The sequence below is a fragment of the Panulirus ornatus genome, chromosome 52 (assembly GCF_036320965.1).
Source record: "Panulirus ornatus isolate Po-2019 chromosome 52, ASM3632096v1, whole genome shotgun sequence".
Lineage (NCBI taxonomy): Eukaryota > Metazoa > Arthropoda > Malacostraca > Decapoda > Palinuridae > Panulirus > Panulirus ornatus.
The window spans coordinates 17509994-17654172 of NC_092275.1; the positions used below are offsets into that span (position 1 = coordinate 17509994).

General features: G+C 42.0%; 1 protein-coding gene across 1 annotated transcript; it reads right to left on the reverse strand.

Moving 5' to 3' along the window:
- Positions 1 to 7924: 7924 nt before the first annotated feature.
- On the reverse strand, positions 7925 to 115235 carry LOC139765123 (carboxylesterase 4A-like). The gene is given in 15 exon segments (XM_071692313.1): positions 7925 to 11576; positions 18192 to 18304; positions 22173 to 22271; positions 34809 to 34948; positions 35200 to 35380; positions 43544 to 43850; positions 45322 to 45416; positions 52184 to 52265; positions 52268 to 52340; positions 53083 to 53720; positions 53948 to 54145; positions 57064 to 57213; positions 58268 to 59213; positions 114690 to 114837; positions 115109 to 115235. Coding segments are annotated over 13 exon segments (2733 nt in total). The 5' UTR covers positions 58674 to 59213; positions 114690 to 114837; positions 115109 to 115235; the 3' UTR covers positions 7925 to 11325.
- Positions 115236 to 144179: the final 28944 nt, after the last annotated feature.

Sequence of the window (144179 nt, forward strand, 5' to 3'; positions counted from 1 at the left end):
TATAGAAATGACAGCGAGGCGTGACAACTTCCCTGATATGGAGGAAATATAACTGGGATTTTTGAGTCTAGGGAAAAACAGTGGCCGAGACAGCAAACGAGAGATAGGCATCGCTCTCGTTCCTATGTTTACCAGTGGGGAAACACATGGCAGGCAGACGGGGGTCAGTGGACGCCTCACTCACGCAGTGGGCGAATAAGACTCACCATTGAGGAAGCAGCCATAAGTGAGGCAGTTCGTGAAAGGCCACTGATGTCAGCAATGCAGATGACTGAAGACCTTCAACTGCTCGTTCGCTCTTATTGTCCAGCGGCAAAGGGAAGAAATTGACCGATTCAAATGCTCGTTTTACGCTTTGCTCTCACAAGTTTCAACACTTGAACTCGAGTGCTGTAATCTAGTAATAATCATCGAGGAAATGAGCTTTACATACGTAGGAGCGGGGGCAAAACAACGTTAGAGGACAAGGAACACTAGACACCTCCCTGTACACATGACCATACAGAGATCGAGTCGCCTTGGGCGAGTGACCAAGACATTCTGGGGTTAGATACAGGCCATAATGGACCGAGTGAACTGGTACGAACAGACGTTCGAGCGGACAGTCGAGATATGATATCCTGATTATGGAAGATGTCTCGTTGTCTCTCCACACGAGCCATGCCTCTCCCTCCCTCCTGACGCAGCCAAGCTCGTGCTAGCAGGACAGGAGCCCAGCACCACACGAGGCAGGGTAATGAAAGGGTGGTTCTGAGGAGGCATCAGGCAAGACCCATAGAGCGATGGTCATTCACTCACCAGCCCAGGAAAGGACGTGATCTGAATCCAGTCGAGGAACTTATGGGTGATCATGTGTCGGGTGTGGGGAGGAGGAATAAGGAGTTACCAAGGCAACGAAAGGTGAGGCGAGACAGCTAGCTAGCTAGTCAGTCGTCGTCTACCGGATATAAGCAATCATCTTGTTCAGACTTGAGACGGATTGTGCGAACGAGGTAATCGCTGATCGTTAGCCACTGAAGATGCCGTATGATTAAACGACTCCTTCTTACCTTGTGCATTACTTGAACATATTCTTATCCTCAGGTTTAATTTACCTACTTTAATAACACAGATTTATCTTATACTAATATGTGCATTCACTGGGGCTGATCACATGATTATTATCTGTATGTTTCTTTATAATGCTTTGTGTTGAAAGTGAGCTGATGGTTTGTTCAGTAAAAGCAGACGAACAATACAATTAACAAACACAAATCCCCATTTTTCCGACCTCACTAACTTTTTTCTTTCTCTTCTTTCCATTCTTTCTTCCTCCTCTCTTCCTTCAAGTCCTTCCATCTCTCTCTCTCTCTCTCTCTCTCTCTCTCTCTCTCTCTCTCTCTCTCTCTCTCGCACCTCTTCTAACATTTTTTTTCTACACACCCATCATTCTCTCCATAGACCCTCATTGACCTTCCCTCCTTCTCTGACTGCTATTCCCCTAGCTCTCTTTCTCTCTCCCTACCTCACTGCTCTCCATGACATTCGCACTTGACTACTCAGCGCCCCAGTCCTTATCCTTCCTCACCATTCCTCTACAGCCTCCCCACCTCAACACCCAGCCACATATGATCTAGTGTTCTGGATTCTTCTCCTACTGGTTCGATAAAGGTCCACGGTTCGAAGCGTCGTCATTTGAATAAAGTCTCTCGCTCATAAATGTCTTTTCTCACTTGTGTGTACATATATACATCAGGTGACGTGGGTTTCATATAAGATCCACTGTCCCATCGTAGTCTACATCAATCCCGCAGCCTTTGAGGACTCTGTGGAGATTTTAAGCTCTCGTGGCTCGGGGTCAGACTCCCGGGGTTCGAAGTCTCGCCTAAGCAGTTCGAATATTCAGACGTGCTGTGTTCCTTCTGTCACTGACCATCTCGGTTTCTCTTTGTTTAACACTTAGTCTGCCTCCATACGCATAATACCTAATTCTACTACTTTTTCTGAAGATAATACAATGTAACATTATTCCCTTGTTTTACTCTACAAGGATAAGAAGACTCCTTACAGTAACGCGATTGCTAACTGGTGATATTGACGAAGGTAAACTACCAATACTCAAATCGAAGTTACGAAAGGATTGTACCTTAAACGTAGACAATCATTTTACACGCCATTGGTTCGTGTTGTTTGTTTCTGTATCCCTCTGTGTGTAGTTACATCTACACATATGGATGTATAAGATAACCTTTGAGATTTATGATGGGCAAAACAACCAATCCGGTAATATCTTTTTGATGCCACCCTCGAGAGAAGAAGATCCATTTTCCCAGGATTTCTCAAGATCCTCAATATTCGCGGCAAAGTTCCAAACCAGACATTACCGGTTGCAAGGGACAGCTTGAGATGTTTGATCTCGGTTATGCCTTTCATGATTTCCGTGTGAACCTGTGAGACGACTCGTCCTTCACCCATGATGGAAGAATATCTTTGAGGTACAGGACACTATATATATATATATATATATATATATTCCTATGAGTCCACTGGGAAAATTAAACACGAAAAGCTCCCAAGTGCACTTTCGTGTAATAATCACATCGTCAGGGGAGACACAAGAGAGAAATATAAGGCAGTTAATATACATCGAAGAGACGAAGCTAGGACGCCATTTGATAAACATATTGTCCATGGACTCATAGGAATATCTTGATCGCGCGCGAAATTGTGATCCTTTCCTATATATATATATATATATATATATATATATATATATATATATATATATATATATATATATATATATTTACAGAACCTTCTCTTCACCATTAAGAGTTATATGCACAAGACGAAGAAAAACAGACACCATCTTTTCCTTCAATTTCCTGCTCATTGAAATCCATTTCACTCCCATGTCTCAAGCCCTCAGTATCCACCCAGGAGCTGTTCCCTCGAAGACCCTCCCTCCCTTGTTTTCTCAAGCGCTCGATCCTTGGTGAACCTTTGGCCAGAAAACCTGCTTTAGCCTCCACGTCAAGGTATTTTGAGGTATTGCAGGACGCAATAAAGGATCTGAACGTCTCTTCCCAATGTCGGTTTCCCGGCGGGGAAGAACTACACGGGGTCCACCCAACAGCCAGGAAATGAATTTCGTTCAAGGATCAAATCTTAGCCACGTTTGATGTTCATATCCCGTGGTTAAGATGATGAAAGATACCATGTCTTTATTTTTCATATGGTTATACTGAAGACTTTCAAGAGTTTCTAATACTGATTTACAAAGGCGCAGTTTGTATATATATATATATAGAATTTAAGTATCTAAAGTGGTTCCCAAAACTTTCTTATTGCTCGTGTGCAGGGTTCAAGCTGATTCCCTCAGGGTTCTTTGCCCACAAGTTTGATCCACTGATATAATCGTGTTGTCGATCAGAGAAAAAAAGTTAATATCACCTATTTTCTTCTATGTTAGTTTCGGCGAGTCTTTCACCTCCCAAGCTAATTAATCGCTTCCTTAATCCGTTTAATCCTAGCGTTTCTTTCATACAGATCCAAATAAACCCTACTGACACCTGCCACTATACACAACATCCCTTTCCTCCTTACAGTCACTTGAGGTTAGCTATTGCCTTTACCTACACTCCTCTCGTTAACCTCTTCTTTCCCTACATTAAGCCCATGTCCACGTTAGCCTTCGTGACACCCATATACCGCCCAACACTCACCTCACTCACTCATTTACCCTCACGTTTCTCCTAGCGACATGCACTCCATGTCCAGCATCAGTCACAGTCCTTTCCTTCTGCCTCCTTTGTTATTAAGAACATACTACTTTCTTCTTAGTTACTGAATTGTGATAGACATATGGCTCGAAAGATGGTCATCAGTGGAATCAAAGATTGAATGAACATGTTTAACCATAATCATACTTAAACAGCAACTGAAAAAAAAAAAAACCCTAAAGATAATAGAATTTGCCTCTGAAAGGTTCACTCGGAGGTTCTCCTTCAAATGATGAATAGTACATGAGCTTATGACTGGCAGCTCTCCTCCACACAGACCGTAATTTCCCAACAGCTGTGGTTACTTCGTTCTCTCCCACAGGGCCAGATTTGTCTGTTGGTTTCACAAGACCTCTCACTGTAGGTCTCCTTCGCCTGACAAGACTAACCGATGTGTTTGGGAAGTTCGCTTTTGTATGGATGACTGACCCAGTAACATGGTAGACGAATTGGGTGGCTTCTCTGACGAAATGGTTGGCTTGTAAAGTCATCAAGACAAACTGGTAGTTGGCACTAATCACAGTAGTACATGAGGATCAGGTAATGTCATTCCAGATGTAATTCTAATGTGGATATTCAATACAAGTCATGATAATTACATAATACATTTAAATTACATGCAACAGACACTCATGTCTGTAATAAGCGTCAAAGACATATATATTAGTTGGTAACTGTAATTTCTGGTACAAAATAATACATACTGTACCCGACTCTCGTAAAACTGCAGTGTTATTAGCTTAATGCTGCCACCACCAAGCTATTTAACGTAAAACTTCGTCACCTGAAAATGATTCAAAACATTTCATATCAAGAAAGTCTTTCGCTTAGAACAATGGAAATAACACATCTAAACCTCATTTCTCATATCAGATACAAACTGTGTATGAAAGACAGATTATCTAAAGTACTTGGCCCAAAATACTAAAAGTAAAACTACGACTATGGATGGTGCAGTACCATCTAGTGATCTAATAAACACTACAGCTTCAACAGACGCTGCATTGGGTATTTCTTTCAGTTGGAAGTCCGGTATATAATGCATTAAGCTCTTCCCCTGCATACTCCCTCCACAGTCATCATCATATTATTATTTGCACTCCCCCAGTTATGATTATACGTATAATACCCTCACCCCTTCAATTATTTACACTCCCCTAGTCAATATTGTACGTAGAATGTTGCACTACCCCTTACTTGCATCTGTTTGAAAGAGTGGAACCCATGAGAACACACAAAAACAGCTGACTAAACCTGTGCTAAGGGTCGTTTCTTTACCCCCCATTTCTTCTACGGGTTAATCATACAGTCCTAAGCACTTATAAACGGAGTATCTTCACATCCGTGTACACGTTTGTTCATTAACAATCAAGTTTATCGATCCATTCATTTGTAACAGGTTGTCTGTGATTGAATTTAATCTCTCTCTCTATACTTCCAAGTTGCCTCAATTGCATTCGGGTTGTTAGCCTCCATAGCCTTAATTCCACGCACTCTTTATACACAACACTTGATACCACATAACTCACTCACATCTTCATCTTTTCATTTCTCAAAATACCTGAGATGGTCTTGACGAATATATACACCCTTACCATATCGGTCACTGTGTACAAAATAAAGAGGAGACCAGTTGGACCCATTTTCACAACCATAAAATATAATATATCACCAACGGTCATCAAAACACGGTCTACCACCACTTCACAGAAAACGCAATTCGTCGTGTTACTGAAGGAGGTTAAATACAGCCATGGCATATCCTCCTTTCACTATACCCAGTCACACACCATAGGTCGCGGGCACCACTCCACTCCCAGTTGCCACTCACTATTTTCCTCTATTGAATAGTACCAATTCATGTCAAAATATTAAGGACCGAATGAGTGCAAAAGCTGCCGTAGTCGAAATAACACGTAATTTGGAGGTTGTTTATTACCGACGTGTGGTTCACTTTGTCATACAAACATAAATAAAGTCCTATAAACATAATTACGGATATGTGGTCGTCATGCGAACATAAAGTCATGCGAACATAAACAGTCATGCGAATATAAACAGAGAGACACCCATAAACATGATTATGAATGTGTGGACACGACCAGGGCCATACGTTCCTTTGAATAAACAAGCAAACTGGGTGACTCGAGTGATAAATATACCTTGTTAACAACCGAACCTGTTGTTAACTCTGCGGAACAGCATTGCTGTGTAATATCAAGGATATTTCACAGCAATACCTTCACAGTTACTTACCATACGTACGCAAGACAAAATTTCCACGAATACTACTACTATGGGTGTGGCTTCCAACACCCACTGTGAGTATACAACATTCAGAACGATGTATAGCAAGTATATAATATAGACTGTCTGAGTAGATATGTGTGTCACATACATTGGAGGGTGTTCATGATACATGCAATTTTAAATGGAGACTAGGACACTCACAGTAATGCAAATTATACACGACACCTGGGTTATCTGTTGCTCCTGCCTTACCTTTGCTGTTCACCTCTTGCTTTGATCATATTACCAAATCAGTCGCCTCTTCAGAGTAGATTCATTTGTACGTGACACCAGTCTTACTCCCTTACACCAGTCTTATGTCCATGGTTCTCAGTACAAGGTTCATATCCCTCGCTCTTTAATCCACCGCCAGTGTAAACAGAGCCCCCTTTCCCTTTGGTGGACAGTGCCGAGGCAACTGGTGAGGAACAGCAGGTCGCAAAATTGGAAGTTGTCTTCGTCTTTTTTCCTAACGTTGCTAGTCATTGTGTATCTGTACAGAGAGTTTTTACTTCCTAGTCGCATAGAATCCTGGGGAACGAACGTACTATCCATGGTTATATGTAATGATCCGGGAATCGCTTTATATAAAATGAAAGTACATAAAGTTGCCTCCACCGTCTCAGCAAATATAAGACGAAAAGAGTTTCCTCAATTTCGTTTAGATAACAATGATGTTAAGTATGCTGGGCACTACACTGTGGCTTTCAAGCTACAGGAGTTCATATACGAAACTTTCATTTTTCTTTTTCTTGAAAAATATCAGTTTTAGGAATCTTTTTTTTAGGTTTACGATATCAACGCGCGTGTCTTTCAAGCTTACTTCTGTTCCCATGTCGACTGTGTGAGAGCAGTACAGCTTAAGCTTTTCGGGGAGACTTGCCAACCCCCTCCCCTCAAAAAAAAAGGCCATCAACTGGACCCGCTTTTAAACGCCCTCCAACCCGTTACGAGCTGGAGTGGGGTTGGGTTGGGGGTGGTGTAGTGGGATAATGCAGGAGGAATTATAACCAACTCTGGCACCTACTTGTAAAACCACTTAGCTGGGAAATCTTCTGAATGCAAATTACTTTTCATCTCAAAATGAGAGCACATTACGCAGGATTTCGGGGGCCGAATAGAAAAATTCACGTGAGTGGGAGTTTAATGATATTTCATTTGAACAGGACGTTAATGCTTGGCAGTTACCTGCATATTCGTTCTACCGCAGATTAATAACTTTAACTGAAATGTTTGAATATATACAACTTTTTTTTCTATATTTCTTCTTTCGCCGTTTCCCGCGTTAGCAGGGCAGGGTCAGGAAAAGACAATGAAACGACACTCCTTTCCAGTGTTTAACTGTTATGTATAAGGCATCGAAACCAGTGTCGCCTTTTCCACAGACGTTTTCGTGGTTTCGCTAGGCACTACATATGCCATGGTTCAGCCAACTGCTAGCGCGTGGCCCTCCGTGTAACACATCACTCCAATTGACTCTAACCCTTTCCGGCCTTGCACCCTCTGCAAGTTCAGACCCTGATAACTCAAAGTATATATCACTCCTTACCTTCGATCTTATCTCTTCCTTTCCCCCTCCACTTCTGACACATGCATCCTCTTTAATAGTCTCTCTTTACTCATCCTCTCCATACGTCCAAACGATTTCAACACACGCTTTATATATATATATATATATATATATATATATATATATATTTATATATATATATATATATATATATATATTTGGTTGTGGTTGTAGCTGGCGGTGCGGAAGCTAGAGAAGAACAGACAATAATACTGTACCTGTAATGAGAAAAAGAACTTTTCTATGTTTGAACTGTACTTACCCTTTGAGGGTGGAAGGAAAGGTGGTAGTGAAAGAGCCCAAGTACATAACCCTTAATTTACTCAACGAACATTTTAACAGAATTTGGTTACAAAACGATGGCTTGGAGACGGACATAACCGAACCAGCTTGATTCATCGAACAGAACAACCCTGACAAGTTGAGGTGTTCTGCTCTTCGCCGTCAAGGTAGAACGCGCATGACACATACACTGGAGCTTGAGAGTTCACACCGAGTTCAGGAGACGAAACACTTCGCTCAAAGTTCCTTCGTTTCGGGACCAAAATGCCACTGGGTTAGCTGCCTTGGTTTGTATAGGTATAGGTTGATAAAAATCTATCCTCAGTTTAGAACATCTAAATTAATCTTGTTTTTTTTTATTATCAATAGATTGATTCTGATACTAACTTCTCGAACAACAATCTTCTAAGATATTTTCACTTCGTTCTTTTCAGTTGGTCAAGCTTACTAAGGGGTGAAAACGTTGCAACGGAAGATCGAACCGTTTGGTGTACTGTTGGCCCGTTGATTGTGGCTGGTGGCGGCCGCCCTTCCCACTCAACGGAGATTTTCACCATCACTCGACACCATCACTCGACGGAGTCGGTCACCATCACTCGACGGAGTCGGTCACCATCACTCGACGGAGTCGATCACCATCACTCGACGGAGTCGATCACCATCACTCGACGGAGTCGGTCACCATCACTCGACGGAGTCGATCACCATCACTCGACGGAGTCGGTCACCATCACTCGACAGAGCTAGTCACCATCACTCGACGGAGCCATTCACCATCACTCGACGGAGCCATTCACCATCACTCGACGGAGCCAGTCACCATCACTCGACACCCGGCTTCATCTGCTTTTGATTCTGTTTTCTCTTCTTCTTCTTCTTCCTTTCCCATGTTCTTTAATCTCACCATTTTCCCCATTTTCAGTACATCGGCGTCTCTTCTCTTCGTAACGGAGCGACCCCTGGAACTTGTACAAACGTTCCAGAATGAACAAAGTTATGAAGGTTTGGGGGAGGTGGTTCTGGAGGTGAAGGGGGGTCGGTGGTGATGGTGTGAACCATTTCGGGAAGGGGTGGATTTGAAGGTGGGGGAGGGGAGGGGAGGGGGAGTACGGAAACACACATTTTTTTTGCACATAGAAATACAGGCTCAAAAAATACGTTAATCCAGAAATGTTTCTCAAAATGCCAGAGTGTTTTTAATGTTTATCATCTTTTTTTTTTTTTTTTCTCTTCTTCCAACTGTCATGACTGGTGCGCTAAACTTAAAAGGTCGCTTTCATGAAAAGTTCACTTCACTATCACTTTCAATACACACCTCACTTTCCTCTTTCTTTTTTTTTGATTGGTTTCCTTAACTCTGCTGCCGTCATGTGCAGTTCCATAACTCCTGCGTTGGGCACTTTGCTTCGGTATTGTTATGTGCTGTTCCATAATTGGCAGTGTAAAAAATCATACATAACTGACATTTGAGAATCACTTAACTCTGGCACTGTCATAGGCAATTGGATAACTCTAGCACTGTTGTAGGTGGTTCGTTTAAAACACGGAGGACACTATCGTAAGTGATTTACATTTTTTTTTTCTTCCCTGGAATTATCAAGAATAGCTCATTCATCTCTTTTTTTTTACACTGCCGTGGGTAAATCACTGAACTCTGGTCACCGTGGCACTGCCAGGACTCCTCACACTCCAGTGCCTCATATAACATATACAGGATCGGAGACACTGTTTAATGGTTTCATCTTTTTCATTCATTCTAACATAATACAGCGAGTTTGGGCTCATTGTGGTCACCAGGAATGGGAGAAAGGGAGCGCCTCTCTGACTACAATCCTTCTTTGGTCCGGAGGAAGGTAATGAATTGTCTGCAGGCGGAAGGTGTCATCTGAGGATGGGGTTATGTCGTCAGGGTGGTAAGGTGTTGGTCTAGGAACAGAAGAGGCACAACAGACTGAAGGCCCCAAGGTGTAGCTTGAGGATGGGAGATGCGATACGAGTGTGTGGGTGGTGGGGATCAAGAGGAAAAGGGATGCGAGACGTGAAAGATTGTGATTTTGAAGGTGGGAGGTTTAGTCTAAAGGGTGTGAGGTGTGGTGGGAGGGCAGAGAGTGAGGTGTGGTGGGAGGGCAGAGCATCATGAGGTGTGGAGGGAGGGTAGATGTGCAGGATGTGAGAAAAGGGGCAGGAAGTATATAGTCTGAGACAGATAGGGGCTGACAAGACGCTTGGTCTAAAGGTGTTGGTCGTGGTGAAGAATTTGTGGTCGAAGGCCTACCTGGATGTGTAGTGTGAGGACGTGGTGTTTAGTGTCTGGTCTGAAGGCGTGGTTTGGAGGAAGGTGCCGTGGTATTAACGCAATGGGTGATGGTCCGAGCGTGGGACGTGTAATATGTCATTCCTAATATCTTAAATAAGGTAAAAGAAAATGGTCCTAATGAGCTGCAGAGTTCAAGTTTTCCATACGAGGACAACTTCTCTGAGGAGAGCAAAACTAATCCTATAGATGTGGTTCATACTCAAGTCTAAGCCAAGTTTCCAGAAGAATTCTCATTGGGTTTGTAGGAGAGAAAAGCAGAGAAGATACTGGACAAAAAGAAAAATGATGGGCATTACATACACACACTAAATCAATGTAATATCAACCAACATCTTAGTGATACTTGTGGAGCAGACTGTTATACTAATGTTAAGAGAAGACAAGGTGGAGATAAAGCATTATTCTTTACAGGTTTGGTAATTATACACAATATTGTACTAACAGCTGTGGTTTATAGTTTCCGCATCTTAATTTTGGGTTCAAGGAGAGGTGAGTTTACCTCCGAGGTCGTTTAGGTGTTGGGCGTCTGGTAGAAGAGCAGTAAACATACCGTGAGTTGGAGGTCAATATTTGGTAGACCTGGTGGTGTGTGTGGTGGGGTTAAGGATGTCTAAGCAAGGTAGGTTTGACGGTCTGGGCATTTGAGATGGTCCAGAGGGTTGGGACGAGGGAGCACGGGGTGAGGGAGGTAGGGAGGGAGGGAGGAACAGTCGAGGGATGAGAGGATGGGAGGGCAGATGAGTGTAGGTAGAGAGGAGGAGGAGGAGGAGGAGGAGGTTCGAAGGGAACTCTCAGTGAAAGAGATAGGGGTAGTCTAGGTGCGAGGGGTATAGGACAGTCGAGGCAAAGAGTATGATATGGTCTAAGGAAATGGATAGTGGAGTCGTCTAGATCATGAAGGACCGGTGGGTGCACGCACGGATAGGGAGGTCGTCCAAATTGGCAGAGTGAGGTAGTCTAGGAAAGAAGGGTGAAGTGATTCAGGTAAGGATGGCGAGGTTGTCGAGGGTAAGGAAGGGACAGTGAGGCGATGTTCTAGAGAGGGAGAGTTGAGTGGTCTGGGCAAGGAGGACGCGGCTGGTGTCGGCAGTGAGTGTGGGGGTTCATCATAACTTGTGGACGGCCTGGTCTAGGATGGTGACTTTCTTCTCCCTGCGGATTGTTGCGGTCCTGGGTGGCGGGGGTGGCTCGGGCACGTCGCCCACAAAAGTCGCCCACCCGTTAGGCCGCCCGTTGTCGTTGCCACCCGCGAGCACACACCCGGTGACGCCCATGTTGCTAACGGCAGCTTGTCCCGGTGAGACCTCACGGGGCACTGACCACGCCCTTAGTGCATCTCCTTGGCCTGCCTGGTGACCTGTGGGACGATAACAACGAAGGTGAAGCAGGCCTAACGACAGTCTGGGAAGCATGTGAAGCAGACCACATACACAGGTGAAGATGGTCATGCTACACCTCGAGCAGTGGAAAAAAAAGAAGTGAAGAATAGGATGCAACTCCACCTTACACAGGAACCAGGCATGATGATACACACTAATTACATTTCATAATTACTGAAAATACTACTAACTCATAAACACAAGATCATTATCAATTTACACAATACAGTAACATAAACTCATAAACACAAGATCAGTATCATTTTACAATTAATCCAGTAATATAAAGCTTGTAGACAAAAAAAGCCAGACTTTTCCGATCTATTCTATATGAATAAAAATCAATTAATAAGAAAATTAAAATGACCATCAGGAAAAATGAGTGACATTACTTTGAGAAAATGGTCATGATAGTTTCTTATATCACAGTTATGTAAAACACATCCAAATAATGTAATAAATGCATGCATTAAGTAGACAGAGATTAGACAGAGAGAAGTGTCGTAATGTAATTTTGACTTTCATATTTACGTCCCCTCCCCCACATACCACCTCATCATAATTTATTTCATCACCTTTACGTTCTTTTTCGGGCACCTTAGCATGATTGTTCGCATATCATGCCATCATCCATATGGGATATCCTAGTATGATAGGATATTAATAATGTCATAACCCTTATGGGAGATCCCAACATGATAAATTAGATATGATATGAGATCCCAGTATGATAATTTATCATGCTATCACCTGTACAGGACATTCTAGCATGATAGTTCACATATGCTACCAACCATATGGGACATCTCAGTATGATAGGTTGCTAATCATGCCTTCACCCTTATGGAATACCCCAGCATGATAGCTCGCTCATCATGCCATTGAGAGATAAGTGATATCTGCCTTTGTTAGCCAGACTAAAAGGAAAATACTGTCTTTATCTTAGATTATCTTTTACATTCGCTTGTTTCGACATTTCGCGAAAACGTGATATTTCATAGCTGTTCGAACGTTGCCATTTCACTCACTTTACCGATGGGGGTTTGGCTATAGGTTCTAAGATGTTCTTGCCACATCCCATTCCAAAAAAATTAATCTACCATATCAAACACCTCTTTTCTTGTGTATTATCCTGCTATCAACATCAGCCACTGATTGCTTTTTCTCCTCTCTCTCTCTAAATCGAGATGATACCGGAGCTATGTCTACTGCTTAAGCTTTCTCAGTACCTCCGTCTTGGCCAACCTACGTTCCACACCCAGGCATCAAGGCAGGAGGACACATACATCCCGCGGGATACCATCACCTCTTTGAAACTCAACATCATCACTCACCATACCTTCTTCTCCCAGGCCAGGTGCAAACCCATCAAGACTCCCCGATACCCCTGAGGATACATTCCTCTTCCTTCTCGGTAAAAAAAGGGGCCGACGGATATTTAGGATTCCGAGCCCTTCTCCAGCCTCTTGCCAACAGTGAATTCCTGTCATCGAATTCTTTTATCCTATTTTTTACAATCGGGTTCACTTCTACCATCTTTCCTCTCAGCTCTCACGCGCCAAGACCGTTAAATCACTACATTGCAACACTTTCTTCACACTATGAGACAGTCTGCAAAGTCTATCAACTTCAAGAGTCTACAGTGTCACACGGCGATTTAGCCCCTAACTAATCTCACACGAAAATCGGGCAGCTGAGTAAATAGAACAGATAAAGACACATATTGCATATAAATACATACATGCACACATAAATACACATATGCACGCATTTATAGACAGAAAGGAAGTAAAATATGCGCTCTCATATATATATATATATATATATATATATATATATATATATATATATATATATATATATATATATATATATTCATTTATCTATTTTTGTATCTACTAGCCCCTCCTGGTTTAGCGAGGTCGTGTCAGGAACATATGAGCAATGGCTTCATTTACATACATCCAATCTCTAGCTGTCATGTATAATGTACCGAAACTAGAGACTTTCATCCACAACCAAGCCTCCAAGACAGACTGCTCCACACCGGAGCTACATATTCCATGGTAGAGCCTTACATGAGTATACCCCCACCCACACACACACACACACACACTTTCCCGCCTTTCCATATACTAGATCGCTTTAACTCATTTTATTCATAGCATTACTTTCGTCACCTTGAATTTTTAGACTACGAAAACTCAAAGCTTCCTTCATTTCTTCCCTTCATCTTCTCTTCGTTCTCCTCATCCCACTTGCTTCCACCACATCTGACACACAGATCCTCTGCGTCAATCTCTCTTCACTCATCTTCATATGTCCAAACCATTCTAGCAATGGTCTCAACCAGGTTCCGTTCAGCATTACACCTGTTTCTAAAAACATCATTTCGTACGCAGTTACCTACTTCATGCCACACAATGTCCTCAAGCATTTCATCTTAAGTTACTTTTTGCCCTTCCTCAGCATTCAAGGCCCAAGACGCGTCCCTACAAAACTTGAAGAAATTATACCTTACTGAGTAATCAACACTGACCTCTCCTTCCACCAACACCATAATGTAACCTGGATCTTCGTCTGTCTTGCATCCTATGATTCCCTTCATTTCCCCATGGTTCCATCTGCTACCACATCCCCTTTTGTGTAACTAAAACATTCTACTTTCTCAATGTCCCTCTTACTCAAACTCGCATTCAAACTATCTTGTCTCATCCCTTCATTCCTCCCCATTACCTTGCTTTTGTTTACATTTACTTTCAACTTTCTTCTCTCACACTCTCTCCCAGACCCTCAGCAGGTGTTGGAGTTTCTCTCTCTTCAGAGTCTGCGACAAAACTTGCATCATCTGCAAACGACATCGAACCCACCTCCTATACTCCCTCAACCCCAATATACTGTGAGACTACGCCTTGCTCCATGACCCGCGCATGAACCTCCCTTATCACTCACACATCCTTGACTCAAACGCATCTCCACTGGGAACTCAGTCATTCTCCTCCCTTCCTAAAGGCAAATATGCCTTACTCTATTTTCACTACCATTTGTGTTAGGTTGTTCAATGATTGTGCTGGTGTATGTTGGGTGGTTGGCTGGGGGTGGAAATTTTCGAGTAATTTTGTTTGGATTCTGCTCTCTGTCCAGAGGTATGAGTAGTCCTTTAAGAATATATATATATATATATATATATATATATATATATATATATATATATATATATATATATGTATATGATACCTGGCGCTCCATGGGAAAACATGGCTGTTGTGACTTTGAATCTAAAAAGGTGACCTTTGTTGGCCTTTGAAGAAGGGTTTCTTACCCTTGGATCCGACCATTATAACAATTTGTAAGCCTTCTGTCAAGCGGCCTTTGCTGGCCTCAAAATAGCCAACACCAAAACCTCTGGGCCTTTAAATGCTACGGGTCCTCACTACAAATGGCCTTCAATGCTAACGTGCGGTAGCTTAAAAATCCTGACCACATTCTGAAGTACGTACATCCAAAAGCCCTTGTGGGTGTTACAGTCTGGCCGTGAGGGAGTGGCAGCCAAAGGACACAAGCCACTTGGGAAAACCTTAGGTGGATGGTGGCCCAAAACCTTTCCTAGATTGTGAAGTACGATTATCTAATATTTAGCCTTCTAAGTCCTAAGGTTCATCCATGAGAGAGTAACAAAAAAAGTACATGCGCACAAAGATATAAATATATATATATATATATATGAATTCAAAGGCGCTCCCGGCCTATCCTGCATGTGTTTGCGCCGCGAGTGAAAAGTCACCTTCGGCTCGTATCATCATCGTCTGTTGACGGAAGGGAGTACAGTCTCGTCGAAAAACTTCACATTCTGAAGATTTCCATACTATCCCTGCTACTGGAAGTAGCGCAGCCTTAGTGAAAAAAAAAAAAGAGGGGTTCCAGGAATAACACCACGACTTTTTCAAGGGAAGAGATCCTTGGACACTTAGAGAGATGAAATATCAATTCATAATTACCATACGTACAGGAAAGGCATGTAGGAAGTCAGAAACAAAAAAAAAAGAAAAAAAAATAATAGGTCGTGTAGAATGAGGTGCTGTGCCGATATATACAATGAATACACAGATGACAACAGCCTTGTACCGCGCGCATGTGTGACCAGCCGTTTGGTGACCTGGTGTCCTATAAATGGTTGTTAAAATTGCGTACTAACTGGGCGATTACACGCCAGTTTTTCTCTGTACATATGTGGTGCAAATTTTAATATTTGCTTCGACTATGAACAGACCTGAGTCTTATTTACCATTACGTTAATGGCGTAACCCAAAAGATGAAAAAAAAAGTGCATCGGATATGTAATTCAATATCTACAAAATGTGAATGGAAGGGGAGGTGTGGAGTAATGGTATGGTATAAGGACTTAAGCATGCTATGGATATGTAAAGTGGAAAGAAAATTAGAAGAGGATGATTAAGAAGAAAGATTGTGAGAGCGAGAAGAAAAGGGTAGATGAATTTCAACAACAGAAACAATAGCAGCTAAAAATCATTGCTAAGCAATAACAGGGAAAAAATATGAGGGAAAAGCTGTGGGGGTGTTATAAAGCTGCCCTAATTTTATTTTGAGCATTAATGCAATGTCTACAGGGATCTTTTTCGCCCCTGTGTGGAGTGATGCTTATATATCTGGTGAGGCCCCTCCACCATTCACTTATCCAGAATAAAAATCAAGGACCAGCGGAACGCAAATGGCAGGTGCTTCCCATAGTTTTTTTTCGGAGAACACTCGCTTGAGGATGGGTCATTATGTTTCCTCCTACTTAACTCGTAGAGTAAATGTGTGAATTCTCCTTTTTCTTCCCTCATTTCTACAACCTTATCACATTACATAATCAGGCCTACAAATCCTAATAACCTCTAGTTATACTACTTGACTTTCCCATCGTCTCAAATGGCCATAACTGGTGTATAATATACAAACCTCCAACAGCCAGGATCGAACCCGGGACCCCTGCATGGCAGGCGGGAGCGCTACTGCTAGGCTATGAGGCTATGATCATAGCTAAGCAGTAGTGCCCTCGCCTCCCAGGTTCGATCCCGGTAACTGTTGGGGGTTTGTATGTTATACGGAAGTGCACTTTCATATCCCTCAAAGGCTCAGTCCTCTGTTCTTAACGCTACCTCGCTAACGTGGGAAACGGCAAATAGTATGAAAAAAAAATATATATATACAGTATGTATGATGATCGGGAGGGGTTGAGAGTAAACCATCAAGAACTTAAGTTAAAAGCACTGCGAAGCCAAGAGGATTTAGAGAACGTATAAAAACAAACCCAGAAGAGAGAAACTGTAGAAGTGATGTATGATACAAGTCGGTCGTTGTCTGATTGATGGAAGGTCACCACCACCTCCGGCAGTACACGGCTCTGGTCATACTACACCCTACACCCTACAATGCCGACACCCACTCCATTAATTGGTTTGACCTCCAACCCCCTTCTCCCTGGGTCGCATGCCGACACCCACTCCATTATCTGGTGTGACCTCAAACCCCCCTCTCCCTGGGTCGTAGGTGTGTGTGTGTGTGTGTGTGTGTGTGTAGCTTCAGGGGTGACCCATGGGCTTCATTTGTGACCCTTTGGGTTTCAGGTGTGTCCCCTGGGCTTCATCTGTGACCCTTGGGATTTAGGTGTGGCTACTGGGTCACATGTACGCCCCTTTTTTGGGGTTTTCATGCAAGACTTCTGGGGATGCCTGGTGTGCTTCCTGGGCATGAAGTGTGACCTCTGAGGTGATCATATGACCCAATAGGTCACAGATACGACCCTCAGGCTGCATTATATCGGCGTGGCCTCTGGACTGCAGGTGTGTTCGCGATTCAATAGATGTGACCCCTTGCAGTATGTCTGTGTGTTTTCCCTGGGCTTCAAATGTGACCCTCAAAGCAACAGGTGTTTTCCAGCGGCTTCTGGTGTGACCTCTAGTGTGCAGGTGTGAAACCTATGCCTCAGTAATGACCCTTGAGGAGAGCTGTGAGGCTACAAGTGTTTCCTTAGTATGTAGATGCGACCATTGGGGCATAGGTGTGACCTCTGGCTCACGCGTGACCCATGGGCTACAAGTGTAATCCTGTACCACGGATGTGACCTCTATTCAACAGGTGTGATCTCCGAACCACAGGTGTAAACCACGTGTGACCTCTTGCCCCAAGTATGACACCCTAACGCTCAACAGGCGTGACCCTGGAACTAGATGCGTAACCCTGGGCCTCAGTTTTGACCTCTAGACTGCAAATGTGACCACCCGTAGACATTAGGTGTGACCCAGGAATCACAGGTGGGGAGGGAAACCAGGATCTGCTGTGACCCCCCATCGCATGGAACACCCACTCGGTAAACAGCACCTCACTGTACCCACACAGCGAGTGGCGGAAAGTAGTAGTGGTAGCAGTAGTAGTGGTAGTAGTTGCAGTAGTAGTAGTAGTAGTAGTAGTAGTAGTAGTAGTAGTAGTAGTAGTAGTGATGGCAGTAGTTGCAGTAGTAGTAGTAGTAATGAGGATAGCAATAATAGTATAAATAAAACCTAACTATTAAAGAGTGCAGTGCGCCTCACCAAACGTCGCAACAGACTGGGCGCGCGGGCGCGAATCTCCATCTCGGAGCAACGTGGGCGGTTCCACCGTGAACGACGTCTCTCTGTGGCCGCCCCCGCCACCCCTCGGGGATCTGTTGGGGAGACACACCAGTGGAGGGAGGTTAGAGGCGCGGGGGGGTGGAGGGAGGGAGGGAGGGAGGGAGGGAGTTCGTGCAGCGATCATGTGTTGGGTGGAGGGACACATCAGTGGGAGAGGGTTTAAGAGTCGAGGATGATGATGATGGAGGGAGTTCGTGCAGCGATCATGTGTTGGGGAGACACACACACCCCCAGTGGGGAGGTTAGAGGCGCGCGGAGGGTTGGGATGGAGGGAGGTAATGCAATTATAATATGTTTGGGGAGACAAAACCAGTGGGGAGGATAGAGGCGGGGATGATGATGGAGGGAGTTAAGGCAGCGATAAAGTGTTGGGGAGACACACACACCCCCAGCGGGTAGGTTAGAGGGAGGAGGTATGAGGGTATGAGTGCAGCAACAATGTGTGTACAGGGAGATACCCCAGCAAGGGAGTTATAATAGTGCCAGTTGAAGACCTTTTTGGGGGAGATGTGGTGAGATAATGATGGGGTACCTGTTGGAGAGAGAGAGAGAGAGAGATCCTAGACGAGGAGATCATGAGAGATAATGATGGGGACGTGTTGAGAGGGTCACCTCCGTCGGGTAGTTGAGGTGGAGTGGAGTTAGGAACGCGTCGGTTGAGTACCGGAGGTGATGAGGTAAGTAAGGCTTGGTGAGGGGCTCGTGAAAGGCAAACGCGATTTATGGACGAGTCTTTTCAAAGGCAAGACACAATATTCCGGCGAGGGATATTCATTGGCTGTAGAGAATCACTTCACAGGGTGGGAACTCGTCCAGATATAGTATGGGGGCTGGGTACTGATGCCGAACATGATAATCAAAAGTAAAATGACTCTAAAAGTAAAAATCTACCTTAGCTCAGTGCAAAGGAAGCTTTATACAGCAGGTTGAGGTGTCTGAGAGCGAGTGGTCTTTCGATAAGGTAAATCAGGATTTTGATGATAACAATTAATGGCATAAAAGCAAGCAAGTGTCTATCACAGAAGCTCAAGAAAATTCTTAAGGTTCTGGTAATTATGATTTTTTTGTGTTTTTTCTCCCTCAAAAGAGAGGAGAATATATATATATATATATATATATATATATATATATATATATATATATATATATATATATATATATATATATATATATAAACTAACATGTGATATACAGAAATATAAAATGCAGTTGCATGTTATTTTTGTATGAAGGTGGGAGTCATATATCCGTTCAGGAACGAAACAGAATGAGACAGACGAGCGGAGTCGTGTCAGAAAAACAGTTAAAGACCTTCGAAAGGCATTATCCCAGCACAGGAGGAGAGTACAACACTGTCGTATATGGAATAACTGAAATAACATAACAGATAGAGGATTGTGTGAATTAAGTCTGTGTTCAGGACGACTTATATACTAGCTTGCATACCTTCGATAGTCTAACTTGCTTCCAGTTAGACTATTAGCCTATCATACCATACAGAACGAAAGATAGCACAAAAAAACACACTCAAGAACCCATACGACTATGATAGGCGGATTGTACACCAACACTACTAAGAATTAACTTCATAGAGCCATTGGAGGATGGCATTATGAAATATGCCTAAACACATGAAAATATCATCTATCCTAATTTACGTATTTATCATAAAAAACGGTGATATAAGTTTATGTAATAGTACTTGCACAACTGTGTATGCAAATACGAGCTATTTCGTCCTTTCCCCAGAATATGTCCTTTAAGAGTGAATATGATTTAAGAGTAGATATACACGTCCTAGTTGCCATTCATCCTACAATGAACAAGGGGCAATCCATTCTACATCTTTATTCCATAATATTCTATAGAACCATGGGAATGAAACATAGTCTCATTACTGATACATTTCATCAGTCCAGTGATGAAATAATTCAAGATGTGGAAAGAGGAAAGAAATGTGAGAAAGAAAGATTACATCTCTGATTTCACTGACGCATGGAAAAATACGTCCACCCTCAATGTTTTCTCAGCTTGAAATATCTTTTTTCTTTGGGCAATAACCACAATGGCTTTACTAACCTAAACTCTCTGACGCCCTCTCCTCCCTACTGAAAAATGTCATATGTTGGCTACAGATAACTGAGCAGGAGGAGAAATGTTTTGTGGCCGCACTCGTGAGGGTATAACACGTATGGTTTATGTGGTCAAGCTCCGTATTCCCCTGAAAGGTACAACAACAATTTACTCTAGCTTTGTATTCCATTGTGACTTAGGCTTGTAAACTTCAAGGATACAGGTTGTATATTTTATCTGCTAGACTCAATGATTACGAGAGATATAAATTTTGCTCAGAGTAACAGTAAATGTTTGTAAAATTGACATTTTTTTGATAGTTTTTAAAATTCAGATTTTTTTCATGGCGAGTTTCTGACTCAAATTATCCAACTACAGGGTAAAAATCTGAAATGATTGTTGGGTTTGATCATTAAACCGGTAAAATGTTTCTGTATCATATGATCTCTTGTGTAGAAGTATCTGCTGGGGGGCAAATCCCAATTAATGGGGAGTTAGAGTATGAGGGAGCTATGGGGGAGATTCAACGACAGGGAGTTAGAAGTATGAGGGAGTTATGAGGGAGATTCAACGATAGGGAGTTACTGTACGAGTTGCTGGCCTGAGACACTCCAATATGATGAACTTTATGGCGTATGGATCTAATGGGATCTAATGGATCTGATGGGATGTGTCACTGTGTCTGTAGATGAGTTAGGAGAAAGTGGGAAGTAGCTTGATACACCACTGGTGAGAAAATAACTTATTGAAAGGCCTGTCGAGTTAGGAGAAAGTGGGTAGCAGCTTGAGACACCACTGGTGAGAAAATAACTTATTGAAAGGCCTGTCGAGTTAGGAGAAAGTGGGTAGCAGCTTGAGACACCACTGGTGAGAAAATAACTTATTGAAAGGCCTGTCGAGTTAGGAGAAAGTGGGGCAGCTTGAGACACCATTAGTGAGAAAATAACTCATTTAAAGGCCTGTCGATTTAGGAGAAAGTGGGCAGCTTGAGACACCACTGGTGAAAAAATAACTTATTGAAAGGCCTGTCAGAGACACAACTGTAGGGGGAGAGTTATTACAGAGAGGCTTGTAAGTAACGTCAGTGTGTTGATAGATATTACAGGAAGATTCTACCGTATCCTTGGTACCTGTGTGAGAGATCCCAGGATGAAGAGAGTTATTACTGAAACCTTTTAAGACTTTATAGTCCGAAAGTTGCTGGGGATTGAGCCTATACGAGGAGCCGCTTCGTGTTGGGTGGAGATGAATTATATAAGGACCCTTGAGAAGAGACTCTCCACACTCAGAAGTCATTACGGTGGCCCGCCTAGATTTCATGGTTAAGAGAGCTGTTACGAGGAGTGACCTAAAAGACTAATTTATTGAGAGGGGGAGAGTTATCATAGGGACATTTCAAAGAATTTACAATGGAGTTCAATTCTACTGTCACATATGAATTCTCAAAGTAATATAAAAAAAAAACGTAGAATTCAAGTAAGAACCACTGATATGATGATGAACCTTGGTTCTCACATCATGCAAATGGAAGGACAGAGACTAGGACTGATGGAAGGATTGCTAGATGGAAGACCAGAGACTAGGACTGAAGGAAGGATTGCTAGATGGAAGGCCAGAGACTAGGACTGAAGGAAGGATTGCTAGATGGAAGGCCAGAGACTAGGACTGAGGGAAGGACTGCTAGATGGAAGGCCAGAGACTAGGAACTGAGGGAAGGATTGCTAGATGGAAGGCCAGAGACTAGGAACTGAGGGAAGATTGCTAGATGGAAGGCCAGAGACTAGGACTGAGGGAAGGATTGCTTGTGTTACAAGGGGACTGGCTGACCTGCTAATGGTGGCGACGCCATGGGGTGATCGGAAAGAGCCTTGCGACGTCAGCGGCCCGGGGGATTTGGGTCTCTTCAGTGTGCTGGAAGGAGACCTGCTGGAAGATAGAAGATCGAAAGTGTTAGGAACATTCAACTGTTCGTTCGGGCAGAAGACACTGGAATTAGGGAGGATTTTTTTATTCTTCTTTAAATATGGGTGTGAATTAGAGAAGGAGAGATAATATGATCAAAGGCTCTTTCCTCGTATACGTAGAGCCTTATCAATGGTTCGTTAATGCATTCGTACTGGAGATGTTATGCTCAAGGAGTAAGAGTTTCCTTGCGTTCTCTATAATATTCTGACCATCTGCGGAGCTCTTGCCTTACTAGCGTCCCTTTCAGTAAATCGTTAAATTCCGCGGTTCTTGAACGCACTTTTTCATAAGATAATCCGCTCAAACGAAACCATTACTGAACGGTGACCATCTCTCAAAAATCCGAGACTTCATTACCCTACGATCGCTATGATTGACTAGAATAATCTCGTCCAACAGTCTCTCCCTCCAAAGGAGTCTTGACATTTTTGCTGCTACTGATTGTAGCGTAGGTGCCTTGAAGCTGTAGGAGCCACATCAAAGTTGCCTTAGGGTCTATATAATTAAAGAAGAATTATACCATTCAAACCCATCTGTTTACCACTGATACTCAACGGTGTACTCAAAAAGGCCTTTGCAGTGCTGATCCTACCATCATAATGTTATTAATCTTGTTCCTAATTACCGACGAAGGTGCTGGCGATATATACCTCCAGAAGCTATACTGATCTTTCCTCAAGCATGTACTAATCACACAACAAATGAAAAGCGCATTACTCTCAGCACAACCACCGCTACACACCAGATCTCCCTCCCCTCACCATCTCTACCATCTCAGGCACTTCGTCTATCTTGGAACACGGAGAGTAAAATCGTGTAAGGTTGAGGAGGCGTTCCTGGCGTAAAACCCAACCCTCTCAATGTGAACCCCGGATGATGGAGTCACCAACTAACCTAACCTCGTGTTCCTCGTCTTCAAGAGACATCCGGAGACTGAGAACGAATTTCATTGTAGTTTCCAACAAAGGCATACGTACGACTGCGTTCCCCTTAGGTTTGGATGAGGTGTGGTGGTGGTGGAGGAATTGGGTCTGTATCCGCGGTTGACTGGTTTGCTTCATCCTTTTCTTTTTTCAAGGTTATTGTTGTAGGAGAAAGTTGGAGGATTTATGGAGATTCAAGATCGGTATTATGTCTACAAGTTTCCAGATGTTTGGGTTATAATATCGACTGATTATGCCTCACGAACTAGGGCTCAGACATTGTGCTTGGAGATAGCCATTCGAATCATACCATCAATCAGCCAGGTCACAGTTCTCTTATCATTCTGAATCAACAGATATTTGCTCTTTTATTCCTCCTGTCATCCTGTCTTCCTTTGACGGATAAATCAGCGTGGTGTCCCCCGTCTCAATGGTTACTGTCACTCCTCCGTCTGTCATTAATCATAGCAGTGGACGGAAGCAGTCCTGTGTGCGTGTCTTGTGTCAAGGGCAAGTAAGATGAGAGCGAATCCATGGGTTCTGGGCCAAGATGCGAGTGCGTGGCTTCCTCATCTACCGATCTCTGTATTCGGAGAACAAGTAGAGTAAAGATCCTCACCAGCAGTTCCTCTCTGCTATGAAACAATGTTTCACTCTGATGTCACTTTTTTTTTCGTAACAAATATCCCATTCCAGTAGCGATAATGGGTTTAGTTTGATAAGACTTTTATCATTATCAATCTTATCACTTGTCATTGAGTGGAGTTGTGGAAGTCATCATGACCCATGGTGTTGTCTAGGAAGATACTGGAGGAATGATTGGAAATCGATTGCAATGGCATATTATTATCATTATTTTTATTATTATCATATCACGTACTGTTGTCATTTTTGTGCTTACAATGGGATGATTTTTTGAGTTCTTGAGACTTTTTAATTTTCCTCTCTCTCTCTCTCTCTCTCTCTCTCTCTCTCTCTCTCTCTCTCTCTCTCTCTCTCTCTCTCTCTCTCTCTCTCCCCATAAGATGCAAGGAGATTAAGGACAGTGAAACATGACCTGTCTTGAAGTTTTTCGCTTTTGATTTTTTTTCTTTTGTTTTCTTGTTTGTGTGATGCCTCGGCAAAGGAGGTTCATGTTGCTTCATTTAAGATGTTTTAGCCCCATCCAGATATGTTACCTTCCTCTGGTCAATAAGCGCCAGTCATATTCTCTACCAGGTCAATAAGCGCCACTCATATTATCTATCAGATCCATAAGAACCGACCATATTTTCTTCCAGGTTTAAAAAACTGTCAGTCACATCATCTACCAAGTCAATAAGCTTCGATCACATCGCCTTCAAGGTTAGAAAAAAAAAAAATGCCAGTTGCATTATCTTCCAGGTTGACAAACGCTTGTCAAATCATCTTCCAGGGTCAAGTGAAGGAAGATTTTTTTTCTTCCTTCACCTGGAATATGTTCCAAAAGATTTCCAGCTTTTCTTCCTGGATTCCATAAAAATGCGAAAGAACGCTCTGGATTCTTACATCTGGAAATACAGGTATCGTTCGTGAGATAAATGGAGACTTTTGTCTTTAGGAAAAAATACATTTTCTACATTTTCTCACGTAACTTTCATTCGAAATTCTTTTATTTCCGTATAAGTAATGAGAAATTCTTGTTTATACTTAAGAACAAGAATTTATTTCCGTATAAGTAATGAGAAATTCTTGTTTATACTTAAGAACAAGAATTTATTTCCGTATAAGTAATCAGAAATTGTTGTTTATACATAAGAACAAGAATTTATTTCCGTTTAAGTAATCAGAAATTGTTGTTTTTACTTAAGAACAAGAATTTATTTCCGTATAAGTAATGAGGAACTGTTGTTTATACTTAAGAAGAGGGACGGGAAGCTTCAAGATGGGCGATCACTGATCAAAATCTGGATATGTCGAATTCTTGACAGATTCTTTCACAAACAACTTGATGCGAGTTGTGACTGGGCCATTATCTGTCTTCATAAAGAGGCTAATCTCCTCACTGAAGAAGACACTAAACCTATTTCAACCCAAGAGTTACACACGGCAATATAGCTACGCTTCCATCCATATCACCTCCTCGTCTGCTGGTTATCAATATGGAAATACTTCTCTCACTGGTTTCCATCAGAGAACCGTCTCCCCCAAAAATCTGTCATCGTTAGAAATGCGAATTTCTGAAGTTCTTTTCCCTCTTCATCCCCAGAGCAGTCAGCGACTTAGAGGTGGAAATAAAGGTTTCTAAGATACGGTCTTCGCTTTCAATGTCGAGACCTATGCTGAAAAGAAGATATTTCTTCTTCTGTTCTGATTTCACTCAACCTCTTCTCTGATCTTCCAAGCAAGAAATTGCATTAGATATGTGCGAATCGTCTAATGCAATTCTGTTGGTTTTGGTCTAATGGAATGCAATTCTGTTGGTTTTGGTCTAATGGAACGCAATTCTGTTGGTTTTGGTCTAATAGCAGACCCACAGTGACCAATCATTAATCCTCAATCCACACACAGTGCATTGATCTGAAAGTCTTGTGTCTATATTCGAGACTTTATCACCTGTAATAAGCAGTGATCGAGACTTTACTGCGATACAATTGAGATTCGATCCCACAAGTGTGATATCCTCAAGACCGATGGAAGTATGTTATCAGACTCGCCCGTGCAGCCATTCCCAATGGCGTGACTTGAGCAGGAATATTTTTTCGTGGCAGACTCACTCACTCTGTGTAAGTGTGACTATCTACAATCTAGATATCGACATTAGGTAAACATCCATCTACACAACTAGACCGGATTCGTGTGAGAAACTGCAGAAGCTGGTGACTGAGTTTGGTAAAGTGTGTGAAAGAAGAAAGCTGAGAGTAAATGTGAATAAGAGCAAGGTTATTAGGTATACATTACTATCAAAGTCCATATACCGCACTTATTACTGTCATTAGTGAATATACTTCGTACCTGTTACTTAATCTAAAATCTCATGAATGAGATATATGCTGCAGCAAATCCTCATTACTGTTCTTACGACATAACAACACCTTGGTTGAGGCCCAGGATATATAACCCTCCTTCTTTCCCTGTCTTCTTCTAAGCTTTCTCCTCCACACCGTACTCCCGGGAGTCCTACACCCAAGGCCATCCCAAATTCTTCAAATCCCGAAACTTTTCCCTTCCAAGCAACAAACGAGATATTTTTGTGGCCTAATCTCCAGCCACCAGCTGTATGCATCGCTCCTGTGTCTCGGCCTGAGTTCGTAACGACAGAAGGTTTCTTCGTCAGCCTAGAAGAGTGGATGATGAATGTGGTGGATGATGATAACTAACTCAGACAACCTGGTCGCAAGTGTTAAATAATGATAAATGTTAATATTTCTGGCTCGAATTTACTGCCTGTGGACATACTGAAGTATGAAGACCAGTCTCCTAGAAGGGAAAAGAACATGGTCGTATAATGGAACTTTAATTGTGCTACTAAAACACACAGTTGACGGTAGACTTACATTCGACAATGTTCACAGTTAAATCTATATAAGAATTACGGTTGTATCAATATAGATCGAAGCCTGACTAACCAAGTTTACAGTGAGATCATAAAACATCACAGTCACAAAAGCTAAGGACAAATCCTGAGTCTTCCTAGTCAAATACTCAGCATGACTCAAACAATACCTCATGGCGTTGGACAAATGGAGTTTTCCAAGCTCAAAAACCGAAGAGATTGAAATCTGAAGAACATCACCTCCGTAGCAATAACAACAATGATACTAATGATATCATTATCATTATCAAAACATTGTTTTTATCATTACCATTATCATCGATTACTATCATTATCATTATTACTAGTATTATCTAACCTGGGATTTCTTCTCTAAAGTCTCTTGCAGTTTCGGGGTTACGTTACAGTCATTAGGATGGGCAGACTGGATGGATACATTGGGCTTATTTGAATCGAGAATTTCTCTGACGAGTCTGTACTGCAGTTCATCAACTGCTGATGATACACCTGGGGGTGACTTTCCACTGGCAGTACAACCACAAGCAGCCCGGAATCCAACGACACCTTTCGCCACAGATTACGTACGTGAATGCTCATGGAATGTCAGGAAATGGAACGAAACTTGAGTTCAAACGAAGCTTGAGTTTGAACGAGACTAAAGTTTTAAACGAAACGAATTTAAACGTTACTTGAGTTTAAACTATCTTGAGTTCAAAGGAAACGAGTTTAAACGAGACTAAAGTTTTAAACGAAACGAATTCAAACGAAACTTGAGTTTAAACTATCTTGAGTTTAAACGAAACTAAAGTTTTAAACGAAACGAATTCAAACGTAATATGAATTTAGACTATCTTGAGTTTAAACGAAACGAGTTTAATCGTGAGTTTAAACGAAACTTGAGCTTAAGGATAAAGTAGATGGGATGGGTAGACTACAGAGTATTTCTGTTACACAATATCCTAACAAAAGACTTACATAATACTAATGTAATGGTTTCATATACCAATTCGTCTTCTTAATACCACAACCATTACGTACTCTCAAGTTTTCTCAGATCTAAATTTGTTTTCCCTATTGTTTTTCATTTTTTTTTCGTTTTCAATCAAACATACCCTATCAACCTCTCACTATTTTGACACAGTTCCCAGAAAATGAACCTTACTAAGCTACTACATAAAGGAGGTGGGAAAAAAATATATTTGAGCCCCTTTCTCCAGTGATCTCTTTCATATTCTGTTGGAATAAGAAATGAGACGCGAATACATAATAATTTACATATATTTCCATTTCTAATAAAACTTCCTCTTGGATGAGGAAACAATTTTGACTCTCTTCGTATTCGACACAATGGATTTGGATTCTTTTGTTGGCTTCCAAGTCTTCTCATTGTTTTTTCCCTGCGAGTTTCATTATAAGGTGTTTTGAAAAGTCAACATTACTAGATTTCGTTTGTAATAATTAGCTTCCCTTCTTCAGAAATCAAAAATAGCAGTAATTTAACACAATTTTTTTTTCTTCTTCTAATTTACCTTTGAATTAATCTTACTTTGAGGTACTAATAGATTTTGCTAAGGGGGAAAAAAGATACTCGGTGGAAATCATGAGAAATCTTGTGTTGAAAATTTAGGAAGTACTGTATCTATGTTGCTGTTTTCATATTCTATGGTTCTTGAAACCCAAGTCGTCCTATGTAGAGAGAGAGAGAGAGAGAGAGAGAGAGAGAGAGAGAGAGAGAGAGAGAGAGAGAGAGACCTAAAGGCAACTGTAGAACTAACTACTATTGTAAGCACTATTGTAGCTCTCTCTCTCTCTCTCTCTCTCTCTCTCTCTCTCTCTCTCTCTCTCTCTCTCTCTCTGTGGACCCTATAGGAAGCAATGTTGCTCCTCTCTTTCTTAAGACTACAACAGAACGCCTTACCACTTTCCTCACTAGAATTCCCCTCATCCAGATCCATGTGTCTCTCTCCCTTTATAATGATATAGCGGGACAGTGCGTGTGAACCATGGCAGTGACGGGGGAGGATCTCTCTCTCTCTCTCTCTCTCTCTCTCTCTCTCTCTCTCTCTCTCTCTCCTCTCTCTCGCGAGGTCTGATTACGATCTCGTAAAAGAGATTCGGTCGCAAATTTGGACTCAAGGACGGAACTCCCTAATGAAGGAGGCTGGAACAACCCTTCATCAAAGAAGCGACATGACAGAGTCGACTCATGGACCAAGGGGGAGGAGTGACCCCACTTTCGCTTGTGGGAATTTCTTAAAAGAGTATCGACAGAAGGAGCTTTGGGCAAGGGGTCATCTTCAAACGTACCCTCCTTAATGTAGCTCTCTTGCCAAGCTGACTTTGACGTGTCAGTCATCAACAGTATTCCCTATCTCTTTAGCATACAGGTGGCGCACTATGTAGAAAATATATATATATATATATATATATATATATATATATATATATATATATATATATATATATATTATCCCCTGGGATAGGGAAGAAAGAATACTTCCCACGTATTCCCTGCGCGTCGTAGATTGCGACTAAAAGGGAAGGGAGCGGGGGCTGGAAATCCTCCCCTCTCGTTTTTTTCTTTTTCTAATTTTCTAAAAGAAGGAACAGAGAAGGGGGCCATGTGAGGATATCCCCTCAAAGGCTCAGTCCTCTGTTCTTAACGCTACCTCGCTAACGCGGAAAATGGCAAATATTATGAAAAAAAAAAAAAAAAAATATATATATATATATATATATATATATATATATATATATATATATATATATATATATATATATATATATACACTAGCACCTTGAGCAAAATATCTAAAAGATCATTTGCACGAGAGAATTAAAAAGAAAGTGACCTACAAATCCATAATGGGGAGTCTAAATTAAGGTTTCTGTCAGACTCAATTAATTTGTCCAACCAAATGACACAAACTGATTTTCTCCAATCCTAACCCGGGGGACTTGTCTGATATTAATGGGATGACTGAGCCGGATCTAAAAGCAGTAAGGGAACGTTCTGAGATCCGTGAATTCCTCTTAGATTAGCAGATCACAGAGACGCTCTGGTACTTCCGAAGGATTTACCAATGATCGCTAAATCATTAGGTATATACGGGGGGCTGAGGTATTCCCACAAGGTGTGTGTGCGGGCGGCGCGGGCGGCCCTGAGCAAAACCAAACTGATGGCGTAATATTGCTCTAGAGCGTCGTCATCTTCCATAATATTTAAGCGACACACACTATCCCTGGTTCTATAAAATGGGAGATTTAATATCCTGTCCACACCACAGGAAGCTAATCGCCTTTAGAAATATTATAACCAATATAACCATGGGAGCGATAAGCGTTCCGAGACTATAAGGCATTCATGGGTCGCCCTGGGTCAAGCAGGGTATAGGTTCGAATCTAAGTTGCGGCAGTTGGTCCACAGTCAACTCAGGTGTTCATCCACCCTTAAGGGTTGGTCGATAAATTGGGTACCTGGTTCAGCCTCGGATATACATATATAGCTTTAATGACTATGGCCTTCATTAGGGCCTCAGCTGCCCGTGCCGTCTGAGCTAACATATATATATACAAATAACTGCAACTGATGCACTGCTAAAGATATGATATTTCTGACGACTGGTATGAAAACCCAGCGTGTTGATCCTGACGAAGGATTTGATGACATTAAAGCTGACACATTGCCTGACGCCGCCCACCTCTGGGTTACTGTCAGTCCCGATCAACTGCTGACGGTGAGCTGTCGTCTGGGTTTGGGTTCGCTAACGCAAAGGGCGCGTCACTAGGCTAACAGGCTTGTATCCTCGGATTTTGGTTCCAGTATCATTCGCTCCTTATTCGTCAATGATTTATTTCTTTTGACTAAATTGCGTCAGAAATTTAATATACATCAATATAACTGATATTATTATTATTATTATTATTATTATTATTATTATTATTATTATTATTACTATTATTACTATTATTACTATTATTATTATCATTATCATTATTATTATAATTGTTATTATTACTCTAATTATAAAGTTAATGAAAACGAGTACCAGTGAACATTCCAACACAAATTCGACGTTCCGAAGGTGTTCCGAAGCGACCATGAACCAGTAGATATTCTAAGCAAGTTTATCACAACTGAACATCCACAACGCCAAGGCCCTGGACACCGAAAGTCAAATACTCAGTCAGGGTTTTCTGTCATTATAACGTCAGTAGTACGGGGATTTCAAGGAAGGTCCATTCAAAGGACATATTCCAGGCCATTTCTACGTTCCTCTCTTTCTCGACTAAAGGAACCACGTCAGTGGTAGAAAGAGAAAGGACTTGTCACTGAAGAATATCGACTTCCTGTGTATGTGTGGGAGGCAGTCAACTTCAGCTGCAGCGAAAACAGCTAGCTGATGCAGTGAAAAAAAGAGCTGCTGCACTGAACAATTAGCAGCTATTGCCGAGAACAGCAGCTGTTGCGATCAACAACACAAACTGCTTCAGTGAGCAATGTCTGCTGCTATTGCTGTGGTGAACAACAGCTAAACAACGGCAGCTGCATCAGACCACAGCTTCGGCAGTGCACAACATCTGTTGCAGTGAAAAGGAAAAAAACACCTTTCGTTGTGAACAACACATGCCTAAGATGTGACATCCCAGTCGAGAGGAGGATTTTCATGTCTTAAATGAATAGACGAAGCACTAGATACCCGCCCAGAACAAATATATATATATATATATATATATATATATATATATATATATATATATATATATATATATATATATATATATATCCTAGTATCAATACCTTGCCTATCTAACTAATACGTTACCTATCATTTCTACATTGTACCTGAGACACACTACCACATACGATCACTGTAAACCTCCCAGTGAATAGATCTGTCTCTATTTTGATGACTGATGGCTACACTACAAGCAAAGGTCTTCAAATGGAGCGTCATTTTAATGACAACTTAACAAGGAAATGCTACAGGATTCTTTAAGGGGGTCTTAATTACATAGGGTCACTTTGGTTCTGTCTTGTATAATGTCCTTTGTAGCCAATTTCGACGATTTGTATGGAAAAGCCCCTTCGCTTACTTCAGGTTAGATCCAATTTCAGAAATCGTACTGATTTCATCACTCTCCCAATGATTTCAGGGCTTCAGATACGAATGACTTGATGGAATACTCATGAAAACACGTATTGTCTGAAGAACACAGTGACATGCAGAATATCTGTGAACCTACGAAGGCACACGTATGTCAACTTACGGTATTTACCGACTCGAAATGTGGTATTATGTCTGCGAACAACAACAATTAAGTAAGGCAAGAATAATTCACGCTCAGTTTCATATGCAAATCTAATCGAAGGTAGTAAATAATTCTCTGTGTTTCCTGAATACGTTACCAAGTTAACACATCTACGAGTTTCGCTGATTGTCACAGGCAAAATACCTGGTTTACTACGCGCGTCTTTGATGATTTATTTGGCGTATATGTATATACATAATTTTTGTTCTTTAGTCGATTCTAAACAATAACGAAATAGAAAAATATACGTGAAAAAAATGATGTCTAGTGTTCGGCGTTACAGGGGAAAAAAGAAAATCAAATCTCAGCTTTCGTCCATATTTCAGATTTCAATGTCTGGTATGTAATGGTGAGAATGCGTTGTAAAACACAAACACACACACACACACACACACCACTCCAGATCTGCTTTCCCTGTGTCCCTCAGACACCAATATGGATCTGCTCTCCCTGTGTCTCTTGAGGTGAGTGAATAGTTCTTTTTTATCATCTTTTACGATCTCGTTGTGAAACGATTTTACAGAAAGAATAAATCAATCATGAAAGGATTAATGATCCTTTAAAGCTACTTTACCAAAGGATTCGCGTGTCTTTTTATGCAAGGAATCACGTATCACAAAATTTTTGTGATAGGATTCAAATACTTTTAAAAACCGAATGAAAGGATTCATATGTTGTAAAACTATGAAATAATTAACAAATCCACTGTAGTGATTGGATAAAGATGCAAATTTCTGGTGTATTTGCACTACTTTATATATATTTTTTCGTACGAAGATGAGAGTAAAGTAAGACGATATTTGTACGAGCGAACAAGCACTAGAACTCGCTTCACAGGAGAGAGAGAGAAAAACACTTGCCTGGTTTAGATTCGGACAATACCAGCAAATGGTAAGATTCAAGCTAAGCCAACCTACCTTGTAAAGCAGCAATACCAGCATAACTGAACATACGACACCCCGTTTTTATTGTGAAGCATCGCACAACATGACGCTACCAGCAGCTACAAGAGTTACCTGGTGTAGAATACAGCAATGCGCTCATGATGCGATACAAGTCGACTCCTATGTACAGTCCAGCACACAATCAGAAGGAATGTATTCCACATGATTTGCCTCATAGATACCACATCATCACCAACATGGAGTAACAAGCTGTGGTATAAACCACATGCAGAGTGTAACATGACACCAATAGGAAGGATCAATTACGGGATTAAACTGGTACGGAATACACTAAGAATATTCCTGAAGGGAGATGGTAAAAAGACGTACTGAATGTGTAGCACCATTAGCATGAGAGGACACGATGCATGAAGATTTTCCCAAGCACATGAGTGAAAAAGCAATTCGTGTTAATACCTACACAAGATGTGCCTCGACTTTGGAGTGAAAAACAAAGGGAAAAATGTCTAAAATTCAATATCTGCAGAGTCTCTTTCAAAGAAAGCTTCAAGACAGACCATTGCTTAGAAAATGGCACACCTTGTGCAAAAAAATGAAATGGTATGCCATCAAGTGAGAGCAAATCAAAGAAATTACTCGATACATTTTGTTACGTATCACTTAAGGGAAGCAAGCTCAAGGATTGGCCGTGTACAAACAAGAGCAAATCATCAACAAAGAGCAAAATACAAGTCTTACCTCGTACACATCAGGATATATCAGGCAACAAAGGCTTGTCTGGTACAAAGACCACATCATTAAGAAGGAACTCCGCACAAAACACTCGTGAAACAGAGATTAAAACGTCGCCAGGAGGGAACAATCCACAGAATTCTGCTGGTGCACAGGAGAGGCATTTCACTAAATCAGAATATAATACTTACCTGGTGAACACAAGGGGACACCTTCAGGAGGAAATGGGGTGCACATCTTGTCTAGCGCATCGACACACAAGACACCTGATGCCAGAGAAGAACCCAAAAATAGCGACAATAATTTCTCGATAGAGAGAGAACATCTCGCCATCAAGTGGGGACACGAGAGAGACAGACTCCATTTCTATTTCACAATGACCGACACGACATAGGCAAAACATGCCTCCAGACACAGCCATCTTTGCCGATAGAAAAAAAGAAAAATAGAAAGTAGACAAATCAGGTCTCCGCAGGCGTTTGTAGACCTGGCACTTAAAGGAAGAAAGGTTATAAGAAGAGAGGAGGGAAGAGGGAGAGAACATCATACCTTTGTTGTGTGAGGAAAGGAGGCATCATAATGGTCAATTTCGAGAACAAATAAAAGGATATCCTCTCTCTCTCTCTCTCTCAAGGGAACATAAAACAAAGACGTGCCGGTACACAGAAGGACACGATCACGAGGGAAAGAGAAACAAAGACCTTGGGACACAGAATGGCACAGAATCACCAAAGAACAAGAATCGAAGACTTTTGGTAAACAGAATGGCACAGAATCACAAAGTAACAAGAAAAAAAAGAGACTCACTGATCCACAGAAAGACACAATCACAAAGGAACAAGAAACAAGGACATAACATCACACAGAATGGCACAAGATCATAGAGGAACAAGAAACAAGGACATAACATCACACAGAATGGCACGCGATCATAGAGGAACAAGAAACAAGGACATTACATCACACAGAATGGCACACGATCATAGAGGAACAAGAAACAAGGACATCACATCACACAGAATGGCACACGATCACATAGGAACAAGAAACAAGGACATAACATCACACAGAATAGCACACAATCACAGAGGCAACCAGCTACAGGACTTGCCTGGTGAGGTGCTGTAGCTCATCAGCGGTCAAGTGGAGCTTCTCGTAGGAGGCCTTAACGCAGTCGGGAGGCCCGCCGTATGTACCACCTAAGCCACCCAGGCTCATCACCGAACCGACGCGAGGCACGTTCGTTCCCTCCTGCTGGAGACCAGACAACCCCACAGACGATGGATGACTCAGTCTCTCAATACATCGTCATGAGAATACAGTAGTGATAGGACTACAGTAGTGTATTATATCACGTTCATTCACTCTCTCTTGAGGTATATTTGAGACTAAATTTCCACTAGGGAAGCTAATCGGTTAACTAAGGCAGTTTCATGATTGTATCTATGAGTCCATTTCATTCTCTCTCGTTGTTAGAAGCTGGAGGATGAGGCTTGGCTCACCTGGGGGTGGTGGTGGTGACCCTGGCAAGCAGGGTGGTGAGCAGGTCGCCTCCAGAACAGCAGGAGGAAGATGAGGCCATTCAGCAGGAGGAGGGAGACGCCCAAGCCCACAGTGACGAGCAGGGCCGTGGAGTAGCGGACGTACTCGCTGGCGTCCGGTAGCGGCATCTTGGGCGCACTGCTGATGAAGCCCGTGTGGGTGAACCAGGTTAATGTGTGCGGTCGTGAGAGAGAGAGAGAGAGAGAGAGAGAGAGAGAGAGAGAGAGAGAGAGAGAGAGAGAGAGAGAGAGAGAGAGAGAGACTGGAGACTCGAGCGATAGCAGTCGAAATCAATATGATCATTTTAGGGAAGACGACTTATAAAGTCAATGGTGTTAAAGAAGAGTGAAGTAATTTTACCGATTATTCTCCACACACACTTGGGGTACGACGTCCTTTATCAGTCCCCAGTGTGTGTGTGTGTGTGTGTGTGTGTGTGTGTGTGTATGAAAAAGATTAATCTAAAATCTATGTCCGTGATAGTTCAAGACGTCTGGATGATTGGCTATGCCACTCGAACCGAGATCCTTCCTGTTCGCGTGGTCGCAATCCCAGGACGCATCTCAGACGGAAGGAGAAATGCGAAACCAATATTCACACATGTAAAAAAAAAGATCGATTCGAGGAGAATATTGGGAATCATAGACGAAAAATGAAATATTCCGTGGGTGATGTTTACAAAATATTGTGGCAACAAATGATAAAGACACAATCGGTCCGAGTGACATGAGCCTTGGGAATAATTTTTTGCTTTAATTCTTTTCATTTGAACACTGTGAACACATTCCAACTGATCCAACTAAAGTTTGCATGCTTGGAGGTGTATATAGGGAGACATCATACGTAAATATGTCTACGAGAACTAGTCCAAATTTTGATAATTCTTACTAATAAACCTAAAAGGACCAAATGAGTAACTGGAAAAAATTTTCAAGCACCTCGAACACTTATGCTCTCTCTCTCTCTTTTGTCGAAGATAACATGAAAATTTTACAGTTCGTTGGTGTCATTTTCTTACTACGAAACGTTCAGAGAATTTGTACGCTTCATAGATGAGGTGTGTGTGTGTGTGTGTGTGTGTGTGTGTGTGTGTGTAGGGCACACTTACCTCGCAATAGTAGGTGACAGCGCCAGGGTCGTGGTGACCCTAGGCGTGGTGGGCTTCGGCGAAGGCGTGGCGGGAGTGGTGGTCGTGGTGTCTTGGGCGGCGGTGGCAGGTGTGGTGTTAGGCTGGAGGAAGTACCACGGGTCTGGAGGCCTCACCACACCGTAGAAGAGGTTGGGGTCAGTGCTCACCTCCCACGAGTTTGGGTCTGGGGGGTAGGACTTGCCAGCAGCTTCGAGCTCTGGCACCAGCCATGTCCACAGTGCCAGCTGGTGCGCTCGGTACTGTGACCCCACAGTGGGTGGGACTCCTGGCAAGTGGAAGGGGAGTGGAAGCGACTGTGACACACAGTTTCCGTCAGGTATTAAGGCACAGAACAAATCATTCACCTGTTCTACAGAACTTCGTTATATAGGTCAATGAAGACTGTGCAACGTCAAGGAAAACTGTGCAATGGTCAATGAAGACTGTGCAACGTCAAGGAAAACTGTGCAATGGTCAATGAAGACTGTGCAACGTCAAGGAAAACTGTGCAATGGTCAATGAAGACTGTGCAACGTCAAGGAAAACTGTGCAATGGTCAATGAAGACTGTGCAACGTCAAGGAAAACTGTGCAATGGTCAATGAAGACTGTGCAACGTCAAGGAAAACTGTGCAATGGTCAATGAAGACTGTGCAACGTCAAGGAAAACTGTGCAATGGTCAATGAAGGCTGTGCAACGTCAAGGAAAACTGTGCAATACAAAATGTTCGTCATGGTGTTCAATGTAAGAGAAGAGTGGTCAGTGTCTCATCGCAGTAAGTGTTATCTGTCTTCTGTCTCTTCCGGATGAAGTTTATATTTATTCTCGTTATTTTCAGTTATTTTTAATGAGCATTAGCGTGATCATTAGTAACATGAACGTCAACATGATCACCAATGCTGGTCATATTCATCTGAGAGGATCTGCTTTATAGCTTCACTTCATCACTTGCTCTATCGGAAACTTACCTCAAAATCGGACCCTAATCTTCTCGATTCTTTTTCGTTATAACTTCCCCTGGCCTAAGCTATCGAGCCTCATTCAACCTGAGACTTGGAATCCTACATCACCTGACCATTCACTCTTACCCACCCTGAACTTGCACTACAGTAACCTTCCTGGATCAGTTAGAATTTCTTTTTCACCTCTCATCTTCAACTTTCTTCAATTGTATAACATTTTGACTCTGTGGAAATAACTTATCTAACATGTTAGCACTACAGGTCATATGGTGAGAAAGTAAACACCTATTGACGTGAACATCTTGTTGATGTAGGTAAAAAGCAGTGTGTACTGTTATTCAACATGTTAGCACTACAGGTCATATGGTGAGAGAGTAAACACTTATTGACGTGAACATCTTGTTGATGTAGGTAAAAAGCAATGTGTACTGTTATTTAACATGTTAGCACTACAGGTCATATCGTGAGAGAGTAAACACTTATTGATGTGAACATCTTGTTGACGTAGGTAGGAAGCAATGTGTGTCCTAGTCTGATTTCATGAACGTACATCCAATGCCAACCATGTGGGAAATTATATGTGGAAATGCGTGTCTGTATTAAAGTTATGTATGTGGGTGTCACTGGCAGCAGACCCGTGGCTTGACAAGTGTCTACATGAGGGTATAGGATCTCGATTTTCAATTCCGAGTCTATATCCAGGAAACCTTAGACATACATTTCAATTCCAAAGAGTGCAGCGTTCTCTCGATTTTTCAACACCCACAAGCTTTATCTTTTCTTTTTTTTCCATCACCGTCTGTCTGCGTCTCTGTCTCTGTCTGTTCGTCCGTCTCTCTCTCTCTCTCTCTCTCTCTCTCTCTCGTACTTACCGACCCTGAGGTATTGCCTCGTCTCGGGCAAGTATCGAGGCCAGGCCACTGCAGCGAACCCTGGAGAAGGTGATTCTCGAGGCAGGTTGGGATCTCTGGGGGTGATAAGTATAGAGGAGGTAAGTAAATGCACCCTGCACTCACCTGGTATTCAATACTGTACAGGACACCAACACGCTATTCAACACGCTGCTCCCTGTCGAATACTATGATAAGGAAGATATAAAAACCTAAGACTCTATTCCTTGTGGTCAGCGATGATAAGAAAGATTGCTATGATAAGAAAAGATATCATAAAACACTACTACTCTATTCCCTGTGGTCAGCTATGATACAAAAGATTGCTATGATAAGAAAGATACCAAAAACATTAATACTCTATTCCCTGTGGTCAGCTATGATACGAAAGATTGCTATGATAAAGATTTTTTTTTTTTTTTTTTTTTTTTTTTTTTTTTTATACTTTGTCGCTGTCTCCCGCGTTTGCGAGGTAGCGCGAGGAAACAGACGAAAGAAATGGCCCAACCCCCATACACACGTACATACACACGTCCACACACGCAAATATACATACCTACACAGCTTTCCATGGTTTACCCCAGACGCTTCACATGCCTTGATTCAATCCACTGACAGCACGTCAACCCCTGTATACCACATCGCTCCAATTCACTCTATTCCTTGCCCTCCTTTCACCCTCCTGCATGTTCAGGCCCCGATCACACAAAATCTTTTTCACTCCATCTTTCCACCTCCAATTTGGTCTCCCTCTTCTCCTCGTTCCCTCCACCTCCGACACATATATCCTCTTGGTCAATCTTTCCTCACTCATTCTCTCCATGTGCCCAAACCATTTCAAAACACCCTCTTCTGCTCTCTCAACCACGCTCTTTTTATTTCCACACATCTCTCTTACCCTTACGTTACTTACTCGATCAAACCACCTCACACCACACATTGTCCTCAAACATCTCATTTCCAGCACATCCATCCTCCTGCGCACAACTCTATCCATAGCCCACGCCTCGCAACCATACAACATTGTTGGAACCACTATTCCTTCAAACATACCCATTTTTGCTTTCCGAGATAATGTTCTCGACTTCCACACATTTTTCAAGGCTCCCAAAATTTTCGCCCCCTCCCCCACCCTATGATCCACTTCCGCTTCCATGGTTCCATCCGCTGACAGATCCACTCCCAGATATCTAAAACACTTCACTTCCTCCAGTTTTTCTCCATTCAAACTCACCTCCCAATTGAATTGACCCTCAACCCTACTGTACCTAATAACCTTGCTCTTATTCACATTTACTCTTAACTTTCTTCTTCCACACACTTTACCAAACTCAGTCACCAGCTTCTGCAGTTTCTCACATGAATCAGCCACCAGCGCTGTATCATCAGCGAACAACAACTGACTCACTTCCCAAGCTCTCTCATCCCCAACAGACTTCATACTTGCCCCTCTTTCCAGGACTCTTGCATTTACCTCCCTAACAACCCCATCCATAAACAAATTAAACAACCATGGAGACATCACACACCCCTGCCGCAAACCTACATTCACTGAGAACCAATCACTTTCCTCTCTTCCTACACGTACACATGCCTTACATCCTCGATAAAAACTTTTCACTGCTTCTAACAACTTGCCTCCCACACCATATATTCTTAATACCTTCCACAGAGCATCTCTATCAACTCTATCATATGCCTTCTCCAGATCCATAAATGCTACATACAAATCCATTTGCTTTTCTAAGTATTTCTCACATACATTCTTCAAAGCAAACACCTGATCCACACATCCTCTACCACTTCTGAAACCGCACTGCTCTTCCCCAATCTGATGCTCTGTACATGCCTTCACCCTCTCAATCAATACCCTCCCATATAGTTTACCAGGAATACTCAACAAACTTATACCTCTGTAATTTGAGCACTCACTCTTATCCCCTTTGCCTTTGTACAATGGCACTATGCACGCATTCCGCCAATCCTCAGGCACCTCACCATGAGTCATACATACATTAAATAACCTTACCAACCAGTCAACAATACAGTCACCCCCTTTTTTAATAAATTCCACTGCAATACCATCCAAACCTGCTGCCTTGCCGGCTTTCATCTTCCGCAAAGCTTTTACTACCTCTTCTCTGTTTACCAAATCATTTTCCCTAACCCTCTCACTTTGCACACCACCTCGACCAAAACACCCTATATCTGCCACTCTGTCATCAGACACATTCAACAAACCTTCAAAATACTCATTCCATCTCCTTCTCACATCACCACTACTTGTTATCACCTCCCCATTTACGCCCTTCACTGAAGTTCCCATTTGCTCCCTTGTCTTACGCACCCTATTTACCTCCTTCCAGAACATCTTTTTATTCTCCCTAAAATTTACTGATAGTCTCTCACCCCAACTCTCATTTGCCCTTTTTTTCACCTCTTGCACCTTTCTCTTGACCTCCTGTCTCTTTCTTTTATACTTCTCCCACTCAATTGCATTTTTTCCCTGCAAAAATCGTCCAAATGCCTCTCTCTTCTCTTTCACTAATACTCTTACTTCTTCATCCCACCACTCACTACCCTTTCTAAACAGCCCACCTCCCACTCTTCTCATGCCACAAGCATCTTTTGCGCAATCCATCACTGATTCCCTAAATACATCCCATTCCTCCCCCACTCCCCTTACTTCCATTGTTCTCACCTTTTTCCATTCTGTACACAGTCTCTCCTGGTACTTCCCCACACAGGTCTCCTTCCCAAGCTCACTTACTCTCACCACCTTCTTCACCCCAACATTCACTCCTCTTTTCTGAAAACCCATACTAATCTTCACCTTAGCCTCCACAAGATAATGATCAGACATCCCTCCAGTTGCACCTCTCAGCACATTAACATCCAAAAGTCTCTCTTTCGCACGCCTGTCAATTAACACGTAATCCAATAACGCTCTCTGGCCATCTCTCCTGCTTACATAAGTATACTTATGTATATCTCGCTTTTTAAACCAGGTATTCCCAATCATCAGTCCTTTTTCAGCACATAAATCTACAAGCTCTTCACCATTTCCATTTACAACACTGAACACCCCATGCATACCAATTATTCCCTCAACTGCCACATTACTCACCTTTGCATTCAAATCACCCATCACTATAACCCGGTCTCGTGCATCAAAACCGCTAACACACTCATTCAGCTGCTCCCAAAACACTTGCCTCTCATGATCTTTCTTCTCATGCCCAGGTGCATATGCACCAATAATCACCCACCTCTCTCCATCAACTTTCAATTTTACCCATATTAATCGAGAATTTACTTTCTTACATTCTATCACATACTCCCACAACTCCTGTTTCAGGAGTATTGCTACTCCTTCCCTTGCTCTTGTCCTCTCACTAACCCCTGACTTCACTCCCCAGACATTTCCAAACCACTCTTCCCCTTTACCCTTGAGCTTCGTTTCACTCAGAGCCAAAACATCCAGGTTCCTTTCCTCAAACATACTACCTATCTCTCCTTTTTTCACATCTTGGTTACATCCACACACATTTAGGCACCCCACTCTGAGCCTTCGAGGAGGATGATCACTCCCCGCGTGACTCCTTCTTCTGTTTCCCATTTTAGAAAGTTAATACAAGGAGGGGAGGATTTCCGGCCCCCCGCTCCCGTCCCCTCTAGTCGCTTTCTACGACACGCGAGGAATACGTGGGAAGTATTCTTTCACCCCTATCCCCAGGGATAATATACATATATATATACATATACACACACACACACATACACACACATACGCACATACACACACACACACACACACATACATATATATACATATGAAAAATGTAAGAAACAATTTAGAAAACAAACTTTTAGCTTGAAATGAATGAAAAAATGAATGTCACATAATGGTTCAACCTCTGGCTATGGAAAAGATATAAAACACTAATACTCTATATCCTGTGGTCAGCGATGATAAGAAAGATTGCTATGATAAGAAAGATACCATAAAACACTAATACTCTATTCCCTGAGGTCAGCTATGATACGAAAGATTGCTATGATAAGAAAAGATATCATAAAACACTAATACCCTATTCCCCATTGATTGCTGCGATATGAAAGACATCTTCAAACACTAACACGCTATTCCCTGTGGTCAGCTACGATAAGAGATACTATATAACACAAAGACTATGACCAGCATACTGCTATACTAAGACAAGAAATTCTATATACCAACACCTACACCTTTCCACCCTCTGGCTAAGCTTAAATCAACTGCTCCAACACTGTACAAAGATCGTGGCTCAATATAAATCCATCCTACATGCTATACAGTATAAATCCGTCCTACATGCTATACAGTATAAATCCGTCCTACATGCTATACAGTATAAATCTGTCCTACATGCTAGAGAGGAGAGGGGAGAGAGAGAGAGAGAGAGAGAGAGAGAGAGAGAGGAGAGAGAGAGAGAGGAGAGAGAGAGAGACTGGAGACTCGAGCGATAGGAGTCGAAATCAATATGATCATTTTAGGGAAGACGACTTATAAAGTCAATGGTGTTAAAGAAGAGTGAAGTAATTTTACCGATTATTCCCCACACACACTTGGGGTACGACGTCCTTTATCAGTCCCTAGTGTGTGTGTGTGTGTGTGTATGAAAAAGATTAATCTAAAATCTATGTCCGTGATAGTGCAAGACGTCTGGATGATTGGCTATGCCACTCGAACCGAGATCCTTCCTGTTCGCGTGGTCGCAATCCCAGGACGCATCTCAGACGGAAGGAGAAATGCGAAACCAATATTCACACATGTAAAAAAAAGATCGATTCGAGGAGAATATTGGGAATCATAGACGAAAAATGAAATATTCCGTGGGTGATGTTTACAAAATATTGTGGCAACAAATGATAAAGACACAATCGGTCCGAGTGACATGAGCCTTGGGAATAATTTTTTGCTTTAATTCTTTTCATCTGAACACTGTAAACACATTCCAACTGATCCAACTAAAGTTTGCATGCTTGGAGGTGTATATAGGGAGACATCATACGTAAATATGTCTACGAGAACTAGTCCAAATTTTGATAATTCTTACTGAAAAATCTAAAAGGACCAAATGAGTAACTGGAAAATTTTTTCAAGCACCTCGAACACTTATGTTCTCTCTCTCTCTTTTATCGAAGATAACATGAAAATTTTACAGTTCGTTGGTGTCATTTTCTTACTACGAAACGTTCACAGAATTTGTACGCTTCATAGATGAGGTGTGTGTGTGTGTGTGTGTGTGTGTGTGTGTGTGTGTGTGTAGGGCACACTTACCTCGCAATAGTAGGTGACAGCGCCAGGGTCGTGGTGACCCTAGGCGTGGTGGGCTTCGGCGAAGGCGTGGCGGGAGTGGTGGTCGTGGTGTCTTGGGCGGCAGTGGCCGGTGTGGTGTTAGGCTGGAGGAAGTACCACGGGTCTGGAGGCCTCACCACACCGTAGAAGAGGTTGGGGTCAGTGCTCACCTCCCACGAGTTTGGGTCTGGGGGGTAGGACTTGCCAGCAGCTTCGAGCTCTGGCACCAGCCATGTCCACAGTGCCAGCTGGTGCGCTCGGTACTGTGACCCCACAGTGGGTGGGACTCCTGGCAAGTGGAAGGGGAGTGGAAGCGACTGTGACACACAGTTTCCGTCAGGTATTAAGGCACAGAACAAATCATTCACCTGTTCTACAGAACTTCGTTGTATACGTCAATGAAGACTGTGCAACGTCAAGGAAAACTGTGCAATGGTCAATGAAGACTGTGCAACGTCAAGGAAAACTGTGCAATGGTCAATGAAGACTGTGCAACGTCAAGGAAAACTGTGCAATGGTCAATGAAGACTGTGCAACATCAAGGAAAACTGTGCAATGGTCAATGAAGACTGTGCAACGTCAAGGAAAGCTGTGCAATGGTCAATGAAGACTGTGCAACGTCAAGGAAAACTGTGCAATGGTCAATGAAGACTGTGCAACGTCAAGGAAAACTGTGCAATGGTCAATGAAGGCTGTGCAACGTCAAGGAAAACTGTGCAATACAAAATGTTCGTCATGGTGTTCAATGTAAGAGAAGAGTGGTCAGTGTCTCATCGCAGTAAGTGTTATCTGTCTTCTGTCTCTTCCGGATGAAGTTTATATTTATTCTCGTTATTTTCAGAGTTATTTTTAATGAGCATTAGCGTGATCATTAGTAACATGAACGTCAACATGATCACCAATGCTGGTCATATTCATCTGAGAGGATCTGCTTTATAGCTTCACTTCATCACTTGCTCTTTCGGAAACTTACCTCAAAATCGGACCCTAATCTTCTCGATTCTTTTTCCTTATAACTTCCCCTGGCCTAAGCTATCGAGCCTCATTCAACCTAAGACTTGGAATCCTACATCACCTGACCATTCACTCTTACCCACTCTGAACTTGCACTACAGTAACCTTCCTGGATCAGTTAGAATTTCTTTTTCACCTCTCATCTTCAACTTTCTTCAATTGTATAACATTTTGACTCTGTGGAAATAACTTATCTAACATGTTAGCACTACAGGTCATATGGTGAGAAAGTAAACACCTATTGACGTGAACATCTTGTTGATGTAGGTAAAAAGCAATGTGTACTGTTATTCAACATGTTAGCACTACAGGTCATATGGTGAGAGAGTAAACACTTATTGACGTGAACATCTTGTTGACGTAGGTAGGAAGCAATGTGTGTCCTAGTCTGATTTTCATGAACGTACATCCAATGCCAACCATGTGGGAAATTATATGTGGAAATGCGTGTCTGTATTAAAGTTATGTATGTGGGTGTCACTGGCAGCAGACCCGTGGCTTGACAAGTGTCTACATGAGGGTATAGGATCTCGATTTTCAATTCCGAGTCTATATCCAGGAAACCTTAGACATACATTTCAATTCCAAAGAGTGCAGCGTTCTCTCGATTTTTCAACACCCACAAGCTTTATCTTTTCTTTTTTTTTCCATCACCGTCTGTCTGCGTCTCTGTCTCTGTCTGTTCGTCCGTCTCTCTCTCTCTCTCTCTCTCTCTCTCTCTCTCTCTCTCTCTCTTTCGTACTTACCGACCCTGAGGTATTGCCTCGTCTCGGGCAAGTATCGAGGCCAGGCCACTGCAGCGAACCCTGGAGAAGGTGATTCTCGAGGCAGGTTGGGATCTCTGGGGGTGATAAGTATAGAGGAGGTAAGTAAATGCACCCTGCACTCACCTGGTATTCAATACTGTACAGGACACCAACACGCTATTCAACACGCTGCTCCCTGTCGAATACTATGATAAGGAAGATATAAAAACCTAAGACTCTATTCCTTGTGGTCAGCTATGATACAAAAGATTGCTATGATAAAGATATCATAAAACACTAATACTCTATATCCTGTGGTCAGCTATGATACAAAAGATTGCTATGATAGATATCATAAAACACTAATACTCTATATCCTGTGGTCAGCTATGATACAAAAGATTGCTATGATAGATATCATAAAACACTACTACTCTATTCCCTGTGGTCAGCTATGATACGAAAGATTGCTATGATAAAGATATAAAACACTAATACTCTATATCCTGTGGTCAGCGATGATAAGAAAGATTGCTATGATAAGAAAGATACCATAAAACACTAATACTCTATTCCCTGAGGTCAGCTATGATACGAAAGATTGCTATGATAAGAAAAGATATCATAAAACACTAATACCCTATTCCCCATTGATTGCTGCGATATGAAAGACATCTTCAAACACTAACACGCTATTCCCTGTGGTCAGCTACGATAAGAGATACTATATAACACAAAGACTATGACCAGCATACTGCTATACTAAGACAAGAAATTCTATATACCAACACCTACACCTTTCCACCCTCTGGCTAAGCTTAAATCAACTGCTCCAACACTGTACAAAGATCGTGGCTCAATATAAATCCATCCTACACGCTATACAATATAAATCCATCCTACATGCTATACAGTATAAATCCGTCCTACATGCTATACAGTATAAATCCGTCCTACATGCTATACAGTATAAATCTGTCCTACATGCTATACAGTTTAAATCCGTCCTACATGCTATACAGTATAAATCCGTCCTACACGCTATACAGTTTAAATCCGTCCTACACGCTATACAGTATAAATCAGTCCTACACGCTATACAGTATAAATCCGTCCTTCATGCTATACAGTATAAATCCGTCCTACACGCTATACAGTATAAATCCGTCCTTCATGCTATACAGTATAAATCCGTCCTACATGCTATACAGTATAAATCCATCCAGGGCTCTCATGTCATATGTCCTATACACGGCTTCGCATATGGATTTCGCACAGTGGCTCGGGTTCTAACGATCACTTCACCCTCCCCAACCCCCCCAAAAAATGACCTTAAACTTTATGACCTGTCGCAACAGAACGTGTGTGAGAGAGAGAGAGAGAGAGAGAGAGAGAGAGAGAGAGAGAGAGAGAGAGAGAGAGAGAGAGAGAGAGAGAGAGAGAGAGAGAGAGATGAAACATTTTGGCCTGCAGGCCTTGTAAAAGACTTAACACTGACCCGGTGTTGTAGTCATAACATATATATATATATAACGTATCACACCAATCCATATCATTTCTGTGGCCCGTTACATCCGGGGTTTGTGACGGTAAAAAGCGCCTGTTTGCCTCTGGCAAAGACTAAAGTCAGGTTAAACTCATCTACGTCCATGTGACGGTAATGTAACATGACTTACCCATCAAAATCCGGGTTACGTTCCCTTACTCATACTTTTCCACTGTTTTCCTCTTAGCTACGTGTTCCATACCCTTCATATTTCGTGACAAGCTGATCATATTTGCTGAATAACATTTCTACTTCAAACATCCCCTTCGGAATGATTAATTAAAGAGATACCATTTACCATGTACCGTAATTACATATAATCTTGGCATTAATAATGCATGTGAGGTAATTAATTATTCAATTTTCATGAAATATTACACGAGGAAAAAAGAAAAAAAAGGATTATGTCTAAACATACGTTTTTGAAAATATACATTACGAGGATTCAGAAACGCTACGACATTTCATGTGATATAAAGCATTGGATCAGCGAGATAAGGATTAACATCTTTTACTACTTCTTTTGTTTTGGGGGCAACAGCCTATACCAAGAAGTACCCAAGGGCTTTGGAAAGACATACCAAGGAGCTTATACAGGAGGTGCTTCAAGGCAAATTGTAAGCAGCTATCTAAATCAATTCACTGATAGAATATCAGAGAAGAGGTAGTAAAAGCTTTGCGGAAGATGAAAGCCGGCAAGGCAGCAGGTTTGGATGGTATTGCAGTGGAATTTATTAAAAAAGGGGGTGACTGTATTGTTGACTGGTTGGTAAGGTTATTTAATGTATGTATGACTCATGGTGAGGTGCCTGAGGATTGGCGGAATGCGTGCATAGTGCCATTGTACAAAGGCAAAGGGGATAAGAGTGAGTGCTCAAATTACAGAGGTATAAGTTTGTTGAGTATTCCTGGCAAATTATATGGGAGGGTATTGATTGAGAGGGTGAAGGCATGTACAGAGCATCAGATTGGGGAAGAGCAGTGTGGTTTCAGAAGTGGTGGAGGATGTGTGGATCAGGTGTTTGCTTTGAAGAATGTATGTGAGAAATACTTAGAAAAGCAAATGGATTTGTATGTAGCATTTATGGATCTGGAGAAGGCATATGATAGAGTTGATAGAGATGCTCTGTGGAAGGTATTAAGAATATATGGTGTGGGAGGCAAGTTGTTAGAAGCAATGAAAAGTTTTTATCGAGGATGTAAGGCATGTGTACGTGTAGGAAGAGAGTAAAGTGATTGGTTCTCAGTGAATGTAGGTTTGCAGCAGGGGTGTGTGATGTCTCCATGGTTGTTTAATTTGTTTATGGATGGGGTTGTTAGGGAGGTGAATGCAAGAGTTTTGGAAAGAGGGGCAAGTATGAAGTCTGTTGGGGATGAGAGAGGTTGGGAAGTGAGTCAGTTGTTGTTCGCTGATGATACAGCGCTGGTGGCTGATTCATGTGAGAAACTGCAGAAGCTGGTGACTGAGTTTGGTAAAGTGTGTGAAAGAAGAAAGTTAAGAGTAAATGTGAATAAGAGCAAGGTTATTAGGTACAGTAGGGTTGAGGGTCAATTCAATTGGGAGGTGAGTTTGAATGGAGAAAAACTGGAGGAAGTGAAGTGTTTTAGATATCTGGGAGTGGATCTGGCAGCGGATGGAACCATGGAAGCGGAAGTGGATCATAGGGTGGGGGAGGGGGCGAAAATTCTGGGAGCCTTGAAGAATGTGTGGAAGTCGAGAACATTATCTCGGAAAGCAAAAATGGGTATGTTTGAAGGAATAGTGGTTCCAACAATGTTGTATGGTTGCGAGGCGTGGACTATGGATAGAGTTGTGCGCAGGAGGATGGATGTGCTGGAAATGAGATGTTTGAGGACAATGTGTGGTGTGAGGTGGTTTGATCGAGTAAGTAACGTAAGGGTAAGAGAGATGTGTGGAAATAAAAAGAGCGTGGTTGAGAGAGCAGAAGAGGGTGTTTTGAAATGGTTTGGGCACATGGAGAGAATGAGTGAGGAAAGATTGACCAAGAGGATATATGTGTCGGAGGTGGAGGGAACGAGGAGAAGAGGGAGACCAAATTGGAGGTGGAAAGATGGAGTGAAAAAGATTTTGTGTGATCGGGGCCTGAACATGCAGGAGGGTGAAAGGAGGGCAAGGAATAGAGTGAATTGGAGCGATGTGGTATACAGGGGTTGACGTGCTGTCAGTGGATTGAATCGGGGCATGTGAAGCGTCTGGGGTAAACCATGGAAAGCTATGTAGGTATGTATATTTTGCGTGTGTGGACGTATGTATATACATGTGTATGGGGGTGGGTTGGGCCATTTCTTTCGTCTGTTTCCTTGCGCTACCTCGCAAACGCGGGAGGCAGCGGCAAAAAAAAGAAAGAAAAAAAAAAAAAAAAATATATATATATATATATATATATATATATATATATATATATATATTCAAACTCGTTCTTCTGATTACATTTACGTAATTGGAGTTTAGGATTCACTAAAAAATCATGTATATTCCAATACGGATAAACCCTGAGACCTTCAGGACGAATATTAGACCCACCCAATATCTTAAATCTTCCCCCACCTCGAAGATTCTCCACTGACCCACCAAGCTGTTCCCACAGGCAAGAATGCTCGCCACGTCCCGCCATGGTATAACCCCCACCTACAACAGACTTGGAGACGCCACTGGCGGATTTCTCCCACTTGAAAACTAGAGGACATGCCAACTGGTCAGTTGAAATGGGGTCAACTGTAATATCACCCAAGGTATTATGGCTCTGTGTTGTACGTGGAATTATATAAAGAAATATAACATAAAACTCTCTGAGCCAAGAATTGGTTTTTTTTTTTGTGCTAGGAATTATATAAATAATTATACAACTTTCTCAGCAAAGAATTTTGTTTTGTACCAGGAATTATATAAAGAATTATAACGTAAAACTGTCTCAGCAAAGAAGTTTTGTATCACGAATTATACAATGAATTATAACATTTCTCAGCAAAGAATTGTTTTGTACTAGGCATTACATAAAGCATTATAAAACTTTCTGAGGAAAGTATGTCATGTCGATGCTGTGTTTCTTCAGTGATTTCTTTAAGCAAACTTATTTTTATCACTTTTCAATAACGCGAATCTCAAAGTTTTTCTGATTATCTGTAGTTTTTTCTTAGCCTTACGGTGGCTTCTAGCAAATTTTTCGCTGTTTTCCGACTATTTCTGCTCCATCATGTACCATATTGACGTACAGTGCTACACAAACATATGAGCTTTGGTTTGGAGGATCTAATACTCTTGTCTGCATATAAGAAAGGGGTAGAATGTCTCTCTCAGGCGACCCAGATAAAAAAAAGGGGTAGAATCACCCGCTCAGGTACCCCAGTTACTAAGGGTATCTATTACCACATCTCCAGGAATGCTGAGGCCAATAATCCAGACACAAGATCTTAAATTACGCGAACGCTAAAATCATTACGGTATAGTGAGGGCAGAATTTGACCAGTGACATGAAGCAGTGTTACACAGCCAGCCGTACACAGAGGGCTTCTGGGATATATGCATTGTCTGCCGAAGAGTGGCTCTGCATGACACAAAAGATTCTTCGTCATGCAAAGATGATGATGGTGCTCTACGCCCAGGGAGGATACACAATAGACTTTGGCTAAACTATGCCCAGAGGACTTTGTCGCAGCCGCGTGGTGCACAGTGCATAAGGACCTCTAGCAGAGACAGACGACCGTGTTACACAGACCTTGTAGGAGATAAGCGAGGCACTGTACAACACAGTCCTTGCCGAAGATACACGACCCACTGTGCTACACAGGTCCTGCAGGAGATACACGACCCACTGTGCTACACAGACCCTGCAGGAGATACACGACCCACTGTGCTACACAGGTCCTGCAGGAGATACACGACACACTGTGCTACACAGACCCTGCAGGAGATAGACGACATACTGTGCTACACAGACCCTGCAGGAGATACACGATTCACTGTGCTACACAGACCCTGCAGGACATACACGACCCACTGTGCTACACAAGCCCTGCAGGGGAGGAGGAGGAGGACGACACACACACACACACATACACACGACACACCAGCGCCAATCGTCGACGGTGGCCACGGCCGGTTCTAACTTCGAGGATGAATTTCCAGCTTGGTCACAGCCTTAATCCGAAGGAGAGAGGCGGCGCAGGGGACCATAAAGCCCCACTAATGGTACTTTACGATGGGCTCTAGTGCCTCTGCCTGATGGGAGAGTGACCCTGAGTGCTGTCTCTACCAAGATTTATACCTGCTAATATCATCGAAACTGTTGCGTGGGCTTCGAGCAGCGAAATTTCCCTCCCTCCCTCACCTCACCATGTACATAATAGGGAAAGTAAATAAAGCGAGGGATCTCTCACATGGTACGACTGAGCCGAGAGGATGGCATGAGACAAGGGACAGAGTCAAATCGATTGTGATAGGGAAGGAGATGAGTAATTTTGGAAGATTAAAGAGTGGCAATAAGTAGAGTGATAGTCACATAAGGGTAGATAGCTCAACACAGCTCATAAACTGCTCATAGATTGTCATAAAATAAGTAGAGTGACAGTCACATAAGGGCAGATAGCTCAAGACAGCTCATAAACTGCTCACAGATTGTTCATGAAAATAACCCCAAATAACAGGGGGTAAACACAACAATAACTGTGCAGAAGTGGGACAAGGAATTGCGAGTCCATTGTCCAATGGGTCGATTAGAAGTAATTAGAATCTGATTGCCTAACAGCCTGGTGTAATTCGGTACGAATTATCCTCTTTCTTTTTGCTAAATAACTCTACAAACACGAATTTCTCTTGTGGGTTATGTAAAATGTATATAACAATCGCAATGTACGTTCTGAAATAAAAAAAAAGAAATCATTCATTATTCATAGTTTTAAGTTTTCATAATGTGTTTCATTCTACTCTTATAGCTAGCCTAGTTGGGGGTCTCTTGTCCATAGACCATATTGTAGAGGGCATGACCTTTCTGACCTTGTCCTGAACTTCAGACTTACGTGGCTTTGCAAATTCGAAGTACCGAAACATTGCTAGCTCGTTCACCCAACCCAACAGGGAAGAAAAAATGCGTTGAATAAGCTTTCAAATCATTTTTCAACGTTGACCCAACGTTTTCTTCGTTTTGAACCGTTATTTCAACGTTGATCCAACGTTTTTTTTAGTTTCGAACCGTTATTTCAACGATGACCCAACGTTTTCTTCGTTTCCAACCGTTATTTTAATGTTGATCCACCGTTTTCTTTTGCCTGGCGGGGTAACTAGCCTCGTTTACTTACCCCGACTTGGCGAAGTTTGTGAGGAGTGTGATGACGTCCTCGGACAACTGGGTGAGGGCTGGGGGCGTGATGGGAGGCGAGACGCCCCTGGGGAACTAGTGACGTCACTCAGGCTAGTGCCCCATATAAGCCCCAGTTCCCATCCGGGAGCCTGAATCTGTTAGGAAAAGGACGAGGGTTGTAGCAAAACACAACAGTCCTCTCGATCCACACACACACACACACACACACACACACACACACACACAAAGGTTTAATATGGGCTTCTGAGAGGCAAAATGGGTACTATAATCAGAGACCTGATCTTAAAGAAATGGAAATGTCTATTGATGGTATACTGACGTTAACAACACTGTGACACTACAGAGATGGGGACAAGATATTCACATGATGCAATTTGCACGACAGAGATACTTTAATTCGTAGGCAAATAAACTACGTCTCCTCCAGACTATCACTCAATTTCACTCACGGTCTGGGTCAAAGGTCACCTTCACTGAACCCTCAGCTTGATAGCACCCTTATCTTCACGACACCCGTGCGGGTCAGGTCAAAGGTAATCTTTATCTTACCTTAATTATCACAATACTCTCATTTTCACCACACCCTCGACACCAGTCATCCTTGACCTAAAGGTCAACTTCATTGCAGCCTCGACACTAGTGGCCTTTGACCTGACCCTATCTGAGTTAGGCCAACCTCATCTCATTTTCCCGGAAGGAGAATGAGAATCAGAAGAAACAGCAAGAAAACAAGATCCTTTTCTCCTAAGAGAGAGCCATGTCTAAGATCAAAGTGTGTGCTATGAATACTGAAAGCTGTTAATATACTATGGGTTAATATACTAAGATGGGTCAGCTCTGGGAAGAGCGTGTTGCCATAGGTCACTCAAGACTCACCTGCCCCGGGATGCGGCTGCCGAGGTCACACAGGAACATAAAGACTTTGGTGTGATGTGCCAGGGTGTCGGCTGCCTGGTGTAAGGGAGCCACCACCCCAGCGTCACCCAGCAGGTGCAACAAGAGGTTCTTGCGCACCTCCGGACTTGGCCTGACCGCCGTCCAATCGGTGTACTCCTGCAGGGCTGCTGCGAGCACCTCTCTCAAATGGTGTTGCCGGGTGTTTCGAACCCAGGTCCTCGCCACTCTCTCGAAGGTGATGTCATCGACGCCTTTCGTCACGAGGCGTTCCCCAAGCCACGCCCACGCCTCCCAGGGCGTGAACCCTATCATGACCTGCACGTGTTGACGGCCGAGAGAGGCCGCTCTCCTTGCCCGAGCCACCACCACACCGTCCTCGCTGGGGCCCCACGCTGGCATAAACGCTGGAGATTCAACCTGTCGCGCTGCCACCATAAGGGCTTCCAAGGGCGCCGCCCGTAGACAGGAGACGGTGCGTGGGTGAGGCGCGGCGGGGTCGTCTGGAACTGGGCATCCAGCGGCCACTGCCAGTCGAAGGGTGATGCTTAACGGTGCCATTACCCGCGACCAGGGGCATCCAGACCAACCCGACACCATCACAACACGTTGGAACAACCCTGAAATAATTCACCTACTTTATAGTCCTCGTAAAGATTCTGTTTACGAACGTAAGACCATTTACTTTCACTCTGGGGAATCACTTCCAGCAGCAGGCCAATATTATTAGCTTGGAAAGAGATTCTGGAAGCAACAAAAATTACTGGGCTGTGTTCTTAGAAGATCGCTGAGAGCTATAAACGGTTGCCTTATTTGATAAACGTCATGAAGAAGGTGAGGAACTTACCTGGGGGCACAATAGGACTCTCCATGAGGTAGGAGATGCAGGCAGCTCCGGTGTCGCGCCCGAAGAGCGTCACTCGCGATGGGTCGCCGTTGAACTGTTTGATGTTCTCGGCCACCCAATTGAGAGCCGCGATCTGGTCCAGCAATGCGAAGTTACTGACGACACCTCCCGTTCCACCCCCGTTCGTGTTGAGGAACCCTGTGGGAAGAGGACCCCCCGAAGTGTGTCAAAATATCTTAGTTACCGAAGTATAAACTCTGATCGCCTATGGGTTAGTAGGGTATTTGGACGACTACAGGGGTTGGTTATCAGGCCATGAACATCAAGTTAGAACCAGCAATCAAAAATAGAACATGGAACACCTTCTTCAAGAGCTCAAGATGATTCTAAAACCACACACAATACTCTCACTACATGCTTGGTTCCTCACCGATATACGTGTGACACACGCAACCCTCACTAGCAAAGACATTGCGCAACCCTCCCTAGCAAAGACATTGCGCAACCCTCCCTAGCAAAGACATTGCGCAACCCTCCCTAGCAAAGACATTACGCAACCCTCCCTAGCAAAGACATTGCGCAACCCACCCTAGTAAAGACATTGCGCACCCCTCCCTAGCAAGGACATTCCAGGAGAGAGACAGCATCCTGGTATATACCCCTGAGCCTGGCAGGGATGGGAGGGGAGCGTATCTGGGGGGAGGTTAGGTAGGTAGGAGGAGACCTCAGCTATACGGATTCATTAATCATGTTGGCCCGGCGGATGAATGATCCCTATAGCCTCCTTCCCCGCCTCGCATAATACCGCTTTCATCTATCATACGCCGTGTGAAAATATTCTGTCCGATTATTTGCCGAAGTTAATCCTTCCAGTATTATACGACACCCTTCCAGACCCCCCTTTCCATAAAGATTGGATACACACTTGAGCTTTGGCGCCCAATTCTTATTCGATACATCAGCCGAGAGCCAAGGTATTCAAACTCATCCGACGCTCTCCGTTCTTTTCCATGCAACCTGATCTTACAGTCTGGAGGACCTCCTTTTCTCATGTCAAAAAACTAGCGTCTTACTTCAGTTCGCTTTCACTTTCAAGCAGCACCTTTCTCATCCTCGCTTCAGTGAATCGGCCACCCCATATATCTATACACCTCTTTCCCCTGGTCTGACTAGCAACACAGCGTCATCTACAAACAACGACTTTGGCAACATACATCCTTTCTCTCTGTATAGTGAAATATCGAGCCACAGTCACTCTCACTTATACTCAAAAACCGCAGTGGAATCACACAACCTTGATGCATTCCTATTCTTACTTCATACCACTCACTCATACCCCCATATACTCTCATTCGTGTGCTAGTTCCAAGGTTAAATGCTCCTAAAAAGTATTTGTTAGTCTTCCATGCTCGTCACATCGAGCTAAAACTTTCCAGGGTACTTTCCAGGTCACTTTATGACATACACTTTCCTCCATACTAACAAGAACTTTACTAATACTTTTTTAACATGAAATTACGGACACATATGCCAGTATAAATCTTACATTCTTCCTTCCATTTTCTTGATACAGTGCGAGAGCACAATTACTGCCTTCGTTCGCTCTTCCCCAGACTCTTGAACACCTACTCTTCCAGGCTCTCATACACATGTTCCAGATCCACTCCAACAGCAGCTGCACCACTCTCCGTTATCTCGCTCACCAACCCCTCCAAGCTTATCCATTCTTCAGTGGCTTTATTGCTATTCTTACTTCCTCTTATGTTATAACTTCCTTTCCCATGCCTGTATTTCACTCGCTCCTTCCCTCTGTCCCTTCTGTTCCAATGGTCTTTTCTCTCTGTCTGTCTGTCTGTCTCTCCCTCCCTCTCTCATCCCTAGTCATTTCTTTGAGATCATTCTCGCTGTCTCTTACAAAACTTCATCTTTTGTTACGAGCATTCTCCCAGACTTGCTCAATATTCCCTCACTCCTCACACACAACCCTTTATTTTCACTCTTATTCGGCTTCCCTCCAAAAAAACACCTGGTAACTCTTGAATGATCACGATTCAGTCATCTTGCGAAATTCTCACCTGCTCTTCCCCTTTATTGATACGTACAATCTTTATTGGTCAATTATTCAAGTCCCTTTTTATTCTGAACTTACTTTTTCCCCCCATATATCACTATTTTCTGAAATTCTCACCTGCTCTTCCCCTTTATTGATACGTACCATCCTCAATCATTCCTTTTTTATTCTGAACTTTCTTTCCCCCCGTATATCACTATTTTCTGTCATACTGACCTTCTTCTAAACTCTCTCTTTCCCCAACATTGTTGGTAGCGTCGAAGGTTATGTTTGCCATGCGGGAAACCTATCTAATACACAGTTTCTGAAAGCCTCATGCCATTATGTCACCACAAGATACACCAATGGTTAGATTCGACAATGCAGTACATTCAAGTGTTTTATCTTAGACTTTCAGGACCATTGCTTCTGAAAGGGCTCATCATAAAACTCGACCACAAATCATTGCTGATAAAATACTCACATTTTTCCGCATATTACCTTTCTGAATTTGCTTTTTCGAAGGAAATGAAGATATCTAGAAGAGAATTGAACATTTTAGGAAAACTGAACATTTGTGACATGGAAGTGAAGGAATGTTCCTCATTCTTTTAGGAAAACTGAACATTTGTGACATGGAAGTGAAGGAATGTTCCTCATTCTTTCATTATAGTTTGACTGACTTCTTTACATTGAAGAACTTCGTTATAGTGAAGAACATTTCCTCATTCTTTCATTATAGCTGGAACTGACTTCTTTACATTGAAGAACTTCGTTACACTGAAGAACATTTCCTCATTCTTTCATTATAGCTGGAACTGACTTCTTTACATTGAAGAACTTCGTTACACTGAAGAACATTTCCTCATTCTTTCATTATAGTTTGACTGACTTCTTTACATTGAAGAACTTCGTTATAGTGAAGAACATTTCCTCATTCTTTCATTATAGTTGGACTGACTTCTTTACACTGAAGACCTTCGTTATATTCTAGAAACCTGAATCTTTGTAGGTCTGGAACGACCGGATACAAGAACTGAGAACAGAGGTTTGTGTCTGGACTTACCTAAGGGTCCCAGTCGATAGTTCAGGGTGAGAACAACCACCCTACCGTAGGCAGCGAGGACGGAGCCATCATAGAGCGAACCCGCGCCCCAGCTGAAGCTCTCGCCATGAAGGTACACCAACACAGGGTACACCTCCGACCCTGGGATGACTGCGCACCCGGGGGAGTAGAGAGAGAGAGAGGGAGAGAGAGAGAGAGAGAGAGAGAGAGAGAGAGAGAGAGAGAGAGAGAGAGAGAGAGACCGTCTCATTTATTACGTTGTAACGACGTGATCCAACTCCAATGTTACACCATGTCACACGACGTGTGATGTCACCATGTTATTCCTCCGCCTAATGCACCATTCCTGAACCTCTTGAGAATGAAAAAGGCGACAGCAAAGCCTTTTTGTACAAATCATCTACGTTATCTTAATCTATCTTTAATTATTAGAAGTAATATCTACGTCATTTTAATCTATCTTTAATCATTAGAAGCAATATTTACGTCATTTTAATCTATTCTTAATAATTAGATGTAATATTTACGTCATTTTAATCTATCTTTAATCATTAGAAGCAATACTTACGTCATTTTAATCTATTCTTAATAATTAGATGTAATATTTACGTCATTTTAATCTATCTTTAATCATTAGAAGCAATATTTACGTCATTTTAATCTATTCTTAATAATTAGATGTAATATTTACGTCATTTTAATCTATCTTTAATCATTAGAAGCAATATTTACGTCATTTTAATCTATTCTTAATAATTAGATGTAATATTTACGTCATTTTAATCTATCATTGATCATTAGAAGCAATATTTACGTCATTTTAATCTATCTTTAATCATTAGAAGTAATATCTACGTCATTTTAATTTATCTTTAATCATTAGAAGCAATATTCACGTCATTTTAATCAATCTTTAATCATTAGAAGTAATATCTACGCTATTTAAATCTATCTTTAATCATTAGAAGCAATATTCACGTCATTTTGATCTATCTTTAATCATTAGAAGTAATATCTACGCTATTTAAATCTATCTTTAATCATTAGAAGCAATATTCACGTTATTTTAATCTATCTTTAATGATTAGAAGCAATATTTACGTCATTTCAAACTACCTATAATCATTAGGGGCAATATCGACGTCATTTGAAGTGACTGTGCTAACTAGTGGCCCTACTGACGAAGATCAACTGCGGGACTTACCCATGATTGGGGTGAAGATGTTGACGGTGAGGCAGTCCTCGCTCTGGTTGCTCAGGGCGGGCGTCACGTGCCGGATAAACTCTGCGCGAGACCGAGGCATCTGCGCCTCGTCAGGATCCGGCAGGAGTTGCGGACACACAGGGGGTGGTGTGGTTGCGTCCAGCACCCCGTCCCAGGGAGTCGGGGTGTTGGTGGGTGTGAATCGTCCCTCTTCTACCGGGGGGCTGGCGTAAGGAACCCCTAGGAACACCTCCACGTCACCCAGTAAGTGGCCAAGGTGCCTGATGAACCCCTGGACTTGGCCGTACTTGGTGGTGACTAGACGCGTCTTGGCGGCAGCTGCGGCTTCTGGGGCCTGCCATGCGGCGGCTAGCACCACCAGCCACGCCCACGCCCTCGGGATCATACCACCATCACGCCCTCGCCTCCACCTCCCGCCTGCCCTTACCTCTCCTTCATGTGGGCGCGGAGGGCGGCCAGCAGTAATAGGTGAGGCGAGTGACTTACCCTTCCCTAGTGTGGGCGTGCGGGCGTATGGGTGGGAAAGGCGGAACCGTAGCCCTCAGACGGGCGTCAGCTCCGGAGTAGTCATGGTGGAACGAGATGAACATCACCTCAAAACGGAAGGAACAGATCTGTCATAGTGAACAGATCTTGTCTCCGTCTGTGTCCCTCAGTACTTCGTGTCTAGCGAACCTCACCTCACCTCACGTGCCGGGAGGAGGAGCTGCTGCTTCTTCTCTTCACGTCTCTTACAATCACCTCCTCATATCCCAGGCAAAGCGACAGCTCTTAACACAGCCAGTGGCCTCACGTCTAGTTTACCTTGCCTCTATATTCTACCGTTTCTGAGGCTTCTCCTCCACGTCCAATGTCGCCTCACCACCTCACCTTTCTTGGAAGCTTCCTCCTCCTCACTTCTTCCCGTCTGCGCTCCCTTGGAGTCCTGAAAACCATATTGAAAATGCATATCAAAATCTACACCAAAAAAATAGTTAAACTGTAGCCCTTACCAACAATATCTGTGCACTGCACAGTGTAACCCACGAGACAGACAAACTATTTAGAATTTCCTCTATGTAACCCAGTCATCATATGACACAGACCCTCACACTCTATGCAAACTCAAGTTCCTTTCCCATGCATCATAATGACCAGCATAGGACTAATAACCTAATTATAACATGGCTTTTTTTGGACACTCTAATCAATACATCATTTATATTTGAACTATCTGACTAATACATATATGCAAATGAACTAGAGTTTTCGTCTATCATTTATGTTATGTTCATTCCTCGTCCTCATTCTAAGACAAAATGTTTCGTTCGTATCCATTTATACACATGTTTACCAACAGTGGCCTAGAATAAACTGGAAATGGGATCTGACACGGTTTATTGATTTCTGTGCATCCCATTATCATTTTTACAACAAAAAATACAATTGACTGTTTTTCCATGAATATGTAAATTAGTATAATTAACACAAATTAAGTCATAAATGGGTTACTCGCTCTGTGTTGATTATTCTGATACATATATTACTGCTACTAAACATTATGGAAACTGTTGGTATCTTAATGTGACACTGATTAAAATGAACACCATTTTATTTTGTAGTCATGGGAACGTATCTTTTTTTTTACTAGATGGCCATGCTAACACAGAAGCCAGATGACCTTATTCGGTGATGATTATCTTTTTATTACAAGCTACGTGGCCAATCAGATGCGTAACTCAACAGGAGCTACCGAATCTCTTGTGTCTTGGGAGTGTTCAACTACTGGACTAATTAAACTACGCTGGATTCACCCAAGATGTTCTTCCCGAACAGAATTTCATCAGAGACAAGTCTAACGCAAGGAAACCTCTCGCTGTTTTTTCTTACGTCTTACAACGTCAGTGGGACGTACTACGTCTGTAGTTCTACGACACACACACACACACACACACACACACAGCCCTCTCGAGGCAACCACCCTCCAGCGAGATGATCCAGACCAACTTACTCCATCAGCACCGCAAGCACAAGAAAGACGACCCACCATTTTAAAGTGTAGTTTGCTTGGACTGAGTTGTACCATCACTTCCCCCCACCCACCCAAGCACAACAGTCGCTCGTGTGGAACTCATTTCTGCCACGGAGAAGTTTGCTAAAAGTGCAATTGCCGCGGGATCTCAGGCGATTTGTCTGTGACTGAAGACTCTAAGTACGGCTCTCTCTGCTCGTGGCGTATCAAGCTCCTTCTCATGGAAGAGCTGTGTTGAGTGACGAGGGTTCTACACTCTACCTACACATAAACACTTGTCTTTGGTAGTTCATATCTTCAGTGTCAAATCTGTCTGATCTGTGACCTCGAGTGACTGTAGGTTATTCTGGGTAATGGTTGGTAATCGTGGCGATCACTACGACCACACCAGGAATTTAGTTTAGGGTCGGGAATGAAACACTAATACGAGTTACGTGATGTCGAGTGTTATGTTAGAGATTGTGTGTGTGTGTGTGTGTGTGTGTGGTGTTTAGTGGCACGAAAGTCAGCAACGTATGTGTGGGCGAAGCAGAGAGGAGAGACACACAACAGCCTGGGCCAAGGAAGGGAACTTAAGAGAGAGAGAGAGAGAGAGAGAGAGAGAGAGAGAGAGAGAGAGAGAGAGAGAGAGAGAGAGAGAGAGACACCTTGAGGTCTCTCTCTTATCTTTTCCCTCATGTCGCAGCAGGCTCCAACGAAGGCCAGAAGTCCCACATTGGAGGCCAAGGATCTCGTACATCTCCAACTGCTCCATCATAGATCACTCGACGCCTCACTTCAACCCAACAGCTCCCTCACCTCCTCACTCACAACCACTAGCAAAATCTCACATTATCTTTCCCCCCCCCCCTCACTCTCGTGTATATTCCTCACCATTTCCCCTCTCCCCCATCAGTTAGCTGTAGAGTCTCCTTTCCCTTGACCCTCGTAGAAGAGCGTATAATTCTCCTCACTCTTTCCTCACCCGTGTCATAGGTTTCCCCTCTATGCCAACACCCCTCCATTCTCACGGTGACTGGGAGCAATGCCATTAGGGAGCCATCAGAGGCTCGCACTGCACCCCGTAACTCAACCTCCGCCTCGCTAATGACGTCCTGACGAGGGTGCCAAAGAAAGGGCGTCGGTTATTTTGTCCATTTATGCTACAAGGAGCGCAACCGCTAAGGTTCCGAGGCGTTGCTAACACTACACACGGAGTAGGTGAGTGCGCGGGGGGGCTTCTTCTTACGTGCACCGCTCAAGATTTAAGCAATGGACCATTTACATCACGTGCAGCCCTGGGGGAAAATACAGCTCAAGTCAGCTATGACAGGGAGACAATGGGGAGGGATCGCACCGAGGAGCTCCACTGCAGGCTAGGTGGGATGGGAAGCTGGTTGAAGAGGACGTTGGTGGGTCAGGACGCTGGTGGGAAGGGACGCTGGTTGGTGAGGTTGCACGCTCGGGAGGCTGTCGGCAATATAAAAAAAAAAAAACACTAGCTGGCGAGGGCGCAAACTGGATAGGATGCTGACTGGAAGGGACGTTAGTTGGAGAGGAAGCCTGCTGGAAAGAACGCCACCAGGAAAGGACGCTGGCTTTCCTAAAAAGGACGCTGCTGCTCTCAAGCATAGCTTACCTCATCTCGACTTTCTATCACACATAGGGACGCTAAGGTCAGCACTGTTATGACTGTCTGTTTTCCAAACTGCATAACGTTTTCTTCACACACACACACACACACACACACACACACACACACAGCGTTTTCTTCTTTATCATTAATGAGCAAGTGGAAAATATGCATCTGGTAATTAACATATGTACTGGGCGTCTTAACATTACAGACCATGAGTCACAACGGGCCTGACGTCTTCGGGCTCGCATGGGTTCGAAACCTGGGCATGGGAGCTGGCCCACACTCAATCAGGTGTTCATCCTTCCTTACAGAGCTGATCGATAAGATGGGTACGTGGCTTAAGCTGGGGGGGCGTGTGTGTGTGTGTGTGTGTGTGTGAGAGAGTGAAGTGTGTGTGTGTGTGTGTGTGTGTGTGTGTGTGTGTGTGTGTGTGTGACGCTAATGTACACTATCGAAAGTTCGAGGCTTTTATCAGCTCATGTTTGGTATATATTTTTTTCTATCTTTTTTTTTTTTTCCATCCAGGCTCCATAAATTTCCCGCCCCGCTTATCTCACGGATTATCGAAAAATAGTGGGCCCCTATTTCTCTCAAAATATTTCCCTCGTGTGTTAAACAAGCGTTACAGGAGTCTCACCCATGATGATGATGAGAGAGAGAGAGAGAGAGAGAGAGAGAGAGAGAGAGAGAGAGAGAGAGAGAGAGAGAGAGAGAAAAAAAAAAAAAAATTTCAGCCTCCTCCCCCAAAAAAAAATATCCAATCAAAATTTGATATTAAATTCTCGAATCAACAGAAAAAAAAAAATATCGCATCAAAATTTAAGCGAAAATGATTTTATAACACCCTGTCCAACGAAAGATGGTATATATACCATATGGTATGGATACCATGGTATGGATACCATGTGAAAGAGAGTGTTAAAAAGTTGTCTTGAAACTCCGAATCCCGAAATAAAAAACAGCGCCCAGCTTGAGAGCTGAAATCCAAAAAAAAAAAACGATTGACAGCCATCCTAATCTGAAAAAATTCTATCCATTCCTAAGAGCTACAAACTGTAGGGCACCACACACACACACACACACACACACACACACACACACACACACACACACGCATATATATATATATATATATATATATATATATATATATATATATATATATATATATATATATATATATATATATATTTCTTTCTTTCATACTATTCGCCATTTCACGCGTTAGCGAGGTAGCGTTAAGAAAAGAGGACTGGGCCTTAGAGGGAATATCCTCACCTGGCCCCCTTCTCTGTTCCATCTTTTGGAAAATCAAAAAGAAAAAAAACGAGAGTGGAGGAATTCCAGCCCCCCGCTCCCTCCCCTTTTAGTCGCCTTCTACGACACGCAGGGAATACGTGGGAAGTATTCTTTCTCCCCTATCCCCAGGGATATATATATATATATATATATATATATATATATATATATATATATATATATATATATTCTACTTGTTATTTTACCTACACGGTGCACTTCATGTATCCGTTTCCCAGCATCTTTGCGAAAACGTTCATCAACGTTTCCACACTCACTTTTTAAGTCAGTTTCCGTTCTGTTTTCAGGAAGCTGGCATCAGTAACTACATCCTCCCCTCTCTTTATTTTTCCCAAAAGTGAGGAATGGAGAGATCTGGCTCCTCTCTCTCTCTCTCTCTCTCTCTCTCTCTCTCTCTCTCTCTCGCGGATGTGACGAGCCAGCCACACCACCAGCTCAAAACTGTGTAGTCTCTTTAAGTGTCGTCAAACACACACACACACACACACACACACACACACACACACACACACACACACACACACACCTAGCCTCTCTAAGACGCTTGGGGTCTATACTTCGTCTCGTGCCTCTGTCTGCCCTCACTGTACAGCGAGGATGGAGCTCTCGTACATCTTCCTCCTCCTCCTCCTCCTCATCCTCCTCCTCCTCCTCCTGCCACTCTGCAAAGGCAAGGACGGAGTCATACCTCCTCCTCCTCCTCCTCTTCCGAGCTCTGTGCAAAAGAAACGGTGCCACTCTTTTCGAGTCTCCTCCTCCTCCCTCTCCTATTGCACGTCCACAGTAGGGAAGGTCCATCCTACACCACACAGCTGCCACACCGCAGGAGGTTAGGAGGCGTTCGTGCCTCTACCTGTTGTAGATCGGGTACCTACATCTACCACCACTCCACCAGCAGGGAGAGTTGAGGCTATACAACAATTAACTGCTGCCACTCTATACAGCAGGGAGCGAGTGCCTGTACTCATTACTGCTGCCACTGTATAGCAGGTAGAGACTGCTTGCATCTACAACAGCTGCCATCGTGCAGCAGGTAGAGAGCGCCTGTCTCTACATCTACCACTAATCCACAACAAACGGACGGGTCAACTCGAATGAATAGGTCAACGGAGAGGGGGGGGGGGGGGACATTTGGCCAAGCCTCTGTAAACGGTAAGAAGACTTCCAACGTAAGGTAATAGCTGCTCGTTAAACTAAGAGGCCCTTAGAAGCCGTAAATGCCCAGGGCGTGAGGAAAAAATTACCGTCAGCCTGATCAGAGCCGTAAAGGACTGTGGGTCATGGTAAAAAAAGAGAAGAAAAAAAGCTTAAAAAAAATGGCATCGGCTTACCTTAAAGAAATAATGGAGGTCGTTTAAAGTCTTGAGGAGGTACTTCATCATCATAGCCAACGCACATAAGATATAGATTTCGTTAAGTCGTAAAGTGCTGTGTTATACCTCGCATCTTCTTCCTTGATTTATGGGGCGTGAGAGATGATGTATCTTCCATGTTTTTCCTCTATATCATCTGTGTGTGTGTGTGTGTGTGTGTGTGTGTGTGTGTTGTCTATCCATCTCTCTCTCTCTTTATTTACTTGTCTGTCTCTCTCTCTTTGCCTTTCCAATGATATCTAACTTTTCCTATGCGAGTGCATATACGCATGTGTGGGTTTGAGCTCACTTCGAGTTTATATATAAATATATATTTCTCTTTTTCTATTTCCTTCCTATACGTTTGGCCGTTTCTCGCCTCAGCGGGGTAGGGCTGTATATATATATATATATATACATTGACTTACATGTGAACATTACATTCACTGATGCTTAAAACATTACCCGAGATGTGAGCGAGTAGATAAGCAGTGTCATTGTTTTCAGTCTATGGCCGTTCGAGAAAGACACGTTGGTTTTCATAGGTGGTGCTGAGTTCAGGTTCTCGATAGCCTGGGTTCGACTCTCGAGAGAGCGCTCAGCCTATAGAATCACGAAGACCAATTAACATGTGATTATCACATGGTAGTTAACTTCTATCTATAGGTGAATTATGGTTACCTCTTTTACCGAGACTTTTTCCCCTTTTAATGCTTCGAGTCTCGACTTTGCCTTTCGTCTCATCGACCCTCAAGCTTGGTGTCGCAAGCTGCCATCAAAGCTTCAGCTATTGGCAGACTCAGGTGATTTTTGTCAGGGGGGGGGGCCTTTTTCCCCCCCTCTCTCTCTCTCTCTCTCTCTCTCTCTCTCTCCCGTCCGTCCGTCCTCCGCCAGCAGCTGATCCGGGAGCGTTGGGCCGGGCTCCGGGGAGACTGCGGTGGCGGCAGAACGCCCTGGAAGACGTGGCCATCCCTGCTTGTCTGGTGATCTCTGCCAGGCTACTGGTGCTGGTGGTGGTGACCTGTGTTGATTGGTCGTCGCCGGACGCGTCAGTACCTGGTGACCTGTGTTGATTGGTGGTCACTGGACGCGTCAGTACCTGGTGACCTGTGTTGATTGGTGGTCGCTGGACGCGTCAGTACCTGGTGACCTGTGCTGATTGGTGGTCGCTGGACGCGTCAGTACCTGGTGACCTGTGTTGATTGGTCGTCGCTGGACGCGTCAGTACCTGGTGACCTGTGTTGATTGGTGGTCGCTGGACGCGTTAGTACCTGGTGACCTGTGCTGATTGGTGGTCGCTGGACGCGTCAGTACCTGGTGACCTGTGCTGATTGGTGGTCGCTGGACGCGTTAGTACCTGGTGACCTGTGTTGATTGGTGGTCGCTGGACGCGTCAGTACCTGGTGACCTGTGTTGATTGGTGGTCACTGGACGCGTCAGTACCTGGTGACCTGTGTTGATTGGTGGTCGCTGGACGCGTCAGTACCTGGTGACCTGTGATTAAAGGTAATTGGGCAATCCTCTTCCTGGTGATTTGTGCTTACTAGTAGCTGGAGACTTCAGTACCTGGTGACCTGAGTTCACTGGTGGCTGGGGAGGTCTGCTGCCTGGTGACCTGTCCTGACTGGTGACTGTACGCTTCAACTACTAGTGAATCAACTCCAGTGGTAGTTTGTAGAGAGTTCACTTCATGGTGACTGAACACTTCAGTGCCTAGCGACTCACAACTTCAGTAAATAGTGACCTGCAGCTTCAGTGAATTGTGAGCCGAAGCTTCACTCATTACTGACCCACAACTTCGCAAAATAGTGACCTGCTCTGATGAGGTTGCCAGGGATGAAGCCAATGATGTTGGTAATATGTTGTCAGTGTTGTAATAAGCTGCCAGTGGAGTGGTATAGCTCTTTATTGCACTCGGTACTCCAGTTCGAAATGTGATATGAGCACTGTGGTATCCAGTGCCTAACAGATTTGTGTCCTAATAAACGTACCAGAAAAGGATGTATTGGATACACTACTTTTATAAGAAATTGCCAAAGGGGCCTCTTCTCTCTCTCTCTCTCTCTCTCTCTCTCTCTCTCTCTCTCTCTCTCTCTCTCTCTCTCTCTCATACTCCCGACCCGTGGACGTGGCCAGCTTCCCGAGTGCTGCAGGAGCCTCATAAAGATAAATGGGACTCCTATATATATATATATATATATATATATGAAAAAGTTGTATGCAAAATTCAGGAATTCAAGAGAAGAATTATGAGAAATTGAAAAGGTCGGTTCTCTGGGAAATGTATAGAAGACTTCTGAACGCTGTTAAGAGCTTTTATCATGGGAGTAATGCATGTGTGAGAGTAAAGTGGCGGTACGAGTAAGTGGTCTGAAATACTGTGAGAGTGCGTCAAGATTGAGAGAGAGACGTCTCCGTGGTTCGTTGATGTCTTAAAGACGAGACACTTGGTGAGATGGGGATCGAGGTGGGGGTGTGACTGGAGGCGTGATGTTCAACCACAGGGGGGAGCGACACAGGTGCTATATGCAGAGCTTGCTCTGCTGTTAGATGACTTGAGATGAGTACCTAGATAAAACGACGGACCGGTTCGATGATGAATGTAAAAGTGGAGAAGGTTCGAAACCCATTTGAATCAAAGAAAAACTATAGGGTTTCGAAAAAGGATTTCGGAGATCAGAGTGCTGTGTCAGATGACATAAGACGACGGACCGGTTCGATGATGAATGTTAAAGTGGAGAAGGTTCGAAACCCATTCAAATCAAAGAGAAACTATAGGGTTTCGAAAAAGGATTTGGGAGATCACAGTGTTGTGTCACATGACATGGTAAGGGGAGTGGCTGTTGTGGATGAATTCTGATATCTGGAAGTGACCTTCACAGTGGAGGGGAGTGCTGAAGATGAAAGTAAAGTTATGCAAGGGAGAAAAATGGCTGTGGTGCACTGAAAGCTCGGGCGATTTGGAATCGAGTTAAACAACATATTGCGCAACGACCCAATGGCATTCAAATAGCATGAAGTGAGAGAGTAATTCGAATAGTAAGGAATACAATGACATTCAAGTAGCACAGGATACAAAGAAACTGATAATGGAAGGAATGAAAGGGAATTCAAACAATAACTTAAACAGGAAGGAATACAAAGGAATTCAAACAATTACTCCAACAGGAAGGAATACAAAGGAATTCAAACAATAACTTAAACAGGAAGGAATACAAAGGAATTCAAACAATTACTCCAACAGGAAAGAATACAAAGGAATTCAAACAATTAAGGATAAGCTCGAATGAAGATGTGCTTGTTTAAGCTCCAATGAAGATGTGGCTGCGAAACCCAACCCTATATCGGTAAGGATGGCTCAAAAACAGGAGCAGTAGAGATGGTTCATTCCTTCTCATATTCCCATACATTCAAAATACATGTTGCATTGATGTGTAATGTTATAGAGATGGGATTGAGGGTATTTGGATTGATATAAGCTGTTGAAGTGCAAAGCAGGGTCAGCAAACGAACCATAACTTTGTAAGTGTTTATTTGTGTTTGTTGTGTGTGTGTGTGTGTGTGTGTGTGTGTGTGTGTGTGTGTGTGTGTGTGTGTGTATAATTACCTATTTGTACTGTACAGGGAGAGAGTATTACAGACGTGGGGTCCCATCTCTTGAGTGAATGTGTGTGTGTGTGTGTGTGTGTGTGTGTGTGTGTATTAAGTTCTTGCATCTGTTTATCTAAAATCTTGTCTTTGACTGTAAATTATTAAGAAAGCGTTTGCATGTAGAATTCTCTTCCGTGTCTTTCCTGTTTAAGAGGTTCGTGAGCTGAAAGGTGATTACTACTATCTTGTTAACGACCCTACTTACCAACAGAAACAGACTGTGCAAGTGCTCTTTAGGGGTAACTCAACAACCAAATTTGCATACTGCAGCTGAATGGAATAGCTGTTTTCGGAATACGAGAAATCCAAAAGCCCGGAAATGAAGGCAACTGACCAGATTAAATTTACTGTATGGAACCTGAACTAGTGAATTGCTATGGAGCTGAGGCCAAGCTAATCTTCGCCCTTGAAATGCAACATTTGGCAATTTGAGGCAAAAGGGTAGGTTTGTTTACATCTTGACCTGACCCGAGGTCGGGTATTAGAGAAATAATGAAAGATATGAGGAAGCTTGAGATTCAGGTTACATAAATAGCTGTAGCACCAATGTTAGAGGAGGACAAGGTCACACTCGGTCACTACCTGACCTCACGACCTGACCTCACGACATGATTAACGAAGGTGACCTTCTCTACCGCCCATCGAGGACTGAACTCAGGTCACTTAACGCAGGTAATGTACGTAGGTCACTTAACGCAGGTAATGTACGTAGGTCACTTAACGCAGGTAATGTACGTAGGTCACTTAACGCAGGTAATGTACGTAGGTCACTTAACGCAGGTAATGTCCGTAGGTCACTTAACGCAGGTCATGTACGTAGTTCATTTAACGCAGGTAATGTACGTAGGTCACTTAACGCAGGTAATATACGTAGGTCACTTAATGCAGGTAATGTAAGTAGGTCACTTCTCGCCTCTATATATATAACCCAACCTTGATAATGTACACCTAGTTAACCTGAAGATGTCTGGAATATATATATATATATATATATATATATATATATATATATATATATATATATATATATATATATATATATAATTCCAACAGGTTTGATTTTTTCCCAACCTCAAAATCGTAACTTTTTCAATCCCTTAAAGTGCTTATATTATCCAACCGAATCTTTAATCAGATATGCAAAACGAGCCAAAAGTTTGTCGAAAATGAAAGATTACTGGACCCGTGTGTGTGTGTGTGTGTGTGTGTGTGTGTGTGTGTGTCCCCTTGTACGTTGGGAGTGGCATAACAGCAATATGACGCGTATTTCCTCCCTCTAACCGAGTTACAGACTCGATAAAGGTGAGTGATTGGCCACCAGCGTCAGAATGAAGAGTGATGTAAAATACTCTTTTTTTTTTTCCCCCTCACTCGTCCTGGATGTTGGAGGAAGGCGAGTGAGGCTCGACAGCCCAAAGGGGGCCTTTTCTCTCTCTCTCTCTCTCTCTCTCTCTCTCTCTCTCTCTCTCTCTCTCTCTCTCTCTCTCTCTTTTTAGGTGCTTACTGAATATGCTTGACGTACCAGACGACCTTGTCGCTCGTTTTCATTTATAATGAATCAGGGAAATTTTTTCGTACAGGGTAATATAGGTAGAAAAGGGGGTGCCAACGCGGCAAATGGCGAATTGTATATATATATATATATATATATATATATATATATATATATATATGTATATATATATATATATATATATATATATATATATATATATATATATATATATATACATATATATATATATATATATATATATATATATATATATATATATATATATATATATATATATATATAATCATCCCTAGGGATAAGGGAGAAAGAATACTTCCCGCGCATTCCATGCGTGTCGTAGGTGACAAAAAGGAGGGAGCGGGGGTTTGGAAATCCTCCCCTCTCGTTTTTAATTTTCCAAAAGAAGGAACAGAAAAGGGGGCCAAGTAAGGATATACCCTAAAAGGCTCAATCCTCTGTTCTTAACGCTACCTTGCTAACGCGGGAAATGGCAAATATGTATGAATATATATATATATATATATATATATATATATATATATATATATATATATATATATATATATATTCAGAGAGTACCACCTGAGGGTTACTTCCATGGGGCCTATAGTGTTCAGAGAAGAGACTTGACATTTGTCACGACGAAGAGAATACTTGAAGATTGCCTGTTATATTTTCTTCCCCTGCCACTCCCTTCTTTTCTTTTTCCATCGTCACTTCAAGAACAGAAGATACGATATAAATGACGAGACCAAAATAAAGCACTTTTGCAGCTTTACATTACATGTGATCACGTTTTCCATTCCTTCGGAGAGCGACATAAGCCGGTAATACAATTTGCATTCCCTTCATAGTTAGCCATGCTGAGGCACTGAAATAGAAAGTTGGCTGCTCAACTGTCCAAAGTTGATTCGGTTAGCTGGGTTCCCAAGGCCTTTCAAAAAGTGAGAAACATTTTTTCCCCCCCCCAAGGTTCTAACATTTCCAAACCTGGAAAAAGAAATAATGTACTGTGTTTTAGGGCTGCATAATTTGCACACTCTTGATGCGCCTTGATCTCTGTAACGCTACCTTGATCCTTTTAGTAATTTCCTCTCCAAAGTACGTGTCCGCCAAGGTAGAAGTTCACATGTTGTCCTACACCAGCTCCTCTGCCCCTCTTCTAGCAGGGACAGGACACCAAACCATTAGGCTGTCCCTTCCCACTTTCAATTAGGCTTAAGGATCAGGGGATCTCTTTCCGTCGTCCTGAAATGATGTCGTTAATCTCCCATTTTCTGGTTACCGTCCAGCACGACTCTTACAATAACTCTAGTACATGTCGACCCATACCGAGCAGCCACTTTCGCTACCGATGACGCACTTGTATTCACAGCAGATAAGGGCGGTAAGGAGTGGATTATACTACCGAAGACGCACTTGTATTCACAGCAGATAAGGGGGGTAAGGAGTGGATTATACTACCGAAGACGCACTTGTATTCACAGCAGATAAGGGGGGTAAGGAGTGGATTATACTACCGAAGACGCACTTGTATTCACAGCAGATAAAGGCGGTAAGGGGTGGATCATACCAGTTAGGGAGGGTATTTGGCTCAAGACAAGTGCTAAGGGAAGAGTCCCGAGAAGCGAGTAAGAATTTCCCTGCGAGCGGTCCTTTCACACGACAACATTAGTTTGGTCCAGTGTGGCTGAGGTTTGGTCCAGTGTGGCTGAGGTCTGGTCCAGTGTGGCTGAGGTTTGGTCCAGTGTGGCTGAGGTCTGGTCCAGTATGACTGAGGTCTGGTCCAGTGTGGCTGAGGTCTGGTCCAGTATGGCTGAGGTTTGGTCCAGTGTGGCTGAGGTTTGGTCCAGTGTGGCTGAGGTTTGGTCCAATATGGCTAAGGTTTGGTCCAGTATGGCTGAGGTTTGGTCCAATATGGCTAAGGTTTGGTCCAGTATGGCTAAGGTTTGGTCCAGTGTGGCTGAGGTTTGGTCCAGTATGGCTAAGGTTTGGTCCAGTATGGCTGAGGTTTGGTCCAGTATGGCTGAGGTTTGGTCCAATATGGCTAAGGTTTGGTCCAGTATGGCTGAGGTTTGGTCCAGTATGGCTGAGGTTTGGTCCAATATGGCTAAGGTTTGGTCCAGTATGGCTGAGGTTTGGTCCAGTGTGGCTGAGGTTTAGTCCCCTGTTGCTCCGTCTCTTATTAGTCTATGTATGAACCAAGTCTTTACCCTTATGTACGTATATGTACACACACACACACACACACACACACACACACACACACACACACACCCCAGTCTGAGCCAGGAACCCATGTATCGACCAACCCCGAGGGAAGGATGAACACCTGAGTTGAGTGCAGGTCCCACTGCTACGCCCAAGATTCGAACCCATGTGGGCCCGACCGTGGGCCAGGCACGTCGTAACTCATGGTCAGCAACGCTAAACCAATATAATGTGTGCTTGTGTCTCTCTTTCTCCGTACATATACACATTGAAGTTGTTTATATGATTTATTTTAGTCGGTTATGCATTTTGCAGGTAGATAGAATTATCTAAAAAGAGAAAAATGTATATGCATATACGTTCATATACATTTGTATGTATATTTGAGTCTATTTTTACATATATGAATGTAAATTCCTTACCATATACATTTTTTCTTTTGAATTATGTATTTCGCATATGGATAGAAGTAGTGAGAAAAACAAATGAATAAACAACAAAGTGTAACAGTTCGCAAAAAAAAAAAAAAAATAATACTAAAATATGAACAAATAAAAATAGCTTGATAAAGTAGAGCATAAAATCCAGTATTGCAAATAAAACCAATTTTAAATATCGTAAAGCAATTTTATGCATACAGCCCACAACAGCAACGACCTCTCTGGTGAGCAGTGGCCTCTGTGGTGAGAATGACTGCCTTTTCGCTCCAGTTAGCACAATCCGTGGCAGCTATGACTATGCTGTGTCTATAGAATATACCTTCACCCATATCCTCCACTCCAAGCGACCTCAATATTCTTGGCTGTCACATAAAACACTCCCCTTCTGACGCCGCGACGTCTGCTTTACGCAATTCTTTACGCAATAAAGTATCGTAAGAACAACGCAAGAGGATATACGGTGACGCAGACACAACATAAATCGTGTCCTGGGTTCGAATCGACCAAAAGTCAAAATGAAGAAGGTTTGAAATCATTTCTGAAAATTACTTAATGCTCAAACCTTTGCTACTCTATAAACAACTGTCGGCGAAAAGAGTTACTGGATTTTATTCTGATAGATTTTCTCGTGTTTTTAACAAAATGTCGAATAATTTTTGTAATGTTTAACACATCCAGAAAAAAAATCTATATCTCCTGTTTTTTTGTGGACTAATGAGACCATTAACACAATCCAGCTTCCTAACTTCAAAATATATTGAACTATCTTGCAGTTCCTAGAGTATCCACTTCTCTCTTTGATTAGCTGTTGAAATGAATACACCAATTCACTATCTTTCTTCGGTTCAAGAAACGAAGCTCCACTCTCATTATAGACTCTAATATTCCGGACTCCTTTAGTTGGGAAGCGCTTGCACATCTGAAACGGTTCTGGAGGCAAAATTCCATAAGGTCGTGAGCTCCACGAGATTGGAATGGAATCCAGTACTGAGACTGAAGACCATTTGTGAACTCCAAATTTTAGCTTTAAGGGATAAGTGCAGGGCATTGGAACCCACGATCTAGCTTTCTTGTCAATAAATGTAATAATACGAGTCTGTTGAAAAAAAAAATTCGCTGTATCGTCATTCTTTTTAAGCTTGAAGGCAATCAAATGCCATGGATTTTGTTGATGAATTCTAACCATCACTCGAAAAATAGTTTGAACACTTAAAGACGTCCATGATATCACAGAAACTATACACCCTCTCGTTGAATAATACTATATATATATATATATATATATATATATATATATATATATATATATATATGGATGGCTCTTGTGGTCATCTTTTAATTAATATCTCATATTTTCATAGCCATTCCCTTATTATAAAAGCCGTTACCAAACACAGAAATCATCCTACCAAGGCACGTTACTTTCTTTGTTAACACATATCAGTTTCTTAACTCCCCCACAATCATTACGACAGCACAAGTGGGTTCAAGGCTTTCTTGCGCAAACAACATGCATCTACAAAATTGCTTTTAGCTTCAGCGTTAAAGGCTTAGGCTGTAATCTCTCTCAAAGTAATTATAACTTTAAAGCAGCCAAGATCCTGTGAAGGATCGTTACCAGATTTCACCAACTTGAGATTCTGAAGGGATAAAATGGAAAATTCAGGTATTCATACGAAATTCGGGTAAAATTTCGCATATAAATGAGCACATTTTTTTTCACCATTACTGCAGCGTTCTAAAGAAATTACTGTCCTTATATCGCATTCACTGCCAAGTAATACGAAGGCATGAAAGTTACTTTTTATCTAAAAACTATGCATTTCCTTACATCTAAAACTCGAATATTTTCAAAGCTAAGAGTTCAAATCAGCCTCCGAGCTACACTGTTTATTGTATATTGCTACTGGCAGAAACCGATTCATTGTGGACATCTGTTTCCGTCATTCGTTATTAAACTGGGTGAAAAATCTACTGTGGAAGAGGCGAGGCTTTTCTTGGATCTAGGCCAGAAGTAGAGAGAGGACCACTGAAAACACCATAGCTCGTAAAATGCTGCCAGTTGTACCCACCATCAGAGTCCAAACTCACACACACTCTCTGTCTGTCTCTGTCTGTCTCGTCAGCGCATTGTGCTACCCCTGCTTCCTTGTGTGTGTGTGTGTGTGTGTGTGTGTGTGTGTGTGTGTGTGTGTGTGTGAGAGTGTGTGTGTGCGTGTAAGAAAAAGTCCTACAGAATCCACTTCAGGCTAGGTGCGTTACAGTAAACAAATGCTTCTCAACGCTCCTAGGAGAAGAAACATTGGTGGCTTATTTGGCTAAGTTCCCAATTCTCAGGAAAATGGGAAAACTTTACGATGGAAACTGGAATGTTTGCTGGTGTGGCCAAATACTGCAGCCGCCTTTATGAGACTGAAGGAGTGATATTTTTCTACTGGCTGTCTGCATTCCAAGTCTTTGCCCAGATTTACAGAAAAAGAGGATCCACTTAGCAACATAGATTCAATGTTTACGGCGGAAAAGGAAGTTCGGATGAATGTTTAGGTACAGGAGTGAGGAAGATGGTTCACACCAAGGGCTGAGAGAGGAGGAAGGGGTCTGTCTTGATCCAGTCGAGGTAACGGGGAGGTGCTGGAAGCCTCCATGAGTTTCTTTATTGCTTCTGCTGTTGTATTGTACAGCCCAGAGAATCACTTCTGCTCTCGAGAATCTGCTTTACTGCTTATACTGTCTCATTTTCTTCACATGATCACTGCTCCTTATTTCTGTCTTGGGTAACGCTGCTGTGCTCTGCTCTCTTGTCTCATCACTGCTGACGTAAGGTGGTTCATCATTGATGAAGTACCCATCACTGCTGTCCTACACTGTTCGACTCTTCACTTCACTGTCTGGGTTGTCACTGCTGTTTCCATATTATCTGGCTCATCACTGCTCCTCCTCTTGGCAGTCAGGCTCATCACTGCATCCCTCCCAATTCTGACTCGTTCATATAACCCTGTTGTGTATGCAAGGAAATTTGCAATCATCCCTGTGTGAAAAGAATTTTTAAGTAGGTAATGTTCAGAATTTTTTGGATTTTTCAAATGCAGTAACTTTTGTGTGTGTGTATGTGTGTGTGTGTGTGTGTGTGTGTGTGTGTGTGTGTGTGTGTGTATTTGCACTGTAAGGGGATGGAGTTCGACACTCGTGAGCCACCCAGTTCCTGAACTTTCTCTGCTATCAGGCAACTTTTTTAACTTCTGCATGCTGCCTGCATCTACGATTTCATCATGCATCCACAACTCCTCTGTTATAATAGCCTTTTTTTTTTGGACATACTTTTTAACAACTGTCTTCTCTAATTTCCTATTATGGACTCTGGTTATAGGATCCATCATGCATTTTTCGAAAAGCTTTTCAGTACGTTATGAAGTTGGTTCACAATCTTTAAACGGTGTGATCAGGTCACTCCTCACTCCTCTCTCTCTCTCTCTTCTATGGTGGGCAAATCAGAGGCTCCCGGCCTTTCTTTATAACAACTTTGATTCCAGTCCTAGCTTTGTTATCAGCTCTTTGTGCTCCTGTTAGTGGAATGACCAGATTCTAGAAGCATATCCTAGTTTTTGGCCTAATCAAAGATGTGAACAGCTTGCTGAATATTGCCTTACCCATATATTTGAAGGAATCTATAATAATTACCAGTAGACGTTTGTCACCTTTATCATTATCATAAATGTGAAACTCAGGCGACAGGTTGAGGATGATAGCATTTACTAAGTTCCTCTCTATCAAAATTCCTGCACGTTATTTCTGGTTAGACAACGTCTCTGTTGAGGCCCTCGTCCACTGTGTCTCATCCTCATTACATTAACTAAGGTTGAATGTCATCAGCCACGTATCAGACCAACTTTGTCAAGGTTCTCCAGTCAATTGACGAAATAAGCTTCGCTTTTTTGCACTCCCTTATGACCTTAACTTCATCCGCAGACGTGTTCAAACTGGCGGTCGAATCCTTGTGACGAATCCTTCACACGGATCAAAAAGATGTTTCATCAGAACCACGACTCTTTATGTGTGTGTTAAGACCCTTTAACACTTTATATATGTGTTTGAAAGGATTTGATTATATGTGTCTTATCACTTTCGCTTACTAAACGAAAACTGCTAAACTTATTCTTGCTTAAAGAGCAGAGAACTTACTGTCTCTTTAAGACTTCCCTCCACCACATCTCTCGCCCTCAGCTGCAATACCGAGTCTGGATGGCACACCTTCGTCGGTAGTAAATCTACTCACACGTCTGCAGGTTCTGTGGCCTCCTTTTCTCCTTTTGCCTTTTACTGTTTCGCATCTAATGAGGGTGTGAGCTTGGGCAGGCCTGAGGGTTCTCTTGTGCTTCGTATGTTTCTTTTACTTTAGGAAAAATTTCCTTTCTTCTTCTTCTTCTTCACGTCTACAGTCTCGTCCTAATGCAACGCGTTCTCTCTCTCTCTCTCTCTCTCTCTCTCTCTCTCTCTCTCTCTCTCTCTCTCTCTCTCTCTCATTCTTTTCCATTTTTTTTCACCTTCTGCGTTCGTCTGCTTGCCTACACAGTTACCCTTAACATTTTCCTTTTTCTTTTTTGTACCTTTTCTTCTCTCTTGTTTTCTCCGTGAATACATCTCTGCCCGCCTGGAGTCTTTCATCCCTTGTATATATATTTACTTTCAAAATCTTCTTAAGGCTCGCTTGGCAAATATTTTCTTCTCTTTTGTTGTATCTTCTTTATCCTCTTCATTCGAAATCTCTTACCCTGAATTATTTCTCTTTTCTAACACATATCCCATCCGATTCACAATGCATCTTTTAACATCTTTTCTAAATTTTGTGTTTAATTTTCTCAGCCACCTCGAATTATCTAATCATTCAATGTCTTCGTTGTCGGGTTAACATAATAGTCAATTTCATTTCCAAATATCCTCCGCTCATTTCTTCACTCACCCACAAACACTAGTAAATTAATCCTCCCAAAGTTCTTTCTCTTCACTCGACCCTTCCGGACAGCATTCATTTTTCAGAGTAATTCTTCACTTAATCTTCTTAACTCATATTCCTTTCTCCTTTCTCGTCCCTATTCGCTGCACCTCAGCGTCGAGAAAGACAAGACACACACCCACTGCTGAACTACGCTACTGCATTTTGTCAGCAGTCAGCTGACCTCACCTGTCTTGCAAACCTGTTTGTTTATGCCGTAAGTGTACCTACCTACCATCACCACCTCACCTGCTACTGTAGGCATATCAACGCAACTACAAATTGTCATTTAATCGTCAAACTTGACGTAGACTCAGGAGGCTCCTCTGGAAATGAGTCGATCTTACCGACCTTATTATTGTGTGCTAGGGAGCCATGCCCCGAAACGTCAGATTTCACCACAGTTGTGTGGGTTGGGAGAACATACGAGCAAGCAGCGTCCACTCGGCCACTAGAAGGAAGATGGGGGTTAGAATGGAGGGCATCTCTTACACGATAGGAAATTCTATTACCGTTCCCCCGGATTCATGAACGCCTCCGAGAACACGCTGATGTAGGCGCTCACTACGGCTCAGGGGAATCAGAGGCGAGGGAGTGGTGCTGAAGAAGAGCACTAGACGAACACCGCTGCTCCAGATGGTTACGTCGGCGAGGTTTGGCGACTGGCGATTTGTTTCCTTCCACGCCAGCGACCCCTTCAGGAGCTGTGTGAGGCAGTCTGGACGGCGCCACCACACAACATATATTGGCCCTTCTATGGTAGGGGCTTGTGGTGGATTGGAGGTCGTCAGGAAACGTTTTTCCACTTCTTTTTTTTCTCTCTATTTTTCAGTCTTTCTTTTCAGCTTTCCCCGGATGCTCGTTTTCACTGGAAAATCTTCGTTGTTGAGATTTTTGCTCTTGGTTTTCATCTACAGTAAACAGTGGCAGTGATGGGTTTTTTTCTGTCGATCATTTTGTTTAAAAAAAAAAAAGGGTTGTTTGGGGACCTTGGGTTCGAACCCTGGCTATGAAAGTGTGCGTATTCATATGCACTAGTGTGTAAGTATATATATATATATATATATATATATATATATATATATATATATATATATATATATATATATATATATATACGCACACACATCATAACACTTTATAACCTGTGGTCCCCACCAGTGGACGTGGCCAGCTTCGTGAGTGGTGGTGGAGCCTCATAAAGCTAAAAAGGTCCCCGAGGGCAGGAGGGAAAGGTGTGTATATATACATATGTATGTGTATATGTGTGTGTGTGTGTGTGTGTGTGTGTGTGTGTCTATGTCTATATAATTATATCTATCAATATTTACACACACTAAATATTTTTTAAAGAATTACCGGGATTAATAAAGAGATGTGTGCAAGCGGAAAATCCGACATGATTGTAAATGAACAAATGAATATGATTGAGGCAAATTTTCTTTTTTTCATGTGTAAATAAATCATCGAGGACTCAATTCATCTAATTTACAACACGCATGTAAAAAAAAAAAAAGAATGAGAACACTTAAATGTCATGTATAAAATGACTGTTAGAAATATTCTTTCACGGTGATCAACACACACTATTAATCACTAGTACCGATCTATAACCCTTTATATATCATCACTGAACTTACGCATTCATTTAGCAGTGTATAGATTTCACAGAACAGGATATATCAGTGCCAAGTCTTCACTGTACACTGAGAGATGGTGATAATGTCAGGTCATATCAATTACTCATATTTTCGTCATCACTCGCAGTCGTTCAAGGATTATTCTCTCACAAATGCTCATTATGCTCTGACATACCTCATGAGCCTTCTTAAGCACTGCTCACTCCCGTCATCTCACAGAGAGGATATCGCCTCATAGTCTCCCTCCTCCTTCCTCCTCCTCCTCACTAATGTCATTCATGAAATAGCTCATTTTCTCACCGTTTTCTTCACTTCTCGTCCTTGACGCTTAAAAAACCCACATCCTTTTCCAATTCCTCACATTCCTTTCCCTATTCCTTCGCCTCTCGTGGAAGATGTAACCTCACTATCGGGAAATGCCAGCGTCCCTCACACTCGCCCTCACATCCCAATCCCATTGCTAGGGGGGGGGGGGGGGGGGGTGGAATTTGCCGTCTATGTCCTTCCTCATTCTCCACCTCAAAATATTCCCATGTGATCATCACAGATTGGACTCGCATTCCCTCGTCTCCTCCCTGACGTTGGGCGTGTTCTCTCTCTCTCTCTCTCTCTCTCTCTCTCTCTCTCTCTCTCTCTCTCTCTCGTATACGTGTGTTTGCCTCCTGTCTCTATCCCCTTTGTCTCTCTCTCTCTTTCTCTCTCTTGCGTGTCATGACTTCCGTGTGCCCATTGGATTTTCACGTTGCTTATTTGCATCCTGACATTATTTACCATCCGTATGTGTGCTCGTTGTAATGAAGTGTGTTTGTAAACTCCCTGTGTGCTTCTTAGGTCCTCCTGTGTTTGTCTGTGTGCTTGACGGTCTTTAGTAGGTTTGTTTTGTCTTGTGTATTTGTCGGTTTCCTCGACCGTTTGACTCCCGTGTGTAATTTCGGCTTCATGTGTGTTTGTTTCTGTGTTCTACTTGGGTATTATTGTGTTTGGTTTTACTCCTTGTGTGACCGTCGATCTCTTGTGCTTGTTGAACTTTCTTGTTTCTCATGTGTTCAATTTTCCTCAGTTTCTTGGTATTTGCTTGTCCGGACCCTTGAGTGCTTCCTTATCTCCTATTCACTCGTTAGTATTTTGTGTGTGCCTGTATAATTTAACGACTCGTGCAACTGTTTATCATTCATTTGTCCGTTTGAGTTTCATTTCTTTCTCATACATCTTTCCCTTGAGTGTGAGTGGGCTGTGTCTTATTTTTTTGGCATCGTTCTGTGCATTTCTCATCCAGTAATGTGCTGTCAATTTAAGTCTCATCAGCGTGTGTTTACATCTTGTGTCTGCTTTGTCCATATATATATCTCACACATCCCTGTGTTTCCCACTCTTCTGTCTCTTATCGACATGTCTCCATGAAGGGCATTTCACTTACAATTCACTGACATGTGTCTTCTCAAGTCAATGTATATATATATATATCCTTGAACTCTATCTGATTCACAGGTCATTTCTCACCAGTTTATGTCCTATCTTCATGTCTTAACTGTAAGAATCACCTGCCTGTCACCTGTGTGTGTGTGTGTGGCTTGACCTACTTTTACTTTAACTATCGTAAAGTGTTTCTCAGTTCGGTAAATATATCTTACAAGAATATCTCACTTAAGTTCATACCTGTCGCTGGCGTGTGTGTGTGTAGTTACCTTAGCTGTACAGTATAGGGAGGAGGGAGGTTCAATACCCGAGGGACCCCATCAACCTCCCCACCTCATACATACAGAGACATCAGTCAACTTGAAAAAAAAAAAGGAAAAGAGAAAGATTCTAATATCAAAAATATCTGGTCATTTTAAAGATAAGTTTGCATGAAGAACTGCTACCAATACATATATAGGTAGGAATCTACTGCCACTGGCAAGTCACGTACATAAGTCAAAAAGAGAAATGGCCCTATGACTGAGCCCTGGGGAACGCCACTAATGACCTCAGCCCCCCCAGAAAGATTCCCTGACGTGCGTTTTCTTTTCGCTTCCACAATAATAATCTTCTATCCACGAAAGTCTCCCCCTCTCATTCCTGCCTGAATATCCAACTTCTTTATCAGCTTCCTATGGGGTACAGTGCCCAATGCTTTCTGGCAGTCGAGATACATAAAATCTAACCAGCCTTCATTTTTGTTTAAGAGCTCACTTTCTCGTAGAAATTCAATGGGTCCTTTTGCGTGTGACCTCCTTTCCCTGACAGTGTGCTTTCTCTCAATTAGGTCGTTTCTCCTTAGCATAGCATGTGTGAGTGTGTGTGTGTGTGTGTAAGACAGGGTAATCATACACCTGCGTGCATGTGCAAGCCTAGCTAGTGCGGTACGCGCATGTCCAGGTTAGTATTTATCCTCCAACACACACACACCCCACAGCAAGTGGCCAGGCCTTGCACCAGGCCCTAGGCGTGCGACCTGGCACCTGCCGCCCGTATTACCACCGCAGTTCATTAGTGGGAGGGTCGTGAACGCCTCTTACTGTGTCATGGAAAATACTTGGGAATGTAACTCCAATACTCGTTCATGGCGCGGCTCAGATGGAAGTGAGAAATCACCGGATAGTAGACTCATTACCCTAGCGTCCAAAAGGGGGGGTAGCCTAGTGGACTTAAGCTTAAGCTTAAGGGCTGAAAAAAGGGATTAAAACCTCCTACTTAGAGGGTTGTGGATGATACTGTCTTCTGTAGACTTATTGGAGAAGAAATCTCGTACCTCGTGAATGGTCTCAAGCCCCCTTTGTGAACAGCTAGCGTTTCGACAGAACTTCGTGCATTTCTGAGAAAAATATTGGAAAGTCTATGTATTCTACACAGAGACCAAAACATACATAAGGCAACGTCTAATTCATTTCAGCGTCTTCTTCGCTATTTCTAACACCCCTGGATCTGTATCCAATCCTTCTCTATGAGAATACTTGGCCCTTTGAATTTCAGGGAACTCAATGAAATGTTGCCAAGTCTCCATTCGTGGATAAAGTCTCATATATATATTTCCGTAGAACCGTCGCTCTTGGCGGAAATCAGAGAGATTTGCAACGTTTGACTTAAGGGGGAAATAAAGTTTCGATGGTTTCTTTTTTTTTATTTTCTTTCTCTCGAAGGAATAACCATTAACTTGCGAAGACAATATCCGGCTGAAATATGTTGCTGACTTTCTGAATTATCTGAAGAAATATTTGTTTTACTACGATTCCATAGTGCGTATATATATCCTATATTTATTATACTTAACCGCTGTCTCCCGCGTTCGAGAGGTAGCGCATGGAAACAGACGAAGAATGACCCAACCCACCCACATACACATGTATACATAAACGCCCACACACACACATACACATGCCTATACATTTCAACGTATACATACACATACATGCACAGACATATGCATATATACACATGTACATATTCATTCTTGCTGCCTTAATCCATGAGTATATATATATATATATATATATATATATATATATATATACACTCACGAATAACATTCTAAACCTGGTCATTAGATCGGAGCCTCGTCCACTTCATTAAGGATTTCCGTACCAACCTGCTATAGCTTCTGTCGACTAAAGTAAGATCTAGTGATCTTGACCTCATCATCATAAATGGTTCTATACCTTATTCTACGGTGAGGCAGCAAGCAAGATGCCTTGATGATGAAACATATGAATCACGTAGGAATGAGTCTAAAAGGAGAAGAGTACGTCACAATCAACCCCTAATCCTTGTTGATTTCACTTTGCTAGTTGACGAAAATAGCGTAAGCGTCGGATGAACAGAAGGCAAACAGGAAGTTAGAGGGAGTGTGTAGAGAGGGCCAGATGGTATATGAGGACCTGTGTGTCTTGGCAGGACCTAGCGAGGCTATAATACACGCTCCTTCAGCAGTACAAGAGCCAGGGACTACAGCTGAGAAGCCACGAGGAACCATAAGATTGTCAGGACCGAGGGAGGGTAACACACACATGGGGTGAGTGAGTGGCAGCGGGTCCCTCCAGACCCAGCATTTCATGGCCATAAGGGACCACATGACTGGCATGTGCGACTCACCATGGCAGGGACACGCACGCAATCACATCACCACGAACGTGCCACCAGTTCCATGGCTTTACAGAGTGATGACACACACACGTGAGGTAAAGCAGAAGATGGTTCTGGAGACGTGATCGAACCATATAGCACAATAACAGGAGGTTGATATCATATTATACAGACTGAAGCTTCAGCCACAAGATATCTTGGGATCTGTCACCTACGTATATGGATGATTCCCCATCCTCTCAGGCTGAAGAACTTTATATATACCCTGTATTCAACATCGATCCTGTCCACTCTGAGTTCACTCCATACTTTCCAATACTCATTAGCCTTTACACGATTTGCTAAACACCTTAGAAGCGATATGAGCATCGCATTAACAAATATAAAGTGTCTGCTTGTGTTTCCAAAAGGAAGGCTATAGATCAGGTATATGACCAGATTACCTGAGGACAGTGACTCGTGTCTGGCCCACTGTCCCTTGTTGTGGTTGTGTGTGCAGCTCAACGCTCTCTTGGTTAGCAGTTTGCATCTAACTGGTGTCCTTAGTTAGTGTCTTTGGTCTTCCCTTCATGTCCATGGCTGATGGTTTGCTTCTACCCTCACGTCCTCTGCTGTTGGTCTTAGTGTGGCCTGACGCCCATGTCTGAAGGCTTATTTCTGGCCTGATGTCTTTCTCTCTTGTCGGTCCGTTGTCTTGATGGCCACGGCTGGCAGCTTGTGTCCGGTCCGATACACCTGGTTGGCAGTCTGGTCCGGCACGGATATTAGCCATCATCGTCCAGTGATTCTGTGTTTCTATATTTCGCTCGACCTTCCCCTCAACACTACCGCTCGCAGTTGATGCCACCAAGGCTGCTTTGACCGTTCAGCAACGAAGCTGAAACTTGGTTCGTTGGTCTGAGGGTTCGCTCACCTGACTCCCGACAAAGACAAAACATTTCAGATCTTTGCTGAATGGCCAGGAGGAAATCACGAGTGATTCTGGGTTGGGCTTTTGTTCCTTTGGAGTCAAACAATGGTAGTTGTCATTTTCTGTCCATAGTCTAGAAAGATACATCACATATCGTCCTAAATCATAAGATCGGATTAAATGAAATTCAGAGAGAGAAAAGATTTCTCGTGTGTACAGCTTCGTTACTTAAATCGTAAGACCCCTGTCATGTGGCCTTAAAGTAGGTGCATTAATGCTTCTGTAAATAATTACAGATGTTTCCTTATCCACAGTGTCTAAGTAATTTATAAGACCAAAGTCTCGTGGCTTTAAAAGCGATCTACTAAACTGAAAAGGACGAAAGCTTGGCGTCTCTATCTTTTTGTTTCCCGTATATATATATATATATATATATATATATATATATATATATATATATACATACATATATATATATATATATATATATATATATATATATATATATATATATATATATATATATATATATTACAGATGAATGTGTATTATGCCCAAAACGTTTCGTAACGCCATACCTCAGAACCACAGCCTATTTACTATTACTGTCTATATATTCAAAACGAGATAAACACTAAAACCAAAGATGTAGAGGTTTTCAGGCAACCTCACCTGGTAAAGGCAAGTGGGGTCTTCATCCTTGTAACGTTAGAACATGGGGAAAAGAATCCCCTTCCACTCCTTAGCCCGGATATGATAAGAGAGAGAATGAGCTTTCAAGGGATGGGAGACCTCATCCCAGGCAAAAGGGGGGCGAGCTGGCAGCCAAGTATGAGCTTCTCAATAATCAACAAGGCTGTTGTCATGTATAACAAGACCAGCAGAAAAAAAACGAAGTAGTTCTTCACTTATTGTAGTGAAGGAGAGGAGGAGGAGGAGGAGGAGGAGGAGAGAGTACTTACTCACGATTACTTATGATGAAACGATGCCAGAAGGCTGGAAGGATGAGTTTCAAAGACCTAGCACGATTTCCTGTAGATCGTCATTTGTTTTATAGGACATCAAGTTCTATACTTCCGCAGTGGCAATATCTGTCTACAGGGAATAGCTGATATATCACAGACGTTAGCTGACTTTCATCCGCAGGGTTTTACAGTGGTGATAGAACTATCAAAGTATTTTCAATTGCTCAGCACCTTCGATTAATATGATGATCCTCTTCGTGAGAAAGGGATCAATCCTTTTCAAGTCGGGTGAAGTTTTTGGAATACGTCAAAGTTTATTGATTTCTTTTACGATTCTGAGGCCCGCGTTTTCAGAATCATATCTTCGTAAAGATTTATCATCATCATTTCTAAATTCTTCCGATTATCTGTGGTGTACGGATGAGCACTTCAGTTAGAGCTACGCTTTCTCTGTAACTCTTAGGCATTACTATACGATTTAAGTGGATGGTGTCTTGGACAATCGCATGTTTACCAAATGGCGTCCTAGCTACGTCTCTTCGTTGTATATCAACTGACTGCTATATTTCTCTCTTGTGTTTCCCCTGATGATGTGATCATTACATGAAAGTGCACTTGGTAATTTATCGTGTTCCATTTTCCCCGTGGACTCATAGGAATATATATATATATATATATATATATATATATATATATATATATATATATATATATATATATATATATATATATATATATATACACGTCCTATCTCTTCATAAACATATCGTAACTGCTGTCTGACGACGAAGAAAATAAAAGGATTATGTTTCCTTGAGTAAACGTTAAAGAGAACACAGCTCTAGGTAGGAAAACAAGCACTATTAATATATTTCCCAGTGCAGCATTACTACGTCTGTAGCTTCCCTAGAAACAGAACTCTGGATCCTGGAAATATAAGTGTGGATCCTGGAAATGTAAGTCTGGATCCTGTGAATATAAATTTGGATCCTGGAAATGTAAGTCTGGATCCTGGAAATATGAATCTGGATCCTTAGAGGCTTCACCACGCATGCTTAACATTTGAACACATGTTGTTGTCATGCTGGAACTCTTTCTGGAAATCTGGACAGGTACGAGATCCATCCATATATACAAACAATGGTCGATATCATAATTGACGGTTGGTAGAAGGAAGCAGCCATCATTTTTGACAGATGTGAAATACAGTATACACAGTATACACAGAAGACGTTTCAAATGTGTGACGTTAATGAGCCTTGCCCTTGTGTCTACAGTTTTGAGCATCCCCTTGTTTACCAGATGTCCTGACGTCATGTAATATGTCTTTTTTTTTTCCCCGAACTATCGTTTCATGTATACGTACCTGTATATATCTATATATCTATAGCCATCAATCTATCTATGGTCATACTTTATATAGCTAAATCTATATATATTGTCAGTGAATATATAGCCATCAATCTATCTCTGGTCATACTTTATATAGCTAAATCTATATCTGCCAGTGATTATACTTCTATATATCTATATCCATCCATCCTATCTATCTATCTATGTCTATACCTGTTATATCTACGCTTATGTCCAACTATCTACCAATCTATATTTGTCGGCGATCTATTCAACCCTCCTCGACAGTTGGCCCCGTTTCAGCTCAGCGTCGTAGAATTATCATCCTGGTAGACCTCCATTAGCTGAATAAGATACTGGGAAATTTCGAATACAAAAAAGGCCTTGATATGTTGAGGATGGAGAGATGGTGTGTGTGTCTGTGTGTGTGTGTGTGTGTGTGTGTTTGTGTGTGTGTATTGGCTTCGACACAAGGTACCCAAAGCATTCTACTTTCTCATTCTTTCTCATACAAGCCACAGTAAGCGTTCTGCCATCCCCGTGCCACACCTCATCACCTCATTCTTTTTCACTCACACACACGGACCTCCGTGCTGTAGTGGTTCGTGTTACAGACCATGAGTCACTAGGGGCCAGCCAAGGGTCGGGCCAGCAAGGGTTCGAATCCTTTGGTGTGGTCGTCAGCCTAAACCCAACCCAGGTGTTCATCCTCCTCCCGGGGCTGGTCGACATATGTGCCCATGGCTTAGGTTAGTGTGTGTGTGTGTGTGTGTGTGTGTATGTAAACACGGAGTAAAGACTTAGTACATATATACAGGTTAAGAGATTGGGCAATTCGGGTGTATAACTCTCTCCTCGAACCACCCAAACAGTAATCACACACACACACACACACACACACACACACACACACACACACACACACACACACATCACCCAAACCTCAACTTAGCTGCGCAAACTGGAAATGAACCACTTGATATAAACACACCACTGACATGATAAGCTGGTGCCACTACCCTCCACCCATCCATCACCCTGGTGAACGCTCCCAAGCACTACTCAAAGCCCAGAATTTTCGCCCACAGTCTCATTCCACTCCTTCTCGCGCGCGCAACCAATTTGCTCGCTATTGCATGTCGTTATCACCGAGCTGTTCTTCTCTGACGTTGGAAGACCTAATTCTTTCCCTTTATTGCCAGACGTGTGATTATTTTGTGACCGTGATGTTTCATCATTTTGGTGAACCCTATTTCTATTGCCGAGTCCTGGATCATAATTTTGGTGAACCCTATTTCTATTCCCGAGTTTTGGATCATCATTTTGGTGAACCCTATTTCTATTGCTGAGTCCCGGATCATCATTTTGGCGAACTCTATTTCTATTGCCGAGTCCTGGATCATCATTTTGGTAAACCCTATTTCTATTGCCGAGTCCTGGATCATCATTTTGGTGAATCCAATTTGTATATACAGAGTCTCGACATAGAAAACAGTGCTTACAATAAACTACTTAGCTCTCCCGTTTTCTCTCTTATTCTAACGTTAGAATACGACCTATATAAAGTGTTCACAAACTGTCGTGATCAGGGGTATTGAAACCTATATAAGTATTGTTCACAAACTGTCGTAATCAGGGGTATTGAAACCTATATAAGTCTTGTTCACAAACTGTCGTAATCAGGGGTATCTGTTTCAATAACAGGGAATGAAAATCAACTACACTTTACAGTCTTATTTTCTTTTCCCCCGTTTGGAATACACGATTTATAGAAACACAAAGGCTGATGATTAATCTTGTTGAACGTAAACATTCACATTTCTGACGCAGCGAAAGATAAGACTGAAGAACCATAACACAACTTGAAGTATGACAACTCAGGGATGTTGTTATAACCCACGAATGTCAATATCTCTCTGCCTTGAAGCTACGAGGGTACTCCAGGGAAGAGACATAGGGTAAAGAAAACGATTTAGAAGGTGGACAAGAACTGGAAGGCCGAGATGCTCTTCAGGTATTGGAGGAGGAACCGCAGAAAATGAAGAAGGAAGAACAGTGTGTGAACGCTAGACAAGAGGAGAGTGTGACCGCCAGATAGGAGGAGAACAGTGTGTGAGCGCCAGACTAGAGAGAACAGAGTGTGAACGCCAGACAAGAGAGAACAGTGTGTGAACGCCAGACAAGAGAAAACATAGTGTGAACGCCAGACAAGAGAGAACAGAGTGTGAACGCCAGACAAGAGAGAACATAGTGTGAACGCCAGACAAGAGAGAACAGAGTGTGGACGCCAGACAAGAGAGAACAGTGTGTGAAAGCCAGAGTGTACTGTTGGTGTCTTAAAGAAGGAACCATACTGTGAGATCTGGTTGGACGGTGATATGCTGAAAGGCTTTAGAAGATTTTACGATGGTTGAGAGGGTAATAAAAGCAAGCAAGATGATAGCAACCACACACCCCCGAAAAAAGTTATTAGGGTACAGACGTGAGTTCCCAAGTGTGAGGAAGCTTGTACAATGGTAATGTTTCTTAGTGGAGTAAAAGACTCGAAGGTGTAGAATGGCAAAGACCAAAAGCTATGGAAATTTATTTGTTTTGTCTTCCATGATTGTGGTATGAATAAGGTAATGGCACAGCGTGTGAAAATTATGTTTCATTATCAATATACGTTATGTTCTCAAACGTCACGTATGATCTGTAAATGTCATTCGTAAATTAAGCCACCACGAACACATTTCACACAGCTATGAAGACTGACCAAGAAAATCATAAATGTCTGTAACAACATATAAAGAGCATGACACTGTATTGAAGGTAAATAACACATTATTGGCGAGCTGGGAAAACCGTTATTAAGTCCCCATCACCATTTTTTTTTTTTCTTTTGCCAAAATCTCTTCACATCCTGGCACGCTACGTCATCAAGTGCAAAATCTTTGAAATTCTTTTTTTCTTTCATAAGGTCACCGGAAAGATAAATCATGACCAAATATTCCTATACATTAATTCTTTCCGGCGAGGTTATCACTCGCTGTTTGGTTACTTAAGCACAGGTCCTTTTGTGGATGGTTTATGATGAATTCTGAACCCTCTCGACTTCTTGTATGAGACTGTCTTGCTCTTAAGGCCAGAGCTGCTTAAGATATTTAGTACAGTATGATCACCGTGGGTGTGTCATTACACTGCTAAAGGATTTATCTTTGACTATGAAGGCGTTCAAGTTAGAAAAAAAAACCTCCACCCACCTAATTTCCCACAATTTTAAAACATATATACGTATACATATGTATAAGGTGCGAGTATGTGTACATATATGTATGAGCGAGCGTCTTATCCTCTTTTTCTCTACTATCATACCAAAATCTAATTTTCTATATACCGTCAGCATTTACAGTTTCACCACTTAGATTCTTCCTTTCATCCACTACAAATGATACTACAAAAATACTTCATAAATTTTCTAACACTTATCTCGCCTAATCTCTTGTTATGGCAATAGGCTGCCACATTTACGGCTTTCGAAGCACTGTTCACCGTATGGAGTGATCAAGTCACCCACAACTCTTCTTTCTTCCATTCTGAGTAAATGTAAGGTCTTTAACCTCATCTTTCTTAATTCTTATACCATGTTCGTTGCCTTCATATGGACGTTCTCAATTATTTCTCTGTGCTTATTCAGTTCCAGTGACCAAACGCGAGAAACATGTTCAGGCTTTGACCTATGATATTATGTTATATACGTACTTTAACGCAATCTTAATATCTACTTGAAGCTAATTGGCTTTCTGTACTGTTCTTATAATGAAGGTGGAGCTCCGTGGACAGATTGACTAGGTGAACAATTTGCTGAACATATTCTATGTACTTAAATACAATTCTGATATTTGCCATCAGCCATTTCATATACTGTGCTGTCTAAGGTGGAGGTCTGTGGACAAGTAAACTTGAATAGAGACTTCCAAGTCTCTCTCACATATAGACTCCTAAAGCTTGCTTCTTGCTGAGAGAACTGTGTCTCGAAACCCTTTCACGGTGTCCAATCCTCATTACATCTTAATTACTAGGGTTCAACTTCATCATCACCAGTGTTATCAGATCGTCTTTGGAGTTCGTCTAGGTTCATCGTTTTCTACTTCCCTTATGCCCTTGGCATCAGCAGTAGACACATCCAAGTGCGAGTCCAGCCTTTATGAAAAGCAATATCCATAGATCCAGAGGGGCAACGTCCACAGAAACATGCCGTATAACACGTCATTGGTGACCCCCTCAACCCAAACCAATATTGAGAAGGCTTCTCTGACATACGTTCTCTATTCCCTTCCCTAAATGGTAATGGTCTCTCCAATGAAGAATTTTCCCATTTTCTCTGTCAGAAGACCTACTGTCCTCACCCGTTTTCTCTATCGAAAGATCTACTAGCGTCCTTACCAACTTCTTATGTGGTATGGTGTCAAATGTTTCATGGGACATCTAAATGAGTTTCCCCTCACATGACATCTTTTCCTTATGATGTCTGTTAGTTAAGTTGGTTCTCCTTTGCAATTAGTTGTCCACGAGCTTTCTGATCATCTTTTCCAGTACTGAAGACCACAACCATAAAGCAAACCGTCTGTGATTCATAGCAATCCCGTTTTCCTTTACGAAAGACGTGTACAACTTTGGACCTAGTTCACTCCATTGCCTCTTTTCTTCCTCAAGTGAGAAAGTGAAGACCATATCAAACAGTTCCTCACGTTTATCTACGCACATCTTTAACATCTCTGGAAGCACTTCACTAAGACCATGAGCCATATAGTAGGTCAAATGCCTTTGAGAAGTCTGTTTAAGTCAGCCTTATCATCTTCAATGTCTACTGTGGAAGAAGGACTTTCTTAAATCACTCAGCCACTTCGTACTCTTTTTAACATCATCTTGTGCAACTTTTGTAAGTGAATTTTTAGCCTGATTAGATACGCTTTCGTCGGAAACTTTCCCCTGATTAATTTCAGGGAAAAGTTTTGGATTATCTCGTACTTTTTCTTTTTTCTATAATACTCATCAAAATTTCGTTGTTCTTCCTATTTTATCTTGCTCTCTCATACGTTTCAAACGCTGGGTGGCTGCATTATCGTCCACATCTTGACCAAAGTAACATTCTCAAACCACTTTTCTGCTGCCCGACATCTCTCATCGAACCACATTTCCTCTTTTTTTTAAACTTTTCTTTTTATCTTTACCTAAAGTCACCCATTTTCTGACTATAGAGTAATGACCAACATATATGTCCGTGGCATTCCATTTCCCATTTTTTGTTCTCAGAAGAAATTCTGTAGCTCGGGGTGGTATCTATCAGTATTTCTTAATATCTATTTTCCTCTCTGAACTTCTCATGACCTAACCACACAATGAAACTTGAGCAGAAGATGATCACTTTTCACTAAATGGTGAATCATACCTGATATTCTCAAATTTCATGCTGTCATGTACAATAAGATCTATCAGTGATGGTACATTTCTTGCTGTCATGTACAATAAGATCTATCAGTGATGGTACATTTCGTGCAGTCATGTACAATAAGATCTATCAGTGATGGTACATTTTGTGCTGTCATGTACAATAAGATCTATCAGTGATGGTACATTTCGTGCTGCCATGTACAATAAGATCTATCAGTGATGGTACATTCCGTGCTGTCATGTACAATAAGATCTATCAGTGATGGTACATTTCGTGCTGTCATGTACAGCAAGATCTATCAGTGATGGTACATCAGCCACTCTTGACTGTAGTGTACTTAATGACATGGTAATATAAGAGCTTTTAATGGAAAATAAAAAAAAAAAATCGTGTCTACGTCTTTCTGTTTCTGTGAGGATCTAAATTATGTGTGTGTGTGTGTGTGTGTGTGTGTGTGTGTGTGTGTGTGTGTGTGTGTGTGTGTGATGGCATTTGGGTACGAGTGTCAATGAGAATGTTTGATCGAGTTATACTCTACGATAAACATTTTTTTCCACACATATTTAGGACTGATCTATTACCTATAAACTTATTCACTTTTCATCACTACATAACCATTATGCTATACCCTGATAGTCTCTCTGTACTTCGTATTCTAAGCCTGAAGTGTGATGGCAAAGGAAACGGAAGACAGGTAAAAATCATTTTGAACAAATCGTGTACGTTGCGTTCGGAAAACTCGCCTGGACAAATTTCAAGTTTTTTTTTTTTCACATCGTGACTTTTGATCGAATCACATATGCAAACATAGAAATGCTTTCAAGCAATTGGGAATACCTTTATCGAGTTGTATGAAGAAAAAAAAAAAACGGATAAAAAACACTCGTTTCACATTCTTTTTTTTCATCCAATTCATGCAAACCATTGCTAACCCTGAGAGAGAGAATCCTATCTCAGAATTCTTCGTCTGTGATATTCAACTAGCCATAAAATTGCCAGAGTTTTAAGTCCTGGGAAATATAGAGCCCCGGAAGCCGTGTGAGAAAGAGAGAGAGAGAGAAAAAAAAAGACTGTCTCCCCTCCGTCCTGTTGATACAGGGAGGAGGAGTGGAATCTTCAGAAACCCACAGAGGATGTGGTATGTACGTACTGGATCCTTTTTGTTTTAACTCACCCTCTCCACTGGTTTACTACGATGTTCTCTGAGTAATCCCATCGCTGTCTGGACTTACTGTGACATCGTTACCACTATCGTGACAAACCCTTTTGGTATCCTTTGTCATTCCTAAGCCTCCACTGACATCCCTTGGCTTTTCAGCGACATCGCCCTAGCCTATAGTGAGAATCTCCAGTTTACTCTAACGCTCACTGGTTCATTACGACACCAACTAGTACACAGAAGTCTTCCTTAATCTACTGGGACATATTCTGGTCTATCGTATTATTCCAGGCCAACTAACATCCCCTATCTATTACACGATCTACTTTAAGATCTGTAACTCGCTGTGACATAACCCCAGCTTACTGTAATATCCTCTGGTTGGCTGTGACATCCTATGTTACACGACACGACCGATTCTGACATCCCTGACGCACTATGACATCCCTGTAACACATCATCCGACATTCCTGTGACATCCTCTGGCTCCACGTGACATCCACTGACCCCCTGGTCCTTGAACTATTGAACCATACAATGGTATCTCTACTGCGTCATTTGTTGAAGTCACGTGAAGTCTTCGCTCCTATGACACGTATTGGTCAACAGTCTTACCTTAAGGTTGACAGTGAAATTCTTACAACCGAGTCGTTGTCTACGACGGTATGACCTAACTTGGAAATGACGATCGTTAAACGGTTGTTACATCAGCTGGTCTCACCCCCCCCCATACACTAGTCTGACTACGACCATTCCATACGTCATACAGGTCACTAAGAATGTCTCTCTCACTTCCAGTCAACAACTGGGAGAAGAAAACAGGGTAGAGGAGGAGGAAAAAGAGATGCTTCAAGCCATAACTTGTTAAGGAGGGAAAATCAACAAACCACAGCATCGGTTCAGAGTCTCCCTTTTGATTACACACACACACACACACACACACACACACACACACACACACATATACACACACACACACGAGAAAAAAAAAACGGGAATAATTCAGAGTAAAATGCTCCTTTTCCTAAGGCGAGGCCGGGATTTGTTTGCTCACGAAACCACAAAATGAAAAACGCAAATCAAATAGTCATACTCTGTTAATATGTTTGCCTTACGCAACGCTGAAAACTCAAATGAATCTTGCGCTCGTTATATATATATATATATAAATATATATATATATATATATATATATATATATATATATATATATATAGATATATATATATATATATATATATATATATATATATATATATATATATATATATAATCACAACATATTCCCTTGCAGCAGCTTTGAGGCTGAACTCTATCCAGGGAACAAGGTAATTATGGATTCCTTTTGGGTGAGAGAGAATTCCTTTTCGACCATTTGCAACGCTATAACCTCGCTGAAGGGAAAATCTTGCTTGAAGAGGAACCACTTGTGGCTTTTGGTGCATTCTTGATACCATGAACTGTGCTTACGTCGCCACACATGAAATGACAACCCCCTCCTCCTGCATGCGCGCGAGGTAGCGCTAGGAAAAGACAACAAAGGTCCCATTCGTTCACACTCAGTCTCTAGATGTCATGTATAATGCACCGAAACCACAGCTCCCTTTCCACATCCAAGCCCCACAAAACTTTCTACCCCAGACGCTTCACATGCCCTGGTTCATATATATATATATATATATATATATATATATATATATATATATATATATATATTGGGGATAGGGGAGAAAGAATACTTCCCACGTATTCCCTGCGTGTCGTAAAAGGCGACTAAAAGGGGAGGGGCCGGGGGGGCTGGAAATCCTCTCCTCTTGTTTCTTTTTTTTTAATTTTCCAAAAGAAGGAACAGAGAAGGGGGCCAGGTGAGAATATTCCCTCAGAGGCCCAGTTCTCTGTTCTTAACGCTACCTTGCTAACGCGGGAAATGGCGAATAGTTTGAAAGAAAAAAGAAAGAAATATATATATATATATATATATATATATATATATATATATATATATATATATATATATATATATATATAAGGTATCAATACAATCTTCAACCTATAAAAAGTGTTGCTTGTATATATGCATTACAGATCAACCGAAAATAAAATCATACGAAAGAAAATCCGCCGTGGACCGTGTTCGAACTGACAGAAAATGTCAACCCCAGAAAATTAATCTGCAGCAAAATCTCTGTGAAATTGGGAGCGAGTGGCGAGTGAATTTCCTCCCTCAGGAGGGTTTGCAGCCTCGTCCAAACGCGACCTTAACTGAAGATCATGTGATCGATACCTGCTATCTGCTGCCGCCGTCTCCAACCCTGACAATAAAATACCGCGCACTGGCTCGCCAAATGATATCGCACGGAGGTCTAGGAGCAAGATAATATATTGTAGACGAGAGTATTATGGATGATTCTCATCGTATCTCGGGGTCTTGTAGATGCCAAAAGGTGAGGTGAGGTGACTTGGCAATTCACGAGTTGGAGAACTGAACACTGAATTGTTCAGATGTGGTGAAGTCATTTTTTTTCCCCATAATGATGGGTATATATTGGGCCTTCTGCAAGGGGGGGGGGGGGACCTGTGTGACAATGTTCGCTGATCTGAAAGGATAGACTTCAGGGAGGATAGACTTCAGGGAGGATAGACTTCAGGGAGGATAGACTTCAGGGAGGACAAACTTCAGGGAGGACAGACTTCAGGGAGGATAGACTTCAGGAACTATAGACTTCAGGAAGGACAGACTTCGTTAGATTTTTGACTTCTCGAGAGACGTATAAAGGAAGACACGGACTTTGATTTCATGCATGATAATGAGATGGCATTGATCTCGGGGTCAAGGACGAGAGATCGACTGCATTAACAACGTGTTGGAGGCCAGAGAGGAAGCCCACTGCTGTGGCCGGATGTGAAGCGTCTCTCCTATCCATAGTGACAGGTCTGGTTGGTACAAGGATCGAACCCTTAATTAACTGACCACAGCTAACCACATCTACAGCTGTAGCAAGAAGCTGGTCCCTGACCCACACAAAGCTACAGCTGTATCTTGGGGCAAGAGTGTGGTCTCTGCTCTGACCACAGGTACAGCTGGGGCAAGGAGGCGCTCCCTCGCACTGCTGAGAAACAGCGTATGGAACAGAGGAAGTAGCTGATGCTAGGCTATATAAGTGAGTTTAAGGAGAGACACACCGACCGGATTTTCCAAATCGATCCTGCAGAGAGAGAGAGAGAGAGAGAGAGAGAGAGAGAGAGAGAGAGAGAGAGAGAGAGAGAGAGAGAGAGAGAGAATGATGGGGGGGAGACGATATATCCTTGGGGGCCCCCCCTACACTCAGGCTATTCATGACACGAGGGATGGTGAAGTATGGCTTGACATCTCTCCTACCGCCGCGCATTATTGAGGGTAAACCATCCCGTCCACCAGCGATGACCTGACGAAGTTGTGGCAAGAGGAGGAGGAGGAGGAGGTTGCTGGACGGTAGAGGAGGAACGTAGCCTGACAGCAACTGCAGTAGGAGGAACGTAGCCTGACCACAACTGCAGTAGGAGGAACGTAGCCTGACGACAACTGCAGTAGGAGGAACGTAGCCTGACAACAAGCACAGCAGGATGAACGTAGTCTGACTCCAAGCGCAGGAGGAGGCGTGCAACCTGACGATGATAAATGTTGCAAAGGTAATGCAACAGTAACGAAGTTGGAGCCGCCCGTGGAGCGCAAGGAAGTTGACTTCGACCATAACTCTAAGAGAAGAACCTCGTCCAGGAAGGACATGTGAAAGTTGTCCGACTGGAGAAAGAAGAACGCTGGATCATCGCCGAAGAGTTCGAAGTAAGAAGAGGAAAGAGTTCGAAGTCAAGAGATGAGCACTGCCTGATGGATGACGACCTACAGTATATATATATAGCGTCGACGAAGCTACACCAGTCACCATAACACCTCCTTTGTAGCTATGCCTTGTTAAGTCGTCTCTCAAAATCAAACCAACATTTGTTCCCTCGTCGCTGTGGCTCAGGCAGAAGCAGCGTTTTCCAGTGACAAGACTCGTTTCTCAGTCTTTATTTAACTTAAGGAATTCTAGATGAATTATTTTCTTTAATAATAATCCAAAAGTCACAAGTCGTCTGGGGGCACTCACCACCCAAAACACACAAAGGCGTTAACAGACAGCTCCCATAATTTAGAAGTCTAGACAGCAGAAAAATTTCAGAGGAATGTATTCGCATTTGAAGACCACTATGTTATGAGACGGTTCTCTACGTACTGCAAGCTTAAGAATGACTTTACCGACTTAGTCTTCAATCATCTAATCAATCTATGATCAGCAAAAGCAAATCTAGATCCTCTATCAAACTCATCTTTCGTCCGACTGGGAACATAAACTTTGAAAAAAAAAGTGGTTTCAGCGACACCAAAGAGATTTCCAGCCTCGGAGGCCGGCGACCTACCAAATAATGAAAGCAACCAGAATATTGACCGGGAATGCGCGAGTACAATGACCAGAACCAGACTATCCCAAATCCGACTAATTTCTCACCTCTAATATTCTTGACGCCTAAGGTTAAGGTTCGGGGTTAACAATTATATCCATCCTAGCACAGCCATAGTCTCTCAGGACACATATAAACAAATTCACCCACAGAAAAAAAGACATTCTATAAGTAATAACCAAAAGAAAATATAAATTCTATAAGTAATAACAAGAGAAAATATTCTTAGATTGCTCTTTAGTCCATTTCTTAAATTCAAAGTCGATAAGAAGGAAAAATTCTTAAAGTAATGACAATATATGATTTCAGGAAGATTTTAACCCCACCACTTCTTTTGTTTAGATCACTCAGGAGGAGAGGAGAAACAGGGAACATTTTAGAATCGTAAACTAAAGCAATTCGGGCAAGATGTAGGTTCTCCACTCGCTGATGACTACCAGTATTGGTCTTTACGGATTCCAAGGCCTCGTCCGTGTATGCAAATGAGGGCAAAGCATCACACAGAAGAACAAATAATTCGAAAAACATTCTAAGCCTTGCAATCAATATTTATAGCTCAAATCAACGAAGAGAAATATAGTCTAAGATGAAACGACCACGATTACATTTCCTTCAAGTTAACGAGCAGAAACATAATCTAAAATGGAACTACCATAATTACATTTTCTTCACTTGCGTCTTCACTAAAACCTCTCGTGCAATGACAATAACCCTGTGAGATTTATCCCTCATATCAATAACACCTCAGCTCCTCGGTACATTTAACCAGCACTACAGGGTAGCAAATCAAGACTTCGCATGATTCATATTTTCTTCCTTTTAAAAAAGAAGCAGCAGGAACAGCAAAATGTGGCACTCTCTTGCCTGCAGCTTCACTTTGCAAGATGAGATGCTGAGAAGCCATTGTCATCTTAAGAAACTCTTTGGCCAGCTTTGCCTTGCTCTGCTCACACACACACACACATTCTTGTACAGGCCGTGTTTAGGTCGAGAAGCTTATTTTCTGTCAGACATCTGCCCTAGTGGGAAAATGTCGTTATGTATCAGCCTGCCAAGTGGCAATATGGAGGGATGTAGCCTGACAACAATTGCAGTAGGAGGGACGCAGCCTGACAACAATTGCAGGAGGAGGGACGTAGCCTGACAAGAGATACAGTAGGAGGGACGTACCCTAACAAAAATTGCAGTAGGAGGGACGTAGTCTGACAACAATTGCAGGAGGAGGGACGTAGCCTGACAATAGATACAGTAGGAGGGACGTAGTCTGACAACAACTGCAGTAGGAGAGACGTAGCCTGACAACAACTGCAGGAGGAGGGACGTACCCTAACAACCATTGCAGAAGGAGGGACGTAGCCTGATAATAGATACAGTAGGAGGGACGTAGTCTGACAACAACTGCAGTAGGAGAGACGTAGTCTGACAACAACTGCAGGAGGAGGGACGTACCCTAACAACCATTGCAGAAGGAGGGACGTAGCCTGACAACAACTGCAGTAGGAGGGACGTAGCTTGACAAGAATTGCAGCAGAAGGAACGTAGTTTGACAATAACTGCAGTAGGAGGGATGTAGCTTGACAACTATTGCAGTAGAAGGAACGTAGTCTGACAACAACTGCAGTAGGAGGAGAGACATCGTCCTGCGAATTATTGGAAATCCCTTTATTACCCTATATTATCCATTTCACATTAAACTCAAAGGATATTAAAATCATAGCCAGAAAGTGATATGTAGCCACTATGGCGTTTTTAACTATGAATAAATGATTACTGTGGTTATTTCAGAATGCGGTCACGAACCCCAGGGGCCATATTTTTGGTTCTAAAACGAGCTGTTTATATACGAGGCCAAAGTTCGTAACAATGATTTTTATAGCTCTGTGGTTGGTTCCTGCTGGCTATAAAATACATGGGCAATAGAGTAGGCGGCTGGAGACGCCATTCGCACATCCCGTATGGTCTTGAGGGGGGGAAAAATCTGTGGTTCTCCGTTTCCTGTGATATTTCTGAAAAGGAAGTCTTCCCCCTTCCTCGTTCATCGTGGACTGAACGTAACAAGCAGTACTCGTTAAAGCTTTACCAGCAAAGACAATGTGACTGTTGCCTCACCACTGATGATCGAAGGATCCTATACATGCCATACAGAAAAAGGATATACATGGTCCTGGAATTACCTTGAAGATCCGAGTGTTTCCAGTCACTTCGAGCGATGGTTCCAAAATGACGTTGTCAGCCTTAACATTAGGACCCAAGCAGTCCATTGGTCTAAAACCGAGAGATCGAACCAACGAACCAACCAACGAACCAGCCAACGAATCCTATGTAATGGTGCCTCTGAATAGCCAGTTATATAATGGCTATTAAAGAGTACGAGAACCATAGCCATCCATTCTTTGTCTAACACCCTACAATGTTAGGTTAGTGGCTTGGGCATTGGTCTTCTGTGATGCCTCCTTGATCATGGAAAAAGCGACAGAGAACACCTGAGTGTTGGTGTACTGGGTGTTCCATGCAAAAAGGCACAGTTGAGACCGAAAACCAAGCATGGTAAATACCTGTTGAAATGACCGTTCTTACTGCTCTAAATACCATACACACACACACACACACACACACACACACACACGAGACCACTTGGTCCAAACCATAAACTTAGAAAAAAATAACATCCACACAAATATAACAAACCCTGGCACACTGTGAGGCATACAATAACTTCCTTCTGTGAACTGGTACGCTTGTTTCCACTCTATAACCCTACATGCCTGCCAGAGTTCCGCCGTAGACGAAGACAAAAACACACTACGAAAAATAGAGGAAAAAAATAAAACAGGCCAAGTTATTGAGATTATCTCACCATTACCTTTCGGTGATGGAAACAGAGTCCCACAAAGGAAGACCCGGATGCCAGTGATGGAAGCAAATGTCTTATTGGGACCAGTCCCATAACTCTACGAAACGCGGCTGGGTAGTTTGTGTCCCTTGTATATATATATAACAAAAGAGAAATACGTCTTCTTATCTTTCCACTGCTGGGGATAAGGCTGATCTAAAGATACAACACTGGTTTATTTCTTATAAAACCAATCATGGTTGTCGAAATGGTGGGGTAGGACTCACGTGAAACTTACAAACGAACATATTCTTGTAGAGGGGTGGTGTAGAAAACGGAATGACAGCCATCCTGGCTCAAGGCCAGCCATAAAAAAAAAGGAGTGGGATCCCGTGTCTGCCAGACGCGAACTCGTGGACAGACGTACGAAAGCATCCACAGCCATCCATCCACAAATACACGAGAGAATTATACAAATATGAATAAGCTCCACAACAAAGCAGAACGCACGTATACACAGATATATTCATGAGCGTACATAAAACTGCAAACACGGATACATAAATCTAGCATGAATGTAAATGGGCCAATGCAATCATATTACGATTCAATAATGCTATCGTACCATCAGTACTGATTAATACAAATGATTGCTAGATGCCTGGACAGTATTCTTAGTTCTTTTTTATATATATATATTTTTTCTTTTTCTTTCATACTTTTCGCCATTTCCCGCGTGAGCGAGGTAGCATTAAGAACAGAGGACTGGGCCCCCGAGGGAACATCCTCACCTGGCCCCCTTCTCTGTTCCCTGTTATGAAAAATAAAAGAAAATAAAAAAAACGTATATATATATATATATATATATATATATATATATATATATATATATATATATATATATATATAAATATATATATATATATATATACACGTTATATCTATTTTCCATATAGTGAAACTGCTGGGTGGTAGTATAGGCAGCTAAAGCCGATTGACACACGAGTTAGAGCCTAACTTTACCTGTTGAGAGAGTCGGCATATCATTTACATATCATTAATACGATTACAATTCAGTCTTAGAATTTATTGTTTTTTTTTTTTGTCTCTCTTTCTTTCTCGCTTTTCTGGATCTTTTCCCCGATATTTAGGCTACTGAGGCATGGTAGCTAGAGGCAAAGTTCGTTTCTCTCGAATTTTAGGATAAGGTGTGAGGATGACGTGACGCAAGGACACCAACTTACCATCAAGGCCAACACAAAAACAAGGCCCCTCCCATACCAGCAAGGACACCACCCACATCAACAAGTACACCACCAAGCTAACAAGGACACCACCACATCAACAAGTACACCACCAAGCAAACAAGGACATCACCACATCAACAAGTACACCACCAAGCAAACAAGGACACCACCACATCAACAAGTACACCACCAAGCAAACAAGGACACCACCACATCAACAAGTACACCACCAAGCAAACAAGGACACCACCACACCAACAAGTACACCACCAAGCAAACAAGGACACCACCACATCAACAAGTACACCACCAAGCTAACAAGGACACCACCACACCAACAAGTACATCACCATACTGACAATAACCACAGAGACCCCACCAGACCAACAGAAGCTTCAGAAATCTCACAGAGACTCCACCAGACGAAGAGGCACACATCTACCCTACACTCCATAATCATATGAGGTTCTGATAAAGGCTACCTCTGTGTACATCAAGGCACGTGCAAACTTGCACTCCAGCTTCATTCCTAAAACCCAAGCTTATGTTATCCAGCTACTGCAAGGCTACACCAACACTTTCCTCTCTCTCTCTCTCTCTCTCTCTCTCTCTCTCTCTCTCTCTCTCTCTCTTTGTAGTAATTCGGTCTTGCCAACAAGAGACACAAATATCACTTGGGCTCTGAAGGTGTCTTTTCCCGGTTCCTCAAACACTGATATGACGTATACCAAACGCTGGAGTTAATTTCTCCACGTCCTTTAATCATTTGAGACTTCATGAAAACCGCTCATGCAATCACGTAACTCGCTGGGATCTTTGTGATTTGGAATGCAGGTAACTGCGCGTGTGCTTTTCGTAATGCAGGTAACTGCATATGATGCAGCGTGGAAGGAATTTTCAGCACAGTAGACATACAGTCGTGTGTACTACAGATCACTTATGTAAATCAAAGGACCATTTTTTGGGGGGGACTTTTTTAGCATTTCTAGATATATGAAACGGAGGATACAGCAATAATAGTGAAATATATATACAATGATTTCACGAACGTTTAGAGATGCACTTCCAAATGGAAATGATAAAGCGACGTATGTGGAGGTGAAAATATATATACATTATAACGCAATCAAGATGAGCGCCTCCAAAAAGCGGACTCCTGATGGTAATATGAACGTAAGCTGACACAAGTGGACCCGTTGTTGACTTTTACGAAGTATACTTCAAAAGGTACATTGCGCGCGCGAAGGGTACAACAGCCTATATCAGTGACGGGTTTAACGATCGTAGTCCCTCGTTTTCTGAAAGTTGGGAAAGAGGAGCAGCACTTCGACGCGTTGTTCACCTATACCACCCTCCCTTGTAGTGTACTTCCCCAACGAGATTTATAGAAAATAGAATTTACAGATATGAAATGATAGACCTGTATGGTCTTAACATGGGTCGGACATAGGGTAATCCTCGGTAATATCTGAAGTCATTCGCAAGTATATGGGACACACACACACACACACACACACACACTCCTGTGAGAGCATATAGAAGACTTGAGGAGTCCTAAAGTCCTGTCCAAGCAGTACACCCGAGCCATTCCTCCCACTTCCGTTCTCTCCTGGCCAACACACACAAGACTCAGGTCTTCCCCGTCACCCTGGACAGCAGAGAACAAGTCCAAGACTCGTCTAGTTTTTAAAAGCTCATCACGGTATTTTTTTCCCCCTCCCCAAAAGCCTTTCCAGTCAGCAACTTTCTTCATTCTCGCAATTCTGGAGATTATCCTCTGACGCTCTGCCAATTATTAAGCAGCAAAGTTTTACGCACACAAAATGTATCCGGCGCAAAGGAGGCCTTACCTAATGGCAGAAAAGGTTTTGCACGTCCGCTAGAAATATGATCTTTTTTTTACCCCCAACTCTCCAAAGGGTTTCCAGTCAGCTTTCCAGACGAATTTTGTCGCTGTGTTATATGAAGGTGAGGGACACCTGCCAATCTCTCTCTCTCTCTCTCTATCTCTCTCTCTCTCTCTCTCTCTATATATATATATATATATATATATATATATATATATATATATAGACTTCCGTGGTGTAGCGGTTAGGGTTCCTTACCGTGACGCATTCAAGGGCCACCCAGGGGTCGAGCGCATAGGTTCGAATCCTGGTTGAGGCAGGGGGGTCCACAGTCAACTCAGCTGTTCATCCACCTTTCGGGTTTGATCGACAAAATACGTACCTGGCTCAGATTAAGATATCTATATACGTTAATGGGACGGTATTGATTAAGGGGCCTCAGCTGCCCTTGCAATCTTGAGTTAACATAAAAAAAATATATACATATCCCCTTTCCTCCAGTTTTCTGTGATATCAAAGACTGCAAAAAAAAAGAAAAAAAAAAGTAGGAGACTTTAAATCCTTCGTCTCTCCAAGAGCCTGACGGTCACTGTAATATTCTCTCTGGCCCTCGTTGCCTGGGTACACGGCTCTTTCTCTTCCTCGTTCATTCTTATGAAAGGATAAGTCTAGCCTCGTCTGATGAACAGGTGGGAAGACACGTATACCTACCTACCTACCTACCTGCCTACCTCCCCACACAGCACACCACACCACCCCCATCCCCAGAGCGGGGAAGAAGAAGAGACAGTGCCAATCCACACTGTCCATTCTGGAGGCAGGAGACAGTGATATGTTTCAGTTAGAATGGAGGCAGTACTTTAGTCTCAAGGTTTGTCAAGTCGGTGAGAGGGAAGTGTCGTCAGTCTGTCTATGCTGGAGTGAGGACAGTGGCGAGCCACAGTGAGCGAGGGAAGTGTTAGCGTTCAAGTCGCCACTGTAACTTGGCTCATCCAGAGGTAATGGTGAGTCTGCACGTAAATGCCACTGCCTGTGAAGCTTCACCATTCATCGGCGACAACTTTGAGAGTAATTATAATCACTCGTGATTATTACTTTCGTGGCAATAAATACGTTTCTTATGCAATGAATATATATACAACTAACTAATTCTTCTTCGTATAAATTCAGGTCGGTTGGGCTTATATAAGAACACACTCCTCTCTCTCTCTCTTGCACACACACAACACACACACGCCCAGCCCGCCCTGGTTCGAATCCTGGTTGTGGCAGTCGGTCCACAACCAATCCCAGCTCCTCATACTCATCCCGGGGCTGGTCGATATTTGGGTACTTGGCTTAAGCTGGTGTGTGTGTGTGTGTGTGTACAAATAAGAGCAATGACATGGTGTATATATAGGGTTAAGAGACGAGGCAATACGAATCAAAGACTCTCTCCCCTTAGCACAAACGTAAGAATAACAAACTCCTAAAGAGAATATCAAAGAAGACAAACTTTCTGTCTGCTAACAAATATCAAAACTGCATTACGGTGCATTGATGAAAATATTCAGCAAATAGTTGCTTTCCTACAGTAGGCCAAACCTAGAATATGTTTCTCAAGTTTGGTCATAACACTTAAACACAAAGAACTAATGGAGAAGGTCTAAAAGAGCGCAAGAAGGATGATAATACCAGAATTTAGAGAACCGAGTCACCGGGAAAAGTCTGAGGCTTTAAATTAGTTCAGTGGATGAGAAAAGAGTAAGGGGTGACCCAATCAAACCTTTTTTGATTTTATGGTTTCATAACGAACACAGTGAAGCAGTTCGTCAAAAGATGCAAAGACAACACATACTTTTAAAATCCAAGAGAAGTGGACGAATGGAATAGACCGATTGACGAAATGGAAAACGTGAACAGAAAACGGAAGTTTTAGAAGTCTTCTGGTAGTATGTCAAAGAGTTGGGGCTCCTTTGGAATGAGTCCATTGGACTGAGAAGTTCCTTCAGAGAGACTATACTCCCTTCCGACTGTTGAAGTCGACATACTTTCGCGTTCTAATTCCAAGCAGGCAGAGTCCGGCAACACCTCTATAATAACATATGGGGATCCTGCACCTTCAAGAGAACTGGACACCTTTGTCACACAAACTCCTCAGTAACACTCCTCTCGTTCTTTAAGCCTGACAACAGTACAGCCTCGTCGATACTTCGAATTCCGATAACAATTATCCATACCTTGCCTTACCTCTTCGTTCTATGGATTCCCTTCTATCGGCTAGGAAACCAGCCACGTCCATCAGACAAGTCAAAAAGTGTGTTGTTGTATGTATGTATGTGAGGGAGGAATACGGGTGAATAATTGAGAGAAGTTACATCTTTGGCAAAAGGGAATCTTGTGCTTTGAATCAGTGTTTGCAAGGTGAGTGGTGTGCAAGAAAACAGAGAAAGTGTAACTCGTACATTCCTCGGGAATGTGGTTTCCGACTGTGTTCTCACTGGAACAAATCAATTCATATAAAGCTGTCAGGGGAAACTAAGAAAGGTCTGGGGGGGGCCTCCGGTCTGTGGTGCTTGGGTGTGGTTAAGGGGCTTCTGGAACTCCAGGACTACTCTACACTCATTAAGAAGGACGGGATGAACTTCTTTGAAGCGAGAATTTCTTTGACGAGACTATATTGTGTCGTCAACCGTTGATGATACAGCCTCTCGGGGTAATCTCGAGCAGGTTCAGTCAAGTGTCAAACATTCAGACACACACACACACACACATATATATATATATATATATATATATATATATATATATATATATATATATATATATATATATATGTATATATATATATATATATATATATATATATATATATATATATATATATATATATATGTATATATATATATGTATATATATATATATATATATATATATATATATATATATATATATATATATATATATATATATATATGTATATATATATATATGTATATATATATATATATATATATATATATATATATATATATATATATATATATATATATATATATATATATATATATATATATATATATATATAATCTTCCCTTTCTCAAAACACACAATATTTTCCACACGAAAAAATCCATTCATCAGTCAGCCATGGCTTTCCATTTTCCCCTCCAGGCCTTTGAAGTTTTTCCTTGTAAAGGAAAAAGAAAAAAAAAGGAAAAAAACGCAATCCTTCAAACGTCTGCTGCCAGCGGATTATTTACATATCGAAAACCTTCATATTCGTAGTCGTTTCAGAAGCAGACGACTGTTCCCACTACGGGTTCGGTCTTCACGCTTCAGCATCATTTTCTACAGAATGGAAGCATATCATTTTCTTGTTTCATATCAATTGTGTTTAAACGTCATGGCTTCATTCTAAACCTACGCCCGCTCCCTCGCCAAAAAGAAACTGCTGCACCACTCCACACGAGACCCATTCTTACCAAAGGGGAGGAAATATATCAACTCTAAAACATTCTTGTGTCCCTAGGGAGACCTAGAGTTCCTCCCACTAGAACTAAATCACTTCACCACATTTCTCCCAGGTTGAATCTACTTCTATAAACCTCATCAGTACAGAGTGATATTACTGGAGTGATCACAGAATTTGCGGAATATAATAAATGACAGTATTAATACTAGTATTAATGATAAAATTAATAACAATAATAATAATAATAATAATAATAATAATAATAATAATAATAATGATAATAATAATAATAATAATAGTAATAATAAATGTACTGATAATGGTATTATATCTGTGTTTCTGTGTGTTCGTCTGTCTGTGGATAAAGTCGAATTTTGACCCTCCAGGGAAGAAGTCAAAGGTCAGTTGTTTCATTGCTATAGTGATGGTGACCTTAAAAACAGAAATCAGTTGAAGCTATCGAAAATAACAGTAGGTGAAGATACGGATGTAGTGAAGGGAATAAAAATGCTAGCTTAATCAAGATGAGGGTATTGTGGAAATGAGGGTGTAATTCAGAAGAGTACAGTGAAGACATGTGGACAGTACGAGTGAGTAGAGGTTGACCAAGAGGGCTTTTGTAGTCAAGTAGCAGTGAAGGTGTGGTGAAGATGAAGGCATAATGAAAAGCGTATGGTGAAAATGAAGGAGTGAAAATAATGGTTTTGTGAAGGTAAGAATCTAATGAAATTGTTTGTAGTGAACAGAGGCTTGGGTGAGTAATGGCAGAGGGCGAGAGTAAATCAAACTAGGGGAGAGGAAGATTGGAAAATGTGCTTAACTGTGTGGTTGAAGTGTGTTGCATGCAGGAAGTAAATGTGGATCTGTGAGAAAAGGAAGAGAGTGGTAGATCAAGGAAATCAAATCGCTAGTGAAAGAGAGAAGACAAGTGTATGGACAGTATCAGAAGGGAAGGTGTGTGTGCGATTGGGAGGAATACTAGAGGAAGAAGCAGGGGATGAAGAGAAAGGGAAGAGAGGTGAAAAAAGTAGGTAGGGAGAAGGGCGAGTCGTCCTTGGTGAAGATGAGTTTGCATCAAAGTCGTGTGTGTCGTCATAGCTGTTTAATCTGTTCATGGATTGGAGGTGAGGGAGGGAAAATATTAGGGTCTTGGCGCAAGGTGGAGTTCTACAGTATGCTGGTGGGGGGAAAGACATGGCTTTGGTGGAAGACTCCAGAAAGGAGTTCCAAAAGCTGGTGACAGACTCTTGCGAGAGAGTGTAATAGGTAAGAGCTGATGCTGTGGAACAAACGTTATGAGGTGATGAGGTGCAGCAATGGGTGAGACAGGACAGTCTGGATTTAGATGGGAAAAGACCTGGAGAAAATGTAGTGCTTTTCGTCCCTGGGAGTGGATGTGGCAGCGGATGAAACTGAAGTAAATCATAGTATGTAAGAAAGGGGCTATGGTTCTTGGTGCATTAAGAGCTACTGGAAGGAGGAGTCAGTGTTTGTAAAGGTAAAAATGGGTATGCTTAAAGGTACAGTAGTTCCGATAGCGTTGTATAGATGCGAGTCTTTCGTCTTAGATATAAAAGAAAGGAACGGGGAAGAGATGTTGGAAATGAGACGTCCGAGAGGCATAATATGGGGTGCTCATGTAAGGAATTAATGTCAGACAGAGAGATAGGGTAGTAACCGCAGTGTAAATCAAGAGGGCAAATCAGGCTTTGGTGAAAAGATCTGAGCACATGAGAGGATGAGGGAAGATAGACTTGGAGTGTCTGTGTGTCAAGGGTGGAGAGAGCAAGGGGAAGGAGGCAAGCGAAAAGGATATACAAGGTTGGAATGTAATGGAAAGAATGAACCCGAACATTGTGGTATACGGTGGGGGACGTGCTGTCATTGGACTGAATGGTGAAATAGCGTGGGGGCTTGGCTGTGGTTGGAACGCTCCACTTTTGTTACGCTGTACACGAAAGATGGAGATTTTTTTTGTACAAAGGAGGCGATTATAAATAACAATAATGATAATCATAACAATATGATAATCATTTTTCTCTTTTCATATTGGTTTCAAGTTTCTAGCTCGAGCGAAGTAGCACCAGGAACAGACGAAAAAACAGCCCCGTTTGCTCATAACAACTGTCTAACTCTCATGTATAAATAATGTACCGAAAACAGAGCCACCTATCCTCATTTCGCCCTGACCACTTGATACGTCCTGGTTAAGCCCATTTACAGCACGTAGCTCCTTGTATACCACATTACTCCAATTCACTCTAACGTGTCCACGCCTCACACCCTCCTGCACGTTCAAGCCGCAACCCTTTAGAACATCTTTCATTCCATCTTCCATCTCCAATTCGGTATCCCCATTTACCTCGTCCCCTCCACTTCTGACGAGCATTCTCTCTCAATCAGTCTCATCTCACTTATCCTCTTCCTGTATCCAAACCATGAATGGAGAAAGCATATGCTAGGGTTGACAGAGATGCCTTGTTTAAGGTCTTAAGAATATACGGTGATGAAGGAAAGCTGCTAGAAAGAGAAATTTTCATCCAGGGTGTAAGGTATATGTACAAGCAGGAGGAGGGTAAGGTGAATTGTCCCAAAAAGAAGGTTATTCTGCGGCATGGATGTGTGATGTCACCATGGTTGTTGTGGATGAGGCGGTGAGGGAGGTAAATGCGACAGTCTTGGAGAGAGGGGCGAGTATGCAGTCTATAGGTGATGGAAGGGGCTGGGAAGTAAGTCAGTTGTTGTTTGCTGATGATATAGCACTGGTGGTAGAGTCAAGCAAGAAACTAAAAAAGCTGGTGACTGAGTTTGGATGTCTATGAAAGGAGGAAGTTGAGAGTAAATGTGAATTTCTTGGTTTTCTAAATCTATTAACAACGTGATTTCTGACAATTTTCGCACCTCGTGAAACCATTTTAACCTCTCTTTTATAATAGTAACTATCTCTTTGAAGGATAAATATCAAAGGCGCACCACTCATTCAAACCAGCCTCGAATCAGTCCCTATTATTATTTAACGTTATTTTGTGGGTATTAACTGCCAGACCATTTACAGATATCGCCTCTCACAATCGCACGCTGGGGGGGGATAGAAGAGGCTGAGGGTGATGGTCAAAGGTTATCGTACGCTTTTAGAAATAGATGTCCATTCACACCATGACGCCAAAGCTGTTCATCAACATTTCTTGCGTAGTTGATATTTCTTTTTTATATAAGGGGAAAAAGTGGCAGAACAACGTAATCTTCGAACGTTTACAAAAACGCTGAATATCTGTGAGCATCCTTGAAGCTGCCTATAACCTTTATCTACTCATTTCGACCTAGAGATGTAGTTTTCTATTCTATTAGCATTTATTACGTTCTGATTACATTTGAGAGCCGTTCCAATGTAGACATATCAATGTAGGTGTATACGGATCCTCTCTGTAAATCATTTACATTAAACACACCGATAAATGACTACCCTTCTCAACGACGTGAGAAAGAGATGATCAACTACCTTATAGATGATGTTGAGAATGGGTTTCCGAATACAATTCTCTTTGTAGTTCCTATAGACAAAAGAGATTCCATGACAGAATCCCCTCTTTTCAAATCCTATTTCCCACTTTTATATTCCCTACGGATAGTGACAGTCATGGAGATAGGTGGTGTTAGGAAATCACAACATGATTGTTACGTTACTACGCTTCACTTTATAGAGGTCTCATATTTCCCATACGCTTCACTCTACGAATATCTGATGCCCATTCCACTTTGAGAACACCTACCAGCACACGATGAAGGAAATCTCGGGCATTCCAGCACAACTAAACAACTGAGGATCTGTTTAGTAAAGAATAAAAGGATATTACAGTATGAGAATAAGCAAAGAAGACTAACAAGAAGAAAGAATAAGAAAAAAAGGGGAGAAAAGGTGCGTCTAGACATTGAAGGGATACCTAATGCCTATTCAAGACCTGTCCAGCGAGGAACAGAAAGAAACGATTGCATAAGAATGGGAAAAGAATAATAACAAAGAAAGAAAGAAGGGAAAGAAAAAAAAACGTATCCTGGCGTTGAAGGGAAATAAAATCCCTATCAAAAATCTGTTTGGTCAGAAACGAGAATAAATATCAGAGTGAGCAAAGAATAATAACAGAAAGGGAGAAGGAGATATATATATATATATATATATATATATATATATATATATATATATATATATATAGAGAGAGAGAGAGAGAGAGAGAGAGAGAGAGAGAGATAGGTGTTAACGAGAAATCTAAAACCTACTGACTGTCGTGTCGTGTGCTACCGGACACCCACGACACAAGGCCTCCATGTAGAGCAGCTGACGATTGGACAATACAGCCAAATGGTACGACTCTCACACCACCACCACCCACCACCAGCACCCAGGTCTAGCATTTGGCGGTCACATAGCCTGTCAAAACGCCGCTCAACACTCCAGCTGAGATGCGTGACGACTGAATCATGTCATAAACAAATATACAATAAATAATGACAAGCAACGAGCATCCATCTGAACTGGCCCCATACACTCAGACGACACACACACACACACACACACACACACAGACACACACACATATTCAATCTTTGCCAGTAAAGATACGCAAGACAATGACCAGTCAATTACAAGAACCCATGTCAAGTTTCGACCAGTAGTATCCTTTAAATACATGTATATATAATACCCAATTCCTCTAAAGCAATAACCACCACGTCAATTTCCTTATGCTGTTGAATACTCTACAAGACCAAGTAGAAATATGAGGTAGGCATGCCTTATGTATCCTCCTCACGGGAACCAATTTCTCGTCGTGTTTTCTGTCTTGTACGTCGTGAGTAGATGTAAATATGGTGATGTTATTTCCGCGTTCTAAAGCGTATGTAAATCACTATGTGGCCACATAGTCTCTCCTTTTGTCTATTCTTATGATTACTTTTTCTTTGAGCATAAGAAACCATATTATCATTATTAATATGATTAATATTGATAACATTATTACTATCATATGCAACATGAGGGCCCTTGATAAACAGCTCCTGCTACTTCGAGTCTGTGATCTACGCGGGAGCAGGGTAAGGTGGGCTCCTTTGGAAAGGAAAGGAACTCGACGACACTATTGGATACCTAAGAAAACTATACCATTATCAACATGGTTATTATATAACCCCGAGGACCACCCTATCTCCATGGTCACCTTGCAGCTTCAAGGCTGCGCTGCATTCATTAGCAGGGTAAGGAAGGACTCCTTTGGAGTGAGAAGTTCTTGGACGAAATTGTATACACCGATGATACAACCTTATGGAATGTAACTCCTCACTTGCCTGGTAACTACAAGCAGGGGAAAACTGGTAACTCCCCGGAAACTATACATATGTGTTTATGTATGTATGTGTGTGTGTGTGTGTGTGTGTGTGTGTGTGTGTGTGTGTGTGTGTGTGTGTGTGTGTGTGTCACTGGATTCTACCTGCAAGAGGTAACATCGCGAGCATCATCGTCAAGAGACAGACGGAGAGGAACACACCCTTGTCAAAGGCCTTCTCACTCGAAGAGAATCCACCATTTCCCTGCTCCTGAGTGGAGCGCAGGTTTGAAGTTGCGGGAGCTATATCAAAAGTCCTGGTTTTTTTTTATAATATTATGGTTGATAAAATCAATTAACTGATTAACCCCATGACCATTTCAACGGGGCCCCCGCAGCTTCAAGACTGCGGCGCAATCAGTAGCAGGGAAATGATGGACTCCTTTGGAATGAGAAGTTCACCCAAGAGATTGGATTCTTTTGAAGCCAAATCACGATGATACAGCTTCATCAAAGCTGACTATTCACTCAAGCAGTCGGAGTTCAGTAATACACACACACACACACACACACACATATATATATATATATATATATATATATATATATATATATATATATATATATATATATATATATATGCAAAAAGTACACAAGTGTGGAACGTACATAGGACGCTGGCAAAACCACAAGGAAACATGAAAATAGTGTTTGGTATAGTGAAGACTCTAATGTAATATTTGTCCAACTCAAAGACTTTGGGTCATCAAATTGACTGGAGCAGTGTTGAGGTTATCACATACAATAACTCAATTCTGGATATAAAATATTATAGGATCGTCTCTTACCTTATATGGATTAAAAAGATATATTTACACAAAGTTATCTAATTTATACAAATCAGATAACTTTAGAAGTGTAAAAAATTGTACATTTGTTCCCAAGAACATAGGTTAACCTGAGCTTGTAACTTGAAAGAGGTTGAGGTCATCGAGAGTGACCTGTGCCCTAATCCCTTCACCTGTTTCTCAATCATTCGCCGGCCCCGCCCAGTAACGGCTGGTGTGGTATATTCCGGTTCTCTCTATCTATACTCAGTCCTGACCATGTAATTATACGAAAGCGCTCGACGCTTCCTGTGGGTTTTACTCGATATATATATATATATATATATATATATATATATATATATATATATATATATATATATATATATATATATATATGAATTCTCCTGAGTCCACGGTGAGATGAAACACAGTAAGTTCCCAAGTGCACTTTCGTGTAATCATCACACGCGTCAATTAGTATTTTCAGGAAAAGGTTAAGGGGGAGAAATATCCTAGCCTGGTGTAGCAGCAGCTGTGGCGGTGGTGGTGGTGGTGGCAACTTTTAACTAAGACTCATCATCGCAGACTTTTCCCCTCCCAGCTGGCGAGACTTTTATCGTGGACGGCTTTAGCTGACAGCGGCCTGGAGGAGGGAAGATTGCTGGGCAGATAAGCGCAAAGCTTAGGGATATTACGGCTCGCTTTTTTTTTTCCCCTCTCCTCCTCTCTCATATTATTCCACTGCTGAGAGACTGCAGTTGTCCATTTCGGATGATTTCGCTCTGAAAGCTTTTATGAAAGAAACAGCAGCAGTACAGAGAAAAAAAGAAACAAAAAATGGGACGAAGAGACAGATAAACAACAACAAAAAATGGGACGAAGAAACAGACAGAAAAACAACAACAAAAAATGGGAAGAAGGAACAGAAAAACAACAACAAAAAATGGGAAGAAGAAACAAACAAAAACAACAAAAAATGGGACGAAGGAACAAACAGAAAAACAACCACAAAAAATGGGACGAAGAAACAGAGATACAGCAACAAAAAATGGAAGGTAAAAGTACGAAAAGCAAAATGTAAATTGATACCTCAGCCAACAAGCAAAAAGAAAAAAAAATAAGGAATAGAAAAAACTCATGAAACAGAAAATTTAAGAGAAACAGACACATGAATCCTCATGTTACACAAGCCAGGGTGAACAGTCAGCACAACAGGGGAGAATATGAAAAAAAAAAAAAAATGGAAATAAAAAGGAAAAAGAAAACAGAATACCAAAAAGAAAACGGGAAAAATGGGTCTGAAATTTCACCTTATTCCTTTTTCGAGCTGAATTCTAACGAAACTATCATAGAGCATCGTCTCTAACGACACCAAGTGTCAGTACAGTAGACATGACCTCTATGTATACTATTCGTTCTGTCCGTAACTACTTAATTACCGAAGAGTAACGTGACGAACACATATGTAGTTTCGATGGTTCTGTCAAGTCATTTCACACATTGTAAGCACATACTGTCTTGGAGGACTCAATAAAATTTAGGAAGAGTGGAAGAAGTTTCTCACAGACGAAATAGTTAGCCAGCCATTTCACCCTTACGGTGCTTTTAGTCTGGTGAACTGTATCACTATCTTGCCCGAGAGAGACGAAAGAATCACCAGGGTACAAGTCCTTGAAAAGGAAGTGCTTGTATCGCCTTAATAATCTTACTAAAGGTAGAAAATAACATAGACCGTTTGAAGAACTAAGAGATATGCAAGCTTACCTATACCTGCTCGTGAATTCAACTGAAGTGGAGAACTGTAGAAAACATTACTGGGCTTTTTTATCATGTCACATTTATCACATCACATATTCCCAGTGGAGAACTGTACGTGGCTTGATGTAATTTGTCTTTTATTTCCTTGAACTACCTGAAATTATATTATATATATTTATTTTTTATGATTTTTTTCAAGATCAAACCGATGGTACATGTCACTATATCTTACCGGCATTTGTTATAATGATTATCTTAATGCAGTCAAAACACTTTCTTTTTCCTTTTCTAATTCATGGACGATGTGGAATGTCTTAACTGATTAAAGGCCATTTTTCCATACCTATCCAGTCAAAACATGGGTAATCCTCACCTATCATAAGAATACATCTCAAAAGACAACATAAACAGCATGATCTACAGACACACTCAATGGAATGAAGGCAGTTTACTTCGCGTGTAACTGACTAAAAGAATAGGCCAAGTCAGGCTGGTTGATCTGCTGCGGCAGCGCGCTACAGATCCTCCGGACTCAACCTCCTCAGCGAGACTGGCTGCTCGCGCAATGAAGTACCCTCACTCCCTCTGGTTCGCTCCGTCACGCGCACGCAAACGCCTGTCGAAGCGCGCACGCAGCCGACCCTTCTCCCAGAGTTCAGATATGCCCCGGTGTACTCAAGGAGCTAATGGACGTACGAGGAAGTTTGTTGCTGTGTGTTGGGTTGGAGGGGTTGTAATCTTTGACGTTCTATACAGCCCTTCTCCTCTCCTGCCCCACCTCTCTCTCTCTCTCTCTCTCTCTCTCTCTCTCTCTCTCTCTCTCTCTCTCTCTCTCTCTGCATTCTCAGGCACATAACGATGAGAAAGAAAGGAGAACAGATATACATATTAGCCATAGGTTGACACACATACACACACACAAACATACAAAGGAGAAGTCTCTTCGAAGAACTTTTAATTTCAAAGGAAGTCAATAGTACCTGTTAACGCAGTCCTGGGGTTATAACTAATCTATTTATCCATCTATCTATCTATCATTATGATTTGACGACCACACAAGTACGTGATGGTTGTAGGAAGGGGTACTCGCAATTGATATCTGAATACAACAGATGTCTGATGGAAGGTCCGGTGCTGTTTCACTACCTTGGCACATCTGAATGGCAATGGTTTGTTGTATAAACACCATCAATTTGCTCTTAAAGGATTTAACTCTGACACAATTAAAAGAAGTATATTCAGCAACATATACTTTAAAAGAAAGCTAATGGAATATATATATATATATATATATATATATATATATATATATGTATATATATATATATTTCGGACCTAAGTTATGACCATTTTTACGTGTGTATTGCCAAAGATTTATCACCAGTCGAGTTCAGTCTGGAAGGAAAAGTTGGTAAAGTAATGAGCTGAAAAAAAATGGAAAGTTCGTGAAATAGTGAAATATACCTGAGGTTGGCTAATCCTGGTACATTTAGCCGGAGGAGAAAATCAGACACATTCGTTCATTACTCCTGAATATCACTGTTAAAAACTCTTAGTCTTCACATATGCTGTTAATTTGCAATGTCGAGCTAATTTGTCCCGAGGTTCGAAGTGAGTGGGCGAGGAGCGCACCCAACCCCTTACATACTAAATAAACAAAAGTGGAGTGCGTTAACAGGCCATCCAGCAGGGTGAGGTATGAACCAAGCACGTAAAAATCTTTTACTGCTTATATTATACGAGACACCTGCAGCGCGCCCTATAGCAGCCGGGTATTCTACCATTTAAGAGGCAAACTATGCGCTTGATTTAATTCATATCACTACATATGAGACACACACACACAGACACACACACATTCCGCTCGCATAAAATGCCCATGATTACAACTCTACAGCTCATATTCTCGTCCATTTTCAGCTCCCACTTCTTACATTAACTTGCTCCTGCCATGCGAGTTATTCTGGAGTGTACGGAACACACGATACACAGTGAGTGTTCGACTGGCAACCGTGGGGTTTGGCGGACTGTTGCGCAATGACTAGCAGGGTCTCATGTATATGATATGGGAGTGGGTAATCATCTGCATAAACGAAGGTTTAAGGAGGAAGGATTACGTTGTCGATAATAATGGCTCTTTCGTGATTCAGACCTGTGTATACTCCTCCCCTAAAGTAAGGTAATCTCACTCTAGTAAATTTTGAATTCATCTGCAATCACCAAAAGGGGTCAGAACACAAGAGCAGAATCTATTGTATGCATTGCCTCTTCCAGTATTCTGATGGGATAGAGGGTTCAAACCTTCATGGATCTCTATTGTAATATCGCAGCTGTTTCTAAGTCATACAGTGGCCAGCTTCATATGGTGCAGAAGTTCAAGGGGATATTGGCTACTCAGCGTCCGCTGTTGAATCTAATTTTTCCGTTTATTCAGCAACCAAGGATGATTGAAGTCTTTCCAAGTTGCCAAGATATTAGGTTCTTCATAGTCCAAGATTCTAAGAGGCTGATACACTAGGCTAAAATCTCATTCACCCTTCCTCTGTTTCCTGGAATATGAACGGGGATTTATTCACAGGAAAGGCATCTTTCTTTCAGCTTCTTCCACCTCAACACATGAAGACACCGACAAAAGGTAATAAAAGAGTGTACCAGCTAAAGTGCACATCTTTAGCCTAGCCTTTGCTTGCCATCATAGCCCACTTTGTGTCGAGTGAATACACATCTCTCTTAAAAAATTTGCATTCAGCAGCCTGAATGCATCTGGTGGAATGAGTGTTGGCTCTTGCCAGTGCAAGTCCAGATGTTGCATCGTCGCTGCAAGAAGGGTCAGTCACAGGAAAGGAGACTCGGCTTTTCCATTGGTGAGGTAGCTCTTCTTGCTTGCCATGGACACTTACTATCCAAGGATTACCAAAAGGTACCGCCAAACCACATGCTTTTAGTATCTTCCCGTTTGGGTTTCTCTCTATCATTATGAATCCTCATAAGAACACTTTTTATTCTACACTGGAAGTTCCAGTCATGGACGAAGGTCCACATCGAAATATGAAGAGAGTGAATGAGAGGAAATCAGAAACGAAGAGTAAAAACATCTTAAGAATTTCGGAGGAAATGGAAAACCCACGTTTTAAAAAGAGAAGGTCATACCTTTTACGAAAGACATGAGGGAGTTGAGAGTTCCAAAGTTTCGAGGTGTAGGGAAAGAAATAGGTATCACAACCGGCCATCCCTGAGTTGCCAGCGACCACACAACAGTACGTAATGATGTGATACAGCAGCTTGCTGACGAACGCTTGGTCTAGCTCATCGTTGGAGCACACTAACAGCTAACCCTCGGGAGCAGAGAGAGAGAAAAAAAGCTAAGGGAAAGTTGACCAACACTGCGGGGAAAGTGCAAAATGGGTCGAGTGGTGAGGTTAACTTGGGAGAGTTAACAAGTTGAATTGCTGTAGACTCGACTCTGAGTGAGATCTGTAAAACTAGAACCACCCAAGACCAGAGAACAGTATCCCATTCAAGGGTTAGACGAATCCTTTGTGTAAACAGAGTAACCGTTCAATAGAAAATAAACTTCGGCGTTTATATACTTCTTTTCCCTTGAGCGTGTCACAACATCCAAATTTTGCTTCCAATGCGTGAAAACTGCATTGACTAGATTAGCATTGAGCAACTAGCTTAACTCCTGGGTAAGGCAAGACTACAACAGCTGGGTTAAAGAAAACGAGATTATCTATCGGTGCAAAGAATCATTTAAATCACGTTAAAAGCGATTTTCTTTTTTGAGATTATAAGGGACTATTAGGCGGACTGTAGTCTATTTTATCATTATAAAGACCAAATTTATGTTAGGAAATACATCATAATAGCCTTCTGATCAACATTAACTGAGAGGCAAACATAATCAGAACGATCGTTAGAGAGAAATCACATAGAAATATCTTTATTTTTTCTTTTCCAACGAAGGAGAAGCTCGGCCAATCAACGTAGTGATCAAGTAAACACTACTTAGAACACACTGCAACCCTGACCTTGCGTTACTAAGGTTTGCTTACGTCGTCGTCTTCTGGAAGTGTGTCTGTCAAGTTTTTTTAATGATTTCTTGCGAACTGCTTTCTCTTCTACAGTTCCCACTAAAGACGATTAGGTGTGACGAATACGTGTCAACGTGTGTCAGACGTTATTGATGCTGAAGAATTCACTCGCGATCCGTATTTTGAGAGACATGTATTGGTATCCGTAGTGGATGAAACGGTAAGGTTGAAGAATTCTGGCTCTGCAGATGATGCTAATAATACCAGATAATTTTTCTAAGTTATAATTCTGGATAAGCTTTCCGGTCTGTGTATGGGATATGCCGGACTTAAAGTATTGCCAAAAGAGTGGAAGAGAGCAAGTATCGTGCCTATTTTTCAAGAAAGGACATCTCGAAACTTGCAATCTTGTCTATTTTTCAAGAAAGGACATCTCGAAACTTGCAATCGTGCCTATTTTTCAAGAGAGGACATCTCGAAACTTGCAATCGTGCCTATTTTTCAAGAGAGGACATCTCGAAACTTGCAATCGTGCCTATTTTTCAAGAAAGGACATCTCGAAACTTGCAATCGTGCCTATTTTTCAAGTAAGCACATCTCGATACTTGCGCTGAGCTAAAGACTATCATCTCTGACATATTGTGGTCTGCAGAACACTGGAAAAGGTCATCAGAAAGTGGATGATTCCATGCTACGAAGTAACTATGTAAATCAAGAGGCGTTTCCAGTTCTCTTTCACGAATATCATAAACTGTTGAGTGAACTCAGTCAATCAGACAATTCAGTTTACGAAAACGAAAGAAATTATCATATCCCGTTCTACACTGGTGCTTGCGCCTCGAATGGCACCCAAGAGGAGGATGTGTTCTGTCGCACTTCAGTAATCAGTAGGTGTGTTTTGCGGCCATGACAGATCCATACACAACGTGTTAAGCATCAGAGGTGCTTTTCGTCTTTAGTCTTGCTGCTATATGTACAGTGGCCTCCCCCATCGCAACACTGGTACAGCCTCACTCAAAGAATAAAATATTGCCATCAATCTGTTGGTGTTTATCAGCATGTCCAGCAAGATGAATTGCCTCAGTCCAGCATTCATGGTAACTTGGTATGCATACAAATGTAATCGAATGCATACTTGATGCACACGTCTGGCACCCATAAGTGCATGAGGGATAATTCTTATCACGAACTGTAAAATTTATCTCTACAAACAGAATAGAATGTGAGTTTAGCTATTCCAGTTACCGTTACTGCAAATTCATGGCTAATGAATTTCAATATGGAATTGTAGATTCAGCCAACCCAGAGTGTAACTTCGTATGATTATCATTATAGAATTAATGGACCAACAACATGAAACTGAAATAAGCATAATGAAAACCACCTGAAATGCGGGCTAAATACACACACACACACACACACACACACACACACACACACATATATGTATATATATATATATATATATATATATATATATATATATATATATATATATATATATATATATTATACTTGACCATTGTTTCCCGTTTTAGCGAGGCAGCGCCGGGAACACACGAAGAAAGGCCACATCGGTTCACATACATTCTCTAGCTGCAATGTTTAATGCGCCGAAACCACAGCTTTTATCCCTAGGGTAGAGGGGGAAGGAATTGTACCTCCGGATTCCCTGCGTGTCGTGAAAGGCGACTAAATGGGGGCGAGAACAAGGGGGACTGAAGGCTCTCTCACCCCTTTTGTATCATAATTTCTAAAAGATGGAACTGTGGATGTGGATATATATATATATATATATATATATAATATCCTCACTTGGCCCCCTTCTCAATTCCTTCTTTCGGAAAATTAAAAATGAGAGGAGAGGATTTCCAGCCCCTGCTCCCTCCCCTTTTGGTCGCCTTCAACACGCAGGGAACACGTGGGAAGTATTTTCTCCCCTATCCCCAGGGATAATATACATATATATATATATATATATATATACACACCCTAGCAAAACCAGATACTCAGTTGATCGACCCAGTCCCAAGGGAAGGATGAACATGTGGGGTGACTGTGAACCGAGAACCGTGACCAAGATTGGAACCTTCGCAGGATCGACCCTAGGCAGCCATGAACACCTCGCTGTCAGGAACTCTAACCGCTGTACCACGGAAGTCCACGGGTTGTGATGTATCTTGATATACATATTGAACGAATGTTAGCTGAACAAAACATTCTGTTTTGACAATTAATTGAAAATAGTCATCCTGTATGTGGCGTAGAATTTATTACATTCATAATGCTTCAAAAGGATTATGTTTCTGACACCTTATTACTATTTTTGTCAATGTAATCGTGTTATACGATTACATATTACAGTTATACCATTACTCTCCAAAAGAGATTCATCCGTTGTAATGTGAAATTGTATCATATTTGAGATGAAGACAGCTGAACTTTCCCCCAAAAATTATATATTTTTTTTCGAGCAAAATAGAAGTCTTTCTCTTAGGCGGAAGTATAACATATTCTCCGAATTCATTCCTGAAACAGTTCCTTTTTAAAGATATATCATAGACGAATCTCAGCTGTTAAGGGGATCATCTTAGCCCTAAAAGAAAGACACAAACTATCAATTAAAAGAATCAAGAAAAGAAATCGACATTCTTTTTGACCTTATTTTTAGTGTCCGACGAACAGATTGTTTGGGCGAAAGACGTTAAGATGAAATTTTCATCCCACGGGACTATGAGCCAGGGTTCGATAACATTCCGAGATCATGGCTGATAATGATAGTTGCCTCACTACCTTTCCAAATGAACTGTTGTTATTTTGTGAATGGTGGAGACGCGGCGAGGGAGGAGGGACGGTGGAGAAGCAGTGGGGGAGAGAAGAAGAGAAAGAGAGAGAGAGAGAGAGAGAGAGAGAGAGAGAGAGAGAGAGAGAGAGAGAGAGAGAGAGAGAGAGAGAGAGAGAGAGAAAAGAAGGAGAAGAGAGAGAGAAAAAGTGTAGGAGGCACGGTGGAAAGCCAGTGATGGAGGGATGGTGGAGATGCAATGTAGGAGGGAAGGTGGCGAGAAACAATGAGGGAGGATGGTGTATACAATCTACTGAGGCAGGGTAGGAGGATGAGGGAGAAGCAAGGAGAAGAGAGTGACAGTGGTGAAACATTTCGAATTCCCTGCACAACAGCTTAGCATCATACAATCAGAAGATCGAATTCCCTGCACAACAACTTAGCATCATACAATCAGAAGATCGAATTCCCTGAACAACAACTTAGCATCATACAATCAGAAGACGAAGGAATGCGATCGCCTCAAGAGCACTCCACAGCTTACCAACGAAATGTGAAATGGACGAAGACAAACACACAGTGACGGATAGGGAGGCGGTGAGCTACGGGAAATTGATACGCTGCATATTTGAAGCTATCGTGCAAAACTTATAGAATTGATTCAGTAATCTTTGAACTGTGTTCCTTAGAACATAGTGTTGAATGGCGACTTTTCACTACTGATAATGGAAGTTTTATTAGAGGTGAATGAATTCTATCGAGTTGGATGAGAGCTTTGAACCAGGACTTTCCCCAAGATAGTATAGATATATGAATAATCAAATGAAAGGTATCGAATCTACGATTATGATCATTTCCACGTCTTTCGCGAGGGCAAGATACCTTCAAATGTCACCAAAAGGTCATTCGTTTGTCTTGAGACGTCACCATCGTAAATGCAGTCTCTCTATATACCCCAATGGAAACCTCGTCTTAAAAAAAAGAGAGAGGAAAATGAGCTCAACAAAAGACAACGTATCGAAGGCCCGTGTTCTTGCATTTACTGGTAGTGTCATCCCTCGGCGTTCAGCCTCGCAGGTACATTTCACTAACTCTGCAAGTTTTCGTGTTCTCTGGCAAGGTGGACCATCGTGGTTGGCAGGTATTGCTCCATTCCCGCCAGTCCCATCTCTGCTGGGGTAGTTGTGGAGAGCTCACAGGACATTGTCACAAATGTATTTCTCGTGAGCCTCAGGTGCTGGTAGCAAGGTCCGCAAGGCCGACTCTCCCTCTCTCTCTCTTTCTCTTTTTTTTCTTACTTATTTCTGTGTCGGATGACTGAACGCGACCGTTGCGCAAGGTAGCGAGAGCCTGGGTTGAAGGGGTTGGCACATATGGACACATTATCATCCAATGATTGCTACAATGTAGGTATATACTGTCTTGCATCTCGTGTTTCTGACTATTTCCTTTTTTTTCTCCTTCCTTCATTCGAGAACAACAGTTGCGGAAATCCTCGAACCCAGGTTGCTCTTTATGGCTAAAGAAGACCCGTGACCCGTGCAAGCAGTGTGGAATATGTGAAAACCAAAGGGAACCTTCGGGTTTCTCTTTCTCTTGTGTTCAGACTGGCTATTGCTTGCATTAGAATGACGGTTGGCAGTCTGGCCTTAATGCAAAACCCAAGCCACAATCTCCCGCTTCAGCTCATGGCCAGTAGAGCGAAATGCAGGAGCCAAAGCTAAGGCTTCTGTGTCTCCTTATGCAAAGGGACAACGTGGCCGAGAGAATATTTGAATGTTGATCTTTTTCGACTATGATTTTTCCGGAGGTGCATTTGCCTTCTCGTTTCTAGCATGAACCCCTAGAGTAAACCGGAATAAATATTGCAGGTTTATCGGTGCGTGTTTGTGTGTGTGTGTGTGTCCCCAACTCTCTGGCCATGGCTCAAGCGAACGTCTTTTCTATATTCTAAGTAACTTTGTTGACTGCTTAATATCGCTGGGGGAAACCTTCCTCTTTACAGAGAAGAATAGGAAAAAAAAAGCTTCCATAGCTTTAAGTTAGAGTTCTCCTTCGGATTGGCTCTTGAGCTGGTCAAAGGGCGAGGATTAACGAAGATGACAATGCCAGAGGACGTTCGAAGACATGACATGAAGATTAAGAATTTATATACCGAGGATGAAAATACGTGGAGACCCACCACATCTCGCTCGATGCCTTCTCAAAATATGTCAAAGTCAATGACGTCTGAATCGTTGCGAGTCGTGTTGTATACAATACTCTCATTATCACACGGTTAGACGAGGCCTTTAATCTGTGTATCTGTGTCAAATGAAGCTCTATACATTTTTTTGTCCTCCACCTCATTCAGATCAAGAATGGATTTAGGGACAATCAACTCCACGCCACACAGGAATCGACTATTAGAATACCATGTTATTTTTCCCTTAAATACGAGGAAAAATAGATTGGCAAAAACAAAGACAATCTCATCTCTAGTGAGTAATGTTACTCTACTCTGTTCCCTCCCTCTTCCTTCCAGCCTCACAGCTCATTAATAAGTACCTCATGCTAATGTACCGTGTATGGAAGCGAGTATCATCCCTCACCACTGCCACACACAGTCGTAATTAAATGCCTTGCATACATGGACGAACGAGTAGGATAGAATGGCGTTCCTATACGTCTGACAGTCTTCGCACACGCAACGCTCCACTGGAAGCTGTCAGTGGTCAAGTTCCCACCCATTCGGGTATGTCATTAAACAAGAGGCGAGCGACCGCTCCTTCCCATACCACACGCGCGAGGGGGCCTCTACCGTAGCTTCCCATCGAGTAAAGTTCAATAAAAACAAAAGCCACTCAGGCCCTAACGTATAGGTGCACACTGGAGGCCGTCATTTGGCGGTCCCTATTCCCTCTCTTCCTCACTCTGTGAGGGAATCTTCAGCTGGGTAGCGGAGATGGGCGACCGGAGCGATGATTCCTTATGAGGTCTGAGGGAACGTCTGATCATCACGTCGTGGAGTGGAAGAACACCATTCCCAAGTTTGGCGAGATGGCGCGACCCGCTTATTACTGTGGTAACTGACAAGACCATCATCACCGACTGGGGCTACAGTTATTCAGGACATTGTGGCGAAGCCAGAATGTAATAGGGATGCTTCTGCTTCCTTCAATAGTGTCCTGATGTCTCCCGGAAGTGACCAACGACTGCGCAAGATGCCAGAGTCTATACAGCTTCCAGGAAGAAGGACGAAGGACGTTCACTAAAGCTCGATGTTGAATTGGACCGCATTATCGAAGTGGCGATGCAGTATTGAATCTGCCTTTCATACTGAACCGGTATTATTGAAGAGAAGGGTTGGCGATTGACTGCCTCACATCCTCATCTTTCAAGCAGAGCAGAGTAATTTGTATGGGAGAACATATGAGTTCCAACCTCCTTAGGCACTTTTCCCCTGTAGAAATGAAGAGGAAGGCTGGAAACAAAGAGGCAATTGGCGTACATAATTCGGAAGTTTTCGTGAAAGGTTAGCTCTGAAGATTATCAAAATATATCGATGATTTTGAAGTGGGATTTTTAGATATTACTCGCTCTGGGTCTGACTCATAATACAAGCAATTATCTGTTCCTTATTGTTCATCATCTTCATGGTGAATATGCCAATAGTTGATGTCGTAAGTTGTGCATATCTGCAAAAGTCCGGTGTCTGTCTGACAGCGAGGTTGAAGTTACAGTCTCACAGTTTGAATTACACGAACGACTGTTTACGATGATATGTTCTCTAGCCTTTAATACTTCATCCATGAAACGTTTCCACTTTTCCCCAACCTCATCATTCCATTTCATACGTCCCTGTAGCTAGTCATTCATGAGTATCATTCATATCGCTGAGCAGCTAATTTCTACATGTGTCTATTACATTAAAAAGTTGTCATTCATTCGCTCATGTAAATAGATTTATATTCCCTTACAGTGCGGTGTGTCTGCCTGTTTACTGTCGTGATATTGTTTATCAGACTAACGGCCTCGTAATTATGATTATCTATAAACTGAATAAATGTGTTTTCCCCCCCAGTTTTAAATTCCATGTTTACAGCAAGACAAATATAGCGCTTGTTGCCTCGGGCGTAATATCAGAGAATTGCTGTTATCCTCTTTAGATGCCATAATAAATGAACCAATTTTGTGAAGAGCTCGTAAAATTCTCAAATTATGAACTCTCATTAATTTCTCCTGCGTCTACTATTACCTCTCGTGTACTTCAACCTTCTGACTCGTGGGATTCGAACCTACTTTCCTCTCGTCTACTTTTCTGTTCGTGTGAATTGTATTTCTCATAACTCTACTTAATGCGATGTTCCTCCTTCTTCAAACATGTTCGATTTTAGTATGGCAATATGGTGGAGCGCAGCCTGGTTCAGGCAGAAGTCTCATCAAAGTGCATTTGTGGTTGCAAATATATATATATATATATATATATATATATATTTTTTTTTTTTTTTTTTTTTTTTATACTTTGTCGCCGTCTCCCGCGTTTGCGAGGTAGCGCAAGGAAACAGACGAAAGAAATGGCCCAACCCCCCCCCCCCCCCATACACATGTACATACACACGTCCACACACGCAAATATACATACCTACACAGCTTTCCATGGTTTACCCCAGACGCTTCACATGCCTTGCTTCAATCCACTGACAGCACGTCAACCCCTGTATACCACATGACTCCAATTCACTCTATTTCTTGCCCTCCTTTCACCCTCCTGCATGTTCAGGCCCCGATCACACAAAATCTTTTTCACTCCATCTTTCCACCTCCAATTTGGTCTCCCTCTTCTCCTTGTTCCCTCCACCTCCGACACATATATCCTCTTGGTCAATCTCTCCTCACTCATTCTCTCCATGTGCCCAAACCATTTCAAAACACCCTCTTCTGCTCTCTCAACCACGCTCTTTTTATTTCCACACATCTCTCTTACCCTTACGTTACTTACTCGATCAAACCACCTCACACCACACATTGTCCTCAAACATCTCATTTCCAGCACATCCATCCTCCTGCGCACATCTCTATCCATAGCCCACGCCTCGCAACCATACAACATTGTTGGAACCACTATTCCCTCAAACATACCCATTTTTGCTTTCCGAGATAGTGTTCTCGACTTCCACACATTTTTCAAGGCTCCCAAAATTTTCGCCCCCTCCCCCACCCTATGATCCACTTCCGCTTCCATGGTTCCATCCGCTGACAGATCCACTCCCAGATATCTAAAACACTTCACTTCCTCCAGTTTTTCTCCATTCAAACTCACCTCCCAATTGACTTGACCCTCACCCCTACTGTACCTAATAACCTTGCTCTTATTCACATTTACTCTCAACTTTCTTCTTCCACACACTTTACCAAACTCAGTCACCAGCTTCTGCAGTTTCTCACATGAATCAGCCACCAGCGCTGTATCATCAGCGAACAACAACTGACTCACTTCCCAAGCTCTCTCATCCCCAACAGACTTCATACTTGCCCCTCTTTCCAGGACTCTTGCATTTACCTCCCTTACAACCCCATCCATAAACAAATTAAACAACCATGGAGACATCACACACCCCTGCCGCAAACCTACATTCACTGAGAACCAATCACTTTCCTCTCTTCCTACACGTACACATGCCTTACATCCTCGATAAAAACTTTTCACTGCTTCTAACAACTTGCCTCCCACACCATATATTCTTAATACCTTCCACAGAGCATCTCTATCAACTCTATCATATGCCTTCTCCAGATCCATAAATGCTACATACAAATCCATTTGCTTTTCTAAGTATTTCTCACATACATTCTTCAAAGCAAACACCTGATCCACACATCCTCTACCACTTCTGAAACCGCACTGCTCTTCCCCAATCTGATGCTCTGTACATGCCTTCACCCTCTCAATCAATACCCTCCCATATAATTTACCAGGAATACTCAACAAACTTATACCTCTGTAATTTGAGCACTCACTCTTATCCCCTTTGCCTTTGTACAATGGCACTATGCACGCATTCCGCCAATCCTCAGGCACCTCACCATGAGTCATACATACATTAAATAACCTTACCAACCAGTCAACAATACAGTCACCCCCTTTCTTAATAAATTCCACTGCAATACCATCCAAACCTGCTGCCTTGCCGGCTTTCATCTTCCGCAAAGCTTTTACTACCTCTTCTCTGTTTACCAAATCATTTTCCCTAACCCTCTCACTTTGCACACCACCTCGACCAAAACACCCTATATCTGCCACTCTGTCATCAGACACATTCAACAAACCTTCAAAATACTCATTCCATCTCCTCACATCACCGCTACTTGTTATCACCTCCCCATTTACGCCCTTCACTGAAGTTCCCATTTGCTCCCTTGTCTTACGCACCCTATTTACCTCCTTCCAGAACATCTTTTTATTTTCCCTAAAATTTACTGATAGTCTCTCACCCCAACTCTCATTTGCCCTTTTTTTCACCTCTTGCACCTTTCTCTTGACCTCCTGTCTCTTTCTTTTATACTTCTCCCACTCAATTGCATTTTTTCCCTGCAAAAATCGTCCAAATGCCTCTCTCTTCTCTTTCACTAATACTCTTACTTCTTCATCCCACCACTCACTACCCTTTCTAAACAGCCCACCTCCCACTCTTCTCATGCCACAAGCATCTTTTGCGCAATCCATATATATATATATATATATATATATATCCATATATATATATATATATATATATATATATATATATATATATATATATATATATATATGTATGTATTATATATATATATATATATATATATATATATATATATATATATATATATATATATATATATATATTCCTATGAGTCCAAGGGGAAAATGAAACACGATAAGTTCCCAAGTGCACTTTCGTGTAATAATCACATCATCAGGGGAGACACAAGAGAGAAATATAAGTCAGTTGATATACATCAAAGAGACGAAGCTAGGACTGACTTATATTTCTCTCTTGTGTCTCCCCTGATGATGTGATTATTACACGAAAGTGCACTTGGGAACTTATCGTGTTTCATTTTCCCCGTGGACCCATAGGAATATCTTGATCACGCGTAAAATTGTGATCTTTTCCAATATATATATATATATATATTCATATATATATATATATATATATATATATATATATATATATATGAAAGGGAATACGTCGAGCTGCCTGGAATTTAATGAAGCGGATCTTGTGGATTAACGTGGACTGATACGGGCTAAAAACTGGAGTAATAGGCAAGAGATGTGTAGGATTCACTCCTGTTGACACGGGGGTTTGAAAGAAATGCATAGGATTTACGAGTTAAAAATATCAACGGGTTACGACGAAGTAACTGAGAGAAAATAATGTTGGAAGGACGGGAGAAAGAGCAATATAAATCCTCACACTTATTGATATGATAAAAAGAAAAAAAAAAAATTGAGTGAGGGGTAAACAGGAGTAGAAAAAAAAACAGATATCGTAACTAATGACGAAGAAAAATCTTCATTAGACCATCTTGAAGGTGGGAGGGAGCCATACCTAACTTCGAAGGCGAAAAACCATCAGAAAGGCGAAAGAAAGTACGTCACACGTACACAGTTCGACTGACATCATTTAACTCCTCCCCGTGGACGTGTAACACCGAACCTTCCGTTCATAACCCACAGGGGCAAGACGGACGGACCTCAAAAATAAGGAAAAGCAATTAGAACACCCATCAAAAATTCAGCAATACTGTTGATCAAGTGACAGTGAAAACCACAGCTGACAGATGAAATTAGAAAAAAAAAAATGGACGAGGCAGACATTGATCCACTGTCAATATTGTGGGACTTGTTAAACCCTAGGCGGGTGCCCCCGTGTGTCCCTCACCAGTCGCCAGATGAAATGAAAAAAAGAAAAGCTGAAGCCAACGTAAAATCTCAGTGGCACTACCTGTATTAGCTTTGGATTTTACCCTCCCGCCACTGAGAGGGTTCGGCGATTGATATTCCGTTCACGTCTGTTGATCCAAGTTTGGCGGAAGCAAGGCAAAGAACACATCAGCTTTTCGGTGCATTATACATGACAGCTAGAGACTAAGTGTGAACGAGTGTGGCCTTTGTTGTCTTTTCCTAGCGCTACCTCGCGCGCGTGCGGGGGGAGGGGGTTGTCATTTCATGTGTGACGGGGTGGCGACGAGAATGAATAAAGGCAGCAAGTATGAATTATGTACATGTGTATGTATGTCTGTGTATGTATATATATATGAATACGATGAGATGTATAGGTATGTATATGTGCGTGTGTGGACGTGGGTTGGGCCATTCTTTCGTCTGTTTCCTTGCGCTACCTCGCTGACGCGGGAGTCAGCGACCAAATTGGAGGTGGAAAGATGGAGTGAAAAGGATTTTGTGTGATCGGGGCCTGAACATGCAGGAGGGTGAAAGGAGGGCAAGGAATAGAGTGAATTGGAGCGATGTGGTATACAGGGGTTGACGTGCTGTCAGTGGATTGAATCAAGGCATGTGAAGCGTCTGGGGTAAACCATGGAAGGCTGTGTAGGTATGTATATTTGCGTGTGTGGACGTGTGTATGTACATGTGTATGGGGGGGGTTGGGCCATTTCTTTCGTCTGTTTCCTTGCGCTACCTCGCAAACGCGGGAGACAGCGACAAAGTATAAAAAAAAAAAAAAAAAAAAAAAAAAAATATATATATATATATATATATATATATATATATATATATATATATATATATATATATATATACACACTCGTGATTCTCCGCCAGCTGAAAATTGAGCAAATAATTTCACTTTTTGGAGAACGAAACATATTCATTGTCAATGCATCACTTAACAATGTTATCTCTATACGAGGTAATCTTATCAAGAGATATTGAAAAGGGATTTCAAGCTCTGGGATGAGAGGACGCCGTGTCCGCTTGCCGTTGCATTATAAAGCGACTGCCACTCGCTCCAGACGAGTATTTTAATAAGGTAAATAACCAAAAACGCCGGGGATGGTGTGGGATACCGATGGCTATGATCCGAATAGAATTGGATCGCTTAGAGGGAGGAAAATTCTTTAAAAACAAAAGTTTCCCCCAAAATGTCCCATTATTTTCCCTCCCTAAGGCCCATTCAAAGGTCTATTATCATTATTTTTACCAAAGTTTAGGGTCTACTTTTTCAAAACTCATATGGGAGGGTGTGTGTGTTACATTCCCACATCGATAATGGGGACAGACTACTCCAACGAGGAGGAAAGGCGCATCTTCTCCCACACAAGAGAAGCGGGTCTTGCTGAAAGCAACCTCTCTTCGTGTCAGTGAATCAGGTCGTCTGCCTAGGAGAGACGTACCGACTCCACGAAGCGTAAAACGAGCCCATAGCAGCTTGAGGCGAACCCTATGCAGCGTGACCCCCTCGTAAAATTGCGTCACTGAAGACGGGTGATTTCTCATTATGTTCTTAAGGCGTGAGTTTCCCTCGTGTTATGACACAGGGTCACTAATCTATGACCCCTTGATTCCATTCATAAGGTGATACCTGATCAAAATCCTTTCCAAAGTGGAATAAAAATCCAATCTAAAAAAAAAATCTGAATTAAAGTTTGAGCTTTCTTTTTTCTTTTACGAATCGCCGTCTCCATGATAATCAACTTGCAGTGGCTTTTATGTTCTAATGCATCCATGAATTATCATACTACTTCCCGTCCTACATATCATACTTGACGAATCTAAAGGTAATTAAGACACGAATGAACTCGAATCACGAGCTTCTAAAACTCTATCATGGTCGTTGTTATAATAAGTCGAGCATCAAAAGATGGAAGGATTTTTTTCTAAAAGTCTCGGACCACGTCAAGTAACCATCTGACTCGGACGCCTCCATTATCAATAAGGTATTGCATGAAATGGATCATCATCACCACCTAGACACAAAGGCCAATGCAAGATGAAGCTCCACTGTTCCTGAATTATTTTGACATTATTAGTGATAATTCTTAACAGGCTTATTGGTTTGGGTAAAACGATCTATTCTAATTCCTTAGAGGTACGTATGATACCTGACTTAATTGTTTTTATCAAGATGTCAAAGGTGAAAAATCCCGAATGCTGGATGTTTTTTTTATTGAGTTGGTGGAATATTAGTTTCGAATCAGCTAAACTGTTGAGAATGGTATTAGCTATAAGGTTGCTACTACTACTACTACTACTACTACTGGTTGCCACTACTACTACTACTACTATTATTACTACTGCTACTGATGATGAATATAGTATAATGATAATGATGATAGTAATGATAATTATATCGATAATTATAATCATTAGTAGTAGTATTATCTAATTATCATTATTATCATGATAATTGTTATCATTATCACTACTATTACTATCATTAGAATATTATGTTCACTATAACTGTTGTTGTTATTACATTTGTATCTAACAAACATGAATCCCTGTTTAAATTCTGATCATGTTAAATAGCCCGTACCCAAAGGGGTCATATGGATTAAAATACACATAGCCCCAGCAGGACTTTCGACCTTTGCTCTACGGCTTTTGAGGGTATTATTGGCATCAGCTCCAGCTGGGTGAAGAGCTAAGCTGTTTTCGCTCTCCTGTTTACAAATCTGTCCAGAACTTCGAAATATTACGAGGGAGAGAGGAAAAAAAATGTATGAATGATGCTTTTGCTGACTTTGGGAGCCTATTTTCTCTTTTTTTTTCTCCCCTCTGGGGAAAATAATACGATAACTTTATAATATTGTGTGTTATTAGGAGATCTCTAATGTATGGGTTGTCTCATAATATAATCCCATAACTCCAGCTATTAATGTACACTCTGGAACCCCCCCTCTCTCTCTCTCTTCACTACACGTAAACACTGTCCATTTTATTTTTGGGGGGCAGAGGATTTTTATGTTTTTTTTCCGATCTCGTTGCAACACTCGAGCATATAATGTACCAAAATGTAGCTAGGTAATCCAATCCTATTTACGGTGAAAGACATCGTCCATATAAGCATCTTACAGTAACATTATGGTATGTATAGTTCTCATTTGTGAACTCCCACTCGTTCTACTCGAGGTCAAAATGGGAGTTTGCCTGGGCGAAACAGGACTGAAAAAGGAACTCAACTTCACTGCTTAGTTACAGAGCGTTTTCTGAATAGCCATTACCTCAGTTAACGGAGGAAATGTATGGTTGAAAAAGGGATGAATAATGGACGAACGAACGGAGAGGGGTGTCTGTTACGGGCACGCACAGTGCTGTATGGCACAAGCTGCTCTCGAGTTACTTGGGATCGGTAGAGGCGAATTCTGAGTGAAACTATCGATGGCCCAGCTACCTCCAACTTGCCTCTTGTACTGACATCATTTGACTGGGCTTAAGCAGGGAAATCACGTGGGATTCCACTGGACAGAGGTGGAGTTTCTAAATGAATTAGGCTGTAATTTCGAAGCTGCGGGGTTATATAGCTGAAACCAGATGGCGTCTTTTTTATGACAGCGACATATTTAATGAACTGGTAGTGCTCTGTATCCCTGAGCTGTCAGACCTAATTCCTTGTGTCGGAAATTATCATTTAATGATGATTACTGTGTGTGTGTGTGTGTGTGTGTGTGTGTGTGTGTGTGTGTGTAAGTGTGTGTGTGTGTGTGTGTGTGTGTGTGTGTGTGTGTGTGGTCAGTGGGGATCTTGGTGCAGTGGGATACCAGGGTTAGTGGTGCAGTGAAGGTTGAGGAAGTGATGAGGTTAAGTGGTGATCGATTAATGGTGAAGTATGGTGCAGGGGCGCTACATCAACTAGTGTGGTGCACTGTGGTACCTTGGTTAGTGGTGCACTGTGGTACCGCGGTTAGAGGTGCACTGTGGTACCGCGGTTAGAGGTGCACTGTGGTACCTTGGTTAGTGGTGCACTGTGGTACCTTGGTTAGAGGTGCAATGTGGTACCTTGGTTAGTGGTGCACTGTGGTACCGCGGTTAGAGGTGCACTGTGGTACCACGGTTAGTGGTGCACTGTGGTACCACGGTTAGTGGTGCACTGTGGTACCACGGTTAGTGGTGCACTGTGGTACCACGGTTAGTGGTGCACTGTGGTACCTTGGTTAGTGGTGCACTGTGGTACCACGATTAGTGGTGCGCTGTGGTACCACGGTAAGTGGTTCGCGCGCACACAGAGACGCTGACACATTGCGACAAAAGCTACTGGGGTCAGCGAGACAGACTGCTTAGGTCACTGAGCCCTTAAGAAGCTGAGGCCAGTGAAACGAGATGTACAAGTCTGTGGGACACGCTTTTGAGAGGGCAGGAGGAGGAAGAGGAGGAGGAGGAGGAGGAGGAGGAGGAGGAAGAGGAGGAGGAGAGGCAAAGCTTCTTCCGTCAGCAAGTTCAAGCTGTTGAGGCCTAAGAGACAGAAGCACCGATGATGACCAGTGAAAGCAAAACATAGCATCTTGTCACCACATGGCTCTTCCTACCCCCGAGTGTCGGGTGGCCTCCAGCGAACCGCCTACAGTAACTTTGGAGACGCAGGTGGGTCTACTCTCACCTCAGATGGCCTTTTTGCGTTCCAGCACACAGTTGGCCCCCCCAAAATGAATTCTGGTGCTGTCTTATATGGACACAGCACGCACGCTCCACGCGCTCTTATTCACGTAAGCCATATATTATTTCCCACATTCGCGTGATGACGTTTTTCTTATAGTTAAAGCTACTCGGATTAACGGAAACTTACATGGGAATAATCCCCAAGCCTTGGTTATGTTGAGGAAAGGTGATGGTTTAGGGAGTGAAATTCACCAGTGAAGGAATCGTAGTATGGTTGACGACAGGCATACTGTTCTAGAACCCACACATCTACAGCCAACCTTCATATACAGCGCCACGATATGATAGAACCCATACATCTACTGCCAGCCATCATATGCAGAGCTATGATATGATAGAACCCACACATCTACAGCCAACCTTCATATACAGCGCCACGATATAATAGAACCCATACATCTACTGCCAGCCATCATATGCAGAGCTATGATATGATAGAACCCACACATCTACAGCCAACCATCATACACAGCGCCACGATATGATAGAACCCATACATCTACTGCCAGCCATCATATGCAGAGCTATGATATGGTTTGTGCGGGTAACCCCGGCATATTCATTGTGCACTCCATGCTCATCCTGTGATTGGTAGCGCAAAATGATTAGAAAGGTCACCAAGGGTGTTTAGTCAGACCCCCATAGGGTTAATATAACATAGGGAAGATCATAATCCCCCATCCACTCATCAGCGCCTCGCTGGAATGCATTCCAAAACTTGACATAAACATAAGTTCCATAAATGCCTTTGCATCCTCCCACCTTGCAAGCAAATTGGGTCAGGAGTTAATAAATGGGATACAACAGACTCTCTCTCAACAACACCATATATTCCCAACACATATCAGGAAATAATGGATATTTGTGAAGAAATTTACGAAAGAGAAGAGAAAAAAAAACCACACGTGCAAGATAATGGAGAGCGAAACACGAAAACCCACTGAAAAATAATCTTTCGAACAAATGGACGACTGCATTTGTATGCAAATGTAAAAGAGATTATTTTCCTTCTGCATTCCCAAGTATTGCCAGCCATGCAGGTATTCTCATTTTCTTTGCCTTCACACGCCTATCCTCTGCGTTTCCTTATTCCCCTCACACATTCAACGTATCTTTTACCCAACACATCAGGGAGATTACTTCCTCATTCTTTACCTTAATGTAAGCACGACAGACCCAATACTCCTGGCAACAGTCCTTTATGAATATATTCGTGACCCACCGAACACACGGACCAGCAAAATGCCTCGAGACACTCACATATATTGCAGTTTCTCATCCCAGTTTCTCCAAGCAATCAATAGACATATCTCCCCGAAGTCTTGGCCAGTGACTTTGAGACCTGGCAACACATGGGATCGGGGTCAAGAGTAGGTCACGCGTTCTTAGAGAATTGTATGAACTAACGCATCCCTTGCTCATCTTTGCTAGGTAGACAGAGCGCTCTGCCAGCAAGGAAGAGTCACTTAACGCAAGGGTACGAGACCTGTTTCCGTTGAATAGGGTGCACAGGTGATGTACAGTTAATGTGATTTACCTGTACTTTTATGTTCAATCAATTCTACCCATGGCGTTCAAGAAAGGCGAGTGTTAATTATCCAAGACAGCGATAGGAACCGTCTATTTTTTTGTCAGATTAAACTAAATAGAAAGTGACTTGCACCAGGTTTAAAGCTGACTTATGAGCCAGTCCATCAAAAGACACACATACGTCCTCTTGACTGACGTGACTGCATTGGTCATATGGGAAGTACCACCTCACCACTTCGAACTCACATCCAGCAAGGATATTCCTCACAAACATAATCCCTCTATACTCCTGGGGGGTTTATATCCTACTTACGTGTCAGGTTACTTTATAATCTGATGTTGATGAGCAGTTGATAGAATTAGAGAGAAGAGGAAGGGAGAAAAGGCATAGTGGTGCCTGAGGAAATGCCCCAAACGAAGCTTCGAACTGCGCGGTATCGAGAGGTGTACTCGCTCCCAGAGAATGGTATTGAGATCGGCTGATCCCATGGTCTCATTCACAGTCGTCATATTGAAAAGGGCTTTCAGAATATTGCTCTTGGCTCCTGCCTATATATATATATATATATATATATATATATATATATATATATATATATATATATATATATATATTATTGAGCCGTTTCCTGTTGGGCCTTTGTTGTCTTTTCCTAGCGCTACCTCGCACACATGAGGGGGAGGGGGATGTTATTCCATGTGTGGCGAGGTGGCGATGGGAATGAATAAAAGCAGACAGTGTGAATTGTGTCTGTGTGTGTGTATATGTATGTGTCTGTGTGTGTATATATATGTGTACATTGAGATGTATGGGTATGTATATTTGCGTGTGTGGACGTGTATGTATATACATGTGTATGGGGGTGGGTTGGGCCATTTCTTTCGTCTGTTTCCTTGCGCTACCTCACAAACGCGAGAGACAGTGACAAAGCAAAATAATAATAACAATAATATTATTGAGCCGTAGAAGACTAGCGAGATGGCACCGAACCAACTACGTCAAGAACCTCTCTGGCGTCTTATCATTTACGAAGACCGAAATGACTTGCGTCCATCACACGTCCTAAAGCTCACGGAACGGAACTCATCTTTTAAAATCTGCGTCTACACATCGCTAGCTTTAATTTTCCTTCGAGGCGAAGACAGTTTCGCGCGTTATGAGAGATTACGAATAGCATCTGTTTTATACATGAATAATGTCCACATCAAAATTTCATATCGTAATCAAAGGGAATGCTGTTAATGCCACAGGCGCTGGAATATGAAATCATTAATTAGTCGGGTAGTTTCCGCGAGTAACAACAAATGAGGCATTATATATGACAGTCAGTAATTAAACATACATTGGGTAGCACTTTACCGGATGTGCCACTAATGGGAAGCAATTAACACCGGCATGAAAGTGGTACGATGATAGCAAAAGATGATGAAGTGTAAACACTGACGTATCCTTCCTTCGTCAGGGTCAAAAAAAAAAAAAAAAAAAAATCTTCAGAACAAAGATCGTTAGGGGGAAATTACCATAACAACCGTGGTGGAGTGGTTAGCGCTCCCGACCGTCGCGTATTCACGAGGCCGCCTGAGGTTGAGAAAGGCATAGGTTCGAATCCTGGCTACGGCAGTTGGTCCACAGTTAAACCAACTGTTCCTCCACCCTTAGGGGTTGGTCGATATAATGGATACTTGGCTAGGGTGTATATAAATATATATATATATATATATATATATATATATATATATATATATATATATATATATATATATATATATATATATATATATTCCTATGAGTCCACGGGGAAAATGAAACACGATAAGTTCCCAAGTGCACTTTCGTGTAATAATCACGAAAGTGCACTTGGGAACTTATCGTGTTTCATTTTCCCCGTGGACTCATAGGCATATCTTGATCACGCGCAAAATTGTGATCCTTTCCAATATATATATATATATATATATATATATATATATATATATATATATATATATATATATATATATAAAGCGTTGATGGGATGGCCTTGATTAGGGCCTCAGGTGCCCGTGTCGTTTCAACTAGCATACAAAATAAACCACAAAAATACTTTCACATAAGTGATTCACAAACTAACATTACATGATTGATCTCGCGTGCATTTCTTCCACCAATTCCTCCCCCGTCTTTACTCTGTCCGTCAACAGTTCCATCTTCTGTTTGGCGCATCATCGCAAACGGTGTCGTAAGATGATAACACAATGTGGGCTACGTCCAGAAGGACGATCCAATTGCCTCAAGATACGATTAGATACGCGTAATTGAGGTCACTTCCAGCTGTCCATAAATTCTGGTAAAACGCACAAATCGTCTTCGATTTTCTCGCCAATTTATTTTCAGACACTCCGCATACATTTCAAGTAATAAATCTAATGAACCAATAGATCATCTGGGTCTGTCGCGTCTTACAGCATCATTTACGGGTTTAGATTCTGCAGTGTTTCACTGAGACACGATACTGAATCACTTAATTGTTGTCAAGATGATGCTCATCATGTGTCAACTCGCGTTTCACCTAGTCTTCAATACATGCAACTCGCGTTCCACCTAGCGTTCAATACATGCAACTCGCGTTTCACCTAGTGTTCAGTACAAGCGTTCATGTTACCCCCACCTTTCATGCAATATTATATATATATATATATCTATCCCTAAAAATGATCACATGGGCTGCGTCTGCAGACGAAGAAGCTAAGTGCTCCGACTCCAGACAAAGAGGCCTAAAAACTCCTTCTGTACTTCACAATGATTACTTTGACAGCACTGAATGTAGTCAGCCATACAGTCAAAATAAAATATATATGACCTGGTAACTGGCTATGCCACAGAAATCGCAAATGAAAAGCTTTTAGGTTTCCATAAATCACCGAGAAGGGATGATAGAATTTTTACTAACAAACTTTATAATGACCGACTAACTGGAGGTAGCATTCATGCAACTGTGTAATGAGAACCAGGTAAATTACCTCCATTTTGAATAATTTGTTTGTAAGGGACACGAGAATAATCTGGACTCAAACGTAACATCACAAGGTAACGAAAAGCTATGGTAATTTTTGAACGTGACTTATACCATTGGTATTCTTGCATAAACACAACACTAAGTCGGATTGCTGCAGCTGTGTGGGGCTTTCACTGAACGAGATGATGATGCTGATATCCACAGCTCAAGCTCATAAGGTATTTGCGTCAATCCCTCAACAAATTTCACATCATAATAGCTTGGAAAGCGTTGGATATACTGCACTTTTCTAGGGAAAAATGCAGTCCATTGAGTGTTGCTGTGGTGAGAGTTCGCTCTCCAGCCTTATGTCATACCTTCTCATAAACAAGTTAGAAAAACGAGAATTTTTTGAAGTCTGTATATCATTCTTGGCCCAGTTTCCGAAAGCTTTCGTATCCCGCTTGTCTATATCAACGGACCATCCCCCTATGCAGAGAGATAAAGAGATAGGAGATATTTCTTCACACATAAATAAGTAGACACAAAGAAACACAGATTACTTCTTCTCTTCATATGTATTCTTATAATATACATTCAATGTTACGGGACTCTATCTGCATGTGGCAAAACTATCAAATTACTCATGACGACTGCATCACCGTAAGCAACACACCTTTCCCCAAAAGGAGCCCACCTTTCCATGCTCTTGCCTGGAGCGCAGCCTCGAAGCAGCAGAATCAGTACAATAAGGGTACTAGTATATATATATATATATATATATATATATATATATATATATATATAACTCCAATACTAGTAATGAAATATCATTATCAGTGGCTGATAATGGATATTTACAGAACTCAATTTTAAACTTCTAATTGTTATTATTTCGTAAACTATAATTTTGGTTGTTTCACCTTAAAAAAAAGACGGTTTTCACCAGTTGGAGTTCTCTTTTGTACAATTCTTTAATCCAAATTCAAATTCAAATTAAAAGATAAATCAAATTAAAATCAAATTTTAGATTGAAATTTTTAGCTTGGAGAAGAGAAATCCTCGTAACAATGAAATTCTAACATTTCAACACACTAACATTCGCCCAGCGAGTCCCACCCGCTCAGGATTCGGGGTTTCGATGCGTTTCACGCCGAACGTATTTACGTCGTCCAGGATGAACGACGCATTAAATTCAACTCAAAATTCCTCCTTTTTTTCCTTAAAATGATCCTAAAATATCACTTAGAGTTTCATTTAGACGAACGTTTATAGGAAAAAAATAGATGTTTCTATATGAAATGACAACGTGATAGAAATCTTTTTCTAACATTCATATCTACAAAATATAGAACTTGTACGTAATCTATAGACAATATAACTGAATTATTCAGTTATATTGTCCATAAATTTCATCAGAATTAAAGCATAAAAAAAAGGTACGAGGGTCAATAATGCAGAGACAACTCCACCCACCTATGTCCTTCGTCTCGAAGTCTCGTTCACTGATTCACCACGAGTGTCAAACTTGTCTATACTTTCGACGAAAAATTGCTTACCCCGTCAAGGGTATCCAAGCAACCTAGGTCTCGAAGTCTCGTTCACTGATTCACCGCGAGAGTCAAACTGTGTCTCTAATGTCAACGAAATTCTGCTTACCCTGTCATCCTCAGCGTGACTTTCTTCATCCACAATGATTTCACTACAGATTCTGGCTCTCATTTGCTGCCATGTCTGACGAAAACTTCTGATCTTAAGTCAATGAATGTTTACAGTGTTCGAATGTCTATAAGCCAAATAGAGATGCTATTGGAATATCAGTCACTGTTCTAGTGTTCACTGCTATGTACACGGTCTTCACCACGAAATTGTAAGGTAGCACTGTACAAAATTGGCCTAGACACATTTGTACAAACACAGACATTACTGGCTTTTTAGATCCGTAAGACGCCAGCCTTCCGGGTAAAGTGATTTCGTTGACAGATAATTGGACCGAAGAGAACATATTTAGTAAGTGTAACTACTCCAAAATACCAGCGTTTTTGAAGAATTATCAAAAATAATTGCTTCGAGCGCCATCTGAACTGTGAGCAAGTAACTTGAAAAGGAAAACGGTTAGAGTACACTGAACTGTGACACATCATAGAAAACGTGGTGTATGGGGGGAAGCTGTCTTCTGCTGATATAAGTCGTTAAGGTTATGTTGAATTTTACTTACTCTTTGTGGAAATATATTTAACATTTTTGATAGGTATTTTATCAGTTAACGATACCTTTTGAAACATTAAAGAAAATCGTTGAAATTTCAGATGAATGCGTACGATTCTTTTTTCTACAGATCAGCTCTTCCAAAGAGAAACTAGCAATGATAAATGCAAAAACAGTAATGGTGGTAAACATATCACTTGCACTCCATCTCAAGACATGGAGGCCAGTGGACTTCGTCTCAGTTACGTAAATTGAATACGTAAATTCATCACGCAAATTGATTATTGTAAATTGATTAAATTTAGGATACTATACTCAGAAACAATGGAGCCCTTAGTAGATTCTATATAAGGCCGAGTGGATAATATTTTACATGGATCATATATATGTATCCAAGTTAATCTTACAAGACAATAGAATTTCACGAAGCTGTTATTTTCTTCACGAATCTAAGGCTATTCTTTCGACATAAGGAAGATTCTTACTACCACTTCAGGGCTGAGGAAGATTCATCAAGGTTATGGTTTCACAGGTATATACGTTTAAACTCCCATTATCAACTCTGAGCAGGATCTTAATAACAGCTTCAAGATTCCGACCAAGAAGCTCTGATCGCTTGTCACTACAACTTGTGGTTTATCATGAAGAATCAAAACCGAATTCTCGTCAATAATATAGGTTTATTTATTACTCTAAAATGATCTATTCGGTTAATCTGAAAGGTGATTAGACTGACTGAGTACATGTTTCTGGTCATGTTATTTACACTCAACAGGGATGTTGTGTGTGTAATGGGGCAGAACATGTATGTCTGAGAATAGACATACTATCCATTGTACTTTACTTTGCTTAATGGCCAGTGGTCCACTGTCATGATCCAGTGGTTCACTCTCATGATCCAGTGGTTCACTCTCATGATCCAGTGGTTCACTCTCATGATCCAGTGGTTCACTCTCATGATCCAGTGGTTCACTGTCATGATCCAATGGTTCACTGTCATGATCCAGTGGTTCACTGTCATGATCCAATGGTTCACTGTCATGATCCAATGGTTCACTGTCATGATCCAATGGTTCACTGTCATGATCCAGTGGTTCACTGTCATGATCCAATGGTTCACTGTCATGATCCAGTGGTTCACTGTCATGATCCAGTGGTTCACAGTCATGATCCAGTGGTTCACAGTCATGATCCAGTGGTTCACTCTCATGATCCAGTGGTTCACTGTCTTTTCCTATATTTTCCAAACAATATTGCCATCCGTTCTTACTTCACTCCCAATAAATATGCTGCACTACGAGCAACACAAGTGTTCCACGGAACAAATTTATATTTTTGAATATGGATGTTTCACATTGGCAAAATTTCAGTCCTCTGGAAATGATTTTTTGAAAAAGAACCGATTTTGGCTCAAATTTCTCATTTTTCATTTTCTTTTATTGTTCTTGGATACAATATGCGAAATAAAAACCCAGTCGTTTATTCACTCACAGTAGGTTTCATATTGAAATATGTATGCCCATATGTAGCAAAATGTTGTCCACTTCTTGCAATGGATGTGGAAAATGGCAAGATTTGGTCTTTAGAGAAAATAAATAATCATGACCTTTGTTATAGCTTCATTGTCTTGGACCAAGTCACCCTTTTCCTTAAGTAATGAACTAATTGACTGAGTAACGGGTCTTGCTTATAGCTAAAAGAAAATTCTTTGGTTTATCTTTTCGCTATATTCAGCACAATATACATCGAGTTGTCCTTTACTTTGATTTATAAGTTTTCTGTTTCTACTTATATCTATACGATTAACTGTTATGCTGATTATTACAACATTTGAATTTCCTATTTAACACTTTTTTGGCCAACAGGCAAATTACTATTTTCAGAGCAGTCTGTAAACTACCTCAAATGTGCTTTGTCGATGAACGCTTGTACCCAACTTTCTAGCAACCGCGCCCTTTCCACGCCCTATGCAACTAGAACCAAGTCTAATACGTTCACACGATGAGTAGGTTTCTAATTAGATAATCAGTAGTAACAGAGCCTCTTTTGGAGGAGGAGGAGGAGTGAACAAACACCCAGACGTTGTGAGATAAACAGGAACTAAAAACCTCCCACAAACTCTCAAACCTTGTGAGGAAGTCAACAAACTCTTGGAAACATTGTGAGGAAGTCAACAAACTCCGAAACCTTGTGAGGAAGTCAACAGAATTTAAAGCCTCATCCTACATGTAAACACTGTCTACAGTAGTTTGTTTACCTTTAACCCCTCCCCCCCCTCCCCCCCGGAAGGAGGTCTGTGTCTTCAGTTTTACCGTCATTAAACGGTAAAGCGTAATTAGATGCAAATTTTATGTACCAGTCAAAGTTTCTTCAAGACCACGATAGTTTGGTCATGTATACGTACATATATACCAAGTCATCTACTGAATACCGGTCATATAAACTGCGGCAAAGTATCCTCAAACATGTAGCCTGTTAATAGCAAAAGCATCTACTGTAGACATGAAAGTAACTGCAGTGTCATATTGTTTCAGTGGAGTGTGGGAGAGGCCAATGGATCACCAAGGAATGGCTTGGGTGGAGAACCGACATGATCTTGGTTATGTGCCACTGAGAATATCGCTATAACAGACTTAGAAAGAATATTCTCCATCATCATCATCATCATCTCAATCTATCGGTTCTGACAGATCAACAATATTCAATAAGACTGACGTACGAAAACTATCGAAATTATATCTTTTCCTGTAAGATTCTCGAAAGCGATTAAGTTAGCTACAATTCGTCTCTACAGGGACATGGACGAGAGAGACACAGCTTATATCCTCCACGACTATCAGGGACATTCCATATAATAGAAATCTACTTATCAAAAGCTGGTTTTGAAATTTTGAGGACCAAAAACTGATTCTCCTTTGAGGAGCTACTCCGTAAATGCAGCGGTCTCATTCTCCCCTTGTATGAAAGTGGTATCCTTCCACTTTCCTTCACTTGACCAGCGAGGAATCGAAAGCCTCTTAGACTCACTGACTCGAGTACTACCATCCCTACTGTCTTCTCTGACCTGTGGGACGAGGACGCGTCTGATTCCAAAAAGGTATTATAACTGGTGTTGCTCTCGAGAACCGTCTATCCCTCTCCCTGAAGTAGAAGGCCCGGGCCCACGGCTCACCACCCACTGGCTTGTCCTCATGATCTTTTGTGCTTGGAGAAACAACAACATGAGACCTGGGCTTTGTGATACCTCCAGCACAGCGAAGTTGTGGAATACTATGTCCTCTCTCTGGTACTCCAGCTTCCTACTGTCTTCCTACTTTTAAG